The sequence below is a fragment of the Peromyscus californicus genome, unplaced genomic scaffold (assembly GCF_007827085.1).
Source record: "Peromyscus californicus insignis strain IS unplaced genomic scaffold, ASM782708v3 Scaffold_18__1_contigs__length_77618521, whole genome shotgun sequence".
NCBI classification, from domain to species: Eukaryota; Metazoa; Chordata; class Mammalia; order Rodentia; family Cricetidae; genus Peromyscus; species Peromyscus californicus.
Genome location: NW_026294480.1, coordinates 13,368,784 through 13,512,962, shown reverse-complemented (window position 1 = coordinate 13,512,962; position 144,179 = coordinate 13,368,784). Strand labels below are relative to the sequence as shown.

Here is a 144,179-nt window from a genome sequence, read left to right as displayed (position 1 = left end):
GAGGTTGTAGGGTATTTAAATGAGAGGTAGGAGATACTGACTTGATCTTTGGAGGCATTTTGATAACAAGGTAAGATACCTGAGGGACAATTTATGTTGTTATTTGATACATTAAATGCCATCAAGGTAGTTTTAGGTCCAGGACCAGGATGATTTTTAATACATTGGAATCTACATGCAAGCAGTTCTAAGATTTCATTGTCCATAAGAATCCCTGGAAAGTGGTGGACAGGAAAATTCTGGGATTTCCTGTTTTGCTCCTCAGATGCACAATGGAAAGTATGCAGATCTAGAATTGATGATGTTGCACACAGGTTCAGAAATGCTTGTGCAGATCTAGAATCGATGTTGCACACAGGTTCAGAAATGCTGAGAAATCTTGAATCTTTGTTCTGAGTGAGTCTAGTTTCTTAGGAAGTTTGTCTTTCTAATTTGCCAGTTAACTCTGCACCCTGAGTCACATTTACTATGTGTTTTCTTTCTTTTTCTTAACCATTTGAGTTGTTTTTATTTGGTGTTTTTGTTTGATTTTGGTTTTTTTGTTGTTGTTTTTTGTTTGTTTTTGGTGTTTATTTTTTAATCAAGTTTTGGAAGAACAAAACATTTTTGACATCTAAAATAGTTCGAAAAGTTATCTGGTTGGGGAAGCCATAGAAAAATGTTGACTAGTTCCCTGTTTTCTTTTTATTTTAAAAATTCCCTTCCATGAACAAAGTTAGAGATTCATAAATACTTTTTAACTGTTTGTGAAACAGTATACTCACAAGCTAACAGTGATGAGTGAAGAAATTTAAATAGAACTGACTTAGCCATATAAATAGAAGAGCTGTTCTCTGTAGTAAATAACAGAGATGTTGTTTCCATCCTTTCCCTCCCATAACCAAGGACATTTGGGGAGAACAGACTTCCAAGTCATAAGCAATAAATGTTAAATGAAACTAAACAAACGTCACTATCAAGCATTTGAGTCAGAACTGCAGTTAGTGCCCCCAAGGTAGCAGACATTTAATGATGTGCTGTTGGGCCTTGTGTAGGGCAATTTGCTTCCATCTACCATAAAGTGGAATTTGCTCCAGATACCTGGATAAGCTTGGCACAGTGTGATGGGCAATGTGATTTGATCTGGAAGTATAATAACTCACCCCGCTGCAGGCCAGAGTTGGTAAATAAATGTTCTACATTGTCCCACAAAAGTCTTCTCTAGATAATAAACTGTCCCCACAATTTTAGTTAAAATTTTGTTTTGTTTTGTTTTAGATAAAGGTTCTTGCTCTGTGGCTGGCCTCAGGCTCACGGTCCTTCTCCCAACACCTCTCAGGAATGACAACTTGTATTTAATTTGACTAATTTCACATGCAGGCCTTCTTAATGTTTGTAAAGTAAAAATGTTCCCCCTTTTTGAGGAAGAAACTTCCGTTGGGGAAAAAGGAGAAACAGATCATTCATGGTGTCACAGCAGTAATTCCAGTATTGAGAGGAGGAGGTAGAAAGATAGCCACAGGTTCAAGACCAGTGTGGTTTACAAAAACAAAATAAAACAAACAAACAAAAAAAACCCTGGTAATCCAGATCAGCCAAGACCCCTGAGTTAATATTAACTGCTAAGTGGATGGAATTTAGAATCAGCATGGAACCTACCCAATGTGGATAGCTGTGAGGGATTGTCTAGGTTAGGTTAATTGATGTGGAAGACCCACCTTAAATGTGGGAGACATTTTTCCATGAGCTGAGGTCCAGGGCTGAGTGATAAGGAGACAGTGAGTTGAACAGTGACCCTTACTGTGATTTCCTGACAGTGACCCACCATTATTTTAATACCACACGCCAACAGTAGCTAAAAGGAATTGTCTCTGTGGTGGTATTTTACTTGTACTGAAATGTGATTTTAATTGTATGTTAATATATAAAGTTGCCTGGGGGTCAGAGCTATTAGAGCCATAGCAAGTGCGTGGCGGCGGTGGCACACACCTTTAAGGACCTGGAGGGCGGTACATACAGGCAGTGACGAGGCAGTCACGTGTTTGGGTTTACAGCCAATGAGAAGGCAGAACAGCTAGACTATATAAAGACATACACACAGGAAGTAGGCCCCTTTCGGAGAGCTCTCTTGACTGAAGAGGATCGCTGAAGCAGGAAGGGTGAGGCTCTTAGCTCTGACCTCTTGGCTTTCTTCTCTGAATCGGCTCTGTGTTTCTTATTTAATAAGACAGTTGGTTACATCTACATGTCTTTTCTTTACATTGTGTAGCAGGAATCTAAAGTTCTTTTAATAAAATCAAACCTGAGCCAGGTATTGGGGTGAACACTGGAAGATCAGAGAGACAGAACAAGCCACAGCTAACCACAGCTGATCCTGTTTCCTCAGACTGGAAGCCTCTGTGTCCTCATATCCAAATGGCTCTCAGCTGAACTGTGCTGCTCAAAACCTAAAAGCTTAACCAGCCAAAATGCTTCTAGTTTCTGGTCCTCACGCTTTAAATACCTTTCTGAGCCGGGCGGTGGTGGCGCACGCCTTTAATCCCAGCACTCGGGAGGCAGAGCCAGGCGGATCTCTGTGAGTTCGAGGCCAGCCTGGTCTCCAAAGCGAGTTCCAGGAAAGGCGCAAAGCTACACAGAGAAACCCTGTCTCGAAAAACCAAAAAAAAAAAAAAAAAAATAAAAAAAAATAATAAAAAAATAAATAAATAAATACCTTTCTGCTTTCTACCACCACTCCCTGGGATTAAAGGCTCGCTTTCTGGGATTAAAGGCATGTGTCACCATGCCTGGCTGTTTCCAATGTGGCCTTGAACTCACAGAGATCCAGAGGGATTTCTACCTCTGGAATGCTAGGATTAGAGGTGTGAGTGCCACCATTTTCTAGCCTTTGTATCTAGTGACTGTTCTGTCTCTGACCCCAGATAAGTTTATTAGGGTGCACAATATTTTGGGGAACACAATACCACCACAACATTACTTTTGTTAGGTGTTTCGTCATTGTAACCAGGAAAGTCAGGAATCCACCCCAACTCAAAACAGGATGTGTGATCAAAGGGAGTATGACCATTCACTATGGGATAGCCAAGTGGTGTTCTCTTCCCCGGGGAAGACTATTTATCCTGTTCTTACCATCCCTTAGTTCCCTGTAGTTCTTTGTGTAGGACTGAGGCCTCCAAAAAAGGCTTTCCTGCTCTGTTCACATTAGCATATCTATTAGTGACTTCCTTTCCAGGTCACATTTAGGCAGCTAATACCAAATGGTCAGGCGTGAAATTCAACATATATAGACAAGTAACATTATATCAACTGATCAGGTTGCATTTATGTGTTTAAGGATATATATGCACACATATATGTAGCAAAAATTAGTGCAAAAAGAGACTATGACTATGAACGAGAACAAAGGAAAGACTTATGGGAATGTTTGGAGGGAGGAAAGGGAAGGAGGAATGATGTAATTAGATCATAATCTCAAAAATAATTTTTAAAATGTGCTATGGAAGTTAAAGTATCTTCTCTGTTGTGCAGAGTTACAGTGTTAAGGGAAGAGGTGAGGTATGTATCAAGACAGCCATATTTTTAAAAGCTAAACTTTCTAACTAGTATTATGATATAGTTTGATAACTTCACTGGAAATAGCCTAAAGTGCAATAACTTATTTCAATAGCATTAAAGTCAAAATGGTAGAGAAAGATGTGAAAATTGCTCTATTACTTCAAACAATGTCTGCTTGATAGTTTTTAACCTACTCTTTGAAAAATGTTCAATTTGGACAAAGAAATGAACATATCTGGACAATGTATAAGTATTATGCCATTTATTTCTGTTTCCATAAAAAAAAAGCTGGGGATAGAATGGTTTTATTTCAATGTTATCTGATTGACCAAGTCATTGGAGCAAAAGCTTTCAATTGAAAAAGGAATGTGTCTTGTTAATTAATAGAGCAGATCTAGATTGCCACAGGAAATGCTGGCTTCTGACTTCACAGGGGGAACATTCTTTGTTCAACTGCTCGTGTCTCTGGGAAATGTGTGAATCAGCAATCAGCCTCCAGGAAGGAGACTTTGTTGGACCAGGTTGCTTACATCCTTGTCCTTATAGTGATGCTCTGCCTTTACCCATTCCTGTACCCAGCAGTTCCAATTTAGTTACTCTCAAATATTTATCTTAAAAAAAAAAAGATGTCCCCATGTATCTTTCAGACTAAAATCACTAAAGAGACTTGGCATGTACAATAGGGAACAATTAATGGTGTGATGACTGAGTCCTTCCAAAATTTCTCAGCTAGGCACACTCCAACTTTGAAATGTTGTGGTTTAAGATAATACGTGTTACATGATGAGTGGACAGAACATTTTTGTCATCTAAAAAAGGGTTAAGAAGCTATCTGGACCAGAAAAGTAATGTAAAAGAAAGAAAAGACACTTTAATTTTGTTTGTTTGCTTTTGCAGCTAAATAGAGATTGTCCTAAATATACTTGAATTTACCATCTGGCTCTCATTCCCTAGTCTCTTTCTTTAAAAGAAAAGCACTAGATCCAGGACTACCCATTAGGGCTATTCTGATTAAGAAGAGATAGGTGGACAGATGGTAGAGTTACATGGCGGAGAAAGGGATGCAGGCAGTGAACGACTTACAGTTAACCCTCTGCTAACAGTGAGTTGTTGCGTAGTTGGGTAGAAACTATAGGATGAATGGCACATCTTGAAAACAATTGCCCTGCCCAAGTTTAAGGGAAAGCAAAATTTCTGACAAAAGGTTACGTATATTACTATAAAAGTCCTTTCCAGGGTTTTCATTGTTATTGTTTGTTGCACTCATTGTTGACTGAGAGTATGTGTATCAGGAACTATATTAATTTCTTAGCACATGCTTTCCCAGTCACTTCTCAAACAACTTTAAGAATTTAGCATTTCTGCTGTTTTAGGTTGTCAGACCAAGACACTAAGACTTTGTGAGTCAAATATGTTCCCCAAGGTTGAACAACCAATAAAAGACAGAATGGGAGATTCAAAATAAAACTGGCTTTCAAATTCTTTCTGTGGCCTTCAATAATTGCCAAGCAGCTAGATCTTACTAATTGCTTTGCACCTCCACTCAACTTGTTTTACAGGAAAGTCAATTCTCTCCTTCCTCTCTTTTCTTGACTTTTACCTTTAATATATCTTCAACTAAGAGGGGCTTCCACATAATAACAGATTCAGCACAATGCTGAATTCTGATGCCATCTGCCTTTTCTTCAAAGATTTCTATAGTGAATCTTTGCATGTTGCACAAAATAGCATCGATTATTGCCTAGCCAGTCATGGTTCTGCTAACATGCATGGTTAACTTTGCTATCACCCTTGGGCCTTGAAGACATGAATATTTGACTGACTTCACTCATCCACTGGCAGTCCACATTTTGCATTCTCTTTCAGTTCTCTGATATATTATATTATAACTTGCCAAGTTGAATTTCAGCCATCCTGTGGTTTTCTCCTCAATTTATTCCTCTGTCATCACAGAAATTCCCACCTTAAAATCAGATTACATGACTAGTGTTTTCACATTCCTTCAGACTCTTAATAAAGATGTGAAAAGCAACCAGCCTTCAAAGTGACCCCTTGGTTTCTATGTGAGAGCTTTCAGGGAGGCCATCCAGGAGCAGCTTAACATGAATACGAATGTGAAATAGGTTTGCGAGGAGCAGCTCCTAAACTTGTTACCAAGGGTCAAAACAATTCCCTGTGTGGCAATCAGATGGAAATGGTTTGTTGGGGCAGGAATAAAACATGAAGTAAGAGCTAGAAGATACAGGGAAGAGGGGGGTAATTTCTGTTTTTGTTGCTAGACATAAGTGGAAGAACGGCATGGGTGGTTCCCCGATGCTGCCACTAGTGATGAGGAAGGATGGGCTGTTTCCCTCACTCTAAGAAACAGTTGAGCCAAGGTGTGGTGGTACACACCTGTAATCCTAGCACTTGGGAGACAGAGGCAGGAGACCTCTGACTGTGGCTAGCCTGGTCTGCAGAGTGAGTTCCAGGACAGCTAGGGGTACAACACAGAAACCCTGTCTCAAAGGTCCACCCCCCTAAAAAAAAAAAAAGAATGGTAGAAACAGTTGATGTAACATTGCTTTCAAGCACAGGGATCAAGGTACCAGAGATAACATTATTTCCATTCAGTGCATAATTACGGTGACGTATACAGCAAAGAAACTCACTTTCTCCTTGGTAGTAAAATCAAGTTTATTAACTTAGTGATACAACTAAATGGCTTGTACATGAAGAGAACACGATAAACATTTGTTTAATAAAAATGCTTATGATCAAACCTGAAACCCAGTTATGAAGAGTAAAGAGATGTTTTTATGAGCTATAGTATTCCCTCTGTCTTTTCCCCATCTCCCCGACCCCCTTTTGTCTTTTTGGGGCATTTGACTCATAGTAATTGGACCTGAAGTGAAGATGTAGTTTTTCAGTCTGCTTGGGATTCACCTCACACTCCCCTTCATCTAGGACAGGGTGGCCACGGGGGGCTCCTTCCACAATTAAGATAGCTGTTTCCTCTTATGGTGTTTTTTGTTCTCTTCATTTCGTTTCTTATTATAAATACTTGCTTTAGTAAATCATGACCTCCTCAGAGAGATCTCTGCCCACACAACTTAATAGTCATGTTTTTCCAGGTCTCTGTAGAGCACTTTGTCACTAGTCAACATGTTTTTCCTGTTATCGTTTGCTTTTTTTTTCTCTGCTGCCTATAATGGAATGTCCATGGGAGAATTGTGTGTGTGTGTGTGTGTGTGTGTGTGTGTGTGTGTGTGTGTGTGTGTGTTTGTGTTGACTTTCTCCAGAAAACAAATGCTATGATTATGGCTTGACACAGAATAGTTGTTCAGCAAATACATATTCAGTGAGTAAATAAAGGATGGAGGAGATTACTGACATGGTATATTCATGGAAGCAGCTAAGTCTTTTTGCTTACAAGGTCTTCAACAGCCCCCAGCCTTGACAACAGCCATTACAATATCTAATTGTGCCACATGCTTAATTTATTTTCAGACTGAGAATTTTACCTACTCAATTTCAACATGGCTATCAGCACTTTGAAGTTACATTTTCGCCTGTGTCAAAACTAAAAAATAATTAAAAATACATAGGTACACACAACTGGTAGCATGTGATAGAGTCCATGGGCCAAATCTTTTCTGCTCAATGACGCCTGAAATTGCTTTACCTGGACCAGGCTTTTCATGCTAAATCAAAGATAAAACTTAAAAGACCTAGGGAGGTTCTTGGTGGGGGCGCATACATTGGGTACCTGAAAAGACATGTGGGTCTGCTCATATCTTCTTTTGCAGATTTTATTCTGATATTGAAGGGAGAAATTGGGTCAAGAGTGCTGTATAATTTTGCACTGTTAGTAAATAAAGATATAATGCTATGTTATACCTCATTACTACCCTAAAGATCTTTCTTTTTTTCCCTTAGACAAATTTCACCTCTCTCTTGCCAATATTTTATTCCATTTTTTATTTTCTTTAAGTCTTGATATTCTTTTCCTCCATGTAAATTTTCCTAGGCTATGCTTTGTATGTGAAAAACATATTTCTTTTAGATTTTTCTCAGCAAAGTCTCTTCCTTGCAAATTTGTTTTGAGATAATGTTTCACCATACCTTTGAATGCAGTCCCCTAATAAAGCCCTCCCCTTAGGAGAAAGTGTGAAAGATGACTCTGGGAAATAAGATGGATGAAACGCAAGGTCAGCAATATCCCGTCAGGGAAGCCTGCCTTCTGATGCGCTCACTGTGTCTGTCTCCACTTTTGTCCTTCAAAGGCAATTGTGGGGACTGTTCCTCTCTACACTCTCAGAACCATCCTATAAATAATCAGAACACCTGGTGTGTTGTAGTTGTCTAATGTTATCTGAATTGCCTACCTCATAACATTTCCCCCCACAGTGATAAATAGCCACGCTGTCCTGATTCAACATCCATTTCCAATGAAGGATATAGAGTTGATATTAATTCAAGCATTCAGAGCAGAGTCGTCCACAAAGCCCAAGATATGGATCTAACACAGGATTTGTGCATCCTTATGCCTCACCAGATACTTAACTTCAGTCGGTATTTTATCTAAGAATGTCTATTTTATATGTGAGTAAAGGGGAAAAGCAAGGTGAGAGTTGTGTTGGAATTCTGAAATAAAAATAGATATAAAAAGAGTTGAAGATAATGAGGCATATAGACTTGCTTTATAAAATATATTTATGTACAAATATAAACTAATAATGTATTGAACTGACAGCTTTTTCACCTTCAGAACAGGTGATTACTTCGATCTTCCCAGAAGAACAATTTACATAGTAAATGAGAAAGGAGGACACCAAAAGATCACTTAGATTTTTATTCTCTAGAATTCTTGTTCCTTTGCTATAGAACTTGCATGGAGAATTTGCTCACTGGATATTCATAAGAGTCTGTATAGTGTTATATTACTTGTTTTTATTGCCTAGCTCAAGTCTCAATAACACAATGTCTAAGGACAGAGGAAAACAGAAGTTTTATACCCATTTAATCACGGGCACACTGAGGGGCTAAGGAAGTTGCTACCAGGATAATTATCAGTGATATGCTGTCAAGTGTTTAAGAGTCAGCTTGCCTTATGGTGGATGGGAGTAGAGCTAAAATTTGAACCATTTGTCCATTTTTTAAAATAAGTATCACCATCATAGATGGTTTCAATTTGTAAAGCCACTATAGATAAAATTAGAAGATTTTTGCATGTGACTTTTTCTTTCAATTTCAGTACTATACCCACCTGTACTGTGGTAATTGACAATGGACAGTATCACCTTTAAAAGGGAAGGGTTCCTTGGAAAGATATGCATATGGCAGTATCTCATAGGGCACAAAGAATAGCCCCCTCCCAAGCTCTGTGATGTCTGGGGACTGAGACCCCTGTATTGGAGTTTAAAGACCTCCCTTCTGGAATGCTGTCACATGCTTGTTTGGTTGACACTAACCCCTAATTCTCTTACCTTAGTTCAAAGGTGAAACTTGAAGTGGAGATGATATGATTGAGTTTATTGTCCAGGATTGTGGCATTAGTGGCAGAGATTCTAACACTGGGATCTCATTCTCCCACACTGGATGCAGCTTCCAGAGAAGATCACAGGTTCACTTTGCAGCTTTGTTTAAATCAGGTTTCTGATATCTGATTTGTTTAGTTGCTGAGTAACTCAGTAATCTAGTTGCTGTTCAGTAATCATATACTCTTTCTAGTCAGCATAATGTCCATTCATCCTTCCCACTTGGGACCTGGCTTATTGGGATCCTGTAACCTAACATCTGTATACAACCCTTGGAGAGGAAGAGAAAAGAGAAATGGGACCTCTACACTCAAGTGGGAAGGGAACTGAACAAACCTAGCAGGTCACATTTACAGAGACTTTTAAAAAAATCTAGGTGTAGACATAACAGCAATACAGTTTCAGGAGTCAGAAAGGAAAAGGCAAATGATAAGAGAGTTAGCAACACAGAGGAAATTGGAGTGTGAGCTGGAGGGAGGGTCAAGTTAAGATCTATTGCAGAAGCCCTGAAGTGGAAGTTTGGGGAGATGGAAAGTTCTCTCTACCTCTGCAAATTGGGTCTGTGTGGAGTGGACACAGAAAGATTATCAGCAAGTATTTATGTGAACGAGTGACTCCCCAAGCCTGTTCCCTTGTTTCATTTCAGCCTGCCTTTATGTTCTGCTCTGAGGAGAAAAGAGGTTATTCTATGGAGAATGGGAATCAGAGGGAATCTAGGACTGAGAACTCCTGTTTGGGGATGTGGGACTAAAAATGAGGGCTTTACATGAAAAATCATGCACTTTGTGTGGACAGTGACACCTAATTCTTTTTAATAACCAGACCTTGCTAGAAATCTAATACACTATATTCAAATCTTTTAATGAAATCAGCACTCAAAAATTTCTTGCTTGATTAATAAAAGCTGTCATAAAAATAAACAAGAGCATCTTTGGGATACAGGTTGAGAGGAAGCATGGGACATAGGGGTAATTTGAATTGCATGATATAGTGCAGCCATTGGAGTGCTGGAGGCAGATAAAGCTGTCTGCATTTCTACTATACCATCTATGATGTCTATGGCCTTGGATATGTTGCTGAATATTTTTCAATCTCCATTTCTTCTTTTTCAAAATGGAATAAAGCTCATATCTGTAAATTGGTGTTTCCTTTCCAGACCTCCTGGTCCCAAATAACTGACTCAGATACTGAATATGAATTATAAATGCCTGGCTGATAGTTTAGGCTTGTTACTAGCTAACTCTTACATTTAAATTAACCTGTTTCTATTAATCTATGTCTTGCCACATGGTTCATGACTTTACCTGTCCTTTAGCATGTCTTGCTTCCTGGGAAGCTGGCTGGCTTCTCCCTTGACTCCACCCTCCTTCCCATAATTCTCAGTTTGGCTTTCCTACCTAACTTCATCCCCAGCTACCAGCCTGTCAGCTTTTTATTAACCAATGAGAGTAATACATATTCACAGTGTAGAAAAGGATTGTTCCACAGCACACATAAACTTTACAAAGTGGCTTCTGCCGGGCGGTGGTGGCGCACGCCTTTAATCCCAGCACTCGGGAGGCAGAGCCAGGCAGATCTCTGTGAGTTCGAGGCCAGCCTAGACTACCAAGTGAGTTCCAGGAAAGATGCAAAGCTACACAGAGAAACCCTGTCTCGAAAAACCAAACCAAAACAAACAAACAAAAACAAAAAAACAAAAACAAAGTGGCTTCAAGGACTAGAGAGATAATTAATAGAAGGGTAGTTGCTGTCTGATGGTTTTACAGTGGATCCGTCATTGAGATGTTGATACACCCATATGCCAGATGAAATCTTACGTAGTCTTCAGTGGACCCATGTGGTATTTGAATCTGAGAGTTAAAGCATGATAGGAGAGGGTGGAAAACCATGTTATGAGAAGTCCCCAGTTGTATATTCATGTAAGACTTTCCAAATGCCAAGTTCTCAATCTATTTCTTCAGATATTTCTGACAGTGGAAATCATTAGCTATTAAAAAACAATCAACATGGTCCTAAAAGTGGAATCACAGATAATGCTATCAGGAAAATCTTTTGTATTTTTTAGAATCTGGGGGTGCTGGAACAAATCTACTCCCCCCCCCCCGCCCACATGATTGCAGTATGGGTATTTTGGAACTCCAGAACTAAAATGTGACTTGTGGTGTCAGACAAGAGTGCTGGAGTGGAATGAATCCAAGGCACGCTTCATCTTTTCGTAGGTTTGTGGCGAGGTCTTGAGGACAATTAAGTTGCATTGCAGTGACAGAGCACAGACTTTTAGCTTCTGTGAGTTATCTAACAGAAAGGAGCAAGAGAACATTACTGTGATTCTATCTGCTATGTCACCAAACATCATCCATCCCTATGCAAATGAAATGCCGCACCAATCTGCTGCTGACTCGGCAATCCTCTTGGCTTTTGATTGCATGGACATCTCACTCTGCCAAAACATATCCTTACTTTTTTATAAAAAAGAATGGATTATCTGCTATTTGTGTAGAGGTCCCTAAATGCAAGCCAGCAACTTCATTTGATATCAGATTGACAGAACGGCAGTGTGGTGACACGGGAATCTGGCTGTGGTAGACTTGTAGAAAAGGGACATCTGGTTTAGCTAGGGTCCTGACAAGGGTAATCACTTTACACATGCCTTTTGCCAAAAATGTTGATTTCAGAACCAAACCTGAGTACAAGTAAAACCCCACTGAGCTTAAAATGTATATTGTCCAGATACCAGTGTATCACTTTGATTACTAAAAGCTCTTATATACTCTTAAAAACTAGAAAAGATGAAATACAAGTTAAGTGAGATTAGCTAATAGTTTAAGAAAACTGCCTTCAAAAATCATATGAAAATCCTCTTTGCTTCCAGAATCTCAGTCTACATGCAAGGGCATTTATCCAGTATTGAAGTGATTAAGTTATAGCTCTGCCAAAATTTATGCAGATGCGCCCAAGTTTAGTGGATTGCGGGCGATGTTCTCAAAGTGTGAAAATTCACCAACAGGTCTGATTCAGAATTTTTCAAGGCCAAATAAACACTTTCCTGGAGGCAGAGCAGAGAATTTATTTACATCCTATTGCCCAGTCGATAAATAATGCATAGCCTTGGTTAACAGGCAATTACAGCCAGGAGAGTTGAATTGTTCTGTAGCTGTTTTATTCAGCTCTTAGTAGACAGGACACTGGCTCTGGATGAGAATAGAAGGCACCTTCCTGTAAAATACTAACACAGGTAATGCAAGCTATTAAGTGTAGACTAGCTGGATAAAGGTTGTGTAGCAGATTGTTCCTTAAAAGGACATATGTGACATGTCTTGAAAGGTCCCAGTTTACCACCTGTTTTAATTTGGTGACATCCTGTTGCTGGTAAGCACTGCAAAAATAAGCATTTTGTTATTTTTTGCTTAATATCATTTAGGTTCATCCTGGTATCTGTGCTGTCCAGTTTTATGTCAGCTTGACATAAGCTAGAGTCATTGGAGAGGAAGGAGCCTCAATTAAGAAAATGTCTCAGTAAGATTGGGTTGTAGGCAAGCCTGTAGGGCATTTTCTAACTAGTAATTGATGGAGGAGGGCCCAGCCTATTATGGGTAGTACCATCCCTGGGCTGGTGGTTCTGACTTCTATAAGAGAGCAAGCTGAATAAGCCAGTAAATCACCCATGGCTTCTGAATCAGTTCCTGTCTCCAGGTTCCTGCCCTGTTTGAATTCCTGTCATGACTTCCTTTGATAATGAACTGTGATGTGGAAGCATAAATCAAATAAACCCTTTCTTCCCAATTTGATTTTTGGTCATGATGTTTCATCATAACAATAATAACCCTAACTAAGACAGTATGTGATACAATATGGCAATTTAGTTCCACATTATGTGTCTAGAATGTGAGAGTGTGGTAATAGAAAGATTTGAAAAGAGAAGTTCTTATTCCCATAAGCTTGCTGACCAGCAAAAAAGACAAGACAGCATACTATGCTTTCATAGGCAAAACGTGGTGAGCTAAGGCATGTCTAGCACCTAACGTTGCAGGACTATACTTAGAGAGACTTTAGGACAGTGTTGCAGGAGGACAGTGAGTAAGCATTGTAATAGAGCCAACAGGTTTGCTGCGTCACAAGAAGAGGGCCAGGCATTCTCTGTTGTCTTTCTTTAGGGGCTACCCAAACAGTTGGCAAACAGGTTGAGTGTTTTAAAACTGAGTATAGCTAGTGAATTAAGAAAGGAGTAAGAAAAAAAATAGTGCCAGAAAGAGGGAAATATAACAGAGCAAACAAGTTTGGAAAAGTGTAGACATGTGAAAGTGAGAAGTACTCAGAGATCCTCAAATGCAATCAGTGTGGCCAGAATGCAGGTGGTACAGGAAGAGGCACGTGTCAGGAAAGAGAGTAGAGCCCCCACTGAATCCTTTCTGCAATTTTGAGAACGTGGACTTTGTTCTTAAGAAAGACTGAAACGGTGTCACCAGCATGATCGTTATACTTTTGTTAAGAAGAGAGATCTGGCAGCGTGGAGAAGGGAGTCTGGTAGACAGGGTGAAGCTGGAGATGACCATCAGTTAGCAGATTGCTGCAAAGATCCAAGGTTGGAAAGATGAGGTCCTGAGCTAAGGCAGAATTGATGTGGAACGACAGATAAGTCATGAAGCAAGCGCTGGTTCTTAGGTGGCTGACAGCGTGGCTCAGAGAAGGGGGTGTCATCCCTCGGATGAACATCAAAGGGTAAATATAGTCAATTAGGCAGGTGACGTGTTTGGTCTTGAACCTGTGACGTTTGAGGTTTCTGATGAACAAATGGGTAGATTTCCCAGGAAGCAGCTGAGTCAGTGAGTTCTGAGCTCTGCACAGGACTGGGGAGCTCCAGATTAACAAAGCATCTGTGGTGATGCTATGGTAACTTTGGAAAACGCCCTTCTTACAAGATCTGAGAAGTAGGAACTAGGAAGTTCTGTATTGTTTACAGAGAGGATGACCAAAAAGAGAGAGGGAAGGAGTTACAAGGTGAAGAAGGGGGGAAACTGGGAAAGCCAAGCGATCATAAGCAGGAGGAAGTGGGTGGCTGGCTCAGTTAAAATAACCGTTACTGAAGTAGAAACTGAAAATTGTCTGCTGTTTAGCCCCATGAGGCCTCACCTTCATTAAAGACATTTTAATAGAACACGTGAGAGACAGGATGAGGATGAGGATGAGGGAGGAAGAGGAAGGAAATGCTATGGAGACTGAAGGGTAGTAAAGGAGGGTTTAAGAAGAGGTAATGGTGGTTGGAGATAACACTTGTGGACTGGATTTCTCTGAAAGGGGAATTAGTGCAGCTGAAGTTAGAACAAGGCAAGGGCCCTTCCCTTCTGTCAGCAGAAAAGGTTTCAGTTTCTTTCACGATGCTAAATCTACTAGGAGGGAAGGTAGACAAAAAGGAGAGAGAGAGGATGAATTAGACACTCTGGCTTCCAGAGGCAACTGGGAAGAGAAGTCTGGAGACATCCAGGCCATCACATTAAGAAATGCCTTGTTCAACAAGGTTCCACTTAGGCATGTATGGTTGACCTCATCAGAGGTGTGGGTGTGCTTGTGAGTTGGGGGCTGGACTCTAACACTCTAAGTGCTCAGGGGTTCTGTATTAGGTACAGAGTGGAAGGAATTATCACATCCTGAGAAAGGATGACTGCATGTAATTGAAAGCACAAATTGGGGCATCAGAATGAGCATGCTTCTGGATGCTGAGTATGACCAGGCTTTATATTGGAGGTGGAGCTGCACTTGGGCCTGATGTGGGCGGAACTCAGGGAACTGGAGAGAGAAGAGAAAGATGTAGGAAAGGACATGAGCAGATGCCAACAAAAGAGTGGAGGTCATGCCAGGGTCATCGCCCCACAAAAGTGAGTAACTAGTTAGATCACAGGGAAAATGAAGGAAACGGTCTGTACACTATGCTTCAAAAATATCGTATTTTGATGTGTCTCTCACATCCAACATGATGCCACGGAGAGTGGTTCTTCGATAAATATTTGTTAAACTAGTGAGAGGATGAATGCATTTACAAAATAGTTTGCTGTACAGCAATTTGTGAAAATTTTAAAAAGCATCCGAGGATAAACAAGGCATACTAATTTCTATGTAAAGAAATCATTGCACCTTCTATCTGTTCAGGTACTCTCTCTTTGCCATGTAACAAACTGTTCCAATATGTGGTGGATTAATGATTTACTCATGGATGAAATTCTCAAAACAAAAATAAATGTAAACAATTAAACCTCAGAGGTTCTACAAATGAGGATTGCAGCAGGGTGTGGTGGCATTAACTAAACTCACTCAGATGTGCTCTCCCAACAGATGGGCTGATCCGGAGATCAGAATGCTTCCTCTCATGGATACAGCATGTTAACAGGGGTGGCTAGAAGGCCAGACTCTACCGAGGCCTGCTGATGGGAACCTGTGTTGTGAGTCTCCAGCATGGGATCTTGATTAGTCTTCTTTTGCTGGCTTCCTGTGGACAGTGGTTCTCAGCTGAGGGTGCTTTGTCTACTGGGAGGACAGCTGAAAACATCTGGGAACAGTGTTGGTTGTTGTGATCTAAAGAAAGTCCCTCCTATCACCTAATGTCTGGAGGTCAGGGTGCTTCTGGATGCTTATAGACCTGCCAATGCCAGAGCAACACCTCATTCCATCCCCCTACCAAAAAAAAATTACTGTAGAAGATCAAGCACACCAGAAAAACAGGCAGTGGTTGTGGGTCCTTCTGAAGTCAAGTGGACTCATCTACCAAATCATCTACTAAAGGAGATCTAGACCCAAGGGTTAGGGTTTTAGGTACTACATTTTTAACATTTTTAAAATATTAAAAAATTATTATTTTATGTGTGTTTTGCCTGTATGTATGTCTGTTTGTCTACCACTTGCATGCCTGGTGCCTGTGGAAGCCAGAAGAGCATCAGTTCCCCTAGAACTGGAGTTACAGATGGTTATGAGCTGCTGTGTAGGTGCTGGGTTTTGAACCTAGGTCCTCTGTAAGAGAGGCCTGTGCTCTTGGCTGCTGAACTATCCTTTCCATCTCCTAGACCTCACTTCTTGATGGAAGACTCTCAAGGTCACAAAGTACTAGAGCATGAAGGTGGAGTATTTTTCAAAACTATGATTTACTACACCTCTGCGATTTCCAAGGCTAGGGGAGGGCATGGTCCGCTGCAGCCCTCTGGATTATTGGTTGAAAGGATGAAGTGTCCTTCATGGAGGCATCCATCTTCTCCCCATTGCTGGGATGAGACAGAGTATGAAGGCTCACCCTTACACACTGGATATTCTGGAGAGAGAGATTCGGGAGGAGTGGAGACAGCTAGAGGCAACAATAATGTGAGATTAATCGATATGTGAATTGTTTTCTCTAGCAATTATTTTACACCACTGCATATATGTGTATAAAACACCATCTACACCTCAAATGCGTGCACTAATTTTTAAAACAGTGGACATTTCAAACAACAACACTGGTGGTTTGAATGAAAATGGCATCCATAGGGGCTTACATATTTGAATGCTTAGTCACTAGGGAGCAGAACTGTTTGAGGATTAGAAGGATTAAGACGTATGGCCCTGTTCCTGTCCAAGTAGGTGTGGCCTTGCTGGAAGAAGTGTGTCAGTGTGGGATGAGCTTCGAGGTTTCAAAAGCCCATGTCAGGCCCAGGGTCTCAGTCTGTCTGTCTGTCTGTCTGTCTGTCTCTGTCTCTGTGTCTCTGTCTCTGTGTCTCTGTGTCTCTGTCTCTCTCTCTGTCTCTCTCTCTCTCTCTCTCTGCCATCTGCCTGCAGGTCAGGGTGTAACTCTCAGCTACTTCTCCAGTACCAGGCCTGCCTGGTGCCATGCTTCTTTCTGTGATGATAATGGACTAAACCTCTGAAACTGCAAGTGTGTCCCCCATTTAAATGCTTCTCTTCTAAGAGTTGCCTTGGTCGTGGTGTCTCTCCACAGCAGTAGAACAGTAACTAAAGCAAACACAGAGAGACTAGTTTGATAAACTCATCCTGAAGCTGAATTCCTATTTTGGTAGTTATAATTTACTAACCAGTGTTGTTTCATCTATCCTCAGGAGAGAAAAAAATCTAAATATCTGAACAGGAATGCTCTTGTGGTTTGAATGTGATATATTCCCCCAAATACTTATATGTTGAAGGCTTGATTCCCAGTGTAGCAGAGGTTGGCACTGAGGCCTTAGGGAACTGGATTATGAAGATTTTAGTTTTATTAAAGGTTAATCCATTGGTGAGTTCTCAATTTGTTAGTATTTTGGGGATGTGGTGCTAGCCTGGTTGGAGGAAGTGGGTCACTTGGGGCCTTCCCCAGAAGGCTATATTCCTTGTCCTCAACACCCTCCTGTCTCTCTATGCTTACCAGTTAACATATGCTAGCAACTTATTTCTGCTGTGTCCTTCTCACCCTGATGCCCTGTTTCACTACAGGCCCACAGCAATATGGCTAATTGACAACAAACCCAAACCAGGATCCAAAATAAATCATTCCTGCTCATCCTTGTTAGCTTTACTCATCAGTTTGATACAGCCCGGAGTCATCTGAGAAGAGACTCTCAATTGAGGAATTATCTGGATCAGATTGACCTGTGAGTGTAACTGTGGAGATGGTCTTTATTGTTAGTTGATGGGGCCTGGGCACTGTGGGTGTCTCTATTATCTGGGAAGCTGGTTCCAGGTTGTACAAGCTTGAGGCTGTGAGCTAGCCAGCCAACAGCATTCCTCCATGGCTTCTCTTCAAGTTCTTGCCTAAGATCCTTCACTGACTTTCCTCAGCGATGGACCGTGACCTGGAAGTGTAAGCCAGGTGACCCCTTTGTGACTCTAAGTCAATTTTGGTCAAAATACTCTATCACAACAACAGAAAGAGAACCAGAATATGCCTTTAAACTGTTTTTCACAGATATTTGTCATGGTGTCATCTATTAGATACTCATAGGTATGTCCACCTTGAAATTCAACTGATTCTTAGTCTGGGAGAAAGAATTGTGATTTTTGAAGTCCTTTTAATTTTTATCTTAAATACAATATTATAAACAAAATATCCACTTCTACTTACAAAACTTCAGCTCTTTCAAAATCTTGGCAAATTATCTTAAAGACTGCTGTAGATTAACTGCACGCTATAAAATCACTCTGTCAGTCTTAATGAAAACTCCCACTTGAATGAAAAAAAAAACCCCATGAAATTAAATTTAAATGGTAAAGAGGAAGAAAGAAAATACATAATTAAGATCAAGATAATGTTTATGCCAAATAATCATCACAGGTGAAATTAGTTTGGAAGAAAGATCAAAAGCCCACATTTTTGTGAGGAAGCCAAGGAATGTACTAGATGTCCAATGCTGATGTTCTCATATGTGGACATGGGGCTACATCCTCTTAACTGAGCAGGCCTTTTCAAGGCAACAGCACAGCTTCTAAATGAAGTTTAATTTCAAAGGGCCTGATGGTTAAGTATTCACCCTCAACTTCCCAAAGCTGCTTCACTGTCTAGTGATTTGCTCCGGAGATACCCTTGTGGATAATTTTGCCTTCATTCTTAAAAATAGCTTCTCAGTTTGTAAAATTGCTTGATGATCTAAGAGTCCCATTCTTTGAGGTAATTATATTGTGCTTGCCTATATTTAGAGCATTAAAACATGCAAGGAGGCTGGGCTTGGTAGCCCATACAGCATAATGTATCCTGGCTTTTGAGAAGTTGAGACTGGAGGTCACACATTTGAGACCAGCCTGAACTACATAGGAAGACCCTGTCTCATGACAAAACCAAATGAGTGTAAGTATAATAAAAATATTTGGGATATCTAGATATAAAAATGAGCAACTGTACCAGTGCAAACTCATTAAAACTTAAATTGAAATTTTGAAATTACCTATTTGGTCAAATATCAAAGGTCACAACAGTACATAATGTAAAAGTAGTTCTATAGATGCATTTGTCTCTAGAACTTTTTCCAAGAGTCAACAATGTAGCAATATCTTTTTGTTTTTCTTTTGGAGACATTCCATATACAGATAAACATTCAGGCAGCTACCTCGTTTTCTCAGGTAGGTGAGGATAAGACCAACTAGCACCTTGTTTCCTTTCCCCACTATTTTGTCACCATTTCTGATGTGATTTGGAAATCACCTTTGATTGGAAAAACTAGAGTTACCACATTGTTTGAACTATTGCATAGATTTTTTTTTTTGTTATATGATAGACTGAAATTTATTTTACCACACCCACCCCCGTTCTGTTCCTGTGAAATATATCTTGATAAAAGCAACTCAGGGAAGAAAGGGTTTATTTCAGCTCCTGGGTCAAGGGCACAGTCTATCATGGAAGAAAAGTCACAACTGTGGGAGCTTAAAGCAGCTGGTCATCTCACATTCACAAGCAGGAATCAGGAAGCGATGAGCATTAGTTCTTACCTTACTTTTTCCTTTCATGTAGCCTAGGATCCCAGCCTTGGAAATGACACTACTCACAGTGGGTGGATCCTAGAATCCCAGGCCTAGAAATGAAGCCATTCACAGTGGGTGGATCCTTTGACATTTTTTTAGAAAAACCCAATCAAAACAACCACACCCTGAAAGGATAAGCAAAGGCAACCTAATCTAGATAATCTATCATAGATATGTTCAGAAGCCTGTCTGGGAGGTGATTCCAGATTCTGTCAAGTTGATGACACTATCCTTCACATCACAGACATTAAGGTTGTCTTTGATATTGACTTTTGCTAGTATGGAAAAGTGTCTTTTGGGATACCTGTGCGATAAAGAACACAAGTGTAATTGGAAAGGCAAATGATACATACAATTAGAAATCATTCTAGTGAGAAATTTCACAGAAGTTGTCTGAGAGTTACATCACCAACAACTACATACCACATTCTTAATTTTCCACACCTTGCCTACTCAGTGTGCCATAAAAATTTTCCAACATCAAAGGTAAGAAATGGTATTATTTTATAGTTTGATTTTCCAATTTCTTATTTTGAGAAATCTTCTTATAAGTAAAAAATTATATTTTCTTTTCTGTGAATTACATTCATGACTGTTGCCCATATATAGAAGATTATGATTTTTTGTGTCGTTTTATAATTTACAATAAATAACAGTGATAGAAAATTTAAGGGAAGAAAATATCTTTTTCTTCTACTGGTTCTAGGCTGACATAAGACAAACAAACAAACAAATCCATTTTCTTTTTTCTTTCTTCTTTCTTTCTTCCTTTCTTCCTTCCTTCCTTTCTTTTTTTGATTTTTTTCATTTGTGGTTTTTTTTGAGACAGGGTTTCTCTGTGCAATAGCCTTGGCTGTCCTAGAGCTCACTTTGTAGACCAGCTGGCCTCAAACCCAAAGAGATCTGCCTGTCTTTGCCTCCTGAGTGCTGGGATTAAAGGCATGTGATCACCATGACTTTTAAAAGTTTTTAAAAGAAATGAGACCATTCATAAAAATGAAGATGTGAAGCAATGATGTGAATCTACTTTTTTTTCTAACTAGATAAAGAGTGTAAAGTTATAAAAATTTTTGATCAGAGGACAAAAAAAGAAGGGTGTGTGTTGAGGGCAATAAATGGAAACCCTTGACAAGGGCATTCATTTATACTATTCTTGGTGCCTTTTTGCCTTTAGAGATGAGGATGGCTCTTTTCTATTTGTGTAGGAAATTTCCTGTTTGTGTGGCAGTTTGAAAGAAAATGGTCCCCAAAGGGAATGGCACTATTAGGAGGTGTGGCCTTGTTGGAGTAGGTGTGGCCTTTTGGAGGAAGTGTGTCACTGTGGAGGCAGGCTTTGAGGTCTCATATATGCTCAAGCCATGCCCAGTGAACAGTTCATTTCCTGTTGCCTTCTGATCAAGATGTAGCCAGCACCATGTCTGCCTGCTTGCCACCATGTCACACCATGATGAAATGGACTAAACTTCTGAACTATAAGCCACCCCAATTAAATGTTTTTCCTTTGTGAGAGTTGCCGTGGTCATGGTGTCTCCTCACAGCAATAGAAACCCTAAGACAGGCACCTCCTGGCAGTTCTTTGTCCTGCTTTAGAGAAATGTAGGAGAATCCTTCTTGTATTTAGTACTACTCAAGTGACTGTAGCTTAAATTACCCAAAGTCTTGGGTTAGGGCACTAACCCCATTATAAGGATTATATATCCATATAGTTGAAGAAATTAATAGTTCTATGAATATCACACAACATTTTGGTAGTTTTTTCTTTGTCAGTTAACTTTACTTATACCATTGTGGAATTCTAAAGTGTGTTCTAGCTACATTTGTCCATCTTTAACCATTAGTGTATACTACTTACAGTAATGAGTTTCATCCTGATGTCTTCATATATGTGTACAATACACTTCAATCATATTCACCTCTCCCCTTCTACCTTCAAACCTTCTTGTATGAGAATCAACACTTTATATTGTTGATTTAAATTTACTGAGCATTTAGATTTAAGCTATGTTTAAAACGTATTTGCTATTAGCCATGTAAACTATCAAGCTTTTAAGGTTAAATCTGAGCAGATTTCTGAAGCAGGTAGACAATAAGTATACTCAAGTAAAATTCATCCTTGAAGCACTTGGCTTTGAAACAGTCTTGGACCTTACATCAGAGGGACACATAGGTAAGACAGAGGAAAAATAATATTTCAAAATATTCACTCTAGAAAATGGAAATTCATTTGGAGGATTTCATGCTTACCATTCTCAATTACAATGAAGAATAAATGAATTCTAGAAAGCAAGAGAACAGTGAAGAGATGAAAATTTTAGTCATTCTGAACAGGGATGTGCCAAAGAGTACAGTTAAAGTTAAAGTGAAAACTATATGAAGAGTAAATTATAACATTCAAGGCCTCAGCAGTTAAAGGCACTCACTGCTCTTGCAGAGGATCCTGGTTTGGTTTGCAGCACCCACATAGTAGCTCACAGCTTATGTAACTCTAGTTCCAGGAGATCTGACACCCTTTCTGGCCTTTGCAGGCCCTGCATGGACATGGTGCACAGGCATAATACAGGCAACCACTCATGCATAAAAAAAAAAATATTTTTTAAAGAACAAATTGCCATTGAAAGACCAATTTATAAAACAAATCAATGTTAAGTAAGAGAATTGAGTCTGTCTTAGAATGCAGAGTGAAAAGGCAAAGGTGTGATCAAGTTGAGGAAAAGGGGTTCTGATGGGGAACTGCTGATCTTGAAGAAGACACAAGAAAGAAAGAATTAACACAGTAATGAGAACATTAAAGGTTTCCAATTTCTTAGGGGCAAGCTTCAAAGGAAACACAAACTACTGGTTGATTTAATGAGGAAAGGAATTCACTTACAGACATTGGTTAAGTCTCAACATCACCAAGAAAGTCTCAGAAGCAGCCTTGGAGTATGGGTTTCCAGGGACTGTACAGAGACTCGGGCACTGAGGTTACAGCTTGGGCCACAGAAGTGAGGCAGACCGGGATGGGAATGCTCCTGTCACACTGCAGAACCTGGCACTTGGTTGTTGCTGCCACACTCTTTCCCCAAAGCAGCTTTTGTTTTAAGGTTTGCATTGGTAGATCCAAGTGGGCAAGTGCAGATCAGGCATTTGTCTTCCAGCTACTAGAAAGGCAATGAAAAGACACTAGGCTCTTCTCTAGAGGAGCATGGCTCTTCCCCACCTAAAGGGATTTTGTTTCCAAACACAGCTGAAGCCTTGCATATGCCTTCTGAGAAAACTAAATACAGCAGAAGCAATGTCTTACTGCTTCTAACTTGAGACTGTGGAAGACTGATTTCTTGCTGGAGTTTCTATCAGTTGTTCATCTTATATGAAGCAGACTGTCGTGTTAAGCTGCCCACATGTCAAGGAACTTAACATTTGCTCACAGCCGGGAAGGGCCTGAACTTTGTAATATTCTGAAGGAAAAGAGTTCATCCGGCTACTAACTGACCCAGTGGGCTTGGGAACTTTCCAATGGACGTTTTGATGCAGACACAGCCATGGATGACCCTTAGTTATGTCCTGGGAGACTCTGTGGTAGGGGCATGTAGTTGATCTCTTCCCAGCCTCCTGACCCATAGAGAGGCTGAGATGATGCTCATGACTCTTCTAACTTACAACATCCTAGAGGCTTTGTTACACAACAGAAACAAGTATTAAAAATCCAACATGCTTCATAAATGATTCTGTGATGAAGATTTAGCTGAAATTTATTAGAGAAGATGTAATCAAAACTAACACTGTTGACTATGAAAAACGAGTATAATATGTAGGAAGATATCAGAGTGAATGTTCCTACAGCAATTCTCAAAACAGATCACCTATGGGAACCAAAATGTGTGTGTATTGGGGAGTCTCTCTTTATACACAACCAGGTCTCCAGCAGTAGAGTCTGTGATGAACACAATCAGAGTGTCTTTTAACTCAATTTCACTCTGACCCAGTCTACTTGGACTGAGTCATCAGGGCTGCTCCCTCCTCAGTTACCATTTGCATACAACAGGTTGTTATTTACTTCTACCTAGCTATGAGTTGAGGTTTTCACAGCCCTTCCCTGTGATTTATACTGCCCAGAAATTAGGGCCATGGTTACTTACATTTTGGCCACTTACAATGATAATACAGAAGACACAGGTAAAGAGTGAGACAGTGAGATGGAAGGGATGCACAGGCCAATGGGACCACTCTCCAAGAATCACCCTGTAGCCCGCTACTCTTAAGTCTGACAAAGCCCATGGGTCTTTAATGGATGCTTCATTATGAAATGACAATTGCTCACATCATTAGGCCCCAGCCATCAGACAGCTCATTAGCATAGAAAGGCACTTATCACTTTGGAAATTCTGGGTGTTTTAGGAGTTATACACTACAAAACAGGAACAAACATATCTCTGTATATGTACATTCACATATGTGCATATGTATGTATATATGATAATAAAATATCACAAATACCACTGAAAACTTATTAATCAAACAAAACATAAAGATGAGCTTTTATGACCTCAGTGTGGTTTCCAATGCCTTTTAGAACAATCACAGAAGCAATTGGAAGTTCCTGGAGAGAAGCAAGCTGATTGAGTTGGATCTCTGCCAAGGCAGAGAATTAAGGCCCTGATGTCCCAGAGATAAGGAAGAAGACAGACAATAAAGAATTTCCTCTTCTTCCCTGTCCCCACTGATGCCACCCTGAAGTGGAGCTCATATCCCCTCAGAGTGGCCTCAAGCATTGAGTGTGTGACTTCGCTGCATCCCTCTCAATAGCACATCCTCAGAAGACCACCTCTCTGCCTCCCTGCCCTGTGCCTTGTTTCCACTCCTTAGAATAATATGAAAATAATTCATAAGCCCTCTGCCTGAGGCGTTGTTCTGTACTAACTAAATTCTAAATAAATGGCCAGAAACAAAAACATTTTTAAGAACTAGCAATAGCTAATTAGGAAACATAATGGCAAAATGCACACCCTAGGTTTATTGTGTTGTGTTTCATTATTGCTTAAAAATACTTTCTAATTTCCTCTGTTCTTTCTCCTTCTGAACTATGGGTTAATATATGTGCAGTGCTTCCAAGGTATGTGGTTAATACCGTGTATACGTGCTAGCTTTATTTTTAGAAGGCATAAAGATAAATACGTTCCCATAGTCACATTCACATAAACATATTGGACCACACATAAAAAAGGTCTCTTTTACAAGATATAAAATTTTACAATATACATGACAAAATAATTATATCTGGAGTTTGTAGAGTATCTTATACATGTTCTATGCATGACAATATGCATGCATATATACATATTTAAAATGAGGAAACAGAGGCATGGTAATTTATCCATATTGTAGGATAAGTTGAATCTAATTTTGAACCTTACTAATCTTAATAGATAAAGAGGTTTCAAATCAGTTTAGGAAATGAAAAGCACAATTATTACTCTCCATTCTCAAACCCCATTATAAATAAAATAGGGCCATCTATGTGAATCCACAGGGTATTAGAAAGCTTGTGGCCATGCCAGTTGTATAATACAACCCGTGGTTCTGGAGCATAAGAGGGAGGTGGTCATAAACTGGTAGAAATGCTATCAGAGTTGAGAACCTCATAACACTGCAACTTCCCCCCCCCCCCGCCCCTCCAATTTAGCTTCTCCCCAAGAAACTTCACACTGAGCAGTACTGGAGAAAGCTGGTCTGCAGGGATGTTCCAGACACTGAAAAGGCCAATGCTGGCAAAGAGCTACTTCAGCCCCTCCTGTACCTCTAGAGACGAGCCGACTCTGGTCCTGGCTTCTAGCATGATAATGCTGAGTCAGGTGTCCTGGTGATGGGCCCTGGTGATGAACCCCTTTAGATGCCAATGCCAGGCTCGGCCACGGCCCTGTCCTCTTCCGTTCCATACTTAGACCTGCCTGGCTCTGCGTTATCCACCATGGAGTCAGTGACACCAAAGACAGGCCTTTGGACACCATCTCACATGCTGAACACACAGCTGAGAATCACCAAACTGGAGCAGAAGTAACAAGCCGGGAAGAGCACACCAAAGCCGTTCCAGTACAGGCACTACAGCATGACAGGCAACAAGGGTAATGGCCTGGGTCGGAAGTGACGTCACAGAAAAAGCACACCAAGTTGCAGGGGTAGAGAGAGGTGCAGTGGATCTAGAAGTTAAGGGGGGAATTGGGGTAATCTTGGAATACATAGTATGGAATTCTCAAGTAATTAATACAAATATTACAAATGTTTATTTAAATATAAAAAAACAAATAGTTGCCCTCCACATGGATTGACTATTTATTGGTTCTTCTTTGCTTTTTTTTTTTTGTTGTTGTTGTTCTTGATCTGCATTTTGCTAGTCAATCTGTTTTCAGCATCATCTCTTAGAAATAGAAACTTCATTCCCCGGACTATCATCAAAATGTTTGCTTCTGTTTAGTACATGAGTTTTAGCACAAATTGAATAAGCACATCTCTACATTCGAGGAGATTTAAAATCTAATTCACCGAGGGTTGTCATTTTCAAAGTCTAACTTTTAGCTTCCAAAGCAAAAACCCAAGCTATCCTTTGAAGTCGGTGGGAAACCTTTGCACAGAGCGCTGAGGAAAACAAGAGCCTGAAAGGCCCTGGCTTCATCTGTCTGAGATGCCTGGCCTCTTCCCACTGCACCACACTGAATTATATCGCTTTCATTAAATTTGTTTAGTGTGTGTGTGTGTGTGTGTGTGTGTGTGTGTGTGTGTGTGTGTGTGTGTGTTGCTGGGGGTGCACACATGCTATAGTGCATCTGTAGAAGGCTGCGGACAACTTGTGTCTGTTCCCTCCTTTCACCATGTATGTCATGGATATTGGACATAGGTTGTCAGGTTAGGTGGCATGTGACTTTACATGCTGAGCCATATTGTTGGTCCATATGCATTATATTTATTCCGCTTTAAATTAACTTTTACTTTAGACATATGTCTTTGTGTTGTGCACAGCCAGCCCAGTTAGTTTTAGACACTTCCCTTTTCCCTAAACCCTCTGCTTCCTTCAAGTCAAAAAATAAAAAGCCAACAAAAGCCTCTAGTGTTTAAATTCTTACTGACACTTTGTTTAAACTTCTGAAACTTTTAGATTATCTTTCTTTAGTTTCTAGTGGCACTTTTTGCATGCATGTACAGTGTGCATTCTAGTGTATATGGATGATCACAGGTGTGGGCATGTGCATGTGTAAATGTGTTCATGCTGATGTCATCCTTTTTGCTCATTGTATTTACTAAGCAAGGTCTCTCCTGAGCCTGAAGCTTGACAATTCCCACTCATCTAGCTAGTCAGTTTGCTCTGAGGATCCCTTTGCAAGCAGTGGAATTACAAGAGGTTCCATGCCTGCCTGGCTTTTATATGGGTCCTGGGAGAGTCTAATGATGGCCCTCACACTTGTACAACAAGCATTTTAATCCACCGAGCCACCTCCCCTACCCCTTTGTGGCATTTAAAATTGCTCAGTTCTGCTATAGTCATATCTTTAGAGAGATTCACTGTTACTTAGGATGGTGTACCTCTACCCTGATAATGCTGATGTCCTTGCTGTGATGTGTGTGTGTGTGTGTGTGTGTGTGTGTGTGTGTGTGTGTGTGTGTGTGTTTGTCATACAATGCTCATCAGCATCTTTAGCTTCTACACATCAGAAGCCCCACCCTACTAAATGTAGTAACAGCAAAATTAAAACAACAAACATTGCTAAATATCCCTAGCAGAGAGGAGTTGAGTAGAAGTCGGCAAAGTTGCTCCTGGCTAAGAGCTGTGGGATGAGAATGAGTTTAGGCTTTTGTTATCACTTTTAGTTATGATTTGTAAATGCATTCTTTTTGAAGCATGCAACCAGGCAGACCTTTTGGCGTAGGCTCTCTTTATCTGACAGAACACAGATAGAAGCCTAGGAAATGTCATACTTACTCAATGACCCTCCACTCCTGGTATTTTCTTTCTGTCAGCAGAATCAAAAAGTAATTTTGAAGAAGTGTGGCTATGTTACTTCATGTCATCAATCTCAGAAGGTCAGGCTTAGCATCCTTGCCCCACCTCATCCTTTCTCCACCCATTTTTTAGGGGCAGAAACATGAAGACCAAATTGAGCTCTGTTAAAGATTCCTTCTCTCACTCTCCTTCAGCCTGGTCCTTCTCCATAAATACGATCTCCTTAGGTCTCATCCTATCCCCTTATGCTATGTTGGCCAAGGAATGTTTGTTTAAGGTTTATTCATCTCCTTGAACCCCAGATGCCTCTCATGAACCTTGTGCTGTTTAAAGTAGGGGGTGGGATTCCTTCTTCTCTGTGAAGGCCTGTACAGTAAATATATTCATCTTTATAGGCTACGCGTTCTATCTGTTGCATATTCCTCTTGGTTAGTACTTGGGGGTTTGAAACTTTTGGAATTTTAGTTCAAAGTCTTCAGCACACCACTGACACCACCCTGGGGGCCTGATATTAACTTACAGTAGCCTGTACCCAATCTCGGAGCTTCTCTTCCCTCCTCAGTGAGCATAAGACAGTCTGTGTAGGTGTCAATAGATACTAACTGGGTGAGGACACCCTAACCTACAACACGGCACCTCGGCATGAGAGCAAACAGCAGAAGCAGAGAAGTCTGCTTCGTACCTCTTCCTCCCTGTCTTTTGTCTTCTTTCTTGAAACAAATTGTAAAAGAATCCTACGACCTTCTTGTAACTCAGGTCACATGACCCTTGTGAGAACAATACCACCCCTTGACTTGGAGGGAGGGAGTCTCTTAAGATACAGGAGCACACAGAGCAGTATGAACAGGCCTTGATTAATCTCTCCAATTTATTAATGTCAGACTACCCTTTTGCCAAATCATTATTTCTATCATCCCTCTCCAGTTTTCTATCAGAAGCAAACATTGAGAATATAATTTTCTGTGGTTAATTGTCTTTATTCAGAAAGCCTCATGTATCCTGCACAATTTATACTACATAAATTTGTATCTTTTTCTTGCTTATTTATTTTGTTTTACAGGAATCTCAGCCATTAAATGAGGGGTGAATAACAAAAAAAAAAAAAAGTATTTTCCTCCCACAAAACTCCAGATAACTTATCTGTCTTTTCAAAAAGCATTCTTAATGAACACAGCTCATATGTAGTGCAAAAATGATGCTGGGTTATGTACATGGATTATGCTGAGAAGTGGCGGTAGCTACTGTTTTCTACCCTAGGTGATGTTTACTGGTCTTAAAGCTTCGTGGCCCATTCTTGGCTAACTACCCCGTTTTTATTAAAGTTTTAGTTCAGTCATTCAAATGTTCAGTGTCTGACAATAATCATAAATTGTCTCCAAACCAAATTCTTCCTGCCCCCAACCTCAATGTGAAGAGAATTTGCTTGGGACGTATGGGGATGATTGTAGCTAGAGTTTTCCTTCCTGACCCACGGTCAGGACAAATCTCTGTCACCCACCAGTCCCACAGCTGCTCAGACCCAACCAAGTAAACACAGAGACTTATATTGCTTACAAACTGTATGGCCGTGGCAGACTTCTTGCTAACTGTTCTTATATCTTAAATTAATCCATTTCTGTAAATCTATACCTTGCCACGTGGCTCGTGGCTTACCGGCATCTTCACATGCTGCTTGTCATGGCGGCAGCTGGCAGTCTCTCTCTGCCTTCCTGTTTTCTCTATTCTCCTCTCTGTTAGTCCTGCCTATACTTCCTGCCTGGCCACTGGCCAATCAGTGTTTTATTTATTGACCAATCAGAGCAATTTGACATACAGACCATCCCACAGCAGATGATCTTAATGCTTGCATCTTTTCCATTTCCCCCATGGCTCACCTCTTCCTACAGCCAGATCCTATTCTGGGTAGAAGTAGGGTGACGAGTAAAGTAAGGATGTGTGGTAGCTCTTTCTTGTCAGCTACATTTGTCCTGGCTGGGACTGACGAGGACTTTGAGCTGTTCTACCCTAGGCTCTCCTGAAAGCTGACTCTGCCTAGCATTGTCCAGCTCTTTGGAGGCTCTCAACTTTTCCATGGCTCCCTTGACCTGTAGACACACTGCAATTATGGATGGCTCTTAAGACTAAGGGATTTCTTAGTCTGTGGCCATTGGGAAGTTCATTTCCAGCTCTTCCTGCTGAACCTTACTGGCTGTGTCGAGGAGTGGGACAGCAGAAAACATTTTCTCCTGTGTGACACGTTTGAGTGAGATTACATACTTAGGCACTCCTTGACACACAACCCAGAAATGTAGGTAGATTCAAGGCAACAGCATGTCCATAGCTCCAAAGAGTGGAGCAGCTGTCTTCTCTTTGGCTCACTGGCTATACAGAGCAGGAGTGGATCCCAGCTCACCATCTTCTTTACATTGGGTATGAGTCAACCACCATTTAGTCCTTTGTGTCTCCTAATTGTAGAGCCCTCCCCAAAACTCCACTTGAAAGGCTAGGGTGAGAAGAAATCAGCTTTTCCCCCAAACAGTAAGTAGGTGGAGCACACTGGCAGTCATGATTCTTTCCACAAATATTTATCGAGCATCTACCATGTATAGACACTCACTGTCCCAGAGCTGAGGATATATACAGCCTTTAACTAAATCCCTGCCTCAGGATGGATGAAATTCTACTAACAGTTCTGTCTACAGGAACCTATTTTTTCATCTTGCATTGCTTCTGATGTGGGAGAGAGTTTGAGTTCGGGCATGGAATATTCTTACATTCTGGATATTACCAATGTAGTAAGTCAGCTTTCTACATGTCTCAGAATTTTGGTTATCATATATGAACATGGAAGCTATGGTGTGGTCAAACCTATTTTATTACTGAAAAAAATGCATGAAACATGAAAAGAAGCTTAGAAATAATGTTAATGGAAGGCAAATACAAGGGAGGCGTATAAGGCTCAAAGAAACAGATCCTGGGGGTTCTTCAAGACAAGTCTCTTTTGCAGAAAGCCAGGACAAAACTATATAGTTCTCTATAACAGAAATAGAAACAGCTTCCAAGCTTTAAGCACCCTCATGCACACATCCAGTGTTTGCTTTTCTTAATCTTATTTGATTTTTAATCGAATCATACAATCAAGTTTAATCATCACAAATGCCTTCAGAAGGTTATGTTACCTTAGGAAGTTGTGTTACTGTTCAAACTGGTAAAGCTGGTTGATGCTCTTAGCCATGTCTTGCAGCTATGAGGTGCACAGCTTTCTTGAGTTGGTCTACTATGGACTTACTAGTACAAAAAGCGCAGGAAGTTTGGTGTTGGCATGGACTGGGAGCAGACTGACAGAGTGGGAACATAAGTTTCTGTCACCAGCTTACTGAATGGGCAGTTCCCTTTCTGTGGGACTCCCTTTTCTCCTCCTTATAATGAAGATAATGGTACCTGGATCCTGGCCCTGAGATGAGGATTAAATAAATCAGCACATTTGAAGCACTTGGAACAGTGCCAGACCTAGTAAATGAGCAATCAATTTTAGTTATCATCAATAAGTGCAAAAGAATTGCTCATGTAGTTGGAAGCTCATTCATTTTTAAGATGAATTTTTGAAAATGTTGCAATCATCTTGTTCCATGTGTTCACTCTGTAAGCTTTTCCTGAATACCCATTATGGGTTAGAGATTTGCACCAAGCACTGGGGACAAACTATCAAATTTGCGTGAATATAGATGACCTGGCCTCAAATGATGTGCCGTTCAGTGTTAGAGAAAGAAGAGATGCTCACAGAGGATTGTATGTTAGTCAAGGCACTGGCAGACATAGTGTGCACCTGCCAGGACTGGGACAGTGGGAAGTTCAGAGGCTGTGCACAAGGACATACGGGAACTTCTCACCCTGGTTATCTTAAGTGACTGAAGTGTATAACTGACTGTGGTGGTTTGAGCCACCCATAATTTTTGACATTTGAGCAATTGGTTAGTGGCACTGTTTGGGTAGGTTTAGGAGGTATAGTCTTGCTAGAGGAAGTGTATCACTGGAGGTGGGCTTTGAGAGTTGGAAGACTTGTGCCCTTTCTAGTCCACACATTTTGCTTCCTATTTGTGGTTAAAAATGTGGACCCTCACTTCTGCTCCAGCCGCCACATCTATAGCCGGCTGCCTCCCCTCCACCATCATGGACGCTAGCTGTCTGAAACCAGAGCCCAAATAGACTTCGTGCTTCTATATATTGTCTTTGTCATTGTGTTTTATTACAGCAGTAGAAAAGCCAGACATTTTGATATCTTTCATCTGACAGTTGATATCAAATGTGTTCTTTCAAACATTACCCAGAATCATGGCTTATAGTCAAGAATTGTGGTCCTTACATAAGGGCACTTAAAGCCTTTAATGCAATGATACTGCAGCAGCATCAAGAGATGACTTCCTAAGAATTTGGGGTAGTACCCACAAAAATAACTAAATAAATGAAATTAGAAGTCAAGAAAAGGAAAGTAACTAATATACTGGCTTTATTGAAAAAGGACCTGAACACGTTTCATTGCCTTTTATAGGTTCATCAACAAATGTGGTATGGGCAACACACTCATTTTTTAATGTTAAGGTCCTGACAATTGAACCGAAGGATCATGCATGTTAAGTAATTGTGCTCCTCAGAGCAATACACTGAGGCTATATACTTTTCTCGGACACTCACACCCTTCATTATAAATGCCAGTTAGAGAAGAGGTTACGAGGCAGTAATATTTCCAGGAGTTAACTCAAGCATGCACAAAGCCTTTTGCTCATAAATGAAATCTTGCTGCTGAGATATTTTTAAGAGATTGGCTTTAATTTCTTTTAGAGGGGAATAATATTGTTATTTTCAAATGCTGGGGGTACTACTCACATTTCCAAATTCGTTGTTTACAGTCTGCTGTGGGCAGGGAAATTGGGCATATTTAGTAGAATTCTATTTAGTTGGAAGCATATTTAGTCAGATTCTACTTAAGATTAAAAAATAAAAAAGACCATGTCATGTCACCTGAACAAGTGGAGACATTAATAAATAAATCTGCAAGACTGTCCAGGGCATGGGCTGAGGTGATCTGTTAGGGGGCTGTTTGTTCATTTCCTGACTCTCAGCTCTAGGTTGCGTTTAATCTTGGTAGGTAAATGGTCAAACCTTGCAGGGATGGCTTTGAGCGGGAAGTGCTCGCTTGTCCCACTGGTCACTCTTTCATTCCAATGCTATTCACTCTCTTGTGCCTGCTTCACAATTCCTCTTGGCCTTTGCATTTCAGTCCTCAAAGGAGCTCACTATGCATGAGAGGCAGTTTCTCTAGCCCCTTGATTTGGTTAAGCTGGACTACCTCTAACATATCCTTGTCTATCGTTTGAACCCAGCTCAAATGATCTACTCTGAGAAGCTTTACTGCAGTGAATCCCCTTTTCCATACGGAACTATTTGTATTTCTAGACTTTCATAACACTTTTAATCTTACAATTCTTAATCTATGCAATGTATTTCATCTTTTGTTCCCATATTTTCAGTTTTTATACTGGTATTAAAATATCAGTCAAAGGGCACAGTCCAGCAGATTTAATTTGCTAATTGCTGACTGTACAAATGATATTTTTTTTAACAATCAATCTCTAATATATATTAGCAGTTGGGCCCATGACACTATCAAATATTATTTTACATTTTAAATTTTATTTGTGTGAATGTGTGTGTGTGTGTGTGTGTGTGTGTGTGTGTGTGTGTGTGTGTGTGTGTGTAGGCTAGAGAACAACTTGTGGGAGTCACTCTCTCCTTTGTGGATCCTGGGTATCATATTCTGGTCACTGGACTTGGAAAAAGACACCTTTACCTTCTGTTATCTTGCTGGTCCCTATATGTTATGTTTATAAATGATTAATTTATGCCTATTTACTCAAGCCTTTCTACATTTTTTAGCATTTAGGCATCCATTGTATACGTAAAGTTTTTATAATGCTTGCTTTTGTATCATGATAACAAGTACATCTGGAAGTGCAGTTTCATGCTATAGCTTTAGTGGAGGAGAGGGCTAGGTGTGGGGATGGGGGAATTCAGTTGGATAGCAGTAGGTGGCAAACACAATAGTTGGAACAAGCTACAGATTACATCCAAGAAGTAGGCATAATGGGAGCTTTTTATTAGTCAAGCAGTTGTTCCTTTGGGAAGAACACTTACCTCCCTTTGAGAAGTTGGTAATGACTCACATTTTATTGATGGAATCTTCACTGGCTGGTCATCAGTGTATGATGTATTTGGGGACATCATAACTCACCTTTGGAATGTTTAAGGTCTGGGGAATGGTGCAGAGGGGAGGCTCTTGGGGTTAGTGGTCTAGTGTAAACTTGGAGCTGGTTCTCTTCTTTGTTGAAGAGAGCCTCTATGGTAGAGGCCCCATGAAAGAAATAGGCACTGGGGCAGACCGATTCACATCAATGTGAAAGCCAGAAAACTAATGTTGCTTCTTTGCTGTGGGATGTTCTGTATGGCAAATGTGTTGCTGATTGGTGAATAAATAAAACACTGATTGGCCATTGGCTAGGCAGGAAGTGTAGGCGGGACAAGGAGGAGAATAAAGCTGGGAAGTGGAAGGCTGAGTCAGAGAGACACTGCCAGCCGCCATGATGACAAACAGCATGTGAAGATGTCGGTAAGCCACGAGCCATGTGGCAAGGTATAGATTAATGGAACTGGATTAATTTAAGATATAAGAACAGTTAGCAAGAAGCCTGCCACGGCCATACAGTTTGTAACCAATATAAGTCTCTGTGTTTACTTGGTTGGGTCTGAGTGGCTGTGGGACTGGCAGGTGATAGAGATTTGTCCTGACTGTGGGCCAGGCAGGAAAACTCTAGCTACACTTCTTGCTTCAGCTTTCCACTCTTCTCAACAAGGTCTGATGTCCCGGTAGTGTGATTAGCAATTTGGAGAAAGGAGGGTAAGGACAGGTGAAAGAGGAAGGAAGCTTGGCAATTCCCCTGGACACACTGTAGCTCTTGAATGATTCCTAGGGACAGAGTCTTTGCCAAAGCTAGTTATGAAGTGGTTGTCTGCATTAGCAAGTTTCATAGCTGACTCCTCTGCCCTCTGCCCAAACATGGTGGGAACACATCTCTTTTTAAGTTGTTACTTGTTTAAAAGTGTATTAATAACTTAAAAATAAGTTATTTTGAATTAAAATTTATGTTAATTTAATGTTTAATTCATGCTTACTGAGCATCATAGTAATTATAGCCCTTAGAGAAAAGGGTTATATGTGCACAGATAGACTCAAATAGATTAATATGTAGAACAATGGATAAGGCCCAAATAAAAACATACCTAATGCCATAATGCAAGGAATAGCATTCAAGATGTAGCATAAAATCACATTTAATGTACGAGTTTGGTAGAAAACAAGATAATTTTCAGCTGAGCAGAATCAAAGATGGCTTTATTAGAGTTTTGGCTGCCCTGTCAAGTGACATCGATTTTACTATATTCCAGATGGCAGGTTGGTTCTGGATGCCCTGTGCATGCAGACATCCACAGTGTTTTAATTAGGCACTTTGGGCATTAACATCTCTGATGTGAAGAACTCTTTTGTGTTTCCAAGGTTCAAGACAGGGGAGAACACAAGGATTTCTTACTATTTTAATGCAATATGATCTTTTACAAACCATACACGCTCTTTAAGAGACCAGTTTCTTGTATTCAAGGTCTCAGAACATTTGGGGAGGGGACTGAAGAGGGGGTAGTTTGGGTGGAAATCAGGAAGTTTTGATGGCATTTGCTTGTTTGCAGAGTTTAGGTATCCCAGAGCTTTTAGAGATGAGACCGGGGACTTAGAGAACTGTAGTCCAAGTTATTAAGTTGGTGGGGACCAGTGAAGAGATGAGACCAGGGACTTGGAGAACTGTAGTCAGTTATTAAGTTGGTGAGGACCAGTGAGCATAGTAAAGGTAGAGGGGACCTGGCTATCTTAGATTTGGAAGCCTTTAAGAGTGGAAACATTACCAGGGATAGAAAACCATGGGGAGATGTAGTAATCAATATTAGAAAGATGGGAAGAAAGAATATGCTCTCTTGACAAATGCTAAAATGTCAAATCATGTAAAACCTGAGGACACAGCAAGTCTGTAACAAGATTAGTCAGATTACTCATTGTTTCTCCTTTCTCCTTCACTCTAACTCCCTAAGTCCAGTGGCATGAATTTTAAAATTGGTCATGTATATGTCTTTGTTGAACATGGTCAAATCATCTAAGATTTTGACTTCACTTACCCCTGGTAACAAAGGACTAAGCAGAGAGTAACTACATGTGACTAAGAACATGAGATAATTTTTATTAACCCAGTTAAAAAGTGGAGAATAGTTTGCATCCTATGGAAGAAGTATATTTCTACTGATGATTGCATTCCCACCTAAGAATTTCAGCTTAACCAGTCTTGCAGTGCCTTAAACACAGAAGCTGGTGAATAATTTCCTTCCTGATAGACTATTTGTTTTTTTTTTTTAATTTTGTAAATATTTGCTGTGCATTGCTCTGTTCTAGGCATTGGCAATAGAACCCTGAGGAGGAAAGTTTCCTATAGGGAAGACTACATCAAAGATGCTACGTGAGAAAACAAACAAGAAAAATGCACAATATGAATATATGAGTAGATGTTGGGTGGTGGATGAATGAGCAGATGTTAGGTGGTGGGATGAACCAGGGAACTTGGCCTCATTATAAGGTCAGACTTATAATGAGACTGGAAGATCTTGTTTCAGATGGAGAGGGTGAGTGAAGTGAGAGATGGGACTGAGTCTTAAAGACAGGAATAGAGAAGAAAGAGATCCTTGGAAATAACAAATGAATTCTGGGTAGGGTATGCAGATGTCTTCAGAGATAGGGGTAGGGGTGTGCTAAGGTTTTTGATAGTACACCAAGTATGATGGGAAGCATCAGTGATGCTGAGCAGGGAGCTGATGGGTTGAATTCGTACTTAAATCAGATCACCTGGCTGTTGCAGGGGATGGTTCCATGGTAGGAAGCACAGGGGCAGTCAGGAAGCATGCTGATGGGCCAGGTGCACCAGGATGGTGGTCTGAACTGGGACAGAGGGCACAGCAGTGAAAAGAAGTCGTAGAATTTGGTATATATTTTGAAAGTACATTTGAAGGACTTTTAAATTTCATACACTAAGGTGAAAAAGGAAATGCAATGATGACGTCAAAAATTTTTGGTTTGAGCAACACAGTGAGTGAGAAACTGGCTACTGCTATAATGAAGATGAACAAAAGGCTTAGGGGTGTCGCCTGCTTTTGGACTGGACCTGCTTAGTGAGACATGGCTTTGGACGATACAACCGGTATGTGAAGCCAGGGTTAAGTGGGGCGGAGGGAAGCTGTACGTTGTGGACCTCTCTGCACATGCACCCATGCTGACACGAGGCCACAGACACTGCTTAGGTTCTGGTGCCTTACAAAGATATACTCCGCGCAGGTGAGTGCTGGGTATGGCGTGTGTAGCTTCCCATTGTCAAGCACGGCGTACGGCTAGGGAAATGATTTTGGGATTACGTATAGGCTGGATTCTTAGTTTCCTTTCTTGGGTGTGTGTGAAGACAACCGAGAATACTATGTGGGTTCCATCTCCATGAAGGTATCAATGTATCCTAAAAGTGCCAAAGGAACAATTTTGGAATATCTGTAAGAGCTACACTTAAAAGATTTAAAGGAGCAATTCTAAAGAGCTCTCCAGGCTATTTTTTATTTGTTTGAAGGGCATATCAAGGCCACCATGCCTAGTCCAGATTCAGGATAAATCTAAAATCACTCCCACCCGCCATAGCCTGCATTAACTGCTGTCAAACCCTCTTCCCTTGAAGTGATCTCAGCACCTAATTCCAGGGTGTGCACACTAGCGAAGCTGCAGAAGAAACTCTTAGGGATGTACATTGATGCTACAGAAGAGCCTCTGACACCTGCCTGGCTCTTTCTCATTTTCCCACCATTCTTAGATTCAGCTAGTGGTGTCTAAAGGGTCCGTACTTCACAGTGAAACAGCCCACATACTGAAGGATGTATGTGGGGAGCATAATGATGGATTTCTTTAATCTTCTTTGTTATTTTTAGCTTTCTCCTTATTTATATAAGTTAAGAATGGTTCCATATACATTCCAACATTTACTTGCATTTGATAAAACTTGATTTTTTAAAAAACTAGGTTCATACACATCAGTTTCTGGTGACTGTGGGAGCTGTGGTGTCCTTCCTCAGTTCTTCTTTGGGTGCCTCCTTCCTCTCTTCCACTTGGGTGTTGGCAGTTCCCCTTTCCATGTCTCCCATGACTCCACACTTCTACAGCAGAGGTCAAAAGTCACAGTTTCTACTGTTCCTTGAAGACTCAGTAGGTAAAGGGAAGATCCCTAACAAGACTTTGGGGGTCAGGGGAAAAAGGATTTACCTCTGATTTCAGTGAAGCTGGGAAACAACGTTTCCTTCAGTTTTTATGTGGTTAGCAATCATATTAAGGAAATGGAATTTTCTGTTATTGAAGTTAATTTTTTTCCAGAAACAAGCAACTGAAAGGACACACCTAGATGCTGTTTACCTGCTTAGCTATCCATACAATCTCTGCCTTCATTTTGTCCTTTAATAACATATTTTGTAATATCTCATAGAGATTTATTAGCAATACATTGAATTACTTGGCATTAAATATAAATTTTGTATCCCTTTAAGAATTTATGATCTAGGCTTCTGAGTATATTAATAGTTATGAAAATCTTAAGAGTGGGGTAATATATAAATGTGCGCAGTGTAACTTTGACAGGTGAAGACCCAAACAATGCCGATCTACAATCACATTTCTTCAATGTGGTAAGTTCCTAGGGCCTGCAAGGATTATTTTAAAACTGTGTTTGCTGCCTGCCACTCTGCTACCAAAAATAAACTGGTCTGAGCGAACTAAGTGTGAGAGGACATTCCTGGAAGCTGTTTCACCCGAGGCCATTTGTGACAAAGCATTCTTGACTTTTTTTTTTTTTTTTTTTTGCAACTTCATCCAGATCACACTGATATATGTCAAAAGATTTGTGTCTTGTCTTTCTTTCTTTCTTTTTTTTGTGAAAGGCAAATATACTTCATACCACCACATGTATAATTGAAAAACTTACTTAAGCTGGTATTTTGTCTCAACCATTTCAAAACCTGTTAACTGGAGTTAGAGACACCAAACAAACCACATACTATAGAACTATTTTAAGAGGATGAAGAAAGGATTGGGAGAGAATGCAGCCCCCCCATCCCCCTGCCCCTCCCTGCCGGAGCCAGGAAAGCTGAAGTCAGTCAAGTATCTTAAAAGTCCTTTAATAGGCTGGTGACCTTGAGCGATGTGGTGGCTTGCCCATCTAATCCTGGTTCTTCAGCTATGAAGTTAGGCAAAAACCAATGTTTCCAGGGCCAGTTGCTGTGTCCAAATCATTAAAATGCCACATCAGTGAAAAGTCACAATTGATTTGCATAGACACCTTTCAGGGTATAAATCCAATGCCTTAAGAATTCAGACTGCCGGATTTGGAACACACTGCCAGAGTGCAGGAGCGCAGATTTCTGTCCAGTACCCTGTCAGAAAGCGGGGCGCTCGCGGGGTGGGGGTCCCCTTCAAAAAGGAACCGGGCGGGCCTCAGAAGGAGTTTGAGAGAGAAACCGGACTGAGTCAAACAGAGGTTCAAGGCTGTAGCCCCTTCTCCCGGGAAGGAGGCAGCGACATTGCTACAAGGATGGAGATCCACACACCACTCAAGCCACACAGCGGGGCATTGCCACAGGATGTGACCCTCCACCCTCTGAGGCATCTGAAAAATTTACAAACCCAGGATGCTTACTGCGGGAGAGAGGGACAGAGGAACTGAAAGATTCAAGGGGGGGGGGGGGACGGACAGTGGGATGACAAAGGTTCCAGAGGCTTCTGTTTGAAGGCAAGGGATGCAGAGTCCCCTGAAGGGGAAAGGGCTGGGATCCCCCAAACAACAGTAGAGTAAAAAGCAGTTACAGCATCAGTCCCCAGGAGCCCTTTCCCGCGCGCCTCTGTTCAATGGGTCCTTGCACCACAGGGATACCTACCTCTCCCTCGTCCCAACTCCCACGCGGCGGGTCTCCCCTTGGCCCATCGCGCCCCCACCCGGCCAGTGCCACGGAATCCCCCCCTCAGGCCCACCCAGTAACGGTTTTTGGCTCAGCAGCTTCCGACCCCTCCCCCTTTTCCTAGCTCACGGGAGCCGCAGTGCCGCGCGCTTCTGAGAGGGGCAATCCGCCCCGGAACCGACGTGAGCGGCCCGGGGCGGGGTTGGTGGAAGCGGCCCAGCGATCCCCCAGTTCCAGTCGGGTCCTCTTCTGCACCCACACCTCCCTCTCACGCACGACTCGTCCCCCCCACCCCCACCCCCGCCTCCTCCCTCCCGCCCAGTCCCACGCCTGCTCCCTCCCAGCCTCCCTGCGCATCTCCGCGCTCCCTCCCTCCCTCCCTCCCTCCCCCCACCCACCCCTTCGCGCGCCTGGCACGCGCAGCCGAACTCTGCGCCGCCTCCATCAGAGCCGAGCCGGCGGCTCAGCCGAACAGCCGCTTCTGCCGCCGCCGCCGCCGCGCCGCGCCGGTCCTCCGCGTCCCCTCCCGGTCCCGCCCTCCCAGTCCTGGTGCCCGGGTGCCCCTTCCAGCCCTCCTCCCTCCTCCCTCTCCAGCCTCCCCTAGTGCTCTCTCTGGCTGCAGTCCGCGCCCGGCCCGCCACCGGGCGGGCAGGACGGCGGCGGCGGCGGTTCCACCATGAGCAACGAGGGCAGCCATCGGTGTAGCCGGGTGGACAGCCGCGAAGCCGAGCCTCCCCTGCCCCCGCCGCCTCCGCCCCCGCCGCCGGGAGAGCCGGCCCTGGTCCCCACCTCCCCACGCTACCGGCCGCCTCTGCCCGCTCCTCCGGAGCGCACCGCGGGGTCGGGCGAGCCGCCGGTAGAGGTGGCCCCAAGACGCAAGGGTGCGGACGAGCCGCTGCCGCCGTCTCTGTTGCCCCGAGACCAGGAGGTGTCAGCGGCCGGCGACTCTTGCGAAGGTCCGAGGCGCCTTCCTGAGGTGGCGCTCCCCGAGGCAGCGGCGGAGAAAGGCGGCCCGGGGGAGCCCGAGGCCGGTGCGTGCGGGGAGGGCGAGCGGCGGGGCACCGGAGATCAGCCCGAGACACGCTCCGTGTGCAGCAGCCGCAGCAGCAGCAGTGGCGACCAGCGCTCGGGGCATCAGCACCAGCACCATCAGCCCATTTGCAAGATCTGCTTCCAGGGCGCCGAGCAGGTAAGGCCAGAGGGAGCCCAGGTCTGCAGGCGGTGAGCCTTTTCAGCACCGCGGACAGCGCACGCCTAGTAAGCCCTGCTTTTCCACTCCAGTCCGCTTTCTGGGAAGGCAGATAAAGTGTCCTGGTGGCAGATACAGAAGTAAATTTAACCGACACTTTTTCCCTCTATCTGAATTTGCAATCGGTTACGCCTCAGGTGCTATAATGGTAACACCATCAAGCGTTTCTTGTGAATTACTCAAAGCGTTTTAGTTTATAAGTAGAGTCAAATCTATAGGATGCAAAGGTGAAGTCTTTTCTATTAATGTATCCAGAAAGCCTAGTCTCAGACTACAAATAGGGGTTATGGGGGGGGGGGGGGGGCGGGGTAAGTCGTGCTACAATACTAAAAGGATATATTTCCTTAATTGCAAATTATTAATGCAAAAGGCACTACAGTTCTGCAAAAGGAAGTACATTAAAAAAGAAAGGCTATTTTAGCCAATTGATGTGCTTGATGTTTTGTTAGAAACACATTTCAAAAATTACAAGCACCATTAGAGGCACATGAAAACTTTCATGAGAAGCATCATGCTGGGGGGAAAAGATAATGCATCGCCCTTCCAAAGTGTGTGAAAACACTGGGTTTAATGTCTTTAAAAGTAAGGAAGTTGCATAAGAATATGCAGGCTTTCGGAAACATAGTGCCCCGAGTCAATATTTATGATGCTGCATTTAGAAAAAGTAAAAGCATAATGATACTATGGGTTGCTTTCCGCCATGCATTTCTTCTTCAGCAATGATTAAGAATAACTGCAGAGGAAATGCATCTGACCATCCACTTAAAAGTTATTAAAGAGATTTAATAGTAGAGCTTTCTCCCAAGGGTATTGGGGGCTATGTCTTGCAGACATTTTGCATGTCAGAGGAACATTTATGTCATAACTCTAAGCACTATCTTGGAAATAGTTTTTTTTTTAAGACTTTAGTATCATTCCCATCAGACATATAAAAATTTAATTTGGTTTTCTGGGATAGAGCTTGATGCTTGTATCTTTCTGGGTAAATCGTTTAGAAGGGGAAGAAGGAGAGCTTAGGGTTTGTAAGTGGGGGCAGAAACAGGACTATTCACAGGGAGCCGTTTTCTTTTCAGGGTGAGTTGTTAAATCCCTGCCGATGTGACGGTTCTGTCCGGTATACCCATCAGCTGTGTCTGCTAAAGTGGATCAGTGAGAGAGGCTCCTGGACCTGCGAACTGTGCTGCTATCGGTACCATGTCACGGCCATTAAGATGAAGCAGCCTTGCCAGGTAGACACGACGCTTACTCTTCCAGGAGTAATTTTGTTAACACGGGTACACTTGACTTTCACTCTTGCCTAAGCGATCCCCTTAATGCTACTTAGGCACATTTAATGCGAGTTGAAGTAAGCCCACCATTTAGAATTTGTAGGCTGTGCTTAGAGAAAGTCATGACGTTTTATCTGCAAAATCCAAAGGACGTTTTAACTAAATGATTTCCTTGATAATTTGTTGTTTACTGATCAAATGATAGCCAGCTCCATTTCTTAAAGTCTAAGTTGGTAACATGTCACAGAATCTACTTAATCTGTTTTGTTAATTAGAGGTGCTATACAGTATGTTTAGCAAACATTTTTACATTTACTTAAACTACGCCGAGCCCATTTTATGGAAAATAGATGCAAATGAAGTGGGTACTTAGCAGTGCAGAAACTTCCCCTTGAACCTGTCAGCTCAACTCTTGAGTATTCTTCCTCCTTAAGCTTCTGTTCCATATGAGTTCAATTCTGTCCGTATTAATTCTTGGTGGTATTCAGTTACCAAGTGGATGCAGGCATGTCCCCTGCAGCTGCTCTCAACAATGCTGCTGAAATTGTACATAGTTTCAAACTTTTGTGTAAAATCACACAGTGACGCAATATCATAGGTAGGCAAATGCCCCCCTCCCCAATAGGCTTCTTTCTCCCCATCCCCTTGTTTTTCTTGGTGGAAATGACTCAAGTTCAGAATATTAAGAATGATATTTTAGAGCAAAGTGGGGAACTGTGTAGCAGAGATCTGGCAGTAAACTCAGCAGTGAGCTATTCACCAGACATGAAAGAGGCAATGGGAAAGTGGAGAGAGCAACATGATCAAACCTAGTGGCCCTTGTTTGTATCTAAATTATCAGATCCAATTTACATTGAGCTATATAACATGCATGGCACTGTAGTGTTTCTGAAGAAACCTAGAATATGAATTATTATTTTATTACTAAATAATGTATTTATCATTGTTATTTAATAATTTAAATTTCTTAGTATTTAATTGGTACCCTATTTATTATTGTAGTTAATTTGCATCTCTGAGAGTTGCATTTAAGTTATGATTAGCAATCATGAAATGAAAGAGGGAATTTCTCCACCTCAAGCTTACAAGTTACTTGAAAAGGGGAAGCTAATGAGAAGCCTGGCCACATTGCAGTCAGGCACAGACCTGACACCTTCTCCAGAACTTCTGACTGTGCGTGAGTTAATCGATCTAGTTATGCTGCCGTGTCCAAAGGTCATGGCACGGCTGACATTGTTGTGTCTATGATGAGTAGAATACATGAGAGGGAAGAGACAGGAGTCTTGTCTTCAGTAGTGCGCCCAGTGAGAAGATGAGTGGAGCTGCAGCGTGATGCTAGAAATGTCAAAAATTTAATTGAGAGCTACTATATGTTCATTCCTTTTGAACACTAATTTTGCAGTAAATAGAAATAGGCTCTTTATGAACACTGAGCAGACGTAAAAGTCTAGGGCAAAATAATACTATTTATAGTCATTATAATCCTAGAGCAAAAGGAATTCATGTATTTTGCTTCATTAAAAATACCGTAATTACTTTAACAAAAGCAATTCCCCAAACACTTTCCCCTCAAAAAATCAAAATCCCCCAAGTTAACCCAACATTACTATTGTATTTAAGATTAGTTGTGTATATATATATATACACACACACACATATTGAGCAGGAATACACACACACACACACACACACACACACACACACACACATATGATCTGTGACATTATCTCATTATGACACTGAGATGGAAAGTAATGTTTAGAAAGAGGTTCATATGAATGCTCTGCTAGTATGTTGTTGCATCATGCATAGATGAAAGAACTTTGTAAGACTACACTCAATACATATAAAGCTTGGAGCTCATTTTTTAAGGTGCTAGGGATTGAACTAGGTCTCTCACACATATGAAGCAAATATTCTACCACTGGGCTGTATTCCAAGTCCAAGCTTGCTACCCTTATGTAACTGGATTTGGTCATGAAGCCCCAAACAATGGATTTTTAATGCCCAGATGAAGAGTTTGGTTCCCAGCTTGATATTTTCATTATGGATGATCCACAACCTGAGCATTCACTCTGACTCTTAATGTGAGGGCCATGGGCGTTATCAGTCATTGCTTCCGTGTTCCTATGGCCTGATATAAAGTCACCTCCCCCTGGGCAGAACCATACAGGAGGCATGTGCACGGCTCTTCATTTCCATGCCTGTCTCTCTGTTTCCTAAGCATGGGGTCACCTCATAGCTATGAGCAGGCAGTTCACTGGACTAGAACAGAACAGAGAATAAACAATAATACTGAGCAGGAGTATTTACTGAGCAGTTAGTCTGTGGCAGCCACTGTTTAGAATGCCTTACACACACAATACTGATATTTAGTCTTTGTAACATATTAGTAATCTGAGCGATATGTTATCTCTACATTACACAATGTGAAACTGGAACATAGCCAGTCTCTCCTAGGGATATATCAGCATTCTAACTCAGTCAAGCTGACTTCAGGGTCTGTGGTCTTAACCACTGTGTTAGAAGTTCTTCTCTTCTCTGGAAAGTTCTGATAGCCTGCTTGATATTTCAGGGTCTTTCATGAGTGAGACTTGAGGCAAGTGGGAGCTGGTGTTAACTCAGATCTCTAAGAAGGATTAGAAAGTCTTTTGTTGTATAACAAGCTTCCTAAATTCTTAGTGGCTAAACAGCCACTATAACTTATCTCACTAGAGTCTGCGTGTTGACTGAGGTCAGCTAGGGAGCTTTGTTCCACACATGGAATTACCTGGAACTATAATCCAGAGGTTTGGCCTTGTCAGAGCATCCTGGATGGCTTGCCCCTTTGACTTGTTCTTGGTACTGGCTGTTGACTGGGGTTCAGTCTGGAGATACTTACTGGTACCCCAGTTCTCTTCCCACATCCTGTGCTTCCAGCACTGTGGTGTCTGGGTCTCAGGAGGATGCAAGTGAGCATTACAAATCTATTAAGGCTCAACCTTGGAAGTGATTTGATTTCACATCTGCTGTGTTCTCTATCTAAAGCAAATTTAGTCTGGCTCTGATTCAAGAGAAGGGCAAACTGACTCTGCTTCTGGAGTCAGACCTTTTTTAAAGAGAGACCGTCTCTGCAGGAAAAAGTGTCTAGCATGACTAGCCTTCCCATCCTGATCTCTCAATTTGATCTTTATCAGGTCCATGTGGACCAGTAGGCATCGTTATAACTTCCCTACTGGGGGCTCTGAGCTGAAGGAGGCTATCAGTGCATGGAAGCTTGACTTGCCCCTTGGTGTTTGATGTGTTTGATTATGCACTTTCCAGGAATGTTTGTTACCATCATGTCATCATGTTCATATTTTTTCATTGAGGAGACAGGGATAGTGATGGTCAGGAAACAGGCATGTGTGAACAAAACATGCCACGGAATGCCTAACACTTTAGTTTCACTCACTATTTTTTCTCATCAATATTCAAATTCTCCCACTTGCTTGACTTATGTTTTAGTTATGCTCAGTGGTAGAATCTAGGAGAAATCGAGCAGACACATTTACACCTTAATTGTTGCGTCATTAGCAGTAGGAGTTAATTAAGACATTTGATGTGATTAAAATGCATTTACCTTCCTCCCTACTTACAGAATTTATTTATTAATACATCCAAGATGATACATTAATGGTATTTTAAGAGTTAAAGCTAATTCTGTTTTGAATCACATAATTAAGTTTGAGAATTGAGATGCATGAGCATATAAGATCACATTTACTTCAAGATGTTGGTGACATTATAAACTGATGAAGCCATGTTGTAGCTTATGAATGCTGTTGATGATATGACTCTTTGAGGGGAAAACATTTGCTAGGTTATGTGCTGGGTGGGACACTTTAACCTTGAAGTAAAACTCAGACTGCAGTGCCTCCAGATAGAAAAAGTTACATACACAAGAAGCCCTAACAATAATATTATGTACATGTGAGTTAACTTATATTTAATAGTCTTTACCTTTATTTGCTTAGTATGTGTGTGCATTTGTGGTGTGTGTGTGTGTGTGTGTGTGTGTGTGTGTGTATGTGTGCACACATGCATGTGCATATATGCCATGCCATTCTTGTGGAGGTCTGAGGACAGACCACTTATGGCAGTTGGTTCTCTTCTGCCATGTGAATTTTGAAGATCCAACTTGGGTCCCCAGGCTTGGTAGCAGGTGCCTTTTCCCCCTGAGCCATTTCTCTAGTAATGACTTACCTTTCAAAGGGAGATCATAATGAAACCTATTCCATATGTTATTTTGCACATTGACTTCATAAACATACATGGCATGCTTAGAATGGCTGTGCTTTCTCCTTGTCCATCATCATTGTTACTTGTTCAACCTGCTAAGAGATAGGGGTTTTGGCCCCCTCTGATAAGAGGTGCTTCTTGTTGCCTCTCTGTTGTCACTAAATTGTTACTGCCCTCTTTCCATATTACTCTTTAAGTTTTATTTTTAACTAATTAATAATAATTGTATAAGCTTACAGGGTACAAAGAGATGTTCCAGTGCATGGATACATTGTAGAATGATTAAATATGACGAATTGATGTATTCACCACATCAGATATTTAACATTTTTTTGTGGTCAGATTATCTAAAACACGGTATTTTAGCTCTTTTGAAATATAGATAACATTGTTGTTAACAACATGGGGAACCAGAATTTGCTCCCTGCATCTAGCTGCAATTTTATACTTGGTGACCACAGTTTTCTCTTTCCCATACTCCAACCCCATCTCATCTTTTGATAATTGCCATTCTGCTGGCAAAAAATCAATATTTTGTGCATTCCACACACAAGTGAAGTCATATGGTATTTATGACCCAATTCCAGGCTTATTCTACTTAACATGAAACCCTTAAGCTTCACCCATATTGTGGCAAGTGACAGAGATTCTTTTTGTTACTTTTGCTTTGTGTAAGACTAAATAGTCTTCTTTTGTATATACACATCATAATCCATAGGCATTCAGATTGCTCTGTAACCAGGTGAGTGTGAATTCCACATTCTGTTTCATTTTTCCAACATTGTTCTTCACCTAGGTTTTTACTTGTTTCTAACTGAACCTATTATCATAAATTATTAATAAATCAGTATTTTTGAAAGCACTGAGATTTACTGATCTCAGTGTTGCAAACATACTTACAGTTCAAATGTCCCTCCCCATGAGTCTAATTTACATCCATCTTGAGTCTTCTTGTATTTAGAAATCTGAAAATTGGAGACTTTTAAATGTAGTTATTTCCCAGGATAGGTTTATTCAAAGTCAGAGAGCCATTGTTAATTTGTAGTTTGGAATGGCCACCATCAGGTGAATTGCATGTGGCCAGTCAGTGGGAAGCTAGGGAGCCTTAGAGGTTGTTGGAGGGTAATGACACAGGGTGGTTTGGCAGAGCATCACAAGGCAGCAGATCAACAGGGAAATAGACACCCATCCCCCACAGTTTCCTTACTCCTCTGCCATTACTGGAACAGAGGAAAAGAGGAATGTTGTCTACTTGGCCTGTCTACCTGGGGAAGAACTGAGGCTTGCATGCTGGCCAGCTACCTTTTAAGGCAATAGTACCCTGACCATTTTCACTCATAATGATGTCAACATGTCTACATGTATGCAACCTTGTCTTACTTTGACTTTTTAATCTATCTGTTGCTCCTGTTGACATTTTCATGGGTTCAGTAGAAGACGAGGGGCAGAGGCAAAGCTTTTCATGATCATTCCCAATGTCAAAAAGACAGTGTTCAGACATATATTTCAGATGTATATGCTGGCATAAGTTGTAGGCAACTAAAAATGCCAAGATAAACAGGGAACACCTCACAAGAAACTTTCTTTACCTTAGAAATTGGTTTGGTCTCATTTATTTGCTAATTCTCAAGACATGTGAATCTGTATTTCATTAAGTAGACAAGATTGATGATTCTCTGCTGAATGAAATATGTAGATGAGCTTTGTGTACTACTATAGCTGTCATGTTTACTGTACAGAACTGTGTACTGTTGATTCTCCAATTGTCCCAAAGCCAGATGGCTCTGAGACAGGAAAAAGGGGAGGGGAGGTAGGAGGGAGCATTTGGGACTTTATGGGTTCTGGTGCTTTTAAAAACCTGTACATGGAGGGGCTGGGAGACAATGTAGATTATGTAGATGATGCCTTCCAGAAATTTCTCCTTCACATACATCTGCTTTTCCATATTTTATAGATGTTTTAAAGTGTATCTTCCCTTTCTTTTGATATGTTTTCTCCTCTTTGCTGTCTGTGCTGTCCACTTAGCTGCCTCTTCTAGAAAGGATCTTCAGTATAAATGTGGGTGGATCTATCCCTCAAAGCAAGTTAGGGTAGCATAGAATATTTGATTAGAGGACTACAAACAGCTCCAACATGTCTTCACTTGATACCTGGTTATTTAAATCAGAGGGCCAGGATAGAAAGTTAATTAAACTCCTAGGAGCATCATGGCTACCACCCTAGCTTGGAAGCAGCTGCAGATTCCACATAGATGAACAGACATGATTGTATTCCAGGGGAGTTTCACTTAGCAACACTGGAGCTTTAATTTCACTTAATCATAATGTTTCAAGGAATGGTACTCCTTTGAGTTTTCCCCTCATTTCATTTTAAAATGTAAAAATTGCAGCATATACAAAAAACAGTTACAGAACTTGGTCTGCTCCATGGTGGTCAGCAGTAGTTCCAACAATGGAAGGCAGACTTGGGTATCTCTTAGAGAATCACATGGGCAATATGTTTTTAGTTTTAATGTTTGCAACTTTAAGAAAAATCATAATGGTTTACATCATTTAGAAGATGTTGACATTTCTGCTTCATAAAAGTATTAAATATTTACTATTGCTAGATATTCAACCCATTATTCCTTTCAAATAGTTTCTTAGTTGTTTTAGACCACAGAGATGGTTTCAGTATCCCCAGAAATGGAAGACAGGGCCATAGAAGCCCTCAGTATCCTTGGAGAAAGTCATCCTCTCATCTCAGTGAGTCCTGGCACACATCTGGAGAGTGCTAGTAGGCCCATCCAGACACAGACCCTTCCAGCATCTGCCACTCACCAGGTGTCCATAGTTCCTTCTGAATGTCCTAATATTGAAATCCTCTACTTTGCTTAGGGTTTTTAGACCTGGATTTCTAATGGGGCATGCATAGTCTTGAGTGAAACAAGTTTTAGAACAAATCACAGAATAAAGCACAATATTGCTTGAGATTAAATATCTTTTTGGTCACTTTGTGAGCATTCAGTGAATAATGGTGATAGGAATGAATGAGTGAGTGTGTGAATACATGAGTGAGCATTTTAGCAAAGCGCGAGAATCATAGCTGTTCTGTTACTTCTGCAGTGAAACTTTGTCTTAAGGAATTAAAATTGCTTTCATCACCTGAGTACGGGTTGGTTTTCTGTTTGCTGGCTGTTCGTTTCCCATCTGTCTTCTTAAATCTGCTAGCAGTGAGATTCAGAATATACCTGGACCAATGTTTTCAGTTTTTTAGACTGCAACAAAAAGCCTCAAAAGCAATAAAGAGATCCGTTTTTTAAAACCCAGATTTAGAAAAACAAAAGATCAAAAACAGCTTCCAGTGAGATGTATCCACTCTTTAAAAAACATAAAATGTCATGAAAAAAGATTCAGTGAAAATGGAATTGCTATGTATGACACACTTGCTTTCTTGAAATTGTCATTGGTTGAAGGGTTTCCCATACCATTTGCTCAGGAAATTTGAATAAGTTGTTGGAAATTTCACTATGTGCTCATGGCTGTAGATGACCTGCTAAGAAAGTCTACTGGATATACATTTTTGCTATGAAATCTGCCACCTGACAGAAAAAAAAGGCTACATTTTTTTTGATGCGTTGTTTGTACCATTGCAACATAAGTTCAAAAATGATTTTTGAGTGCTGGGTACACTACTTCAGCAAAGGGGAATATAGCAATGGGCAGACTGTTTCCTCCTTGCTCATTTCCTGCTTTACCATGTGTGTGGCTTTGCTGTGCTGTGACTAAAGGGATCAGAACAAAGGAAACTCAGCTTCCTTCTATTCTTGGACCTTCTGAGAGTAGAGAGGATGACTCGGAGGACAAACTGGGAGTGCATCGGACCATTCAGAATGGCAGAGAGTGGCCTGATGAGCAGATAATCACTACAATTACAAGGAAATGCATGGCCAGCTCAGAGGACTCTGCTGAGAACAACTGTATTGTGGTTTGTACTTTCTGTATCCTTGGATATTTGACGGCTTGTCCCCTGTGAGTGTAACTCATAATTCAACAGCTGTTTCATGTGATTTATGCAAATGAAGTTTGATATCAGTAAAGGTGGACTGCAAACTGTTGTGTGGGAGGATGTGAAGAAAACCTAGAAGCACTGAGTACAGGCAAAGGCAAGTAGGGGCTTATTAAAGAGACATTTCTCATTCCATCCCTCCCTTCAGTTTGCCATGCTGTGAAAACTCACATTGAATCTCCTACTCTGTTTCTATTTTTATCTCAAGTTGGTTCATTTTGACTGGTGACACATGGACAATATATTCTAATCGGAATAATGGAGGCTCTTTCCTTAATGTGCCTTTTGTCTTGCTTCTCCTTTTAGCCTGCTGATTATATGCAAGTGTCCAAGAGCTTAATTTGGGATGGGCTCCTCAACTGTGTAGCTCTTATTCCAGGAGGTCTCTGGGTACTCCTTTGCTATATATGGCCTTGCAGTTGTGCCAAATGGCATCTTCCTCCTCAATAACCATCATGACACTGAGCTACAAAATAGTTCAGATGAATAGAGAACTATTTCAAGGTACTTACACAGGCTCAATGTGGTTTGTTGAAAAGAATTTAGAAAAGGGTAGCATCTTCCACAAGTACCAGGGGGCTTTATCTTATTGTGAAGAACATTTCAAAAGCTACTGTGTTAAACTTCTCTGTGTTACATTTGCAGATTTTTACATGAATATGCATTTTAATGGCCTATTAGTTTTTTTTTAAATAAAGTATGTGAAATCTTATGTTTGACTAGAAAAGAGGACAGGGTCTCTTTTTCCCCTCCAGTATTTGTTTTATTACTGGCCCATCTCTTCCTTGACTTTCTGAGCATCATCTTTCTATCAGTTTTATGTGGGGAGAATAGGTGGGAAATTTCCAGCAAATCTTCTAATCCCTTGGCGAGAGGGCACAAGGAAGAGAGATGGTGGCCTTTGCCTGTATAGTGCTTCCCAAGACCAATAATGGGCAGCCTCAGACCCAGACCTCCTTCAAGCCTCCTGATATATCATTGTTCTTTCTTTCATGGCAGTCGTTTGGAAATAGTGCGGTCGCTCATGTGGGTTTCATGTTAGATCTAGACAACGTGAGTAGTTTAAAGAAGTAAAAACAAAACCCAACACAGGGAATGCTAGGCTAGCTAACAAGATTGCAAGGAATGTGTCTGAAATTTGTTGGGTAGCTTTGGGCTATGTGGTCTTCTGGCTATGGAGTACAAAACATAGATTCTGAAACATTTCTGAGTTATTTGCAAGGAAAAGTGACGACTACCCTTTTCTTCTATAAATCTCCTCCTCTGACCTGCTACTGATGAGGCTAATGTCCATTACAGAAAAAGACTTATAAAATAATCATGCCCCATTGTTTGAGATATGATTAAGTTCCATTCTTGGAATCTGCAAGGAGAAAAATACCATCTATCTCTCAAGTTCCCTATATGGAAATTCCACCATCAAGTCACCAGGAGTGATGCAGATTATTAACGTGACAGAGCATGGCGATAGTTTGGGAATGGATTGTGAAGATTAATAGTGTCAACTTGATGAAATTGAGAATCAACTAGGACACAATCCTGTGAAGTATTATGTAGCTAAAAGTTTTCCTGGTCCTGCCCAGCTCCCGTGGCCCTGCGGTTCCACAGCTGCTCAGACCCAAATGAACATACAGAGGGTTATATTACTTTTAAATGATGGCCATGGCAAGCTTCTTGTTAGCTAGCTCACATACCTTAAATTAACCCATTTCTATAAATCTACACTTTGCCACGTGGCTCGTGGCTCACTGGTACCTTTACATCTTGCTTCTCTTGGCGGCAGCTAGCAGCTTCTCTTCTCTCTGTCTGTCTCAGTCCTCCTTCTCTAGTTGGAATGTCCCACCTAACCTTATTCTGCCTCACCATTGGCCAAACAGCTTTATTTATCAACCAATCAGAGCAGCACATATTCACAGCATACAGAATGACATCCCCATCATTTCCCCTTTTCTTTCTATTCAAAAGGAAGGTTTTAACTTTAACATAGTAAAATTACATATAATGGAACAGTTATGAAGCAATAATTACAGCTACAACATCTAGTCTATTTGTATTTGGCAAAATTAAAGAAAATATTTTATCATCTATCCTATATTTGTGAGTCTAAAGTTTCATATCTAATTTATCTTTTATCATGACTAAGGAAAACTATAATAACTATCTAGTCTTCCACTACATCAAAGACCTCAGAAGAATATAATATTACTTAAGTAAATAGGAAGAGCATTGTGAGCAACTTCCAAAAATCTAGAAAGACAGAGACAGCTGCCTGCCTGGACAGTCACCTAAAGTTCCTCTGCAATGTTGGAGCATCCATCTTCAGCCCATAGGCCTAGACTCTCAGTCATTTCTTTCTTGGTGTCCTATAGAACGTCTGGCAGTTTCTTCTGTGAAGCAGGAACCTGAAGGACCATCTCGCCTTGCAAAGTTCAGTTGTCACCTTCCTATGGGTCCTGCATGTCCACTCGATACAATATTTTGTCAAGCAGTCCAGGCAAGAACAGTTTCTTGTCCAAATGGCTATTTTTGCCAAGAAGAAGATAAACTCCATATGAACTGTCTTTGATGTCCATATTTCTCTCTGAAATAAATTGGTGCTGCCAGGAGCAGACGTGCCTCACTGTCCAGAAAGTCTAAGTTTTAAAAACATTTTAGATGCCATATTCTGTAGGTCTTTGAAGTGTTTGAAGATAACCTACCTAATTGAATTATATCTATGTATACCCAGAAAACTTAACATCACTATAAGTTTGACTATCATAGAAGACTAATTATTGATCTGTATTTCTTAACTGTAATGGACAATTTAAATGAGTTACATAAACATAATACCTTAAACGGGAGTAGAAATATATATGTAGTATAACAAAATTAACTCTAAATTTGTATCAATAAACTAAAATCCATAGCAATGTAAAACATTTTTAAATAAGTTGCTCTTAAAAAGTAGATTTATTAATCTACCCTTTTATCCTATCTTATCTATACTATCCCCTTTTCTTCTTTAGAAAGAGATTGCATTTATAATCAACCTGCTTTAAGTAAAAACAAACATTTATAAACAATATTTTGGGAATTTGGGCATAGCTTCTCATACTACTTACCACTGGATGAGGGTGCTGGCAATCTAAAGGGGATCCCGAGAAAATTAAGAATTATGGTCAAGTCCTGACTGGAATAGTCTGTGATGCTGTATTCTCTGAGCCAGTTGCCTTGAAGCTGTTTTTGGATGTTGGATCATCTGGGCATCTCAGGGGGGCCTTCCTTGATCAAATCATATTACCCTGGAAGCAATCCATAGGTTCTCATCTTCTGTGGAAACAAAAGCAGAACCTTTTTTCCAAAGCAACGCATCCTTAGACATAAATTTTGAAATCAAGATATCTTTAAAATATACATATTGATTCAACACAGCAGCTTTTATAATCAAATGTCTTTCTGCAGTTAAAAATCCCGAAGACAACATAATCCAGACTCTGTGTGTGATTTCCATCTTTATGTGGCTTATTTTTTTTATATTACCTTTACTTTCTCTTTAAAGACTTTATTTTTTAAAACTTTTCTATTTCATTATATAACTGTCTATATTTTTTTCCTCTCTCTTCCAAGCCTACATATATTTTTACATACATTGTAAACTGTTTAGGGTTTATTTCATTTGAATCTGTTTTATTGTGAATCTATTGTTTTAAACTGCAGCATTACTAGGACTAACATAGCAGCTTTGGCTGCTGGCTCTACCCACCTCAGCTTTCTAACATGGCAGAATTACATTTACCACCTGCTCTGGGGAAACCATGCTCACTGCTGGACTCTGGGAGGCAGTGGGTCTATGCCTCCATCCAGCAGCATGTAGCCCCAAAACCTTTTTTCCCCCTGTACTAGCAAAAGCTAAATCTGCCACACATTTTGCTGTGAGGCATGGAGACACTACTGTCTACTGCAGCAGGAATCTGCCATGCTGCACTCAAGCCCGAATGCTGCGGCGTCTCATGGCCTGCATGAAACATGAAGCAGGAACCTGTTTTTGGCTCAGTTTAGAATTGCTTATTAAGTATTCTCAGGTTTCAGATGGAAACTTGAGCCAATCTGTTGGGTGCCATTTGTAGCTGGAAGTTTTCCTGTGTCCTGCCCAGTCTGCAGCCAAATAAATACACAGAGGCCTATATTATTTTTAAGCTATGGCTATGGCAGGATTCTTTATAGCTAGCTCTTTTATCTTAAATTAACACATTTCTATAAATCTATACCTTGCCATGTGGCTTGTGGCTTACTGGTACCTTTACATCTCTTGGTGGCACCTAGCAGTGTCTCTTCTCTCTGTCTCCTTCCTCCCTCTCTAGTTAGAATGTCCTGCCTAAACTTATTCTGCCTCACCATTGGCCAAACAGCTTTATTTGTCAACCAATCAAAGCAACACATTCACAGCATACAGAACGACACCCCCATCAGTATTATCTAGATTAAGTTAGACTCTGCAAATGTCTGTGTAAAGGTGCAAAGTTGAGGTTGGAGATGTTGGAGATGCCAGGATCATAGGGCCTTCTCTAAAGAAAGTAACAGGCCCTGAGTAATGATGCCTAGGAAAGATACTATGTGTGCTGCAGGCAACAGCTGGAGGCATAGGTGTGATGCAGGCAACAGCTGGAGGCATAGGTGTGCTGCAGGCAACAGCTGGAAGCATGGGGATGCTCAACTCCCTTCAAGCCCAGGTGATTTCAACAGAAGCCCTGGATACTGGATTTGCAGCTGTAGGATTTGGTGTTTCCCTGCTGGGAGCTGGTTTTGCTTTGGTCTGATCTTTGCCTTGTTCCCATTCTTCCCTTTTGGAATGCAGGTGTTAATTCTGTGCCATTGTAAATTGAAGTATACAATTTGTTTTTGATTGTGTAAGAACTCACAGTTAAGATATTGTTTGGGTCTCATATATGAGAATTGCTCTTTTATCTCTTAAGTAGTGTTGAAAGTCTTAAAGTCTTTGGAGACTTTGAAGATGTACTAATTACAATTTGCATTATGTGAATCCCATAAGCCTATGGAGACAAGGGGTAGAAAGCTATGGCTTAAAAGTGATGTGCTTGAGCATCAAGTTGATACAAGGTGGAGTAGTGATGGCTAATAATGGTCCATTTAATAGGATTTAGAGCAACATAAGAGACAAGCATTTGGGCATGATTGTGAGGGACTATTATGATTACGATAGTCTATGGCCATGCCTGTTAGGTTAAGCGAGTTGTGAAGATCCACCTTACATGTGAGCTGTGGTCCTAGACTGTATAAAATGGAGAAAATCAGCTTAGTAGTACACTTCATCTTTCCCTGTGACCAGCTACTTCAAGCTCCTGCCACCATGAGTTGCCTACCATGACAGGCAATGCTTGTGCTTAGTGCTAATTGTCAACTTGACAAAGTCTAGAATTACCTGGGAAATGGACCACTGGCACGCCTGTAGGGTATTGTCTTAAGTTAGTTGATGAATGAAGACCTGTCCTAATCACGGACAGGACTACTCTCTGGTCATGGGATTCTGGATTTTATAAAGTGGAGAAAAAAAAAAAACAAGCTGAGCACTAAAAGCTTGCATTCATTACTCTCTACTTTTTAATTGTGGATATGATGTGTCCAGATTGTTTGAGCTCCTGCTGCCTTGGCCTTCCTGAGGGACTGTACCCCTAAATCAGGAGCTAGGATAACCTTTTCATTCTTAAATTGATTTTTTTCAGGTATTTTGTCATAGTAGAAAGACAAGCAGCTAATATACATGTGTTTATTTTTGGCCTGAAGGGTGATTTTACTCATGTCCCAGAGGTAACCACAGAATATTCCATCATTGTTATTTTCTACTATGCACTATATAATCAATATTTTATGATTGATTATTTTTTCATTCATTTATCAATTACTGCTTCAATATAAGCCTTGCCCTAAGCCCTGAAGATGCCAGGTTTTTAAAGCCAGTAGGCCCTCTGATTCTAGAACTGAGATCATTAATAAGAGAAACAGAAAATAACTATAAGGCCTTGTTAATTATGTATTGTGTTAATAATTCTATGGGATATAAATTGGGTATGATGGCTAATTTTATGTGTAGGTGCACTGGACAAATTCTTAGACATTATTCTGGGTGTGTCTGTGAGAATGTTCTGGAGAGACTAACATTTGAATCTGTAGGGGAAGCAAGCAGAATGTCTTTCTGATCTGTTTGGACCTGTCCAGTGAATTAGAGTCCTAAGTAGAACAAAAGGGCTGACCATCTCTTGGAAGGAAAAGGAATTCCACCTATCTGTTTCTAAGTCAAGGGATTAATTTTTTTTCTTGTCATTGTATTTGAGCAGAAGTGTCAGCTCTTCCTGGATCTTATTCTATCTGTCCTTCAGACTGGTAGGCTGTCGATGCATTCTGTCAGTGTTCCTGTTTCTCAGGCCTTCAACTTCCACCTGGGATATCAGCATGTGCCCTGATGAGTCTTTGCTTACTGATTAATTGTCTTAGGACTTTTCAGCCTCAGTCATATGAACTAATTATTTGCCACAACTCTCAACACACACACACACACACACACACACACACACACACACACACACACACACACACAAGACATACACACATATACACACACAGACATACAAACACACACAGACACACATATATAGATACACACACACTATTGGTATTGATTCTCTGAGAGCCCCAACAAATCCCCCACACTTTTTCAGGGTTTGCTAAAATAGACCATGGAGTACTTGAGTAGAGTGGACATGGATAGAAATAAATGAATAAGCAAACAAACAAACAAACATACAAACAAACAAATAAATAAATGTGAAAGAATAGGAAATCTCTCAAGAACACTTCAAGTAACTTATTATGCAATTTCCCTACCTGAAAGGTAGAACTCTATTCCTTCTACCCTTTGAGTGTGGACTGTACTCAATTATTTGTTTCTGAAGAACAGAGAAATGCTATGGTAGAAAGGGGAGAAAGGAATGGATTTATGTTTGTGATGTCTAGCAAACATTGCTTTAGTCGTATGATCAAGGTTTAACCCTGTCAGGGAATGATAGCATCCTCAATGATGGGTCATGTTGATAGCACATACCCTTGATATGATGTGATGTCACTGTTTCACCTCTAAACCCCCATCTCAGTACAGTTATGTAAAACAAGAACACAAGACAAAACAAGCTGGGGAGAAGCCGAAAAGGCGCTGGAGCATGCCTTAAAGCAGAAGGAAAAAGAATGAGGAACATCTGAGACAAGAAAAGACAAAAGAGCATGATGACTAAAGAATCCAGGTTGGAGCCTAGACTAGAAAATGGGGACTAAAAAGAGACAGCAAATGATAAAGTATGGAAACTGGTCAACACGCCACTGGTGTGTTAATGTGGGGGCTGGTTCATCAACTGTACTGAGTATGCAATGGCAATCGACAGATTAACAACAAGAAAACTGCATGTGGGCTACATGTGGACTCTGCAACATTTTTGGAAACAAAAGCACTAAAATTTTTTGAGGAAAAACAAAAGAACATGGAGAAATGTGAGCTCAGCTAGATAGGGGGCTTAAGGAAATTGTAGGATGTGACATCTGAGATTAGATTCTGAGTTGATGATGATGCTAGTTTTGATAACCATTTGAAGTGCACTCTGAGGGGAGAACGGGAAAACCAGATTCTAACTAGGAAGTAATGGTGTGTTTGAGAGAATGAAAGAAGTCTGTGTGGCTAGGAGTCTGAGTAAGGAAGAGTTGGTGATGCTATGGAGGTAGCAGGGCTTCGCTACCATGACGAATTCATATTTCATTTCAAGAGCAATGGGAAGGTATTAGAAGGTCTCAGGTAGAAAGCTATCAGTCTCGGGATGCCAAAGGTCTCAGTAACCATGTGTGGATATTAGCATTATATGAGACACACTCCAGTACTATAGCGGTAACAGGAGATGCCTTTGTTGTTTTGTGGACACACTGCTGAAGAGAAGAAGGAGTGGTAGCATGGGTGCTGGTGGAAAACACTGGGGCATAGTGGTGTCTAGTACACGATGATTGCATCAAGAGTTTAAAGAAAATAAACCCATTTGAACATGCTTTGGGCTGGATGATAAGACAACAGAATGAAGGTGATGCTGTTATAATCTTTGCCTTAGTGCCAAGAGGTGTCTATATCTGTGAGGAAATATGATTTATTAGGGGTTATTGATCTGCATGATGATAATGCTCCAAATGTACTATTTTATATTAGAGAGTCAGAAAATTTGAAGTTCTGACTCTCATATGGTCCAAAGTGTTTTAGACGAGACATTTTGGCCGAATGTAATTCTGTCCTGAGGAGTGTTTTAAATGGGCTTGAGAAGAACCTGCACTTCCCTGTTGATCACAGCTATCTGTTGATTTACAGTGTTAGGTATACTTGTTTATGGTGATGTTAAAAGTCTTCCATTTTCTTGTTGATTTTCTTTCTAGTTGAAAGCAGATTCTTGATGTTTCCAATGGTTAGTTTGAATTGTCTGTTCTTTATTCAGCTCTATCCATTTCTCCTTCATTTACTTTAGGGCTCTGGTATTTAGTGCCAATATGTTCTTAAATGTTATGTCATCCTATATACTGGACATTTTATCATTATAGAATACTCTGTTTCTATGTCTTAGTCTATTTTTAGTTCTGTAACAAAATACATTAGGTCTAGTAGTTTGAAAAATACTCTCATAATTCTGGAGGGTCATAATATAAGATGTAGGCACTTGTAGCTTTGGGGTCTAGTGATGGCTAACTCCACTAGAGAGTGTGGATGCTATGTCCTCACACAAAGGTGAGGGGAAGAAAGTAAAGCCCACCCCCTCAAGACCTCTGACAAAGGCCTCAGTTCCATTTATGATGGCTCTGGCGTCATAAATTAATTATTTCTTTAAATCTCCACCTCGTAGTCACTACACTGGTGATTAAATTTCCACATATAAATTTCTGAGTGGAACTATCATTCAAAATATAGAACTCTATAGTTTCGTCTCAATATTAGTTTTGTTTGATGTCCATCTGTCCACTCTGACTCTACTTTGATTGCACATTCCCACGATATACATTTCCCCCCATTTTTATCTTTCCATCTACTTGGTCTTTGAATCTAAATTGAATCTTAGGTCTTAGAGAGACCTTATGGTTGGATTATCAAGTGTGGGATTTTGGACCTGTATGAAGTGATTCCTATAACCAAAATTTATAAAAATCAACAAATACTTCATTATACTCTGATTATAAAGTTATCAATTTAGAGTCTAAGATTCTACACTTAGGTTTCATATGCGCTGGATTATGTTTTCTTAAATTTCTAATGGACTTTCTGTGAATATGTGTTCACTTATACATTCATACAGTTGTCCTCAGCTATAATTTGTGAGGGAACTGTGTGGGTTTTTTCTCTTCCTGGTATGAGAAATGAAGGATTTAGGGAATAACTTTCACTAGTCAATAAATACACAATACTTATTACTATTTCTATGTTGCTAATATCCTCTGTAACTCCGGACTCTCCAGAGGAGGATGCCAAGCTGGCACAACTAGTCATTGTCATTATGCCATGCCCCTTTAAAATTGCCACGTGTCTTTTACAAGGGTTGAGATTATATGAGGATTATTGTAATGTCATTGAAAGAGCATGGACTTTGGTAATATGCAGACAATGTCAGCTCAGCCACTTGCCAAGTTGAGACTATAAATATTCATAGATGGTTAATTATGTTAGACCTTGAAATTACTATTAATGCTGATTTTATAAGGTAGTGATAATAAACAGGTAAAATCCAATTTTGAAATGATTTCTTTTGGGGACATGCAATTTTTTTTTTCTCACTGAAAACTCATAGTTTCTAAGATGAATGACTTTGGAGAGTTCAGTCATCTCATTGAATGTACCCTAGAAACTTGGCTATTTGGAGAATGAATGTTGGATGCTCTGATGTTCAACCTAATATAATTGAGATATATTGAAGTGTCTTGAATGACTTGGCCACCGTGAATGACATGCAATGACTTAAAGAGTGGGAAATGACTTTTTTTTTCTGTTGCTCCTGGAGCTGTGCAAATTGATATTTGGGCTTCTAGAATCCATTTGGAAATAAATGGGTTTCATTTATCAGTGCAGTGAGATGCTGGACAGCCCATATTGTTTTTCCATCTCTGCCATTGGTAGGAAATGTGGATATAAAAGGTTCTGAAGTGTGAGGATTCCTTCTTCAGAAAACTTTTAATAGCATGGAGACGTTTTGTGTGATCTTATGGTACTTGATTAACACAAATGGAATACTTGTTTTTCCAAATTTGATGGTTCAAGGCATTATTAACCCAATACTTTCAGCTTTTAGAGTCTACAAGTGTACCTTGGCTATTAAGTCTTTTATTGAGAAGAAAAGCAGCAGTCATGTCTTAGGGAATGGGACATTCATTATGGATACCGTCAAGAAGGAGGAATGGTCATTCATAGGAAATTATTCTTCATGAGCCCTTCTCTGGGTTTTGTTTGTTGATTTCATATTGGAAAGTTTAGTCTGCCTTTTAAAAGTTTAAAATCCTTTCCAAATAAATCAGTGGTTCTATAAAATAACTCAGTCTATAGAGGAAGAAACCTCCATGTTGCATCCCTTTCTAGGTCAGTGGCAGATAGACTTCCCTGTGCAACTCTGCCCTCTAGTGTCTCACAGGAACCATGGTCATCGTGTTCTTGGAATTCCCCTGGAGTTGGGCTGAGTTAGGTATGGCAGGGATCTCTGTACTTTTCTCATGTTCCTTGGAAATGAACATGACCAAGATTAAATTCATTTAAGGTTTTCATTTTAAAATAAGCATTTACTTAAAATATTTTTTAAAAATCAATGATAAAAAGACGTATCATTTATCATTGCTTACCTAATCAGTGTGAATACAATTTTTCTATTAGGCTAGGTTTTAATTTGATCAAAAACATTTTATCTATCTATTTATCATCTATCTATCTATCTATCTATCTATCTATCTATCTATCTATCTATCTATCTATCCATCCATCCATCTATCTATCTATCATCTATCTATCTACCTATCTATCATCTATCATCTATCTATCTATATCATATAGATATATATTATTCAACCTATTGGTGGGATTAAACTCTTCAGGCATTTTGGAATAATTTTTAAGGCAATTTAAGACTAGAAAGCATGTGAACTCAAGCGGAGTGTAAGTTCATTTGCATTTATTTTGGGGAGGGCATTCAATTATTATTGTTCATTCTATTTCTGGGCAGGGTATGTTTAAAGAGAAGATAATTACAACACCTAATGGTATCAGAATATGTTTGATATGCTGAAAATCAAATTGATGAACAAAGGCATAAATTCTTTAAATAATGTAATTATTTGGTTTCACATGTATAAAAGCAACTACTAACCAATAATTGGAAAGACTTTATCATTTAAAAGAGAAACTGATCACATCTTAGCTTCTGTTATTACATTTTCAAAGAAAACATTTTACTTTGCTTGGGGCCACATTTCTAAAGAGAATTAGATGAGACACCATTTGAATGATGTAAAGCTTATGAACGATATTTGAAAATGAGGTTTTTCATTACTACTGATTATTTTACTAATGGCAAACCATCATGCTTGAGGGAGGACTGTTTTCCAGGCAGCTTTAATTCTTAGTTAACAGCCAGCTGAACATCAATTAAACTATAACTATTGAGGTACCGGCCATCCCTGAGGCTCTTTTATGGGGAGAGGATGTGTGAAGAAGCATACTTTCTATGTAGTTGTGAGTCCCTAGTGATGTATCCTGGAAATAACAAAGAAATAAAAGGAAAAAAGAGGAGAAACATGAATAATTTTATTTTTTTAGGTGAGAAATAAAATTTAACTTTAGAGTTACAATGTATTTTAACAAGTCGAGTATTTGGTTTTAGGCAAAAATTGTCTAAACACATCTAAATTTTACCTTTTCAGATTAATGAAGCCAAAATTGCTCTTGGTTTGAGGCACCAAAAATATGACCTTTTAAGGGCACTCTTCTTCCTCTTTCTCTTCCTCCTCCTCCTCCTCCTCCTCCTCCTCCTCCTCCTCCTCCTCCTCCTCTTCTTCTTCTTCTTCTTCTTCTTCTTCTTCTTCTTCTTCTTTTAATTATCCTGGTGTGATCAGGTACTGGATAGCCTGGGAATTGAGCCTGTCAGTGCTCTTAACTGCTGAGCCATCTCTCTTTCCCAAAGGCAATGTTCTAAGGAATGTGTTTTGTACCTGTCCCCACCTTACTGATTGACTAACTCATGTGTCAAGAAATATGTGGAAGGATGACAAACGTGAAAGACTGTTGTCTCTGTCAGGGAAATCCACTGCAATTCTGGTTTTAAGGCTTGTTTAGGGGTAGCCGAGGAACTGGAGCTGAGTTTAGGTGTGCAAGTGTCTGTGAGATGACAGTGTGTTCATTATGTCCATTGAATCCATTTCACTCACTTACACAACCTTTTCAAGACAGACCACTGAATTTCAATGCTGTGAACATCTGTTGATGTATTTTTTGTTTATTCATTTAAAATTAATTACTTGACATTGGCAGATAAAGATATGTTTATCTTGTAAAACATGCAGTTTATATATGTATATATAAAATTGTGGGGAGGATAAATCAAACTAACTGACATATATATGCATCACCCTACTTACTTAGTATTTGTTGTGAGAATCTGTTGTATGGCTTGGGCGGTTGGTGAGGCCCCTGGCAGTGGGACCAGGATTTATCCCTAGTGCGTGAACTGGCTTTTTGGAGCCCATTTCCTATGGAGAGACACTTTGCTTAGCCTTGATGCAGGGGAGAGGGGCTTGGTCCTGCCTCAACTTGATATGCCTAACTTTGTTGGCTCCCCATGGGATGGGGGTGGGGTGAGGGAAAGGTAGGGAGAGCGGGAACAGGGGAGGGAGGGGGAAATGTATGTAAAATGGTATGTAAAATGAAAAAATCTTTTAAGTAAAGAAAAAGACAAAAAAAGAAAATATTGGTGGCTAGATATTCATCAGAAAGTAAAAAACAAACAAACAAACAAAAAAACACTTGAACTTGATTCTTCCTAATTGAAAGTTAAATCCTTTGGCCAACACGCCTGGCCCGTGGTGATTATGTTCTACTTTCTGCTTCTGAGTTCTGCATCTTCAGATTTCACATAAAAGAGAGATCGTATGGTATTTCTCTTTCTCTCTCTCTCTCTCTCTCTCTCTCTCTCTCTCTCTCTCTCTCTCTCTCTCTCTCTCTGTATGTGTGTGCGCGAGCACATGTGTGCGTGCATGTCTGTGGCTTGTTTCACTTAACATAATGTCTCTTGGCTCATCTATGTAATAATAAAGAGAAAGTGATTTCTCTTTGTTGATGCAAAGCTGAATAGTATGTCATTGCTAGATTTTGGCAGCAGATGATTGAGTCAAGAGGAAACTGGGATGGAGCACTGGAGACTAGGGAGTTTATTATAAGTGTTATGAGTGCTGTGGACAAACAGAGGGACAACAACATGGTAAGATAGTTCAGGCCCCAACATCAGAGAGAAGCATTGTGGCAATGTCTCTAAACACATTCAAGCCCATGTGGCAGATGAGGGAGCCTCTTTTTATTCTTTTTGGAGGATGAAGTTTACATCAAGAGCTGAAGCCAGATTCTCTGAGTCCCAGGCAGATGGGAACAAATGTGACAAACCAAAATTCTTTGATGTAGACTGACTTCCCAGATGAGTATGACAGAGGTGGGTCTACTAGTTCAAGATTGAGAGATAGTGTCCAATATGGTACCTGGCGGTATCTGTGAGATGAGGCTTGCACAGAGGCTGTTTTCTAGCATTACATTCTTTTAGTCATTGTTTATAGATGCCACATTTTCTCTATCTATTCATGTGCAATAGATGGATACAGGTTGATTCCCTATTTGGTTGCCATAACTAATGTTGCAATGGACTGTGTTGGTGCAAGTAGCCCTTGTAGATACCAAGCGAGTTCATTTCTTTTGGAGCATACCCAGTGTTAAGACTCTTGGGCTATGTGGTCATTCTATTTTCTACTTCTGGAGCAGCCTCCATGCATTTATACAGCTGTACCATCCTTCATCACTGTGTGGAATTGCCTTGCCTCTGTATTCTTCCCACACATAACCTTTAATCTTTTTGATAATAGTCATTCTAACAGGTGTGAAATAATAACTCTCTATGGTTGCCTTACATTTCCTTGATGACTAGAAATGTTGAACTTCTTTTGGCGTACTTTTTGGCCATTTCAGAAACGGAGTCTTTTAAAAGCAGGTTTTATTTGCTTGCTAAGGCCTTGTGTGAATGCATGAATTACGAATGTTTTCTCTTATTCTGTAGGTTGTCTATCCTGATGATAGTTTCCTTTGCTATATAGGGCCTTTTAAATTTCAGTGTAGTTCTTATTTATCTCTTTGTTTCTGTTGTCTGTGCTTTTAGGGTCTTATGCAAACAAACTAATGCTTATGTAAGCAACTCATAAATTCAGTGGGTCACACACAAAAAGAAGACACGAAAGGAGAAGGTGGGGGGGAACTTGTTTAGAAGAAGGATGTCATTGGGGGAGGGTAAGGTGAGAGAGGGTGATGGGGTGAAAATGACTAAAATTCTTTGTATACATGTTTGAAATTGTCAGAGAATGAAAAACCCTTTTCGACTATTGAGTTCGATGCTACCTAAGAGAGCGCCATATTTATCCTCTGTGGTACTAAGATACTTCTTTCTGTGCTTAGTTTCTGACTTTTTAGTGTAGAAGCATGTTGCATTTCATCAAACACTTCCACATCTACTAAGATAATCATATTATTTTCCATTATGTTGATGTGGTGTGCCATATTTATACTCTGCATATGTTGAACTTTTCTCACATTACAAGGATAAAACACACTTTATCTTTTGGACATTCTGTTAAATTTGGTTTACTGGTATTTGTTAGTGATTCTCATGTCCATATTCATCATGGATACTGGCAGTTTTCTTTCCTCATAGTATCTTTGTATTACTGTAGAATCTCAGCAATGTTAGCAGTGATCTGCCAACACTTGACTTTGTCATAGAGTTTTAAAGGATTGACAATAGTATAAATATTTGATAGATTCAACAGTCAAGCCATCAAGTCTTGGGCTTATTTAATTATTTATTTGGCTACTGATGCAATCTCTTTACTAGTTATTGTTCAATTCAGATTTCCTATTTCTTTATAATTCATTTTTTGGTGTGCTATGAGTTTACAAACTCACCCATTTCTTGGGTTATCCATTTGTTGGTACATGATTGCTCAAAGTCATCCTTTAGCCTATTTGTCTGTCAGTAGCATCACTTGTAACATTTTTGTTTCTGATTTTCTTTTGATCCCAATCTATCTAATATTTTTTAATTTAGCTTATCATTTCACAAAAGAATTCTTACTTTATTGGTGTTCTATTGCATTGTTCTACTTGGATTTATTTATTTTTAATAAGATAGCTATTATTTCCTTTTCCTACTATTATTCCATATTCCTTTCTACCATTTGACCTTAGTTTGATATATTTCTAGCTCCTTGGACTATAATGTTAAGTTGAGGTCTTTTCTTTTTTGGTAGAGAAATTTATTGTTATAAACATTTTAGGTCTCCTTTGGCTGAATCCCATGTAGACTCATATACTGTACTTTGTCTTACGACATTTTTGAATTTCAGTTTTGATTTCTTCTTTAACCCATTTGTTATTCTATGACCATGTATTTTGGAATTTTCTTAAATTCTACCATTAGTGACTTCTGGTTCCAGGTGATTGTGGTTGAAAAACACACTTGATGCTCTTTTAATTCATGAAGATTGCTATGCAGCCTAAAATGTAATGTATTCTGGAGAATGCTGCATTTATCTTTGATAATAATGTATGGCGTATAGATACTATATCAAAATTACTCTATTTGTTGGTTAGGTTTGTGTTGACAGAAGTGTAGTTGAAATCTGATGTTTCTTTATTAATTGTATCTCAGTGTTCTGAGTTTTGCTGAAAGTGAGTTACTAAAGTCCTCAATTATTGTTGCATTAATCTAGCTCTTTCTTCAGACTTATTAATACTTCCTGTGTGTATGCATGTGCTCTGGTATGACTGTATCTGTATTCCAATTGATAAAACATCTTGATGACTTGATCCCTTTTACAATATGTAATGACCTTCTTTTTTTGTATAGTTTGTGCATTAAAGTCTATTTTAAACCCATTTAAAGTAGATGTACCCTGTGAAAAAGTTTAATGAATAACTATCTAACTGTACTAAGTAAGTATAAAGGTGTACAAGAAAAGTTTTTGCTTTATTGAAGATTAAAATATATTTCTAGACCAAAATAATTTTACAGATTATTTAGAAAATTAAACATAACATTAACACAAATTGATTGAGTTAATTCATAGTCATGTTTTAGTTCAGACAACTTGAAAAATATTCTCTATCTTACTTTAATAAGAAAAATGACATGACACTTATTACAAAAATAGCTCTTCCTCTCAGTAGCAAACAATAGGTAGTAAATGAAATAAACACACAGTAAAGTGAAATCAGATTTGTATGGTCAATAAGATGTTTTCAGTAGTTAAACCTTCATTCCAACACATAGCATACTAATTTGTATGGCAGTAATACAACAATAAAAATAATTCATGTTTTAATAAAGGGTTTCTTCTGAACTGAAAACGTTTCAATGACATAGCATAAAATTTCATTGAGCAAAGAAAGGAGTACTTAAATTAATGTGTATGTGAGTGGTGCATTCTGTGCTCTATATTAAACTCACCTAACCATCTCCAGACAGAACCTCACTGATTTAAGATTAGCATCTTCATGAGGAACTAAGAAAATGCTACACATTGGTAAAGGCAGTTTCATTCTATAGTTCAAAGACAAAGCCCTTCAAATAGGGTAATGACTATCTATAGGTGGCATTTTTATGATAGGAAATTGGTACATAACTTCTTATCAGTTCTGAGTCAGAATCTGTCTAGTACTCATCTAGAACGCTCATTTCTCATATCTTATCAGAAAGCCTGGTAATAGAATTCCTTCTCGATGTTTGATCAAAACCAAGCAGAGTCCACAACATGATGATGCAGTGATTGGATTATAGGTGTTATCTTTTGTGGCAAATGTATTCAGAACTCATACGAAAACTGTGCATTTACACATGGATACTGATGAACTAAGGCTCACTTCTTTGCATAGTAAGTAACAGTGGAAGCTGATGGAAATTAGGCAGGTGTTTATTGTTATTAGAAAGGCATGCTATTTGTAGGACCAAAACCATTTCAAAGATATGGTTGAAAGTCATTCATAGTGAAAGAGTTACAGTATGCTTGTGTACCACACCACATTTAGAGTATGTTTGTGTACCCCACCACATTCACACTTTTTCAAGCTGACTAGGCTCAACCTGAGGAAGAGCCTCCAATAATGCAAACAACCCCTAGCTCCAGAGAGAGCGACAGTGATGACGACTCCCACGTAGGGAGCTCTTGTGTACTGTGTGTTCTTCAGAGTGCTCAGTAGGACTGACACACTTCACACGCATAAGGGTGCTCAGCTTAGGAATGAATTCCTTGCTTTGTACCAAGTGTCACAGGACCAGCTGGAACTTCTGGAATTAAAAGGTTAAGTCAGTTTGGAGAAATAGAAGATTCCCAGCTAGTCAGAGGGCCAGTATCCCAGGTCATGAGGCATTGCCCATCACTATGAGATCGGGATTAAATCTTCTTGTAGTCTACTAAGTCATTTTTAACTATGCAACTAATTCAAAAAAGTATAATATCATTGACATTTAAAGAACTGAGTAAACAGACTAACCGGTCTAGTAGAAACAGGTAGGTTTCCTCCTTCTCTCCCAGGCCCCAGCCTACCCTGTGGTTTCCAGGGGCAATCCTGGGAGAAGGAATGGTCTGCAGACTTCTCAGACTTTTGCAGGTGCGTTTACACGTGTATCTGTGCACGTGTGCATCTGTGCTGTTTGTATGTACCTCCTCATGGGAAACCCTGCCTGGTTTATTCTTCAGCTTCAGTCTCCTGGCAGCCTTCTCAGTACATATGTTCCTGCTTTTTTCCAGCTAATGTGCTGTATTATTTAGAATGAATTTGGAAATTTAATTGCTTTCCTATTAGTGGTTCCTAATTTTCACTGTTATAAAGGTAATAGAGTGAATTCTGTTTACACATGGAGATCCTTGCTGTGGGGCCACATCAGATGGGGAAGTGTTGGATTTTGCCCACCATCAGCACTATACCAGCCTGCTTTTTCCATCAGCATTGTGGGACGGTGCTCATTTCTCATATCCTCATGGTCAAGGAAATCATAAATAGTTAATTGTTGCTAAATTATTAATGTTGCATAAAAGTGATACTCTGTTATTTTAATTCTTATTTCTCTGATTATAGAGATTGAACATTATTTCCTGGGTTTACTAGCCATTAGTATACCTTCATTTTTGTAGGCATTTGTGTAAATTCCATTCTTTAAAGACTACCTTTTATTTAATTTGTTCTTTGTCAGTTTTATGCACATACATGGTAGTTACCCCTCTGATCTCCTCCCCACAAGTCCCTTTTCCACTTCATACCTTTTTGTTGTGTTTTGTGACACACTGAGTTTAATAGGGTCTGCCTGTGTGAACACGGACTCTCTGTTGGTACATGGGGGGCCCATCAGCTGGAGACATCAGCTGCCTCTCTCCCCAAATCTTCACTCCTCCTGCCATCTGAACTACTGTATATGGATGGCAAGTCCATTTTTGTATCATTGTGAGGGGCTTGTCCTCAAGTTCATCTTCCTGACTACTTTGGCCACTATAGTGCTAGACACTGCATCCACATTCCTTGATGGGTCATGGAGAGGAGAAAGGCAATCCCCTCAGATATATCTAGAAATATCTAGGGAATATTTCTCAGACATTGTTTACAGTACTTAAGATGATATCTGATGAACCACAACCTGTATGATCACATCTAGAGAGAAGATAAGCCCAAAAGTGTTGTATTTTTTTCTCGTTAACATGAAGCCTACTGAATTAAACTACTTTTGTTCTTTCCTAAGAACTGGATGAGTGCATATTGGACAATTATCACTCTCCACTATAACCAGTTTTATTAATATGTGCATCCACTAATTAATAGTTTCTTCTATAGCAGTGTCTTAGAGAACAGTGCACTTGGCTTTGGACGTGAACTTCACCTCAATGCTACCATTCAGCTTTTCTACATCCTAATCCATGGCACCCTGGCACCCTGGCACCCTGTGTGCTCTTGTTTCAGAGCCTCTCAGTAACACCCAGTTGATTGCAGAGTGGCAGCCGTTCTTAGCATGGTAGTAAGGCCTTCAGGAAGCCTGAGCTGCCAGGCTTATGTCTGCCCCTTCCATGCTTCCTATGACTGGTTATTGGGCCGGAGTTGCTCCTGCTTTCCCAGCACAGACAGATTCCTGCTTCTCTTACTTCCCCGAGGAGGCTCCTTTCTCCCTGTTGAATGCCTCCACTCTGTTCTCCAGGTGGAGCGATCTCTTCTGGGTTTCCGAGGCTAATCCAAAGCCACTGTCGTCCAAGCTGTTTGCTGCCATCAGCCTCGTGGCGTTGTTTCCCTCACTTCCCTCTTAGAACCTCTCAGCACTCTATTAAAAACCATTTTATTTTCATTTTTAAATTATGCATGTTATGGGCTGTGTATATGCACACATGAATGCAGATGCCCAGGAGAACAGAAGCTTTTGGACTCCCTGGAGCTAGAGTTATAGGTGGCTATGAGCCACCAAAGTGGGTGCTGGGAACTGAACCTAGGTCTTCTGCAAGAGCAGCGCATGCTCTTTACCACTGAACCGTTTCTCTGGCCCCAAGAGCTGAACTGTGTCTGTCTTTGCTTCTGGAATTGGTATGCGCTGTGTGTGTGTGTGTGTGTGTGTGTGTGTGTGTGTGTGTGTGTGTGACACTGTGAGGTGCCTGAGGACAGGATTTGTGCCTAGATTGTTTTCCTTTTCTTGGCTGTATGCAGAGCAGAGCGCTGGACAGCACACAGATAACAGGAGCTGACAGAAGATTTGGTGTACATACGTTATATGCACTTAGTGCCAAACAGTTATTTTGTACAACCCAAACAATCATATTACACTCAAGAAACTTACACTTTGTGTGGTCCAAATAACATTATTGGTGATTAATCATAGTAGTAAATGGAGAGATATGTTCATTTCAGAGATAGCACAGCCAGCTGCTAGTGGCAGGGAACACTAGAGTCGACCCCCAGCACATCTATGTATCTAGTGGATTCCTTCTTAGCCAAGTAGAGGAAACAGAATTCAGGACTGATGCCAGTTCTGCAGTTTGTTCAGGGAAGTTTTCTCTCAGATTCTGGGAGCAGGTGATGAGGCTTCTTGGCTGCATTTGTGTCTCGGTTTGGGGTAGGAACTGAAGGTCTGATTCTGCTCAGATGATGTTTGGAGGTGATTCATTGTGCCATCCATAGCTGTCCTTGTCTCAGTGATGATCAGATCCTTACAAAACAAAAACTGGATTCTGATAAAACCTGACTGGATTCTGAGGAAAGGTGGTTCCAGTTAGTTTTTAAAAGATAAATTATCAGGGTTTGCAACATGAGCTATGTGGTTAAAAAAGTATTCTTATTCCAAAGAAATACTGAAGCCACATTTATTTGTGTTTTGTTCCTTGGCCTAGAAACCTGACGTAAGTTTCATTATTTAACAGGAATAGACTTTTGTTTTATGGCTGGTCAGGTAGGAGCGGTCTGCTCTATACTGTCACCATTGTATGTGTACTGGTCAGGACATCCAGATAAATGCAAAGAAAGCATTTGGCAAAACTATTTATTCATAACAGGACAGGGAAGTATAAATTAAAAATATAAAGCTCGACTACAAACCTGACCCTTAATGAATGAGATCCTGGAAATACAGCAATCGGTGCCAGCATCAAAACATGAGTGTTATCTTCAGTGCTACTTCAGATTGTTCTGGAAGGGCTAGATTATCACACACACACATGTGCACACACACTACACGCATGTCAATAGGAATGTTGTTCTTTTTGTTCACAAATTCCAACAAAACAAAATGAAAAAAGAAACTATTATTTTATTTCTGCTGCCCCCGTTTTTGGTGGGAGGTTTTTTCTTTTCATAGGCTTACTGGCAATATCAGGGTAGGATATGATGTATAATCGGTTTACTCGTGGTTATAACTGGAGATCTGGAAGGAAAGACTAACTTTAATTCCATTTTCAGTATCTCCAGATGTGTGCACAGAAGTGAACCCTTGCACGTGTGTACACACACACATCCACTTGTGAGTCAAGGATGTAAGACAAAAGGCTGATAGCTTTATTCTGTGAGGATATTCAAAAATCAGAAGAGTCTGAAGAAGTGAGATGTGGTGAAGAGTGGTTGTGGGAACTAATTGGGCTTTGGGTGTCGTTACCATGAGCTGTCGAGGAATATTTGTTTGAATATAAAGCATGTCTTGGTCATTTCCACCTCTCTACTCCTGTCCTCATAGAATTCAGTTCTTTTTGTCTCTAAACATTATTCTAAATGGCCCACTGATTACCTAAAGCTGTCTCTAGCTGTCTGTACATTAGCCCCAATGAAGAGATGAACTCCTTAATAAAACTTAGAGGGAGCGTCAATCAGTGAAGTGCTTACCTTACAGGCACAAGGACCTGAGTTTGGTGCCCAGTACTCAAACAATAAAAGCTGGGCATAGATACATGCTCCTGTAATCCCAGTGCTGGGGAGGCAGAGGCAGGCACTTCCCTGGAACTCACCACTCACCCAGCCAGCTTGGTTTATTGGATAATTGATGAGCCAAGTGAGGAAGCTAACTCAAAACAACGTGGCCAGCTCCTAAGCAACAATGCCTGAGGTCTCCATACACACATGTACTCATGTGCTTATACACCAACTGTGGTGGTTTGAAAGAAAATAGCCCCCAAAGGGAGTGGCACTATTAGGAGGTGTGGCCTTGGTGGAGGAAGTGTGTCATTGTGGGGGCAGGCTTTGAGGTCTCTTTTGCTCAATCTTCCCTCAGTGTGACAGTAAGTTGACTTCCTGTTGCCTGCAACATGTAGCACTCTCAGCTCCAGTACCACATCTGCCTGCACATTGCCACGCTCCCCCATCACGATGATAATGGACTGAACCTCTGAAGCTGTAAGAGAGACACCCCAATTAAATGTTTCTTATATAAGAGTCACCATGGTCATGGTGTCTCTTCACAGCAATAAAAACCCTAACTAAGACATCAACACACACAGGTACACACACAAAACCATAGACACACAGACAGATGGACAGACAGACAGACAGACCGACACACACACACACACACACACACACACACACACACACACACACGCACACGCACACGCACACGCACACGCACACGTGAGCGCACATGCATAAACATATAAAATTATAGAAATGATGAGCCTGGAAAGAAGATGAGATGGAGGTGGAGGGTGAAACCAAGAGAGAAGACTACCCCCAAGCCCACCTGGGAGACGGGCCGTGGGACCCTGATGGCTGAAGAGGACGCCTGACACCAAAGTGTCAAGGAAGAGAAGGACAATATGGAAGAGAGACCTGATTTAGTATGATTTGAGGACTCAGAAACTACATCAACTTAACTTATCCTACAGCTACCCTAGCTAGCCAGACAGACTGCTTGCTGTGGAAGTAATTAACTTGTGTAGCATTTTCCAGTCATCAGTGATTTTTGGTCATTTAAAACACAGGTTTTATTTTATGGTAGAAGAGACAGAGAACCCATTTCTGTAAACCCTTGGGTAGGACTGTCACAGCATCCTTCCTGGCCTTGAATGGGCACCATGTTTCACAGAGTTGGCCTGGAGATTACATTTCTGCAACATGAATGATAGAGGACACCCTCAAACTCAAACGATCTGGCTGCAACAGTGTTTGTCAAGTTATTCACTGTGAACTCCCTCCCCTATTGCCATGACTTATTCCTCGAAAACAAGTCAGCACACGCAATCTATACTCTAAGTAGAAGATCTTTGATTGTTTGAAATGTGTTCAACTTGATTCAACTAACCTACTCTACAAATTTCTGTTTGAACTCTTATCCTAACCCACAAGGGAAGATTTTTCTCTATGCATTTTACAGGCAACTTCTTTCTCTTCCTATCGGTGGTCACTTTTAACTTTGCTGGTTTTATATGTTGTGCACATGACATCAAAATCCAGATCAACACTCAAAACCTCACTAGTTACCTCCAACTTTCTACTCAGTTTGGGTGTTTGCCTAGCAGACTAAATACTCAGATAAGGAGCTGAATGTTACATTCTAATAGCATTTTGCATTGTGAACTTACAGACTTTCTTCGGCACCATAAGATCCCCACATGGCGCTTAGATTTTGATATAATTTTACCTAATTCAGAACCACATGACTCACCTCTGTGTATCCCCCTGTGTGCTCAGTACACAGATAGCAATGTGTTGCTTTGATGAAGAATCAGAATGCATGGTTTAACTAAATGCTAAAACCCTCAAAGCAATCAAGCAGGCTGATAGGAAACAAGAGGTAGGATTAAGGGATGAGAAAGAGAGAATGACAATGAACGCACGCTTAATGGTTTAATGCTAGAGAACAAAGGAGTGTTAAGGGAGGCTTCTAGAGTGTGCTGGGGGAGGAGGAAGGACTACTGGAGGCTGTACATTAAGATGGACATCACACAGGGAGAGCATACATAGTCTGGGCATCAAGGACCAATTTGCTAAATTTCTTCTCAAGAGGTCAACTTAATTAATGTCTTAATTTTGGTTTAAACATATTCAACTTGAAGTTTGAGTGGGCTATGACATGTTACAGTGTGACATGCTACAGTCCAGGAACTCCTGCATACCTTGGTGGGTTAGTTAGGTTTGTGTCTTTATAAAACTGCACTGGGGGGAGGGGAGCCAAAAAATGGTCAACTGAATTAATATTTGTAAGTATTTATATGCATTCTAGTTCTTTATGTTTCCTGAACTCATTTCATAGCATTTTTACTGAATTTTCTGAGCAATAACCATTAATGCTTAATTGTTTTTTGTGTATGAAGTGTTCTCACATGAATTAGCTCAATAATGCCTTATGAAAATCTGGGCTATTGGTTTAATCATTAGTTTCTTTTAATAGATGGTTCCATTGGGCCTTAGGGAAGTAAAGATAAAATTCTTCTTGGTAACTTGACAAATGCAAATGAATCAGGAAATGAGCTTGGTTTCACTTAAATTCAGTTAGTCTTTGTTAACAAGAAAGAATGGACATGGCCACATATACAGAATGCTAGACTCAACTCAATGCTGTGTTCTGATATGGCTTGACTATTTAACTATGTTCCTCAGTCACTGATATAGTAAAATCACAGCTTGGACACAGGACAGTACTATTGAGAGATGCTATGAACTTTTAAGAGACTGGTCTAGAGGGAGGTCCCTAGGCAACTGGAGGTATGCTCTCTAAAGACTGCTTCAAGCTATGTCCATTTTCTCTTATGTAAGCACCTTGCATGAGGGACTGTTCTCACCAAAGTCCAAATTTGTGTGGCCACTGGATCTTGGCCTTTATCTCTAAAGTGTGAGCTAAAAGAATGTTCTCTCCTTATAAACTTGGCTTCCCCCAGTGCTGTGTGGTAAAGACACAAAGTTAACTAACCCACCAAGGCATTCAGGAGTTCCTGGACTATTTAACATATCATAGTCCATTCAAACTTCAAGTTGAATATGTTTGGACCAAAATCTCTGCATCTGACCTATCCCAACATCGGAGACATTTTGAGTATCAACATGATGAGACAAGTGTGACTGTTTAAAGCACTCAAACTTTGACTCATGCACAAAATTATTAAAACATTGTCAGTGTTTGCCTTTAGCTTGTGTGTATGGACTGCATATAAAACACAAATGAATTTCATATTTAGCTTTCGCACTCATCTCCAAAGGACTTCTTTATGCATATGTAAGGATCCAAATTGTGAAAAGAAGGTCTCACATCTGAAACCCCATGGCCCTAAGCACCTCATTTAGGGATACTTAGTCCACACTACCCATCTTCTGAAGGAGTTTTATTAGCAGACTGCCCCAGCTGGGTCTGTAACTGAGACTCACACAAACCTCTTTACTAGTATTCTGGCTGCATACTCCTATCCCAAATGCCTCACTCCACTTAGACCCAGACAAAATTTTCCCAGTTATTTGCCTTCCTGGCTTTGATCTTGCTCCATCTTATAGTTAGTGTCTCTAGAATAAACAAAAAGATTGATTTGGAGTGTGGGCAGAACCTTCATTTATAGAATACTGGCTAGGGCTTTGCTGTGTTTAGGAAGGTTTTCTTTCAAGGTCTCAGACTTAGGGCACAGGAAGTCCTTTCTGGTGAGAGAGAATGTTGATATTTAGTGACCTGGTTAGCTGTCTAATAGAGTGGACCATGGGCAGCCAGTTTGCCTTGGCTCACTGTTAGAAAGACAGAAAAGGACTGGGGATGGGAGTCATGTCTAACCTACTCCACCCAGCCTCCTTGGTTCCTTGACTGCACATTTGTGGATAGTGGTTTCTTGCTTCTTTTCATGAACCTGTGCTTTATAAGAGATGAGAAGTAGATACAGAGCAAAGGATCAGAAGTTCTTCAGTCAGTGTGAAATGCCAAGAACCAATAAGGAAACAGAATGAGGATGGAAGACAGCATGAGCGTAGAGTATTCTGCTCCATTTAAGTCTGATGCAATTCTCCTTTACACATTAAAATGTGAAATGCAAAGAGTGTAAACAGAGCTTTGCTGTAAGTAGAAACAACAAAGGAGAGAGACAAGGCCAATGAGAGCCATAACCGGGAACATGACCTGGCTCACTGAGTTACACTGTACACTGTGTTCCTTTGAAATGCTGGCATCTGGAACGCACGGCCAGTGTGGGCCTTGAGGGTAAAGACAGGCTTTGTCAGAATTCTCTGTGATCTGTTTTGTCCTCTGGTTGCCCTAAGAGCCATTTATGTGGAAACACCATGGTTTCAGGAGGAAGATTTTTTTTTTAAACTCTGTTCCCTGGGTAGAGTGGAGTCAGTTTCATTGCTGCTTTATCAACTGGAAAAAGGCCACCACAGTGAAATCGTATTTCATATTAATCCACTGACCCACCATTGCCTTCTGTACAGAACTTGAGACTTCATGGAGCCTGGTCTCTGCAGTGGTGTTGGCGATGACTCTAAGTTATGAACGTCTCCTATCTGCTGCGTTATTCTTCAGCCCATCCTTAAAGTCTCCGGTGTGCACTCTGGATGGTTTGGAAGCGCCTGCTTGATGGAACACTTGGTGTTTCCTCCTCCGTTGGTTTAAGATTACATCATTCCTCCACCTTTGAGAGTAAATGGATTCTCTCAGCTTCAGAACTTGTCCCTAGGTCCTTTCCTTTTCAGTGCTGTGGCATATTTCACCATGACTTCAGGAAAAAAAATAATAATCTTGACATTTGTACACATCTACTTAAGATGCTGGAAATATAAGTACCACATAAATCTTAGTCATTCCTATTCCTATGATGCTAGTGTTCTTCCCACCTCTAATTCTATAAAGTTTTTTAAAGTTGAGAATATATACATTCAAGTTTTATTAATTGGAAATCAATATGGTGCTTTCTTAGAAAATTGGGAATCAATCTCCCCCAAGATCCAGCTATACCACTCTTGGGCATATACCCAAGGAATGCTCAATCATACCACAAGAGCACTTGTTCAGCTATGTTCATAGCAGCATTGTTTGTAATAGCCAGAACATGGAAACAACCTAAATGCCCTTCAACTGAAGAATGGATAAATAAAATGTGGTACATATACACAGTGGAATACTACTCAGCACAGAAAAACAATGACATCATGAGATTTGCAGGCAAATGGATGGATCTAGAAAAAAATCAAGTTTTATTAAATTTGTCAAATTCCTCCTCAGTGTCAATGGAGAAAACATTGTTTTTCCCCTCTGACATACTAATGTGAAGATCTCTGACCCTGGCCATCTACTTCTAACACTGTACCTTCGTAGGTCCCTCAATGCTGAGGACAAGGCCCAGGTGTGATTTCTACTCACAGCTGCCCTAAGTGTTGCAGGCCAGGGGTCCCAGAAGGATTACCTTTCAAGCTCAGTCCCAGAAGCCTCATCTCCCATGGTGGATCTCCTGATCTTCATTACTCTTCTAAGGGTCCATGTTATCTTTTTTTTTTTTTTTTTTTTGGCTTTTTAAGACAGGGTTTCTCTGTGTAACTTTGTGCCTTTCCTGGAACTCACTCTGTAGCCCCAGGCAGGCCTCAAACTCACAGAGATCCTCCTGCCTCTGCCTCCTGAGTTCTGGGATTAAAGGCGTGTGCCACCACTGCCCGACTGGGTCTGTGGCATCTTATGGGCAGGGAGAAGACTGGCTCCAACATGGACAGTGTCCATTAGTGGCTTTCCATCCCCAAGTCCTCTACCTGGTCCCAGCTCTTTCCAGAAAACTCCAGTGGCTGTCGTATTTGTGATCTGTGTCTTCCACCTGGTGTTTGCTGTCTTGAAAAAACGCAAGAGGTTATGTTGACATAGGTGCTTTAACTGTTGAACAGTTCTGTGCCATTTAGATTGTGTAGGTTTAAGGTTTTTTGCATTGAGGCCAGAGGGTTGTTTGTAGACATGCATGTGTACACATGTGTGAGGGAGCATGAGTGTGTGCACACATACTGGGTATTGATTTGGAGACTGTGCTGATTGTGTAGGAACACTCAGAAGTCCACACCCCTTCCCGTATGCATAGTAGACATTGGCATCACCTGTCTGTGAAGGATTCATCAGAGCCACTTGTGAGAAGCATTTGGGGGAAGGTGATGCCTTGAAAAATTGTGGCATCTTCATTTCTAGTAGTTGTCTGTGGTTCTGCAAAATCCATTCATCTAAATTTTTATATATCATCAAATTATTTTCTGAGGGGCATAAAGGGATGGTTCAAAGGTTAAGATCACTTGCTGCTTTGCAGGGACCTGTGTTCAATCCCAGCATCCACATCTGATGGTTCACAGCCATATGTAACTCCAGCTCCAGGGATCTTATACCCTCTTCTTGCCTCTATGCACCTGACCTCATATGCTCCCTCCACACATCCATATAATTTAAAAAATCTAAAAGAAAGATATTTAAGCCAAGTAATTGTCAGGAAGCACATGTTTCATAGGTGCTCTGTGATGATTTCCATTTTCTGACTTTTCTTTGCATCAATTTTGGCTATTTGAGGATTTATCTTTTTTCTCGACTTGGAAAAATTTCTCTTTAAATAGTCTTATTGTTTCATGTTTATTTAAAGTAAGTAACATATGCAGTGTGACCAATGGGCTTTCCTATGAATGTATTAGGACTCTCTGGAGATTTAAAGAGACCATTCCAGTGTTTTACCGTATTATGTAAATTTTGTGTATTTTTTCTTTTGGTTTCAGTTTGGACAACTAAGTTTATAGAATTTCAACTTTGTACAGATGGTAGATAGGCTTTCTCTCCCTCTGGTTTTTATACATTTTCCATTTCACTGCACTGTGAACAAACAGTATTGTTCCTTTCTATTTTTATAACTTGCAGGGACTTTTTAAAATACCTAATAAATAGTAAAAGCATTCGGCAGACATTTGTGAAGAAGCCTCGTCTTTGTTTTCTGATATGCTGTTCCACTTATATGTCTGAGCAGCTTTGCAACTTTACTCCTGTGTCTTGTCCCCCTGAATGTTCTCCAGCAGTAGGGTTCCTCCGAGCTCTTCAGTGATCCTCACGCTGTTGCAGTTTATCACGGTTTTGCTACATAAATATTGATGTCATGCTTGTAAGTGTTAGATGCACTTTAGGTTCCTCATTCTTCAACCTCAGAGTAGCTTTTTCTTACCTGATGCTATTTGCAATGAGTCCAATGTGTCTTATTAAGATCAAAGTTATTGAATTTCTAATTGACAGATACATGCATTTATATAATGAATTTTAGGCATTTTCATGTCCCATCCCCCTCTCTCACTAGTTCCCTTCCCCTTGAACCCTTTTTCTCAAGCTCTCCTCCAACTTTCATGTCTGATTAGTCTGTCTGATATGCAGTTCCCAAAATTTTTATTTTTTTACCATTTCTGAGTTGCGTTATTGTGTTTCTACACATATCTATACACATATCTCTTTCCATAATGGGAAATTTTATTTGTATTTATATGTCTAGTCTCAGTTCTGTAATCACATTTTATGCTGTTCTTTATTTTACTGCTTACATTTTTATGACAGGGTTTGGATTTAGTTGTGTAGTTTTTCCTGTTATTTGGAAAGGTTATGTTACATTGTAACTCTTCTAGGAACAACTTTTATAACCGTAGTGCCATAGATATGCTTAGATAATTTTATCTCTTCAGACAGCATCTATTCATGCCCCTTAAGACATGTGAAGAGGTAACTATTTTCCCTACTTCTACCTTTTCTTTTTACTACCTAACTTTAGTTGATCATATTCTCTATTTTAGCTATTCCATTGGTGTCTTTTATACTTTTATTGTACAGAACCACTTTTCCCTACTATGTTATGTTTGGTGCTTTCATATCAGCTCTCTAGGGTAAGTCAGTGTAGCTCTGAGACCTTCACTTCTCTTCCCATGTGCCTTTCAACATTTTGTTAGTCACCTTCTCTTCACTCCTTTCTCCTTTAGAGCTGTGGTTCTTGCAGTTGCTTTTATTTTTACTTATGAAGTGCATGTGGGGACCAACAGGACTCATTTTCCTGTGGCTTTTGTCTCTTGACTTCTTTGGCCTGAGGACTCCGGCTGCTCCTGGGAGAATCCCACAGTGACTGGATGCCTTTTCCTTTAGGGGAGGTTTACCTTTAGTCTATCTGGATGCCAAAAAGTGTTTTCAGTTTCATCAAGGTCTGCTGATTTTGTGTTTGTTGCTATCTTTCAAGCTTTTCTGGTAGCGTGGACTCGAATGTTTCTTTTGCTTCTCACTTTATTGACTTATATCTTACTCATTCATTTATTTTTCTGCTCTCTTTGCTGTTTTTGTATTCTGAGACACGAGTTAGACATGCATTACATCTAAGTACTATTGTTTCTCACGAACTTTTCCTTCTCCCTTCACCCCTTTCTTTTTAACAAAGTCTTTCTAGCTATCCCAGTCTTGTCTTGAACTCACAACCCTCTTGCCTCAGACTCCTGAGTGTTGGCATTACAAGCATGTGTTACTATACTGGGCTTTCCCCTGGATTTCATAGTGTATGGCATATTTCACTGACCACACCCCTTACTGTATCTATGAGCCACTTGGGTACAGTAAGAGACACAAACTCAGTTCTGCAGGACCCCGCATTTTCAGAACACTTTGTTAGTGTTGAAAACATTTCCAAGTAACTGATGTTCATTCTCCTCTTCTGCCCTTGCCCTCCCCATCTCTTTCCCTTCTTTCCTTTCATCTTGCTGTTTCGTGATGCCTTTCATTCTTGTTCATGTCTTCACACTGAGAGATATATTTCAGAGGAAATCACATTATTATCTATGCGTGTAGTACATAGTGTGATTTATTTACATTTTTTGAGTAGACATGGAAGACACAAGTTAACTGAAATAATATCTCTTTTCCTTGGTCCCAAGGACTTTCAGTCTGTTCAACAGTGTTTTCAGGTTGAGAAACATGATCTCATTTCTTAAGAGAAACAATTATTTACTCTGAATCTTTCTCCTTAAATTGTGGCAGGCAAGGTATGAAGAATTAATTTAATGTTTTATTTTTCAACTTAGGTTTCAATGATGTACTTGATATTTTTGTACCAGTTTCCTGTTCCCATTGCTTACTAGGGCATAGCTGCTTTTAGGATTTCAGAGGCTTCCAGGACATCTTCTGAAATGTTCTTTGTGTCTGTAAATTAAATACTGTCTTTCTCATTCTTGGCCTCCAGGCCAACATGTCACACTCTCTTGTTCTCTGGTGCTTTGAATACAAACCATGCATTTCCAAGCAGAGTTCCCATTTGTCTGTTACTAACACCTGTTCCCCATGCCAGTACTTTGTTAAACACCTCTCCTTCCACAATTAAATTTCCATGTATAAAGTCCCCATTATTGACTGTGCAGGCCCACATCCTGTAGGAGGTTTGCTGAAGAAGAAGGAGTGAAGACAGTTGTGAAGTGGATGCTCTTGGAACAGAATTAATGGAATTCTGCTGTTTGAATTGAAAGGAGAGGCACATGTGGTTGCCGGATGGTCCACGAGGTCAAGCCAAAGGGAAGGTGTCCAGCCACTCACCACTATCGTTTCTTGACCACACTTTTGCTCTTGGGCTCTTTTGTCACCTCAGACAGAACTGATTTTATACTTGTTTTTGAACACAATGATAAGCCTTCCCCGGGTGTTTCATATTCAGGATGCAATCTCCTGCATCCTCTGGACTGTTTCCGCAGCTACCTAGTAAATGATCTGAACTTATGCTAAGGTCCTGTGGACCTAGATAAAATGAATCCTCTGCAGCCGGTTTCCAAATGACACTCACTAATCACAGTTGGCAGCTTCTTCTCTGACTTTTTGTATTCCTACCTTAGTGAACTTTCCTTTACCAGGAGTGCTGGTTGCTTAATGACCAGGGCTGTTTAAATTATTTGTGCCTGTTCACCAGCATTCAGTTTCTGAAGCCCCCAAACCAGCAAAAATTAGAGCCGAGTGTGTAGTTGATGCATAAGGTGGGGAGTGCTCTTTGGCACACAGTAAAGTGATCTTCCTGCTTAAGCCACCCAGAATGTTAGAACTGAAAGGTCTCTAAGAGAAAACAGCCTGGAGTGGGTGACTGACTCATTCCTGACCACAGCAGGTATGCTGGAGCCTTCTTTGATAAAATTGCTGTAGGAATATTTGGATTTCCAATGTCCATTTATGATACAGAGTGAGGTTGATTAGTGGTAATGAAGCTTCTCTTCTACTGTATTTACATCTCAAATTTGAAGCATATCCTGAACATTCTTTGACTCCTTTCAGAGCTTTTTGGATTATTTTCATAAAAGAATTGAGTAGTTGTCTTTTACACCTGGTTTCTTCAAGTGTTCCACCATCAGAACATTTGATTTTTTTTTAAGTTAGAAACTCGATTCTTTTCTTTTTCAAAGAACAATTTGTCATTTACTAGAACACATTGGTTATATTCTATGACCACCTGGGGAGAATCCCTGCAGAATCTGTGTAACAATACAACAACTATATTTAAAGTACACAAATGTCACCAGGACAGCACTCAGCATCTCAGTGTTCCCAGTGTGTCAGCATATTTTACACAGGACAAGTGTTAAAATTCAATACCTGTGCACACCCAGTCTTGATGAATCACTGATGGTTTGAACTGATTTGTGACATGGGCCGACAGTTACTCAATATGTGTATGTGTGAGTATGTGGGGTTTATCCATCAGTAGAACAATCAATGTGAGTTGTTAGCTGAGAGGTCGACCCAGTTTTCAAGCCAAATCTGGTTATAATATTAAGATTTGTTAAAATTGGACTGCACCTGTATGCCAATTCAGATAGTAAAACAATCTTAGTGGGCAAAGAACACTGGTCTCTCTTTTTCTCTGTAACTGATGAAACATGGTGATTTTATTAATTTTTTTTTATAAAATAGAGCTTAAAACATGAAAAAGGAGAGGAGAAGGAAATAATACTATTTTGGATTTTATATCACAAATTTAACTGTATGCTTTCCCTACATTCATTTATTTCTTTTTGGATTTTTGCTTTTCTTAGTACATGTAAAGTTAAAGTAAGTTAGAGCAGGTATAAGAAAACAGTGTCAATCCAAAGAATTATATAACTCAATGAATATCAGCTGGAGGTCAGTATTTATTGGAACCTGAAAACAAGCTGAAGAAAGACATCAGGGTCATCCTACTCATCTTTCCAGTTAAAATTATACAGCTTTCCCCAGAGCTGCTGAAACTCAGCACAGAAAGGAAGCATTGCTGAGCCAGCAAGTTGTTAATTTTCTTCATTAAGGCACAATGGGACTATACTATAACTCTAAAATAAATATTTTATTTGAACATCTTATCACTAAATTAAATTTACCAAAGCAAATGTTCAATTAAACATTCAAAACTAAGTATTTTTCTCATTGTAAACAGTGACTTGATAAGTTGTTTAGTATTTTACTTTACAGAAAAACAAAACAAAACAAAACCCAAAGGCATAAACTCTCTGCTAGCAGTTTGCCTGATAAGTGTCAGGAAAATATAACCAAGGGAATACTGCTAATAGTGAGGAAGTGATGGGGAGCGTCCTTAGCCCCTTATGAACTTAAAATATCCATAAAATGCCTTTGGAATGCTCCAACATTAAAGTTTAAGGTACTGGTCACTTCAGAAATGAAGAAAGCTTTATACCCTTATACACATTATATACATTATACCCTCATAACATTATATACATTGTACCCTTATACAACACAGTGTGCCAGCCTGTACCAGTCTCATGCCAGTTGTGTGGCCTGTGTGAATAGTCAATGAGTTTTGGTTTCCACACTGAATGCTGAACTGTGGTGCTAAACCTAAGAGTCCCTCCAAAGCAAAGTCATCTTCCCATCAACCTGGATCTGTCAAGGGATGATGGCACTTCTTCATATAAAAATGTTAGTGATGAAAGGGTAGTGCCATTCTTGCTGAAGCAAAGAGTCTGTTTTGTCAATGAGAGGAACTAGGCATGATACTCTAGGGCAAGTTTAGTCTCTAAAATTTAGGTTCCCATCTGGTACCCAAATGGTTTGTAATTTCCTGGATAAAAAGATGTGCTTGCATATTTTTTCTGAACTGTTTTGAACACTGAATGCATTTTTTCATAGTCACTGAAAGATGCACTTGAAGAGGTGTGTATGCACACAGTTTGATACATGACCAATGACATAAAGTTACTTCTTTTGAAGGGCATATTCTATGTGCCTTTTCCCACACAACCCTCTCCTAATGAGTCTTTCCCAGGCCGTGTCAGTATGGAGTCACATGGTTGCTGTCTGTTGCTGTGACAACATACTCTGACAGAAGTGACTTCAAGGGGAGGATTTCTTGTGGCTCAGTTCAAAGATATAGTCCATCATGGTAGAGGCATCAAAACATGAGGACTTTGGAGTGACTCTTCACATCACATTCTCAATCAGGAAGCAGAGAGCAGTGAATGAACACAGCAGCTTTAGACACCCCCTAAGGACTGTACTACCCATAACAGTCAAGATCTCCCCAGTGAGTTTTAGAATCCGCCAAATTAACAACACTAACCATCACAGGTGGTGATACACAGAATATTGGATATTATTTCTCTGGCTTTTGTTTCTCCTTCATTATAGTGTGATCCTGTCAATTTCAAATTCATTTCCCCCTAGTAGGCTTCAGCGTGCCTTGGAAGCTAATGGCTATTCATAGGTTTGCAAAGCTGAACGAATGTATTCAGCCACAGCCTCCATCCACATGTGAACTGCCTATAGACAGCGTTGTCTTTTAACCCCATGGGTAGGGTGCTAGGTAGCCACACTTATTGTAGTCCTGGTGTGACTGTGTGCTTCTGGTCGGTGGCCTTATGAAGCCTACCTGGACTGTGTAGGAACATCTCAGTGGGTACACTTTTCTCTCCTGCAGTGAAGCCTCCAGGTGTAGTGTCCTCTAGACATTTCCACACAGATAGTTTTAGCCTTTTGAGTTTCGTGTAGCTTTCACCAACCCACTGCAGGTCGTGGATTGCCTGGTGGGTTTTTGCTGATGTAATAGGCAGGGTTATGAAAGCCAGCAGGAGTTGGTAGGCGTCAGGAGCTGCGGTAGCAGGGTATAAAGCAGTGGTCCTCAACCTTCCTAATGCTTTGACCCTTCTTTAATACAGTTCCTCATGTTCTGGTGACCCCCCAATCATACCATTATTTTGTTGCTACTTCATAACTGTAATTTTGCTTCTGTTATGAATCATAATGTAAGTATCTGTGTTCTCCAATGGTTTTAGGTGAAACCTGTGAAAAGATTGAGAACCACTTGTATAAAGGATCAGGAGCTGTGGCTAGGAAAAGGAGATGGGCTGGCATACAGGGGAATAGAGCCACTGCCACATTCTTGGGCAGGCAGGCAGGGTTTGTTGTAGCTCACTACCATGTGCAGATCAATACCACAATTTAATTGTTTCCACCTTCTGACCTCCTAAACTCCCCGCAGTTGATCCCATTTATTCAGAATTCAGAGGGCAGGTGACCTCATAGGATTGACATGTGAGCAAAAAAGATTGAGACAAAGGTCCAGTCAAGAGTATTTAGCACACGACCTCTCCCCTAGATCTTCTAGCATAGCAAGCACAGTGCCCAGGGTAAAATTGGGTCAGAGTAAAATTCTGCAAAGTGGATGTGGTGCTACTCACTAGACAGCCTCTCTCCTTAGCAGAACAAGACCAGATTGTAACTGTGGCATCACAACATTGTCCAGTAGGCCAGCTACACATGTAAATGCATGCCTGTTGTGCTGACTCAGGTTTACAGACCTTCTCTGACATGCATTAGTCAAGGAAGTAGGTTGATGTGGGCAAACCTCAAAGTCTCAGTGGCTTCCTCAACAGAGTGACTGCTTTCTCTTCTAGTTTCATTCTGTTGTTGTGATAAAATGCTCTGCCCAAAACCAACTTGAGAAAGAAATGTTTATTTCATCTCACACTTATAGGTCCCAGGTCACCATTGAGGGAGGTCGAGGCAGGAACTCAAGGGGGGGACCTGGAGTCAGGAACCATGGTCTAACACTTCTTGCAGGCATGCTGTCAGGCTGGTTCATAGATTCATGCTTAGCTTATTTTCATATATATCCAGAAGCACCTGCCTAGGAGTAGCATCACCCACAATGAGCCAGACCATCTTGCATCAATTAACAATGAAGACAATCCTTCACAGACATGCCCACAGACAAACCTGATGAAGATAATCACTCAACTGAGACACCTTTCAGGTGATTCTAGACTGTGTCAAGTTGACAGTTGAGGCTAGACAGGACACTCATGTGTAAACAGAGGCTTTTCTCTGTCCCATCTCATTCTGCAACTGCTTCCAAATAATCACTCAAAGTCTTATATTAATTATAAATGCTTGGCCAATGACTCAGGCTTATTACTAGCTAGCTCTTACATTTAAATTAACCTATATTTCTTATCTATGCTTTGCCATGTGGTTCATGGCTTGTTATCTCATCTTTTACACATCTTGTTTCCTCAGCAGCTGGCTGGTGTCTGCTCCGACTCCATCCTTCATCATCTCCATCTTCAAAGTATCGTCTAATCATATTCTGCCTTGCCATTGGTCAAACAGCTTTATTTATCAATGAGAGCAACACATATTCACAGCATGCAAAAAGACCATCCCACAGCACTCACATCCCTGTCCAATGCTCTCTGTGTTGTAGAGGTATTTTCTGGAATTTGGAGCTTTAAGGATCACCAGAAAGGAGAGAGATGATGAGCACATAAGATAATCTTGGCTATCCCTGTGTGGTGACCCGCGGGCACTCAGATCTAATTGGCCACACAACTTCACTGCTTCAACTGACTGTAGAGAATGGCAGGTTTAAAGATGATTAATAGTCTGTGTTGAGCATGTGTATGAATCCCAGCTCTAAACATGACTGGAGTGAGTTGGAACTAATTGAATATTCATTCCACATATTATAATATTTATTAAGTCCTGTTGTCCCAGAAATTTGCATTATACTCAGTAAAACTTGAATATTTAAAGTTACTCTACATATATTGCTCTAACCTCATCATTCATTATTTGAACAAATCATGGAGAAATGCTTTTTCTCCTGATTGAGCTATGTCAGTACAAGTAGGCAGACTCCTGTAGGTATTAAAGGTTTATGATTATTTAGCTACATCTTCCAAGTTTTAATGCTTTAATCAAGTTGCTAATTTGACTCTTTGTATCTAGTCCTATGAAGAGTAGATGCAAATGAAAGCAGAGCCTTGACTGGTCCTATTTCTTAATGTTGGGACAGTTAATTGTATTACTAATGAACAGTGTATAGAGTGAATTTATTTAATGCCAATACATTAAAGTCTTAACTATGCAGACCTCATTGTATGAGAAACTTACAATTATTTAAAATCCTTGCCACAGGACTAAAGCCCAGGAAATAATGTAGTATCATTTAGCTTGTCTGGCCCTAGGAAATTTAGGACTGCCATATAGTATTGAGTTTTTCCATTATTATAAACAATTGATTTTTATTTTAAAATGTGTAGGCAGGGCATAAAAAGGTATCTACAATAATGCTAGTGACAAACAGAGACTTGTAGTTAAGAACCTGAGCTTCATTTAATATGCAAAGTATTAAAACTAGGAGTAAGGAACATAATAATTCATGTGTGATAAATTAGTTTATCTGCCAACATAATGCATGACTACATTGCTAATTAGTGGCATTTATATGGTACATTCTTGGCATACAACTTCTTGGAATCAGTGAGCTTTATGTAAATCAAACTGTTTAATTATTGATTCCCATTTCTTTATATGCTCTGTTAACCAATTTTGTGTTGCGATACCAAAACAACTAACAATCCAATCAACAATAAGCAAATGAATTGAAGATAGATATCACAAAGAAGTACAAATGGCTAATAAACATATGGGAAAATAGCCAGCAATCTTAGCCATCAAGGAAACGTATAGTAAAATTACACTGAGATCACATTTCATCCCAGACAGGATGGCATCATCAAGGTGAGAATTAGGGAAGGAAATGATCCCTTCTTCCCTGTTAGTGGGAATACAAACCAGTGTAGCCATGGTGGAATAAATTAGCATGAAGGATCCTCAGAAAACCCAAAATAGAACTACTGTATGATTCAGTCATTTCACTTTGGTAATATACCCATGATACCCATAGGACTCCATGTCATATGCTACAAGGATTCCTGTGCACTCATGGTTTTTATAACCCTATTCATAACAGCCACATTACATAACTAGCCTAGGTGTCCATTTACTTATGGGTAGATAATGAAATGTGTATATATGTATATATATACACACATATCTGTATATGTGTGTGTATATGTGTGTGTGTGTGTGTGTGTGTGTGTGTGTGTGTGTGTGTGTCCAAAGGAATTCTATTCAGCCAAAAAGAATGAAATGATGCCACTTACAAAAAAAATGCATGGGACTGAAGATCCTCATCCTGAGTAGAGTGAGACCCAGAAAGACAAAAATTGCATATTCTGTTTGTATATGGAAGCTAGATTTTACATGAGAGCAGAAGGGTAGAAAGTGGGAGGTAGGACATGGGGATGGGGAAGTGCAATGGATGGATGGTGAATATGATAGTAAAGTGCATGAGATTAAAAATAGAACAAAATCAATCATTTTATAAAATGGAAATGGGCTAGTAAAAAGACAAATATTTTAAAAACAAAAATGTTCATTTGGCTCACTATCTTGAAGGTTCAGGGATGTGGAACCAGGACTTGGTGAGGGCTCCCTTGGCTGCATCACAACATGGTCAACGGCATCAGAGAGAGAGAGAGAGAGTGCATGTTAACAGGGAAAATCCAATGATGAAATAGGAAGCCAGAGACCAAAGACATTCCAGTCTCACTCTGTGTATTGTGGTGCTGAAGGGATAGTCTGTGTGGGTACAGATGTATGTGCTTGCCTGTAGGGAAGCTGGATGTCGACATCCTTTTCTCTTACTTATCCACCTTACTTTTTCAGACAGGGTTTCCTCACTGAGCCTAGAATCCATCATTTTGCTTAGATGAGCTGCCCTGCAAGCCCTAGGAATCTGCTTGTTTCAATCACCTGGTATTGACTATGCTGTCATGTGCCATTACTCCCAGTTTTGTTTTTATAGGGGTGCTGGTAATCCAAGCATAGATCCTCATGCTCACACCATAAGCACATAAACTACCGGGTCATCATTCAACCCTCTAGTTGACATATCCAAGTCCCCTCAGGAGATTAGCAGTGATTCTCCTGAGGGGAGGAGACCCTTCAGCAACTTCATGTCCTTGAACTCATGCCTGTAGAGCCTACATCAGCTCTTACATCACCACACTGGCATGAGAGCTTCCTAAAGGTAAGTTTTGGGTAAGCACTCAAACCATGTCCAAACCATGGGACGCCTGCCCCTTTCATCTACCACCCCAGCTCCCAATCTTATTCATAGATGAGTTGCAATCATGAGTCCTTTATCCCTCCATTAATCGCTCCTGACTGTAATAGTTTACAATACTTATTGTGCACAATGACTCTTGACTAAAGTGATGTTATTTAAGAAATCCAAAGCAGCAACTATAGCAAGTGATTAATCTAAATCCAATTGCATTCTAGAGAGTTTCAAGCAAGAAGTTATGTTCATATATCAGAATGAGAAAATTCTCATGACATTGACTTAGTATCTACAAATTTCAGGGGTAATATATCTTTGCAGGTGTCTTCTCATGGAGGAAAGCAAAAAATTGAGGTTCCTTCCTATGAGCTTACCTATGGAGGATTTATGTTAAATTTCTTCTCATTTACTTGGGTAATTTTTGCCGCCTCATGGTGCAGATGCAATAGGATTTCTTCCTAGCTGGGCACTCTAAGATTCCTCAAATGTTCCCTTTTGGTATTGTATCAAAGCCGTGTGGATCATGAAGCTATCACAGTCAGGGTTAAGCAGCTGGATGGCCTTGGCAGAGGAGCCAGTCCTACAGTGTTGGCAGCTTTTACAAGCTCTAAATCCATTCCTGGAGCGAGCCTGGAGACTAGATTCCTCACGGCAGGCAGCACAAGCATTGCTGGGAAGTTAATCCCATGCCTTGGCTCCATGGCACAGGGCCATTTGGGGACTGTCTCCATCACTGAGGATTCTAGGATTAGACTCCAAACATGATTTGTTGAATATTAAATGTGCCTTCTCTTGTTCTAGAACAGCTATCTGTATTATCCCCAGTCCACACAGCAGCAGCTTTACCAGTGCGAAGTGTGTGGGTCAGCTTTGGGGCCTGGTACACATTCAAGTCAGATGGTCATGAATAATCTGTCATCAGTGCTGTCCTCACCCATGCGCTGCCTCAGCATGATGTGGCCCTTCAGAGTGGCCAGAGCCCTGCTGAATTGATACCGTGCAGCACAGTATATGGTTTAAACTCTGTATCACCTGAAGACCACTCTTACATAGAAATTGCTGATGAAAGAGAATTTTAATACTCTTAAAGCAGTAAGAACACAACAAAGCAGGTGTGCTTTGAATGAATACTGCCATGTTTCTAACAACAACAACAAAAAACCCGCCACCAACAATCTAATTAGATGTGATAAACATCAGCCAAAAACCTAGACATAGTTGGTAGGATTGCTGGTCTGTGCTGTCAACTCAAGTGCATTAACAGATGCCCAGGACTGGACCCTTAAATGGCTGAAGCGATTGGATAAAGAAGGGAAATGTGAGGAAAGCTGCACGGGACTCAGCAGGTCTCTCTGTTCTGAGTGGATCTGTTTATGGCAGCTGCTGCCTGCTGAAGTCAGACTTCGGTTTCTATCCCTTCTTCAACACGGCCCCGATACAGAGACCGACCAGTGCACCTCCAGCATTGGACTGAGACCAGCAACTGCCAAGGCATCCCACTTCCCGGCTTGGAAACTCGATTCTTTGACTCTCCATCATGTACCTATCACATGAGCCAAGTTTCCCTCCACCTTCTTGGTTCTTGTTCCTAGAGCGAATCCTTCCTAAAACGATTGAGATGAGAAATAGAGACTTGTATCTTCTGCAGTTCATTAGCTATCTTGTCCCTGAATGTGTTTGTTTTTCGAGATATAAATTAATGATCCTATAAATTCCTGGAACCTGAATACCGGGAGTCCCCTTCGGAGCTCTGTGGATGTGGTAAATTTCATAGGAAATTCTGTTAGGAGCTACGGGCAATGCATGCTTCCACCCACTGGCTCCAACAGCCCCTCCTTCCTTAGTTTCTCTTCCTCTTCTCCCCTGTGAGTCATTTCCTATAACTCTTCCTCAGCATTCAGAGCCCCAGTTTCCTAGGAGCAAGTCCTCATTTTCTTGCATTTTTTTTTCTTTAAGTTTCATACTAATTGCTTTCTCTGTCTCAGCCCGTTCCGACTCCCATCCAAGGTTAATTTCCTGCTCAGAAATCGCAACAAGCCCGCTGGATCCACTTTTCGTTCTTGTCATCTCCTGCATTCAGATACTAGCCTGATTTACACTTATAGCTCTGTAAATACCAACGCATCACAACTCTATTTAGTTAAGAGGCAAGGTCTGGACTTTTCCCAGGCTGTCCAGGCTTCAGCATTTTATTTTGTTGACTCATGTATATCTCAACGTTTTCATACCACATGGTAGCTTGTAAAAAGCATAGTTTTGTACCCATATACTAAATGAGGCCCATGACTTTTTTTTTTAAATATGGCAATACTACTATGCTTTTCTTTTACCAATCCTATTCACGGGTGTAGATTCTGCCAAATGATGACTCCGATGACATTGGTAATGTCACTACAAATGCCTGTGCAATTAAATAAGAATGTATAGTTTCTGACTTTTGACCTTGTTGTAGAACTGAGTCCACACAGGGCTTGAATAATAATACAGGACACTGTGGCTCCACCATGAAACACAATCAAAAATAAGATGCCAGGAGTTCAGAGACAAAGCAACAGGAGGCATATCCCAAGGCTCTGTGTGCCTTAATGGTTCACTTGAGCTGCTTAGACAAAGTGCTTAGACAACAGGGAGTTGTTGTTTCCAAGTTTAGAGGTGAGACATCATAGATCAGGCTGCTGGCAAGATCTCTGAGATCTGTGAGAGAAGGGTCTGTTCCAGTTTTCCTCCTTGACCTTCAGTAGCCATCTTGTCTTCTTTACAAGGTTGTTCCTATTTTGACCCCATTCCATTCTGTCAAAGCCCTGTCTCTAAATGCAACCACAATCTGAGGTAGTGGAGCCAAGACTTCAGTGTAGAGATATCTGAGAGGATTCAGTTGAGATCATCACATCATATGTGGTAAGTAAACAAGGTGAAGAGGTTGGGAGAGGGAAAGGCTTGAACTAGAGGGTATGGATTTAAGGCATATTTCAGTTGGAAGGGATCAGTCAAGTTCATGAGGAAATCATTCTCTACACAGCCTCCTGGCATCAACTGTAAAAGGACTATTCATTTTAAGAAATAAATGTAGCATTAAAATGGCATAGTACAGCCTTTGGGGATTAATGAAGCATGTCTTCTGTGGAGACATCTCTTCAGGGTGTGTGGATATGAGTGGATATGAGTGTGTGATCAACTCATATCAACATCCCTGCATCATTCTCCTTTGATGGAGAGCCTCCTCTTCTGAAGGAGGGTCAACATACCTCTGTTGTACCTGGCCCCCACATTGTGCCAAGGAGGTTTAGTCTGGTGAGGAAGCAGTGCATGTATTAGCTGATGCAGAGGGAAGTCATGGCTGGGAGCATATGCGACAGCGTGAGGGAGGAGAGAAAAGCTACAGGGATATAGGGGTGGGGGTCCAACTGGACAGTAAAACCAATGTTGGGCAGAACCAGAAAACCAATGTGCGATCTCTTCATTTGTGTAATTCTCCTCGTTGGAAAATGCTTCCTTAAATGTCGCTCATTTCTGCCAGGCTTCAGAAAGGTATTAAGCAAGTCTACATGGATGCTGAGAGCTGATGTGTCAGATTACTGACCAAGAAAATATCATGGACAGAGACAGTCAGAAAGCAGGTGGCTGGACCAGACTGCCTTCCATTGCAAATGTGGAGAAGCCCAATTCAGCTCTCTCCTGGAAGGAGCCTCTTTCCCCATGCTTTGACAGTGCCTATGAGTGGGGAAGAGGAAGAACTAATTGATGCAGAGGAAGAACTAATTGATGTAATGGCTTCCTGGGGGAGGAGGCATAATGCTGAGACATCTGGAACCATTTAGTTGTGATTCTAGATAAGGCATTGGGATCAATGTGAAGGGTCATATGTGGGTGAGAAAAGGTGGAAGCATGAAAGCTACATTGCTCGTGTTTTAAGACATGGCTTTGTAGTTAATATGCCATCAAACAGAGTACCTCAACTCTTTGCCTCTGAGTTCCTAGCATATTAATAGGGCCACTGAGTACCAGAGTAAGGATAGTGGTAACCATGATTTAAAGCCCAGCGTTTCTAGAACAGTAGTGACTAGAAAAGGACAAGTGCTCAAAAAAGTTGACATCGTTCTTATTGGACACATGAGATCTGTAGCTATGGTGATACTGGTGGCAGGGCATTGGTGGAGCAGTTGGTATAAAGACAGCTGCTCTGGGATAAGTAAGTTTATTCATTAGGCATAAAGGCTTTAGTCCTGCTCTTTGGATCTATCAATGGAGGTTGTTTTCTGAGCTATTGTAACATAGTCAAGTGGCATGATTAACAGCAATATTGCTAGTGCAACTTAGACCTTCATTATTGAGAAAACCTTGAATTTATTTAAGTATCCACTCAATTGCTACCTTACTTTGTGGCTCCTAATTTCACCACTGGACCCACTAACCACTACTTTGTTACTGTATGTTAAGTCTCTGTATAGCAGTTATTGTCAGTTTTTATTTCTGGTTTGCTTCATTCATTCATTTTCCTGTTTATGTCACCAACATATATTACATTGCTACCATGTCACAGTCACTGTATGCGTTAAGGCAAACAGGAAGGAATGAAATAAAAAGAAATTCCTTGTCACCAGGGGCAATGTGGATTAAAAATAAATAAGTAAGTATGTAGTAAAACACTATATCAGATGGTGGTAAGTCCTATGCACAAAAACCATGAAGTGCTCATCTGGGATGTGGCATTTAGGCTTAAATCTATCTGGCCTGTTTGAGAGGGCTTCACTTTACTAAGGGATTATAGCTAGGCAGAAATTTGAAGGAAGTGATGTGTGTGTCTACCTGGGTGAGACATGATCACCAGGAAGGGCAAGTGCAGAGTAGATATGTTGTATTCACACCAGAATAAGGAGCTTGGCGCAGCAAGAACAAAATGTGAAGAGGCGGTAAGTATATTGATTAAATTTTACCAACTTGAATTTCCACCACATAGTTGATAGTTTCAAACAGCTACTATTTGTTTAGCTCAGTAACCTATTTATTAGCAATTGGGCTGGTCTCAGCCAGGCAGTTCATATTCTAGTCTCACTAGAAGACCCAGGAAGCTGGGTCCTGGTCAGTCTTGTGGCACTCACATGGGGTGGCTTTCCTGTGGCCCATGTTGATATGTTATCCTCCAAGTTATCTGCTGTGGAATAACCCTCTTGTACACTGTAAAGTTTTGTCACTCAAATTGGTTTAATAAAATGCTAACTGCCCAGTAGCCAGGCAGGAAGTATAGGTGGGGTGACCAAACTAAGGATGATGGGAAGGACAAGGGCAGGATCAGAGAGTTGCCGGCAAATGCTGAGAAGCAAGATGAGAATGTCATACTGAGAAAAGGTACCAAGCCATGTGGCTAAACATAGATAAGAATTGTGGGTTAATTTAAGTGTAAGAGTTATCTAGTAACAAGCCTGAGCTATCAGCTGAACATTCTATAATGAATATAAGCCTCTATGTGGTAATGTGGGAAGTGGCTTCCAGGTATTTGGGAGTTACTGGTGGGACAGAAATTTCTGCCTACAGTTCTCCCATGTTTGTCCCCAATATGTCTCTTTTACCATGTTTTCTTGATCAGAGGTGGTCTTGCAGCAAGCCTGGCTACCCGAGGAGAGGAATAGACTCCTCTTAGATTTTTGTTCCTAACCCTACTTGCATATATGAGTTATAAACCTTCCTGAGGATCTGGAGCTGAGGTCAGACTCAATGCAATCATTGAGAAGCATTTCCAGGCAAGAGAGACCCAAGAGCAGAAGCCAAATGCCCAGGAAGGAGTCTACTGTATTTACCTGAGTGAGATTTGGCATATAGGGAAGGACTGTCTTACTTTCCCACAATGTGTTCAGTATGTATCTGGAACACTGTGAATTTTCAATGCATATTTCTTAAATGAAGTAGTGAAAAGATAATATCTACTTGAGAGTTGAAGGGCCTGGGAGGGATCAAAAGAAGGGTACCTGGGAGGGGTGAGGGAAGGAAAATGATGTGATTCTATTTAATTTAAAAACATTTGAAAATGAAATGAGTGAATGAATCAATGGGAATTTAAATTGCCAAGGTGAACTTGAGAAACCAAGCAAGATCCCTTCTCAGAATTTCGGTAGGAGTTCCCCCATAGCCCTTGAGTGCTGTGCAGTTGCTCGCCTTTGCTTGCTGTCCTTAGACTGACTGCTGGGGTAGGAGTGCCCCTGAGTTAAAGCACTTAGCAGAAAATATATGGACATAAAACCAAGGGATCCATTTGTGGAGGGTTGTTTAGTACCGTGTTTTAAGCTACTTCATTTTACTCCATTGCGTTCTGTACTGCTTCCTTGAATCCTTGGATTGAGTTTTTATTACTATAAATAGAAGTAACAGAACAGAGCTCTAAATAAATAATTGGTGGGATAAACTCAAGAACTGGAGGAGCCCTGAATGGTATTGTCAGAAAGGGAAGAACCTAACTAGTGTGTGTGTGTGTGTGTGTGTGTGTGTGTGTGTGTGTGTGTGTGTGTGTCTCATGAGACTTCAGTAGCTCCAAACACAGTATTCATTCACCTTTTTATTTTGAGTATTTGACAACCACAAATCTTCTAATTATCATAACTCTAGGGCTTAGAAATATTAGTCAGTCCTCCCTCGAATCCTATAGCATGTTAGAGTTGTGTTCCCTGATGTTAGAGGTGTGTTTCTCCATCTGGCACCAGAGAAGACACATTAAGTTATTCAGGATCTATTGGGATCTATCTTTCCACTCTGGTCCAAGCTCAGCCCTGGTGCTGCCTCAAGGCTTTTGTCCTCTCCTCTCCCTCTTATTTCCCCCGCTATCATGTGTCCCTTTTCACTTGGATTATTTCCAAAGGTCCAAGTTACAGGGACTCACATAGCTGCAACCTTTAGTTCTAGAAGCTGACAAGCAAGCCTTCCATTTCCCTTTCCACTGCTGTAATTCTCTCTCCCGGGCGCTTTAAACACAGTGTCTGCACTACATGTTTGTCCCCTCACTTCCTGATTGCTCTCCACTCTACTCAGTGTCGACTTGTCCCCCCATCACCTCCTTGAAACTGTTCTTGAAGCCAGCCCTGGCCTGGAACAGGCTCTGGACATCTCATGGTGTGACTCATTTCTTGTTGATTCTCCTCTGGAGTTCTCTTTTTCTCTCAGAATGCTCAAGTTTATTTTGGTTCTGTATTTTGCTTTGATTTTTTTAAAGTCGTGGTTCTTCCTCTATTGAATATGGAAGCTCTTTTGTGTGAATAAATAACTACCTATCTATTGACAACTTCTTTTGCATATCTAATGAGAATTAGAATCTAAATGAGTCTGTAGCAGAACTCACGATCTTCCTCCTGAAATGCCCTTGCTTTCTTAGCTCCACATTTCAGTGTTTTGTTCCCCTGCTCACCTGTATCATAGACAACCACCCCTGGACCAGCTCACCACGTCACCCTGTTCAGACCAAACACATCATCTTCTAATGGCATTTCTGCTGCTTCTCCACTCAGGTTCACATCGCATACAGCAACAAACAAAATGTCAGTTGTTAACCTCTTTTGTGGCTGGTCGTCTAGCCAGCTTGGGAGAAATCTCAATTCCCTTAAAGAACTAAACCTCCTTTTGATGCTGGCCATGCCTGCTTCTTTGAGCTCATTTCATGTTTCTGGTCTGTCTCCTGACACCTGTGTCCTCCACAGGCCTCAGAACTGCTGCCGGTACATTGGTGCTCTGCCCTCTGCTAAGCATGTGTCTTCGGCTCTTCATGGATGATTCTTACTTCACGTCTCTAGCATTTTGAATAAAATATTGTAGTTTGGATCTTAAATTTCTTCCACACAATAGAGATGTGATGGCTAACTTGCGACACTCTTGTGAGTGGTAGAACTTTTAGGCGGTGGGGTCTAGTGAAGGAAGTTTGGTCCCTGGATACATGGTCTTGAAGGGCATTATTGGAACTCACCTCCTTTGTTCCCCTCTCTTTGCTTTGCAGCCGTCCTGAGGTTCAAACATTTCCTTTGCCATATGGTCATGTGATGTCTCACTGTCTTGCCACAGACCCCACATCAAAAGTAAGTCAGTAGGAACCAAAGCCTCAGAAACCGTGGGCTAAATAAAGTACTTCTTTTCTCCTTGTCTAATTGCATTCCTGCTGCCCTGATAAAATACCATGACAAGCATAACACAGAGGAGAAAAGGCTTATCTGGCTCACAATTCTAGTTTGCAGTCCACTATTTTGGGGATGTCGAAGTAGCAGAACCCTGAGGCAGCTGGTCACATTACACCCACGGCCAAGGGTGGAGAGCAATGAGTCAGTGCCCCCTCAGTTTCTCTGGTTTTCTACAGTTCAGAGTCTCCTTCCTAGAGAGTGGTGCCTCTCACAGTGGGCACATCTTCCCACCTCAGTTAATCCAGACTGTCACCCACAGACATGTCCACGGGGCGACCTAGTCTACACGGCAGTTACTGATACTTTCTTCTCAGGGGGATCTAGATTGTGTCCACTTGAGACAATTGAAACTAACCATGTTATCTGAAGTAATTTGTCATAGCCCCTGAAAAGTGACTGACACGAGCACACTTTTTTTTTTTTTTTTTTTTTTTTTGATCAAAGAGGTTTCTGGGAATCCCAAACCCACCTAGGTTTTTCCCTTTCTCTTCCTCCAGATTTATTGGTATGGGCTTACATTCTGACCTTTTCATTTCATTTTTTGAAATCGAGCATCCACTAGGCTGCATGCTACATGGGAGGGCTTTTCTAATCTCCTGTCTTTGCACTAATGTATGAGCAGAGGGACCACTGAGTTGATGCAAGAAGAATTTTATTTTGCAAGATACATGAGTTTAAATTAAAACAGCCATAATTTCATGTGCTTTCCACTTCCCCGAGGGCCAGGCTCTCTGTTGCCTGAGAAGCACTGCTGTTGATTTTATCCCCCAGGTATATATAAAAGATAGCTGTTTAAAATGTCTACATAAATGAATCAGTTTAAGGAAAGTTTGCACCATTTTACCATAGAGCTTTAAAGATTACTGAATAAATAGGCAGCACAGATAGTCAGGAATAAATAATTCATAGCATCCCTAATGAATCATGCTATAGGAAAGCGGATGGAGTCATATTTTATTTATCTCTGTATTGGAAAAAATCAATCTGTGAATTTCCAGAGTGGTTGGTCCCGGTACTCAGCTTCGGTCTAGCATGTGTGAAGTGAGTGTTCTTCTGAAGGAGACAGCTCAACACTGGTCTGTCTTTTGCTGTCCTGATTAAGCTGCTAAAATCCCCAAAGTTTCCACTGTACTGTTAGCACACCTGTCCTTCTCTGTGGATTTCCATCCTGTGACTTAAGTAATTGCCCTGAAATCTCAACTGCTGGAGTGACCTTGCCATTCATATTGAGTCCGACTCTGCCTCTCTGTTTGCCCTCCTCAAATGTCCTGCCCAGGCATCGTTAGCTCTTCTTGAACTTGTTATTTTGTGCTTGTAAAACACCTCAGAACCTGTCACTGTCCGACCTTCTGTGATCAGAAGGAAAGGAATTTCTGCGTCACAGACACTATTTGCTCAAGTCCGGCTTCCTAAGAATTTATCTGTATGTATAAGCATTTTCACACAACTATTACGTACAGCATGATGTTATTCCCTTGGGCTCTTTCCATGTATTACAAATTTGACATCATCATGAAGGGCAGGCAAATAGTATGATTTATTTGTTTGTTTGTTTTGTAGTTAGAAGTTCACAGAGTAGTGTTGACTCTTTTCCAAAACACCTGTAATGGCGCTTGTCTGCAGTTCAGGAGGTGGAGTGAGTATGCTCAGCCCCTTGGGACATCTAGTTTGGCGACTTGACAAGCATGGGCAAGGGCAGCTCCACCCCTGTTGTGATGAGCTCACCAGCAGGGGCTGGTGTACTGTACTGTGCCTTGCATTTCTGGCGACAGTTAACCCCTCAGGTCCTGAGCCCTGAAGTCTGTAGTCAGTTTGATTTTGTACATGTGTATCCAATCTTGTGGTGGTGTCACTCAGACAGACAGAGAAAGCCTTGCATCACTGGCACTGAAATGCTTCGTTTGAAGGCACCAGCTACAAGAATACCTTTTTATTTTTAAATGAGTCGATAAAAACAGAAGAGATCCTTTTCTTTACCCCTTGAAGTGTGTCTCCTGTTACACATGCCACGCCAGCCAGTGCTTCCCCACTGAGCTGTGTCTGTGTCGCTTTATGATTTAGCTCTTCCAAACCTCTGAAAACAGTGTAAGTGAACGTCTTTTTACTGACAAAGGTAACTATGGGGAAAAGTAAACATCTCCAAGTTCCCATTTAACTGGTATGTCATTTTCGTGGGAATCATTTTATTCTTGCTTCCTGCCCAATATTTTAACAATTCTGACTGCCTGCTAACGTGTGGGCTTTCTGAGTATGCGATGTGAGTATCTTCCCAGTGTCCTGTTGCTCATCTTCTTCTCTCTGGCTTCTGGGGTTGGGGGCGGGGCTCTGGGTTCAGGTTTATTGATGAGCTCATTCTCTTTGGAGTGGATGAGGCTGTGAAAGCAAGAGCCACTTGACAGTGGTCTGCGCTGGGGAGGAAGCTGGCAACACAGAACCTGAGCGGAGCCCGAGACAGCAGAGGAAGCAGAGCTAAGTGCCCAGCTAATGCAAGCGCTACAGAGGAAATTGACGAATTAAGGAACTAGAGGGCACTCATAACAAACTAATGGCTGAAATTAGACTCACAAATTTTGTCTTAATAAGGAGATGGGCTAAATATTTCATCTTAAGTTATTCTTCTTTCAAAAATGCCCTGCACAAATTCCCATCTCAGTTTCTGTTAAAAATATCACTGCACAGCCAAGAGTCACAAGCTTATGGACCTCCCTGATGTTTCCTGTACAAATGGACAAAGTAATCACAACAGCCTGAGGCACAGAGGACAGCTAAATGCTACCAAGCAGAAGTTCTCAGATGATCTCTTTAATTTTTCAGACTGCAATTTGGATTTTTAAAAACAATAATGCAACTTGTGAAAAGGAAATGTAAACCATAAAAAAAAGAAGAACCATGTTGTAGCCAATTTTTGTATTAATAGGTATGAAAGCCATTTCATCCTGATGGCAAAGTAAATCTTGTAATGACAGGGACCCTTGTACCCAGGCTGGGGGTGGGGTGAGGGTAGGGATGGAGATGGGATTCAGGCTTACTGGAAGAAAAGGAGGGATTACTACCACACAGAACAATGATAGTTTCTGGAAGATAAACAAAGATACATGTGAAAAATCGAGCATGCTGGAGACTGACCTTAAACACAGCCCCTGTGAGGATGAAGCCAGAGAAGTTGCAAGCTTTCCCCAATTGTCAATTTTTCCTTAGTTTTCCTGGCAAAAACCAAGATTTCTGCTACTTTTAATTCTGGCATTAAAAAGTCTCTCTGTTAAAAAGTGAAATAATGGCTTTCCTTTGAAAATAAAAATAACCTCTTGGTTAAAAATATCAGGATAGAGGGATGGATTTCATTGTTAATGATATTTCAAAGACAGCCTGGTGTTGAGATTCTAACAAGTGGTGTTCTTCCACTGAGCCTTTATGGACTCCCACCCCTGATTCCATGTATATATGGATACATTTTGCATAATTTAAAAAGGTCGCATGTATGGGAAAAGATCATCTTGTTGAAACTGTCCTTTGTAGAGTCAATCAGTAGTAAGGCCCAGTTCTTTCGGCAGTATTCTGCAATGAAGTCAGGCCTCCCATTGGCACTCTGGTCTGCTTTGGTGATGACTGTCTCAGTGGCATAGTGACCTGGACCTTACATGTTGGTGGCCTCCTTCTGGGATGGGAGTTTCTTACTCTGTTTTGTCAGAAAGAGAAAATAAACCATGAGGCGTGGAGATGTCACTAATCCATCGATAAAGGGACTTTGGTAGATCATCTTATGTAGATGTAATTCTGAACGGTCTTATTAAATAAGAAACACAGAGCCAAATGCAGAGTTAAAAGCCCAAGAGGTCAGAGCACTAGCGAATAGCCCTTAGCTTACCAGCAGCCGTCCTTCCCCTGAGAAAAGAGACCCATTTCCTGTGTGTCTGTATTTTTATTGACTTTCTGTTCTGCCTTCTCATTGGTTCTAAACCCAAACACATGACTTCCTCATCACTGCCTGTCTATACAGACCTGCAGGTCTCTATGGTTGGTATTGAGATTAAAGGTGTGTGTCTCCATGCTGGCTGTGTCCTTGAACACACAGATATGCCTGTCATGTGATCAGGATTAAGGGCGTGTGCTACCACTGCCAGACTTCTGCTAAATGGCTTGCTATTAGCTCTGACCCCCAGGCAACTTTATTAACATACAAATAAAATCACATTTCGGCACAAATAAAATATCACCATAATCTTAGGCTATAGTGATTTTGAGGAAGCAATGTATATGTGCTGGAACTGATTTTACTTTAAAGATATCACATACTGCGCTCTTGTTTCCCAGTGTGCTTGGCTGTGTGGATAACACGCACACTGTGTTTTCTATTTACGTCCTTTTTAATTCGGTAGCTGCTGCTGAGGTCCTCCCGGTCTTCTCGTCAGACCGCAGGGAATACAGTAATTATGACTTTGTAGACTCCCTGAGTCTCGGGTTACTTCCTGCAGTGTGCACACCTGTAGCTTTTTTTCTGCTGTGACCTTGTGGGTCGTCACCTCGCCTTTGCCCTCAGTGTTTCCTAAATGATAACTTTGGACTCGAGTATTTGAGCAGTTATCTGGTACTTGAACCTCTGCAGCTCAGATACATCCCCGCTTTATTTACATCTCGTGTTTGTATTGCCCCATTGTTGCTCCTTTCCTGTAGGACATGCTATTCCTCCCGCACAACTAGACACCGGTGCTGCGTCAGTGATGGGCGTGTACCTAAGCATGTTTGCTGGATAGTTGTCTGTCCCGTCAGCGCTCCTTTCATTCGGTGACACAGAACTGTGGTTCATTTGTGAAAAACAGTTTTGGACACAGTGACCGAAGTGTGTGAGCTTAGTTCCCGTGTCTTAACAAGGGACTCTACATTGTCACTTTTGTTTTTAGGGGATGGGCCTTTAAAATTGTGTTCATTATACATTTTTAGATTAACTGGAAAAAAAAAGTGAATAAATCAGTTCTGGAGAACTAGGAGGCGGATACTTTTCTCAAGTGGAGCTTAGTGGAGAAATCCATGATGGGTATAGTGGTTTCCTGTTGCTGGGCTAGCTGTCAGAACTCATGGGGGTTTCTGGTAACTCAGTCATCTCAGCAGGTGATAGCTGGTTGCTATTCCTCAGCACTTGTCTTCCAGGACAGAGCACTCTCTGGTCTGCTCCTCCTTGCTTGTCCAAACTCTCCCTGTAAAGCAAGTTAAAAAGTCCCTCCACATTCTCTCAGTAGGAGATACAATTCTATTTTAGTCAGCTATCTGTCATTATAATAAAATACCTAAGATAACCAGCTTATGAAGAGAAAAGATTTATTTTAACTTGCAGTTTTAGAATTTCCCATCTAGGACTAAGTCGGTCGTCTCTTTCAATGTTCTAGTGGGGATGCTTGGTGGCTATGGCAAAGAGAACATGTCAGAATAAATGTTCATGGCTAGGGAACAAAAGAGAGTAAAGGTCAGGCTCCCACCGTCCCCTTCAGGGTACATAAAGGAGCTATCACTTCCCAGTAGTGTCACCTGGAGGACCAGGCCTTTATTGCATGGCCTCCTGTGTATGTTGGGGGAGGGGAGGCATTCAGCATCCAAACTTCCAGTGCATCACAGAAGGTGGTTTTTGTGGTTCCATAGCACCATCCTGGAATAGAAGTCAAAGCAAAGAGGGACCTGGAGCACAGTCCAAGGCAGAAGGGAAAAGGGAAATGCAATTGGCTAGGAAAAGAGCGTATGTGAGGTGGGACCAGGGGGAGTGTGGCTAGTACCCAGGGGAAATGCTTCAAAGGCATTTCAGAAATTGCCAAGGCTACAGTCCTCACAGGTTCAGATGTTTAGAAATGCAGAATCCTCTCAAAGACCTTCCAGGGAAGAATCTTCTCAGAGAAGAGTCCTGGAGTGCCCTCTGCTCAAATCTACAGGACTTGTTTCTTTGTGTTCAGCCAGAAAGGTACGGAGGGGCTATGGCAGCCATTTTTGAAGCAGGACCCTGTATGGCTTCTACAAACAATAGCCCTTGATGTCATCTATGCAAGACTAGTTTTGACAACATGCTATATGGATCTTGGTATCTGATACTGAAATTTCAAAAGACAGCCTGGAAGGCTACACAGTGCACAAGCCAGAGTTCTGCAGCCAACCACTGAAAGGGTGATGTGGGAAGCTGTGAGCATGATGCCGAGTAGAGACCTTCAGAAGTTAGACTTCCGGGAACAAGGATTGCTTGCTGAGGGAAGCTACAGGCAGTGGGCAAAATGAGCTTGACAGAGAGGCCACATGGACAGCAAGCTGCAGAGTGACAGGGTAGGGATGCCCAAGCCCTTGGCAGACCACACCCTAGTATACCTTGGGATGTTGTATCCCACCCACCATTGTATCTTTTTGTTTGTTTGTTTGTTTTTTCGAGACAGGGTTTCTCTGTGTAGCTTTGACACCTTTCCTGGAACTCTCTCTGTAGACTAGGCTGGCCTCGAACTCACAGAGATCCGCCTGCCTCTGCCTCCCAAGTGCTGGGATTAAAGGAGTGTGCCACCACCGCCTGACCCACCATTGTATCTTATACATATGCACATCTCTTTTATACTTTCTGCAGGTGTTCACTGCTGAGTTTCCTTTGAACCCCCAAAGAGACTTTGGGCTGCCGAGCAAGACTGGAACAAATAAGACTTTGGCTACTCTTAAAGATGGGCTCCATGCAATTTAAACTGTGAAATGGGCATGAAGCTTTGGGGATAGGGTCAGAATGCTGTGGTTCTGATACTGAATATCTGTCATTCAATATGTTAAACCCATTTTAAGGTTTGATTCCAGGGTAGTACTGTTAGGTTGGATGTGGAGCCTAGAGGAAGGGCATCAGGTCATTGGAGAGTATGCTCCTTGGGGGGACTGCAGGATCCCAATCCCTTCCTCTCTTTCTATTTAGTTGTTTTGTTTTCTGCTTCCTGGCCAGAAAGTGTCCCAGTTCATTCCTTGCCCCACTTCCTGCTCCACATTGCCATCCTGTGCCTTTATCAGAGATCTAAAAGTAACAAGTCCGTCTGATCACAGACTGGGGCCTCTTTAACTGTAAGTAAAAATGTTCTTTTCTCCTTTGTAAGTTAATTGCCTCAAGTGTTTTTCTATGATGATGAAGACGACTAATAGAGATATTAAATTGTTTACAAATCCACTGTTTCTTTTCTGTATCCTCAATGCTTTACTTCTGGCACCATATGTTTGGGTGTTTTCCCACATCAACCACTTTTCCAGTTCTCTGCAGACACTGACTGGGTGCCTAATGAGTTAATTCAATTCTGAAATTATCTGAATGGACTTTTATGAGTTGACATCTGGTCAGGTTAAGGTTTAGACCTATAAGACTGTCCCAAACTTGGCCGTCAGTTGCCAATCTCAAGTCCAAGTTGAACTCTCTCTTACATCTCTGGCGGCTGTAGATTGGAGATCTCCAAATGCGTTCCTGAGATGTAATCTCAAGAATTTACAAGAATGGTTCGTAAGCTCGGGAAACACTTTAGTTGCTTTTGATTAGGTGGTCTATGAGATACGACATAAGGATAGTCACTGTAAAAGACAAAAAGGCAAGATACATGGGAAAGCATGCAAAGTCGGTGCCTGTGAGTGCTGCTCCAGAGTTCTCTGAGCTCTTACCTCTCAGGTTTTAATAGAGGTCTCATTCTGTGGAGGTGATTAATTATCTCACTGGTCCTTGGTGCTCAGGTCAGCCTTCAACTCCTCTTCCTCAGTGACGAGCAAAGGGAAGAGATGAAACTGTCAGCCCTCTAATTACATGGTTGGTTCCCATGGAAGCAGTTTCATCTTGAGGCTACCCAAGAACCCCCAGACCCCAGTCTTCCTATTAATATACAGAAAGACACTTGTGACTCTGTATGCCAGGAAATGGGGACATCGAAGAGGCACATAGATCTCTGTTTATGTCACAGATGCTCCCAGCAGGGCAGTGAGGTGCAATCATTATCTCCGCTTGTCTTCAGCTGAGGACACTAAGGTTCTGAAGGTCAACCAAATTCCTGAGTTACATAGAAATGGAATAATTAGAACTGTCATCAAGCCGTGACCCTTTTTAAACAGCAGATGGAGAACACAGGACCAGTCACACGTGTGTGTGCCCAAAGACATTTGCACACACATTTCACAAATACTTGTCTCCATGACGTGCTCCAAGCACAGGTTGGCTTCCAGAACTGCAGAGGAAAAATACCCTGTGTTTTTTTTTTCAGGTGCCTCAGCTCTCTGGAAAAATACTAACCTTGTGCTGTGTTGTGTGGCCTTGTAGTGGAAGAAGAAGGCAATTTCTAGAGGACATTGTGGGATGTGACCTCCAAGCTCTGTGAATCTTGCTTTGCAGAGTCTCCTGCACTCTCCCCACTATGTCCCAGCACTACTTGGATGAACACAGCCGAGGCTCCTTCTGTCCCCTCATCCTACGCTCTACCTGGCTTCTGTCCCTATTCTGGCTGCAGCTTGGCCCCAGTCACTCAGCTCCCTTCCTCTTATGACAGAAGCCACAGCACAGCCTCCCGAGATCATTCACTCACCACTGCAAACCAGCTCCTGCCTTCCTTTTTCCCCTTTCTTCACTCTTTGCTTTCCGAGGAGGGTGTGGAGAAGGACGTCACATTTAATATTGTCGCCTCTATTCAACAATGTATTTATTGTTTCTGAGTTACAAGTGGTCTTATTTTATTGTTGTTAATGCAATCCCAGTTCTTCCAAACACAGATTTTCTTTTTCTTTTCCCCAGAGAAGTTTGTTGGAGAGCAATTTATCCTTTAATAGGGACATAAGTTACTGGAAACCAATAATAGGATGATCTGATTTTGCAGAAAAAGATCAACAGTGCTTCCTTCAAGCCTCCCTCTCCTCTCCAAACCACTTGTTTGTTCTGGGCCATTTCCTCTGAGCATCTAAGCAGAGGGACGTTCCAGGGAGTGTGCCTCCACATCTGATGATGGATAAATGCCCTGCTTAATAGACTGGTAACGGGCGAGTCACCAGGCAGAAGGCTTCATATTCATTTTGTTCTGTAAAGTTCATTGCTTTGGAGTGTTTGTCAAGATAGTCAAAGCTTTCATAGGAAATAATACACTACTCCCTCAGGTGCAGCCAAAGTCACAGCTTAACGGCCCTCCTGCAACCTCCTTTGACATTGATGGCACAGGTGGTTTCTGTCACTTCCACACCAGCTCCCTGCATTGACAAGAAATAACTATGGATGAATTAGAACAAAAGCATTTTAAGTTCACCCAGCACATCTGTGGTCCAGACACAGTACTCATGTAGTCTTTCTATGTAACAGACAGGGATGGGCTTTCTTGTGCTTGGTACTATTGATGGTTTGGTTTTGCTGAGGGGTCTGTCTTGTGCGTCACACAGGGTTTAGCAGTATTCATTGATGCTGGTGGCACCATTTCTAGGAATGCCAATCAATTGTTGAATAAACAGGCTCTAGAGTGGAGCTGAGACAAAATACATGCTCATCTGAGAAAGAGTGGGTTAGGAGCTGTAGTGACTTTGGAGATCCTTTCATCAGTTCCTCATGTAAAGCAGATAAGACAAAACTAAAATTTGCTCCTTGACCCAGTGTGTCTAAGTTATGATGTCACTCTGTCGTCAGGGTACTAAGTTACAAGCTCTCAGCATCAGTCAGTTATAGTCCCTGCTCTGAGAGCTCATGATGTTGTCGGGGGAGCAGGCATATGGATGGACAATCATGGGTCAGCAGGAATTACAGAGACATACATCATCCTGCTACTGATGTCATGGAGACCAATTTTACAATCATATTTCTGACTGTACCTTTTACTGTTAAGACAGGCATAGGCTTGTTTTAAATAGGACACTGCAGTGGCAACCTATTCATCTACCCTTTGTAGTGCTTGTTTAGGCTGATGGCTTCAGCTCAGACATATATTCTGATTCTTCCTGCTATTTACAGAAAGACTTGCCTCCACCAGGAAGCTGTTCTGGGTTGTCACAGCTTGGATTGCTGTCTACTCAGTGCCCACTGGGAAGATCATGGTCCCTTTTCATAGTTTGTGGCTCTAGGACACGATGCATGGCTTAGTCCCATTTCTCATCCAGTGGTCACGCTGTTCACCCTCATTGTGTGATATCTGAAGATAGAAATCAGATGTTATGCTAGATGTTGGGACTAAAAGTTTCTATTGGAATATTTCTATAGACTTGTAGAGTGAGGCATGGGGGAAAACTCATAGGTCTCAACAAAGGCTAGTGATAGGTCAAATTAAAAAAAAAAAAAGCTATAACCTGAGAAGTGTTTGTACCTCTGAGAAATGTTTTTCCTCCCTTGTGTTTTCCTTCTAATGTTTGTAAACTAAATCACACTTACTTCCCTGTATTTCCATGTCTTGGGATTACCGGGTCTCTTATCTACTAGCAGTCACTGGCCATAGGGCCTCCACCCTCACTGCATGGTAAGGCTCTTTGTCTCAGAGCTAGGCATCTTGCTGTAGCGTTCTGTACTCTTGCAAGGCCATCAGATTCATTGATTCTCAATTATCATGTGTGTGAGTGGTGTAGCATTTAAGTGAGGGGAAGATGCCCTTGAGGAAAAGCTTCTGTCTGTTTCCTTTTACTGGAGGGACCATGAAAAGGCCAAAGAATTCCAGAAAGGCATTCATGTATTATGTTAATGTGTTTCCCAAGTAAAGGGCAAAATGGGATTATCAGATCTCCTTCTTCTTGACCTCCTTGCAAGGGGGCAATGAGTTACCAATCTGCACATTGGAGGTTACAGTATTTGTGTCAGTGAATGGGATTTCTTTTGACTTCAGCTAAAGGTCATATGGTGATCAGAACACTGAATCAAGAGCTGCATGGTCTAGCCATACACAGGCATAGGAATTTTCTTTTCCAGAGAAGGTGTATGTTAGGGCTCTTTGTCCTTTGAACAAAGACTATAACTAAATGCACCCTCACTCCCGTGTGTGTGTGTGTGTGTGTGTGTGTGTGTGTGTGTGTGTGTGTGTGTGTTCATGTGAGTGAGTGTGTGTGATTTTACTTAAGCTTTGCCACAACCTTATGAAATAAGTGTTGCTATTTTGTTTTATATGTTTTTATTTGTGGTGTTGGGATTGAACCCTAGATGTTATGTATGTTAGGCAAGAGCTCTATCATTGAGCCACACTGGCCTGTACTGTTATCCCATTTTAAGGGGTAGCAAGATAAGGTCCTTCTCCCAAAGTCTTGTTTTTCTATTTCAAGGTCCTATCTTTATTTCAGAACCCAAGAAGCATCTCTAGTGTTTTTAAGGATTTTATTTGTTTGGTTGTTGTGTTCTTATTGTTACAAAATTCTCAAGGTGTGGGGGAAAAAGAGATGGGAAGAAAGGTAATAATTTAGTAATTAGTAAATAATAATAAATTAGTAAATTCCTTGGTACAGAGGAGGTTGTGAAGCAGAAGAGTCACGAAGTGGGATCTTATGTAAAGACAATGAAGAGAAGGGATGAGAAACTGTGCAACTCAAATGAGTTGGTGAAATGCTAGGAACTTAACTCCTCTGAGTCTCAGCATGTTCTCACCATAAATCTCGGCATGTTCTCACCATGAATCCCAGCATGTTCACTCCATGAATCTCAGCATGTTCTCACCATAAATCTCAGCATATTCTCACTATGAATCTTAACATATTCTCACCATAAATCTCAGCATGTTCTCATCATGAATCTCAGCATTTTCTCACAGTGACTCTCAGCATATTCTCATCATAAATCTCAGTATGTTCTCTGTATGAGTCTCACCATGTTCTCACCATGGATTTTACCATGTTCTCACCATAAATCTCAGCATGTTCTCATCATGAACCTTACTATGCTCTCACCATAAATCTCAGCATGTTCTCACCATTAATCTTACCATGTTCTCACCATGAGTCTCTGCATGTTCTCACCATAAATCTCAGCATATTCTCACCATGGATCTTACCATGTTCTCATCATAAGTCTCAGTATGTTCTCACCATGAACCTTACTATGTTCTTACCATAAATCTCAGCATGTTATCACCATGGATCTTACCATGTTCTCACCATGAGTCTCTGCATGTTCTCACCATGAATCTCAGCATGTTCTCACCATGAACTTTACTATGTTCTCACCATAAATCTCAGCATGTTCTCACCATGAGTCTTACTATGTTCTTACCATAAATCTCAACATTTTCTCTCAATGACTCTCAGCATGTTCTCATCATAAATCTCAGTATATTCTCACCATGAATCTTACCATGTTCTCACCATGAGTCTCTGCATGTTCTCACCATGAATCTCAGCATGTTCTTTCCATGAGTCTCAGCATGTTCTTTGCATGAGTCTCAGCGTGTTCATTGCATGAGTCTCAGCATGTTCTCATTATAAATCTCAACATGTTCTCACCATGAGTCTCTGCAAGTTCTCACCACAATGGGAAGAAGAGGCTGAACCATGCCTAGCTGTCTAAGTGACTGTCTTCATATTGCATTTGATTCTTAGGTCTGAAGAGTTTTGACTGGGCTATGAGTCCTTGGACAGCACAGTGGCTGTTGTGTGCTTTGGAGCTGGAGAATTTGTTTCCAGGTGGTGCCTCTATCACATGACTAATACCTTGAAGCTCCTTGCCTCAAAGTGTCACTTCCACTGGCCCAGGGATTCCCCAAGTAGCTTGAGCCAGTCTCAGGGAAGTCAGATGTGTTAACTGCTGTGGTTTCTAAGAGCTAGGAAATTCACATTGGTTACACAGGGACAGCCTTTGTTTGTGTGGGCACAGGGTCATTCCTGCCATGCACTGTTGGTCAAAATGTGTCCCCTTACCGACAGGGGTAGGAAAATGATTGCCACTCCATGGTTGTAAGAGCCATATGACAGAAGAGCACAGGGGATGGATGGGGTGCACCATTTTTGCTCATCCTTGGAAAAAAGAGAAGAAGCAGGACTGAACTAAGCAGGAGACATCTCCGGGTTACCCTGTCACATCCAGTGCCGTGGCATTCTTTTGCTTATGTGATGGTCAATGCTTCGTGGTAAAGATTGAAGCTCTAATTGATAGTGGAAACTCTCTAGCACTTGCCTACTTAATTCCTACTTTCTAACAAGAAAAACCTCACTGTTTGCCCAGCAGTGTCTTTCCGTATACTTCACCCTTCCCACAAGTCTAAAGCAGCTTCTTCACTGAACTGTCTCTTACTCTTCCTGATAAGCTTGACTCAAGGTTACTTTTCCCGGAAGCTTTCCATGATGGCCACAGCAAAGGAAATATGGCCACTCACTAAGCATCATATTCATTTTCTCTATGAGTATACCCAGTCTTATGATCTCCTGAGAATAGGAATTTTTCACAAAGTTAGTGATTTCTATATATATATTACATACACCAGGCATCTGATAAATGCACATTGAATGAATGATTATATTTTAGTTCTTAGAGTGGTGTGTTTGTGTGTGTGTGTGTGTGTGTGTGTGTGTGTGTGTGTGTGTGAAAATTCTATGTGTATTTTTAAATTGGTGGTGTCGTCCCATGAGTGTGACTCCTCAAACGGGGAACTGAAGCAAAGTCCAGTTCCACGCAACTGATGCTACAGGATCAACACTCAGCTTTATAGACCATGTCTTTCCTCTGGGACTCAGCCTCTTTGTGGTCTTCTACCACTGATTCAGTCTCCAAGACTCTATTTCAGGAAGTAGAACAAGTCATGAAGACATGAGTACACAGCTTTTCTGAAATTACTCTCTTAGGTCTTAGTTCCTTTTTATTTATTTATTTGATATAACAGAATGCCTAAGGTTGAGTACTTTATTAAGAAAATATTGAGTTCACAGTTTTGGAAGCTAAAGCTCAAGATCAGGTGGCCCCTCTCTGTTCATCCTTTGGAGAGGCTCCCAAGGTAAATAGCACCACATTATCAGGAGCATTTGTGGGAGAGAGCGCAGGGCCAGTCTTGCTCTTCTTATAACTACTCTCTCTCAGAGAACTGGCTGGGTAAGACATGCATTACTCCTCTGGGAATATAGCTTCTTTAAAAAAAAAAAACTGCTATAATACTTTTTTTTTACATTACAATACAATTGCATCATTTCCCCCTTCTACTTCCTCCCTCCAAGCCCTCCCCATATCCCTCCTGACTTTCCTTCAGATTCATGGCCTCTTTTTTTATTCATTGCTGTTATATGCATACATGTGTATATACATGTGTATTCCTAAGTACATGATTACATCCTGCTCAGTCTTCCTCTTAAGGAATTTCCAGTACATGAAAACCTTATCCAAACTGTACCAATAGCTATTATCAAGTGCCATTAACACAGAATGCCACCGAGGTCCTTATGAGATGAAGCACTTGGTTGTAGGGCCACTTCTGAGCCTCTAATCTTTGTCCTACCATATTATGCTGCCCTTCCCATAGGCAAGAGACAAAAACATTGTAAAAATCCCAGAAGAGGCTGTCCTTATCACCAAGGACACTGTTCTGCCCACTAATAGAATACTCAGTGCACGTTCTGCATGAACTGCGATGATAAGGTAACTGCCAGCAATGGACATTCTGTGGAAAAGTAAATTTGGAAACACTGAAAATTTTAATACTCTCCTTAACAAAGGCAGTTCTTGCATCTTTGTGGAGAGAACAACCCAGCCTAGCTATAGTCTTCCCTGTTCCTTAGGGTTTTTCTCAACAAGCTCCCAGATTTGTGGCTACAGGACCCTTCACCTAGTCTCTTGGGGGTAGACACTATCCTGAAAGGCTCATTTTACTCCTGCAATGGTTGTCCTGGTCTCTGGCCATTCATAGGTGCTTCCCTGGGTAGCAGCCTCTCTGATCCAAGTCTTCTGCTTGCCTTGATTCAGTCCATGGCCAAACCTTACCTCACATCGATTCCTTCTCTTAGAGTTGACTTTGTAACTTTTCAGGCTTACAGATTTCTTTTGTCCTGGCCCATATTGTGTGTCCCCTCTGCAAATGACTTGAGCCAGATTCCTTTTTGTCCTGATCTTTTCTGTTCTGAGATGTCCAGGTATTTGGAAGACAATGTTTCATTGACTTTCTGAATATTATCCAATAGTGTGGAGCCCTTGCTGGAACACTTGAGTTACCCATTCTCCCTCCCTCTTTGCTTTTTTTGTTTGTTTGTTTGTTTGTTTTGAGACAGGGTTTCTCTGTGTAGCTTTGTGCCTTTCCTGGAGCTTACTTTTTTTCCTGATCGTATGCCTTGGGTCTAGGAATTTTAGTTAAATAAAGTGATAGTTTACAGTCAAGACAATGTGTAGTTGGAAATTTTCCTGTGTTCCACAGCCGCTTGGTCCCAAGTAAACACACAGAGGCTTATATTAATTATAAAGTGTTTGTTCTATGGCTCAGGCTTATTGCTAGCTAGCTATTACATCTTAAATGAACCCATTTCTATTAATCTATGTATCACCACGTGTCTTGTGGCTCTATCTGTGTTCTATTACATCTTGCTCCCCTCTGTGGCTAACAGTGTCTCCCCTGACTCCTCCTTTCTTCTGCCTGTCTCTCTGTTTAAGTTTCCTGCTTGGCTATAACCTGTCTTGCCATAGGCCAAAGCAGCTTCTTTATTAGCCAATGGTAGGAACACACACTCACAGCATACAGAAAGACCATCCCACAGCAATGGTGTCCATTAATTATGTGCCTTTCCAGTAGCCAAGAGATTAGAATGAAGACAGTTTTCACATGAGAAAATGGGCTCCGAGATTTTCCAACTCTCTGGTTCTTACAGAAATTTCAACCCATCCAGGGATTTGGAACTTTGCTTTTCTTCTGTCATCCATAAAAAGTGGAATGATTGGGGCCACCTGACGGAGGATCATTTTAAATAAGTGATATGTACTATAAATACATGATAAATGGCAAGGAAACAGTCTTCATGATAATATTTTGATTCTACTTTTGTCTAGAATTAAAATTTGGAGAGAATGGCTACCTAAACAACAGCACATCTTAGTCTACTACTCTAATTTACGTGAGTCTTTAATTTCTTTGAGGGACAGCATGTAAGCTATGTTTAAACAGTTTGGCTCACAGCTGGGTGTTGTGACACAAGTGCCCAAGACACTAAGGCAGGAGGATCTAGAGAGAAAAGCCGGTCTGGAATGAATACATAACAGGTTCAAGGGGTAGCCTGAGCTACATAGCCTATAGAGCTATTTACGTATTCCTTTTCTTCATGTGTCAGTTTTGAGAAAGTAATTGTCCCCCCCCCCCCATGGCACCCATCTATTTCATCTATAGTATGGAGTTGATTGACATGGAGTCAATGATTGAAACCCCTCTTTCATTCTGTAAGTTGCTGTTAACTTTCCCTATTTTCTGATGATTTTCTAGAGGTTGCTCTGGTTTCAGCTTTCATTTGTCTGATTTTATCTCAGTTCTAAAAAGTTTATGAAGATGCTTTTCTAGCAGAAAAGACCTGGTCCAATCCATAAAGCCATTGCTATCTTGCAGCCTACAAAACAACTCTATAATGAAAAGACCTGTAATCAGGGGAGCATTGCATCTTCTTGTCAATCTGATTTCACAATGGCAAGTTTTTTGCCTGTATGTACAATCCTAACCCTAGGACTACAATCTAAACCCCATGTAAAGATGACTGAAAATAGATTGCATTTAACTTCATTTCTTTCTGATGAGGACACTCCTTAGGAGCAGATGTTCTCTCGAGTAGCCCTGGTGAGTAATCCCCCCTATCATCTTACTACATACCCATTAGCTTATGATTCATATCTGGTCTTCCTTGTAAAAACAAAGATGACACAGTACTTTGGACTCAGTGATTTAATGCTTACCAAACGGAACTACACTCTCCAAGTTCAGGCTGATTTCCTCTCAGCACATGCTATTTTCCAGGAGCAAATTGGGTTCTTAACTTAGAAAATGCTTTAACTCTTTCAGATAACAGGATGGAGAGCATATCTCCTAAGTGGTTTCCTAGACACCCAAATGTGTTTTACTGGTTGGAAGTCATTTATACAGAAGGAAACTTTGGATCTTGCTTTGGCTTGGTCTCGGGTCATGCCGTATATAAAATTCCTAGATTTTTCTTTGTATCTTGTCTTCTCAGTAGGCAGTAATAAAGCTGAGTTAATTAGTAATAATCTTTTTATAAGATCACCATCATTATAGTTTCAGAGAAATTAACATTATTTTCTAAGAAGAGCAACCAACATGGAACCTCACACAGTGCTATTAATTCTGGCTGTATGCATCATCTGTATCTTTTTGGAACAAATGAATGTGCCTCTAAAGAGTCCCTTTTCAGAAAAGACATAATTTGTAATGCATGTTTAATTATTTTCTAAATTAGTTCAAATTAAAGGGATTCAACTCCTTGGGATTATCTTCCTTATGTGGGTATACCTCAGAAGCTGTAATTTCCAGACTCACTAAGTACCTGTGGATGCCCCTGAGAGTTTGTGTCAGTCTTAGCTGGCATCGTGCTGGGTTGCCTTTGCTGGCCATGGTTTCCATTCTCTCAGCCTTTTCCGTGATTGTTGTGATTGTGCCTGTGTCTTTCTTCTTTTATGGTACAGGCTTAACCAGGTAGAGAGAGGACGAGAGCAGATATAGGAAGCAGAGAGGGAAATTTGGAAATACTTTAGGCTTTTAGAGACAGATCTCCATTCACTGGTGGTTTGGCCAGACCCAGGACTTCATGATGATGGATGTGAAAAGGATGATCACTTGCCAGTCACACGGATAGGAAAATCCACTTTAGGTATCCTATATTTCCAGGCACTGATGGGTGGGTTCAGCAGTGTGGTGAGCATGAGAGGATAAGTTTCTGCTTCAACCATCACAAAACCCGTGGTCTGTGTAGGATGTTGAGACCACAGGGCTGTCTGTAATTGAAGTGAGAAATAACGGGCATTAAACAGATGCATAAGAGAAGGAGAAGGCACATGCTCAGTTCCTAAAGTGATGAATGACATCTGAGAGAATGAACTGAGAGAGGTCTCTCCTTCCCTTCTTCCTCCATCCCTTTGTCCTCGTTCTCTTGCTCCCCCTTGATCACCTTCTCTTACATTCTGTAGCAATTGTGTGCCAAGCACTGAGGGTTCATGTTGATCTGCAGAGCTCTTTTTGATGGAATTTACAGGCTTCTTCTTCCCTTAGGAATGTAGATCTAGGATGACACAGAAGAACAGGGAATAGTGTTCAGCCACAAGCCCAGCTATAATGCTCTTCCAGCAAACCACAGGCGACAGCGTTGGAGAATCACCAGAGGCATGTCATAGCACCGCGGAGAGGAGGATGTGGAGATACGTGAAATTGTCATAAAGCTCACTAGAATTATAAAATCTAACATGTTACCAGCATGACTGCAGGACTGCCTGAACTTATGCCTCAGTTCTAGTCCTAAATGGGATAAGACTTGGAAAATTGTTTAGCTTCCTGTCTTATATCTCCTTTAGTTTTCTTCCTTCCTTTCTTTCTTTCCCTCTCCCTCTTGATTTCTTTCTTTATAAAATACCAAAACAAAAGCCAGTTAACGGATAACAGGTTTATTTTGGTTCACAATTCAAGGGTATCACCCTGGCAGCAGGGGTAGGTTGAAGACGCTAGTTACATTGTTTCCACCATCAAGCAGTAGAGAATAATGAATGTTCAAGGTCAGCCATGTTTTCCCACTTTATGCAGCCAAGGACTCAAGCCAAGTGAATGGCACTGCCCACCTTTAGGCTGGGTCTTTGGACTTCAGTTAACCTAGTTAAGATAATTACTCACCATTCTGCCCAGAAACTTGCCACCTAGGTCATTCTAAATCATGTTTACCCCTTGACAACTTGACATGCAAACATATCACTGTTAAGCCAGAATTTAGCACACCTCTGTGGCTCATGGCATGTCATATAATGCAGAAACACATTGAGTCTAACTTCAAAGGTCTTTACTGTCTTTAACAATTTTTTTTAAACTTATTCATTTTAATGTGCGTTGGTGTTTTTGTCATGGGTGTTGGGTCCCCTGAAACTGACAGTTTTGAGCTGCCATGTGGGTGCTGGGAATTGAATTTGGGTCCTCTGGAAGAGCAGTCGGTGCTCTTAACCTCTGAGCCATCTCTCCAGCCCTCTGTCTTTAACAATTCTAACATTGTTTACAAACCCAAAGTCCAAGTCTCATCTGATAGTCAAGGCAGTATTTTAATTATGAAATCCCAAATAAGTCCTCATGTATTTCCTACGTACAACGGCACAGAATGAACATTTCCATTTCCAAAAGGGAAGGATGAAGGCCAATCAGTTAATAGTGGGACAAAAGTCAGATTGAAACCCGGCAGGAAACCCGAAACCCTGTCTTTCCATCTCTAGCATTCGGGGCCTGTGATACAATCGTCCATCTGCGCACCAAAAAGATGAGGAAGCCCCACTGCTTCTACTCCGTCACCTGCAGCACACACAAGCTCTCCATTGACCTTGTTCTCTTCCATGCACGCAGCTTTCCTCAGCAGACACCTCTTGGCTCTGGCATAGTCCCCTTCCTGGGCTCTCCACTGTAATGTAGACTTCACCCTCACATCTTTCCATAATGGCCTCGAAGGGCTCCGCTGAGCCTGCCACACGTTGCTCGCTCCCTCTGTTCCCCTCAATCTCGCACATTTCACATCTGCGAAGACCGTACCATCTTGGGGCTGCTGCCAAGTTCCATCAGTGTGAGATGTAGCCTGGCCCTGTTGGACCACAGATGTGTGAGCTTCTCCGTGTGATCATGGGGAAACCTGGGCCCAGGCAGTTCCTTCCATGGCTCAGGACCCTCTTGAGCTGCATTTGGTGGGTGGAAGGTTGCTGCTCTTGAGGCACGTGTTCTACTGTCTCAGTGCAGATCAGGGTGTTTTTCTTTAACAACTGCAGCCCTCTTTTCAGTGTTCACCCAGGCTGCAAACTTTAACTCCTTTCAGCTCTCCTCCTCCTCAATATTCTGCACATTTTTAATATCCATCTGTTCTATGTTTTGTTCTTTTTTACTACAGAACTGGATAAGAGGCTTAAAAACTAGCCAGCTATGTGCAAACCTGAATGTTCTACTGTTCTGAAACGTTCTCTAGCAAACAGATTAGCCCATCATCTTTAAATTCAACTTTACTCATCTTCTCAAGACATTGGCAAAATGAAGCCAGGTTCTTGGCCAAAATATCACATAATTGCCTCCTCATTCAGTTCCTGCAGAGTCCTTGTTCTCCCCTGAAACCTCATGAACCAGGGCCTCTGCTGTTCACATTTCTTTTAGTATTCTTGTCTTCCAAGCCCCCATCAGAATGGCCAATTATGCATGGGTTCTAACATTCAAAGAGTTTTGAAGCACAAATTGCCAACCTCTTTCACATTTCATTTACAAAATAAATTGTAGAGGTCTAAAACCCTCATGGTCAGTGAGGTTTATCATAGCAATGACCCCACTCCTGGTACCAATTTTATATCTTAGTTATTTTTTTCCTGCTGCTGATAAACTATCCCAAAAAAGCAACTTAAGGGAGAAAAAGTCAATTTTGACACATACTATGCAATCCATAATGGCAGACACTTGAGGCAGCTGGTCACATTGCTTCTGTAGTTAAGAAGGAGAGAATGACAAATTGTGCTCAGCTAGTTTTTTTTTCCTTTCTATGCAGTCAAACACCCAATACTAGGGAATAGTGCTTCCCAGATTTAGGGTGGGCTCTCCCACCACAGTTAACCTAATCAATGCAATCCCTCACAGACATGGCCAAAGACTAACCTAATCAATAAAATCTTTCAGAGTTAGGTACAGAGACTTATCTCTTGAGGGATTATAAATCCTGTCAAGTTAGTAATCAATATTAACCATCATGTCATTTCTACTTCCATTTATTTATCTTTAAAAATGATGATTGCAACTCTCTCACCAAGTTGTTATGGTAATTCAATGAGTTAATACACAAAACTTAGAACAATGACTGGCATATATTGGCCCTATATGAATGGAAGTTATTATCATTAAATTATGTCCTGGATGCTCAATGAGGGTAAACATCCAACAGAGGACCTTCTTGGTCCCAATTTTTAAAGGAATACTAGTTTGTTGTACAGACACAGATAGTTTTTAGGACTGTAAATCAAATATTATGGACTAACATGAAATAACAAGTATGGAAAGCCAATTTAGGTACTGATGTATCATCTTTATACTCATTCATGGCATGATGCCAGTGAAAAATATACACACACAAGAGAGGTGGGGAGGGAAGGAGAGAGAGAGAGGAGAGTGGAGAAAGGGATTATATGAGAAAAAAATAACCCTTTGAGACAAGGTCTCATTATGGAGCCCTTGTTATTCCAGAAGTTACTAAGCATACCAGGTTGGCTCAGTCTAATGGCAATTTCCCTCCTTCTCTGAGGGCTGGGATTTCAGGCATGCACTACTATACCTGCTTCTCCAGAGGAGAAAATTATGTTTCACCATTGAAAACTTTGGCTCAAGTTTCAAATGTTTTACAAACTGAAGTCTAGTCCTTGGTTACCATGAGGTGGAAAGACAGGCCCCAAGGTGGTCATCATCTGCTTTTATTGTTCTGTCTCATGGTCTCTGAGCTGAGCCTATGGGAAGTCTCCTACTTCTGACAGAAAAGATGCTGGCTGAGTTCCCTTCCCTGGAAGACAGAGCTATTTTTCCTCTGGGAGAACCGAGGCAACTTTCCTTTCTTTTGTACTTAACTCTAGAAACATGAGAGAGCTGTAAAGAGAGGGCAAAGAAATTACCAAGATGATGTTACTGTGTCAAGGGAAGCCCCTGTGTCCATGACCACATTCCATAACTTTGGCTTTGACAGTGTTTGTCATCACTAGCCATTCAGTAAAGCGATGTGACATTTAGGGTGCACCAGCACATGAGGAACATAAACTTACTGGATAATTTGTCTGTGTTGTTAACGGAGAAAAAAAGTTAATTGAGTTATTCACAGAGTGATACCAGAAAATTACAGAGGATCCGTTATAGAGTATATAGAGTTTTTTCTCTAAGTGTAAATTTGAAAATCCCCAGCAAGAGTAAATGTCTGTGATAATAGTACGTCATTGACCCTCCCAGTGCAACATAATCAAGTTGTTATTTCCTTGTAGCTTGCTCACATGATCTTAAACACATCCATTCAAATTACAGGCATTCACGTGTTCAGCCACCTTAAATTTGGCCTCAACCAAACAGGAGCGAAGCATCCATATTTCTTTCTCCTGAAAGTGTCCCTTTACTCGTTTGGCATCTCATGGGTTAGAAGTTTGGCAGGGCGGTGGTGGCGCACACCTTTAATTCCAGCACTCGGGAGGCAGAGACAGGCGGATCTCTGTGAGTTCAAGGCCAGCCTGGGTTACAGAGTAAGTTCCAGGAAAGGTGCCAAAGCTACACAGAGAAACCCTGTGTCGAAAAACTTAAAAAAAAAAAGATGTTTGACCTACAGACAAGGTTTAACTGAAGCTGACTTATATATATATATATATATATATATATATATATATATATATATATATATATATATATATATAGTATATATATAATAGATACATACAATACAATAGAATACATACTATATATATATATTGTATATATATATACAATGACTTACCTTGACAATGAATTGTTTGACTTAAACTTCACTCTTCCATTACACAGACTATTGGAAAAAGAAAAATATATACCAGTGAATAAGACCATAGTTGCTGAATCCACTCACTCATTTTTGGTTATCTAGGAGTCCTGCGGTTCAGTCCTATGTGCTTAGCATATGAACTTTCAGATGAAAATCAAGTACACACACACACACACACACACACACACACACACACACACACACACACACACAAACCACCACCACCACCACCGCTCTGCAAACTTAAAAGTATGAGTTACTTTAGAGCCAGTAGTAGTGGCGTATTCCTCAGTGGTCAAGAGTTTGTGCAGCAAGAGAATCGTGAGTTCGGTGCTGTGACTGAAAGCCTGCCTGAAAAGCAAACCCCCCAAACAACCCCCAAACGTACGCTTTGTTTTATGTTTTGTTATTATTCACCTGTAGTGACTGTTTCAGGCTAAGGTCATGCATGCATATGTGGCAGCATCCACTTAGGAGGCATGCCTGCTTTCTGAGCTGCTTGCTGTGTTGCTGTATTTAAGGCAGATTTTAATATAAATCTACAGGAAACAAGAACAAGTGACAGTGGCACTTCCCGTTTGTTAGGTGACAACAAGCTTCAGATGCTTTACCGTTAAAGACCTAGCAGGTGGGACTAATGTGTTCCTAATTACACCAGGAAGCTAAAGGCAAAAGCAAAAATACACTTGAAACACAACCCTGTTCACTTACAAAGATGAAATAATACATAACAGTTTATTATTATTTTCACATTTGCTAAAGTTATGAAAGAAAACTCCACGTTAAAATGAAGAATGTGTTTATCACAGTAAACAACTGTCGACTGTTGGTTCTGTTCTTTGTTAGTAAATGACTGTAGAGCACTGTTTTAAATGTGTGTTGATATTTAACCCATATGGAGTTCAATAATATATCTGTCAATACTGGAGGTCAAGTTCAGATTTAAAATACTACAATTGGATCATTTGGTTATCTGCTGTTGGGGTATGTGTGAAAAAGAGAGGGAGGGAAGGGAGAGAATATAGAGGGAAATTACAAGGGAGGGCCGATTCACTGTTGAAGAGCATGTACATTCAGACTTAAGGTAAGTTTGGCTTTTAAGAAAACTCAGATTTATTGAATGAACATATTGGGGTGAGCTCCTTTGGGGAAGGTTCTTCAATGAACCCAACATAGCAGCAGCCAGGCCTTTCTTTCACAAACTGAGTAGGTTCTTATGTGTCTCATTGCTAATGAGTCAACCATCAGTCCATGTCTTGTGTATTTCTCAAGCATATAAAAGTGAGAACATGATTAATTGATCTTCTTAACCTAATAGGACCACTGATGGATATTTTGAGCACCTGTAATTCCTCTCAAATATGGATACTTAGGATATTAAGTCACTCTTCATTGAATACTGTGTGCTACTATGGTTTCATGTCTTTCTAAGATCTGCCATTGGTATACAAATTCTAAATCTTGATTAAAATGCTCCATGGCTTACCCACTGTTAATAAGAGCCAATTATGTCTAAGAATGTAAGATATACCATTCATAGATAAGAATAGCTTTGTGATTCTTGTATGATTATTTTAATGTGTTACTTTCAATTACTATTTGTAGTGTTGATCACATATAGCTTATTTGCTATTTTTACATTCTTCTACAAGAACAAGAGAGAATTTTCCCTTTCGTAAAAACCAAATATGATAAGGGGAAAAAAGCATGAGATAGAGGAGTCCTCATTGTGTGTTGTCAAAAGGTATTTAATTTCATGTGGGTATGTGATTTCCAGGTACCAAATATTCCTGAGCCATTCACACTCAGTATTATTATCTGGACTAAAACCATATTAAACTTTGAAAATGGTGAATTTATGAAAATAATGGAGTCAAAGGCAACTCATTAATCATTATCTGCTTGTCTACTTTTTTATATCCTGGATATAATGGAGAAATTCATTTGGGGGATGATCAGGTTGAAAGGGGTCTGGCATTATGAAGAGAAACACTAAAAATGTAATTTTTTTCTTCTCTTTTTAACTCTGCACAGCACCTTTTCCTTACATGCCTCTGTTTTTCTTTTAGTGGCAGAGCATATCTATAACACTGGTTGAGAAAGTTCAGATGATTGCTGTAATCCTAGGATCCCTGTTCTTAATAGCGAGTGTGACTTGGCTCCTCTGGTCAGCCTTCAGCCCCTATGCAGTGTGGCAGAGGAAGGACATCCTTTTTCAAATCTGCTATGGAATGTATGGTTTTATGGATCTAGTGTGCATAGGTAAGACCACGATGTTAAATATTCACAAACTGTCAGTAATGCGTCTCTTTCAGCACCTGCATTTTTACCAGTCATGTCCAATATACACAGAATGTTGCCGTATAAATTATCTTGACTTCTGGTTAATTATTGGGGCAGGAAGAGGAGGTTGCCACAACTTGCCTGCTTCCAGGGTAATTTGAAAAGAAAAAATAACAGGTCAGTGTTCATTTAATGCGGCATATTTTGCAACCAAAAAGAAGATGGAATGGTTGAGGAGATTACATGGGGTGAGCAATGTCAGGATTGCCATTTGTTTCTAAGGAGCAAGAACAAACCAGTACCCTTTCCAAAGCTGAGGAAGCATGGCCAATGCCAACAGCAACATTGTGGGTTTGCAGAGATGACTGTGCCCTAAAAAACCTGCTTCATAATAGGGGCTCAGATTCCTTTGGGAGCTTAAATGGCCCCTCGGAAAGTTGAGGGCATGGGACAGTTTTCCTTGTTTACTTTTCTCTCATTGTGCTTAATAAATTCAGTGTCTGAGAAGAGGGAAAGTTTCCTACTTTCCATAAATGTAGTTAAATCAGACTTTACAGGAAAGGTTATGCTTGTGGTTCACTCGACCAATGGCCAGAAGTTGACTCAGGCAACAATGTGTGGTGCGTGGTGTGTCTGGTGTCCTCTCAGGCACTGTGAAGGTGACAGCTGATGGGGCTATGAGAGCACCTGGAGGAGGGCACCCTGGAGAATTTGCTGCTTTGAGTTGGTTTTCAGGCTCCTGGGTTGTAAAAGGGACCAAATGCAAAGGTAGCCATGATATAAAGCAACGGTTTTCTCCAAATGTGGTCCCCAGACCACTGGCAATAGTAGCCTCTTGTCACCTGATTAGAAATGCTGATCACCAGGCCCACCCATCCCAGACCTTCTGAATCAGAAACGTGAGAGGTGGTGCTGGCATCTGTGTTGTCCACATTTTCTGCAGTAGTGATGAATACTCAAGCTAGAGAGCCAAAGGCTCTTGGGAAAATGCTGTGTGTGTGATCAGATGACTTTGTTTCTGATCCCAACCAACATCTGCTTGAGTCGATCTGCTTCATCTCTTCGCCCTCTGTCTTTCTACCCACAAAATGGAACAATAATTTCTACCATGTCAGTCTAAATAAAGGCAGCACGAAAGACCCCCATTATTAGTAGGCAATGGGATATGTAAGCGCAAGTAAAAAACACCTGAGTTGATCTCAGTCACTTGAATTAATGTCAGTACTTAGGAGAGTCTAAATTTAACTTAGACAATTCTGAATCCTTAGTTGTTTTATGAAAGGAAGTTTATACACATTTAAAATGTAACCATTCTGGCTTTCCTTCCTTTCTTTCTTCCCTTGTCACTACTACAAGACCATCAAGAAAGAAAATGAGGAAATTTCAGACTCAAAAGAGAAATGAAGGAGGCAGATGTTGTGAAGACAGTAATCTAAGTGCAGGTTTCCTGGGTAATTAAACTGATCATACATATGAGGACTCCACAGTAAATGTGCTAATACATATTCAAGTGCTTGGAAAATCCCAAATCTCTCTTCAAATTTAATCTCTAGGGCATTGCTCTAAATAAAGAGGAGTCACGAAACCCTTCTTCACACCAAATCCCTCAAGCAGCTCAGAGAATGTGTTTACTCTTCCAATGTCTGTTATAAAATGGGGTATGCTTTTTGGTATCACAAGGGACATGCTTCCTTAGCCTGGAGGAAAGGATTTTGAAAATTTTCACCATAAATAAAGGATAAATTCAGGAGAAGATACATCTATATACTCCTTAATGTGAACATTATATGTACATCAATAGCTTCAGTTTTGTATTTTTGTGAACCAACTAAAATAAATTTAAGAAAGTTAAGTACAACAAACAAACACTATGGATCACTGGTCTCAAAAGTTAGCCTTGGGGGAAGGTCGAGCTGCCTTTCCTTACCTTTTTGTAAAACTAAGAAGGACTAGATGCCTCCTAAGTAGGAAATCGCTTCTGTGAGTTTCGCAGTGTGCATTCGTTGCTAAGTTATTACATGTTACTGTCAGCATTTCAATTAAGATTATTAGAACCCTGCTTTCAAGAGCGCAGGCATGTGAACTAGTGATCTTGGGGAAATACGTGCTATATTTGGGCTTCTCTTTTAAAATGTGAATATTCTCTCACTTTACAAAAATCAAGTTTCTTAGAAACAAAAATAGTTGCCATATTTTCTACAGACATTTTAGAAAGTGAATTTTTATCTGTGTTATAAATATTGAAAACACGTTCTGTTGTCTTTTGGCTCGTCAGACCCCACTCTCGTCATTCAGTGACCTATTTGCAGAGTTGGAAAACTTTAAATAATTCAGATTGAACATTATTTCATTTGGCAACCTCATTAATCAGTATATTTTAGAACTGTGAAAATGTTACTTTTTTTTTTTTTACCCTAAGAAACTGAGACAGTAACATAGTAAAGGATGCATTAGCCAGCTGAATTATGGCCAGTATCAGCCCCAGCCAACATTACAAATTAATTTAAATGTCTTCTCATTAAAGGTACACACTAACAAAAATTACATAGATTACACCTTAAAACTACTGACAGAAGACATAGAGTCTGAGTAGCAAGGGGATTTATAATTTGGAATTGAGTTTGCTCAGCTCAATTATTGGACATGTTCTGTGTCAAACGCAGTGCTAGATGCTAGGAACACAAGTGAGGTCCGTTGCTTTACTGCCTCCAGGCAGCCAGGGCCTCATATGGACGTGGAGGTCTTCAGAATCAAAATGACTTCGTCCTGTCAAACCCTAATAATTAACCAACAAAATGCTGTGCAGGAGAGCTCATGCGAATGCCTGGTAAGGACCATTTCCAAATACTATACAACCACAGCTTTGTACAGAGACCAGCACAAACTCACACAGAAATTACCTCTGTAAGGACATCTTACCCAACAGGCTACCTGTTTGACCTTGAACTGGTGTCTCCCTTGGTATCCATCATTGAGTATAGCTGATTTTAACCTCTGTGGCCAAAGATTGTTATTTCAAAGTATTTTATCTACCTCCCTTCATTTTTCCTTTAAAAAGTTTTGCCAACTACTGTTGTTCATTTTTGCTCTTTTTGGGGTCCTACCACCCAGCTCCCAAATAAGTCACACACAGAGGCTTATTCTTAATTATGAATGCCTGGCCTTAGCTTGGCTTTTTTGCTAGCCAGCTTTTCTTAACTTTAAATTATCCTGTCTATCTTTGGCCTCGGGGCTTTTCTTACTTCTGTAAATCTTAGTCTTACTCTGTGGGTTGCTGTGTAGCTGGGTGGTTGGCCCCTGGAGTCCTCCTCCTTCTCTGGCTACTTTTTCTCTCCCTTTTCCTCCCAGATTTCTCCTATTTGTTTTCTCTGCCTGCCAGCCCTGCCTATTTCTCTCAAATTTGCTTATTTTTAAACTAGAAAGAACAGATTGACAGTTTTGAACGTTCTTTTAAAAAATAATCCAGAAAATACACAGACGATTATTATAGGATAAAAATTAAAATGTAGCCATTTTATGAAATGTGTAAGAAATCAAATCATTAAACAGAAATTTAAAGATTTTTAGAGCTTGTTTCCTGGGCCTAGGAATAAACCCAGGGCATTGTGCTTGCTAGGGAATTCCTCTACAACAGAGTTAAGTCCCTAACCCCAGCAAACATCCTTAATTGAGGGCATTTGATTACTCATTTCCTGATACATTGAATTTGTTTGTATTTAGATTTAGCATCTTGCTTTTATTAATGTTTTAAATTCTCCCAGGGGTCAAAGTTGAAATATTGAGATCATGGTCTGCCACGTAGAAATTTCCATAGATGTGAAAGTGGTCCATAGCTGCACTGTTGAGTACCACAAACATAGTTAGGTTTGTGGATTGTGGCTAGTGAGAATGAGAAAAATAGATTTTTAAGTTTAATTTTGTTTAAATTAATTTAAGTAGACATATATGTAATGCTGTTGAACACCATACTGGTCCAGATGACAGAATGGTCAATGTATAAGTTGAAATATTGTAAGTATACTACAAACAAGTTTCACCCTGTTGGAATACATGGGCTGCAGTTCTTAACAATAAAGGGACCTAGTTCTGAGAGAGGAGTAAGGTTCAAAGGGGTTCAAAACGACTAAGGGAAGAGTGTGTGTGAGAGAGAGGGTTGATGCCAAAAGAGAGATCGAGAGCCACAAAGTGGAGACGTGCTTGGCAGCTGCCCTTTTCTGGTACCCTTTTCTGAACCTCTAAAAGAGACTTATGAAGTTTATACAGGAACTGAAATTTCAACCTACGTTTGTTGTACAGCCCACATTTGTTTCTGACAAGTGAAATAGGAAAAGGTATTTAGGCATCTCTTTTGAGTGGATGCCAGATTATCATTATTCACAGGACAGCCTGATTCTCTGAGATATGTAGTCAGAGATAGTGACTTAGGAAGAAGTATAAATTAATATAGGCCCTTGCTGGCTTTTCCGAGGAAGATTTGTGCAGTGGACTAGGGAAGATTAGAAACCCCAGAAATGAAAAGCCAGCCAGTGTGGGATGTGGGGGAGGGCATTGTCCAGAGGATTCAGTATTTCACATTGCCTGTTGAAGTGATGGAAGATCATACACCTATTGATTGTGTGATCCTGAGGCTGTGCTGTGAGAGGAATATATTTATTAATGACTAGCTTGGGCATTCAAGGAGATGAAAGGATGTAGGGTCAGTTTATTAACTTGCACCTAAAATAAAGGTATTTCCCCAGCCATTCCAGTTTCAGGAGGAGTGAGAATGTAAACATTGTAGAAGCCAGACTAAAGCCATGTTGTATCAGTGGTATCCCCATAGCTTCATTTAAAAAGGAAACCCTCTGTCATTACATAGGCATCCCTGATGAGGGACCTTATTTGTGGTAACCGAGGCAAATAATCCTGAAATGTCTTCTTGCCAAAAATTACACATCTTTACTTATGTAATATCATAGAGTCAGAAAACACTTATTAAAAAAGTCTAATAAATACCATAAGTTGGTGGCAAATCCACATCTGTGAAGGACAGGTTTTGATCTTTCCTGGGATGTTATGGAGGGCATTGATTATCGTTGTCTTCTTTGAAAAAATGAATTGACATCGTTCTTTTAAAATATTTTTAACTATGCACAGATATATATTTTATTTGTTCTTATAAAATCTGTAGTTATCAAAAGGCCACCTGGCTCACACCCCTCTTCTTGATGTGATACTTCCTTTGTGGAAATGTGCATTCTCAATGTTTCAATGTATAACCAATCATTTTGTTCTTATAAACACACAGATCCTGAGGCATTTCATTCTTATGCTCTACAAACATGTACAGCAAACAGTCCTTTCCACTCAGCAATGTGATCTCAAGACCTTTATTTGTTGGTTATACCATGATTTACTTCACCTTCCATCTACTCATGGCGACTTAAGCCATTCAGTGTCACTTTTGCCAGGGGGGATAATGTTGTAGCAGACAGCTGTTTTAACTATTTCTTCAGACAAGATTCTGAGAGTAGAGAGTCTGAATAGAGCAGTAGGCACGTGTGTCAGATTTTAGAAGATGTCTTTAAATAATCCACTATATAGCTTTTACCATCTACAACCCAGCAAAGAAACCTTCTTGTTTTCCTGTGCCTTGACAGCCATGGCTGTCACCACATTCTGATACCTCTCGTGGCTTTGGCTATATAGAACAGTATTAGGCTCACTTTCTCCAAATCACTTCTGTAATTAAGTCAGTGTGATAATTTTATCTAAGAAAATAAGCAAGGCCACCCTGGGTCACACCAGTGGACAGCTTGAGCCTTGAAGAGCAGTGGTGCAGTGCACAGACGCAGAGTAAGTTCCCTGTGCATCCCTTCCATGTTTCCTCTCGGAGATGAAGCTCAGCATGGGTGATGGAGAGTGGGACCAGCTGACTCTCACAGGCTCTGGATTCCCCAGGGTGCTTAGACACTCTGGGGTCAGCAGACTCTGCTGTTTGCCACTTCCACTTTCTGTTTCTGTGTAGAATCCACTTCCTGAAACTAGCTGAGGAAAACAGCCCTCCTCTCTCACTTGGTGGGCCAGCTTTAATGCTGATCTGTTGTTTTTATTCTCCCTATTAATTTCTGAATAAGCCGCCATATCACAGAGTGGAGGGGCTGTTGACATACTCACATGCACCTTCGTGCACACATTCGGATGCACCCACCAGGAACCAAAAATCTCTCTCAGGGCTCTTTTGCAGTAATGACTTAGTCTACACCCTGAATGCGATGATCCCATATAAAATAATGACATGAGTTTAATATGACTATTTACACTGTGTTGCTTTTGAATGCTTCCAAGTTTATGGAATTCTAAAAAGCAAACTGAGATATGCTAGAATGTCAGTCAGATCAAAATATTTTTTTTCTTGCTGTACCAATTACAGTCAACAATGAAACATATGCTTCTTAGACAGGAGGCTCATTTTATCCCAAATAAACCTTTATTCTCCTAGATTTTCAACTGAAACAGTTATATTTAAATTCAAACAATTCCTGTAATTGTGATGGTAGCCCTACTGAAGTGTACTTTTCATAGCTGAGTATTTATCTGGCTGAAGTTTCTTGGGCACACAAACTTCTCAGAGTTACAGCCACCAATGTATTCACATTCCATTTACTCAGTATCAGAATGATAAATACAATTCAGTGTTTGGTTGACTGGATTAGACAATATATTTACATTTTAAAGAACCAAGATAATACTTTTATCTGACTTTTAAATTTAGATTAGCATTCATTGTACAGGTGATCTTGTTTCATTTTGTGATTTTTTTTTTTCAGGTAGAAAAGCTAAAAATAGGGGCAGCAAGATGGTTCACTGAGTAAATGTGCTTGTGATACAGGCTGATGATCTGAGTTGAATACTCTGACTCCGAGTAAGATGCCAGATGCTGCACTGTGGCAGTGGGTACCAGTAAAGCCAGCACTCCTGTGGGAAATGGGAACGGAGTCAGGAAAATAACAATGTAGCTCATGAGCTAGCTAGCCTTCCATACCCAGTGGCAAAATCAAGAGATACCCTGCCGCAAAACCATTGTGGTTAGAGACTGAGGAGATGGCTCAGTGGTTACAAGCGCTTCCCACTTTTGCAGAGAACCTGGTTGCTTCCTAGTGCACACATAACAGCTCACCACCATTTGCAACTCCAGTTCTAAGGAATCTGAGGTCCTCCTCTGACCTCTGTTGGCATGCGTGTACTGCACAAACATGCATGCCAGCAACGGCATTCATACACATACAGAAATAAATCTTTAAAAAATGTGGGAAGGCCAGAACTGATTCCTGAGAGTTATCCTCTGAGTTCACACCATTGTGGTGCTCACATACATATATGCACACATAACACACATCAAGAAAACAGATCTCCTGGTATGGAAACATAAAATTCTAATACATCTCAAGCAAAAAGTAAGAAAAGACTAAATTCTTATTTTCTGGTCCCTTTTAGAATGATTAAAAAATTGACAATATTTTAAAGTATTTTGTGTGAAAAATGGGTCTACAGAGAAGACAGAAGGGTTAAAAATAATCACTAGAAGTTGAGACAGGTCACAATTTAGGATGCAGCAAGAGAGCCCCTGTGTCACTGATTGTTCATCATGGGTAAGACATGTGTGCTTGAAGCAGAGTCCGGGTCATTGTCTAGAGATCACACATGTTAAAGCTAGGAGATGTCTATGGATACGTGTAAAATTCATCAGATGAACCCAAATGAGGAATATAAAATTGCCAAGAGAACCTCTGCATGTTTGCCATACTGTTAGCATCCTGTAGGGGGTGCTGTTCTACACTCATGGGGTTGGCATGTATGAATGGAGGAGGCTCTTTCCTAGACCTGCCTAAAGTGAGGAAGGACCACCAGAGTTTAGCCTATTCTGGCATGGGCTATTTCTTTGTGGGAAGTAGACACCATAGGTACCAGCCATTCTCCCACCCCCTCCCCAGACACAAACATGCCAGGGTGACCTGAACTGGGCAGACCTTCCACAATCAAAATCATTAGCAATTTCCATCAACAAGATGTAATAAATATGTAGATATTTTTCTGTAAAAACCATTCAGAATCCAGATGCAATCCTTCATCACACTCCATCCTTCTACCCAGTTATCACCATCACTACCCAGTTTGGAACTTGGTCACTGGAGTTATTCAAGAACTGAACTTTGAAGTCAATGGTTAACATTCAGCAAAAGAGTAGGGTACAGAAGGCTTCCTGAGTTCTGTGTTTGGTACTCTGGGTTTTAGTCAAAGTTGGGTTATAGGAGGAATTGCTGCTTTTGTGTTCTGCTGAGTTTTGTAGGAAGCATGGATGTGTTTAAGGCTGTGTGAATCAAAAGGTATGTGATAAAGGAAGCCCAGCTTAAACACTGTTTGGCATAGTAACCACAAAAGTTGATTAGCTTGTATTTCCTTTCTTGAATGTCTGTATCACTGTAATTTTCTCCTCCAGGAAATTCCTTCATTTTTCTTGATGTTTAATGTGATCAGGGACCCACATCCTTCAGTACTACAATTTGGCTACTTAGAAGACCTTTACTCATCTGCTTTTGTATGGAGGACAGGACGTTCTTCTGTTTTTGGCCCGAACCCCTCTGAGGTTTCCACCTCAAGTCCATCTCAAGTGGAAGATAGGTTGTATGGTTCACTGCACAGTCAGAGTCATGTTTGACCATAACTACTACAGGAAGCACACTCAGCTAGCTCGCTAGCAATCATTCCTTAAATGTACTAGAATTTATTTACATGGACATATCATTATTCCTTGACTTCAGAATAGGCTAACATGCTCCAGACCCTAGGAAATGTCAGTGTTTCATTCAGAAAGTGTCTGATACAATCATTCAGCCCTAAGCACAATCCAAGTCTCCCTTGAACACCAGCCCCAGCCTCAAATGCTGCAGAATGTAACCACAATTTGGGTGCACGCTGGGGACAGAGGCAGAGTGGCCCTGGGCTGTTTGAAATGGATAAAGAAAAACAGACTTCTATACTTCATATGCTTTGAGAAGTAGGTCATTATCCATTTCTCTGGAGGTATAAATTATAGGATTTTCTATGCCTTAATCATAGTGATGTTTACCAATTTTTAAAAGATTATTATCTTGGTTGGCTATTAGTGATACTGTTGCATTTTGAACCCCAGGAATTAAAGCAGAAAGGAACTCATCTTTGATACATGCCTTTCTGGGTTGTGTTGGAATGGTCTCTTGTTACTAATTAACCCCATAGGTCTCCCATGAGGGGTAAAAATAAAGATCCCAAGGAAGCCTTCGTCTTAAATGACCTCGTAAAGACCTAGTTCTTTTGAAGAAATATTAACAAAAATAAACAAATAGCAGACCAAGTGTGCTATTATTATTGACTTCCATCTCCTCCATAGGAAATTGAGACACTCTCAGCTGTGTCTCTCCACTGAGCGCTGTCTAGCCAGAAGGGTGTCAGTTGCCTGTTGAGACGCATGCCACTTGCATTATGTATTTACATTGTGCTACTTGAGAAAGAAGCAGAAAGTGAGTTAGCACACAGGGCCCAGGGCTAGACACAACACATTGCTTGTTTTTGACTTTGGGAGTAATTAGACTCTTTTTGCATTTTAAATGGCTAAAGACCTCAACAGAATATTAACTTATAATATATAACAATTATATCAAACTGAAACTTTCAATGCTCATAACATTGTATTGAGACAAAGCCACATCCATGTATATGTGTGCTATCAATGAGAAGTTGCAATAGGGACCAGAGGGTTTGCACAGCCTGAACAATTCACTATCTGGGGGCTGGAGAGATGGCTCCGTGGTTAAGCATATTAGCTGTTTTTCCACAGGACCTAGGTTCAATTCCCAGCACCCACATGGCAGCTCACAATTATCTGTAAATCTAGTTTCATACAGACATACAGGCAGGTAAAAACACCAATGCAGATAAGATAAATAATAATAAATAATCAATGATAAAGGCCCACTATCTGGCCCCTTTGCATTTTCTAAACAGGGATGTAGCATGCCTACTGCTTTGTCTATTTGCCATAAGGAGACATTCACAGAAAGAAGATTAAATACAACCTGGAAAATGCCAGGAAAGAGATTTCTGAGAACTGGTGAGAGGAGGGGTAATCAATTTAGGGTCAGCAAAGCCTACGTGGAGGAAAAAGTCTTCAGCTAAATTTTGAAGAAGAGCAGAAACTTGGAAAGGTTCCAGGGAGGGGACAACTACTGGGACTGATCAACATACATATAGTAGTTCATAGTGGGACTGATCAACATACATATAGTAGTTCATAGTGGGACTGATTAACATACATGTAGTAGTTCATAGTGGGACTGATCAACATAATATAGTAGTTCATAGTGGGACTAACCAACATAATATAGTAGTTCATAGTAGGACTAATCAACATACATGTAGTAGTTCATAGCAACCTTCCTTCCTTCTTTCTTTTCTTTTCTTTTCTAAAGATTGGTTTCACTCTGTAGCACTGGCTGGGCTGGAACTTGATATGGAGACCAGGCTGGACTCTGGACCACAGTTCAAAGATCTTAAGAAATACTTTTCTGCACATGGTTGAACATCCTGATAGTGAAGAAATCTGTTGATAATAATAGGTGTAGAGGACAGACAGTCATGTAGGAGAGGGTGACTAAGACAGTGCAGTTACCTAAGCAAGTGATTCTGGATTTCTTAGCCCTAGTAGGGAACTACCATAATGAAAAGGGATGAATCAGGTGACAGTGATCAATGTGGTAACAATTGGAAGGAATTGAGGCTGGGGATATAGGGAGAGCCCGTCAACTGGGACTCACAGAGGCTGATATTAGTTCCTGAAGGCTGGGACATCAGAAGGGGTTGTAGGAGACAAAGATCGTGGACTCCTCTTGAACATTTATTTTTGTCAGAATTTCTTGGGAACCCCAGGAAATGTGGCTGTCAAGCAGCTGGAATTAGGAGCCTGCAGCACAACATAGAGGATGGAGCTAGAGATTTGTATGTGATCTCTGAGACAAATGTCTACAAGGGACATGATTTGGGCAAGATCAGCTGAAGTTTGAGGAACACAGCAAGAGAGAATGGGCAGAGGAGCATGGCCAGCATAGGAAAGGTCAGGTGAAGGGGAGAAGAGGACCAGGCGGCCCAATCAGAGATCATTCCAGGTAAGGAGAGCAAAGCAGACTTGGCAGTATGGGGGTGGGGCACGGAGAAGAGAAACACCACAGCAGCAGGAAGATGAGCACAAGAGGACTGGAAATGGAAGATCGCAAGTCTTGCTCGATAGAGGACACAGTTAAAAATGGTAGCGTCTAGAGAGGGTGTGCACCTCAGAAAGATGGTGCTTACTGGATCATGCATTTTTTTTTTTTTTTTTTGGTTTTTCGAGACAGGGTTTCTCTGTGTAGCTTTGCGCCTTTCCTGGAACTCGCTTTGGAGACCAGGCTGGCCTCGAACTCACAGAGATCCGCCTGGCTCTGCCTCCCGAGTGCTGGGATTAAAGGCGTGCGCCACCACCGCCCGGCTGGATCATGCATTTTAATGGCAGAGTTAGACAGAGACAACTGAGGAGGAGAGATTTTTGTTCAAAGTCAGAAGAGAGAGTGAAGATCCAGAGATGGAAAGGAACAGCCTGACATCTCTAGACATGCAGAGAGCTGAGCCCAGCTTCCAGTGGGCAAGGTGGCCATGCACAGGAACAACTGACCCACTCCCCTGAGAGAATGCCGCCAAGTTAACCTCTATTTCTCCGTAAAATGGGTGGAGTGGGCGTCTTCTCAGAGAAGGCACACTATGGGAAGAAGAGTCTCAGGAGAATAATAAACATTGTGGCTGGCTGCTGAGTGCATCAGGGGATGAGCCTTGTCCCAGGGATATGAAGAACCACTAAGTATGATTCAGCAGTCTTCCAAAGCCATAGTTTACTAACCTTGCAAGATACAGCTAGACAGTACGTTTTATCCCAGGAAATAGGATCAGGTTCAGAGAGGTGAAGTCCTGTATCTGGGATCAGACAGGATTTTGTGATACAGAGATTTAGGACACAGAACAGCCATACAGCTGACATTATGAGGTGAGGGAATAGCCTCAGGATGGACTGAGCTATTTTTTGGCTTCTAGGAAAGAAATAACGTTGCAAGCAAGCAGTGAAATTGGCAAACAAAACAAAACAAAACAAAACAAAACAAAACTGAAAATGCCTCCAGGGTCGGAAGGTGGGCAACAAGGTGAAGAAAGTGGGTAGGATAGAGAACTTGGAAGTGGGGTCAGAGCTTGGAGATGATATTGCTTCCAGAAGGCAATGCCCAGGATGGGATTTTGCATATTAGTCTATAGAATCTGCACTTCCACAGGTCCTGCAGTCATAGGAAACAGACCTATGGCGATTGTAGACATTTGGGAATGGGTAAAAGTACACATCTCTTGAAATTATGCACTGTATGTGAGTGTAAGAGAGGTATTCTGTAACTGGAGTGCTTTCTAGAATAGGTTTTGTGTGCCTGGAAAACATGTGAGACTTGGAAACAGCAGCTCTAATCTTAGAGAGACCCAGGTATGTTCTATGGCATTGTGAGATGACAAAGTCATGAAAGACAAATCAACTTAGAAAGAGAAAGAAGAAATTATATCATGTGACAATGAGGCCAAACTCTTGCAAGAAGACCCAATTGCCATCATTCAGAAAGATACAGGGAACGTCAGCTCTCTAAGGCCCCTAAACCCAGAGACTGTCCTTCCTATGGGATACCTAGACCTTTGGGCATTTCCTGGCTTTGTACTATTTTGAGATACATTTCTCACTCAAGGGAACATGACCATGACCATTCTTTCAAATTATGACTGGGATCCTGGAGGCTGAAGGGAGAGAGACACTCGCTTTGAGTCATCAAAGGGGTGTGACATAGAAGTGGAAACTCTGTGTGCTTCCACAACGACTTCCAAATAAATGGACAAGAATTTTTAAAAATGTATCCTAGGTGATTTCTGAATTCGAGTTACTAGGACCCATGTACCAGTCTAAGGTCTTCACGCTAGTGTTCATGTTTGACCTTCACAGAAAACTGCAAGGTGCGACACTGTTATTCTCATCTTAGGGGTGAGAAATCTGAGTAGAGACAGCAGTTAACCCATGATCATGGCCACACAGACTGGAAATGAGATCTAAGACTGGAATTCTTATTTATTACTCCAGAGATTCTGTAGAAAGACTGAGAATATTTATGTAACAGTTAATTAAACTGACTATCTGACTAAAATACTCTCCTTCAATGATAAACTGGAATAATTTATAAAACTTAATGTCTGTGTAACAATGGAAGCTATGTAAAATATGAAGATATGGTGTAAGGAGTAAGTTTTAAGATCGGAGGAGCTGATTTTATTTTTTCTTAAAATCCCAAGGAGATATGATATATATATATGATCTTTATTCACTTGCTTATTTATGATTAACCAAATAAAAAGTATAGAAGTGTTAGTAAAGAGAGTATACAACATGATAACCTATACTATAAGCCATCTCTTTGTTTCCATTGCATTTCTTAATAAAAATTACCGATATGAAGAATCCCATCTGGCCTGGAAGAAGGCTCAGTGGGTAAAGGTGTCTGTAGTGTCACCTGCTGGACTGCTTCATATCTGGAACTCACAAAAGGTGGAAGGAAAGAGCAAACTCTACAAATTCGTCCTCTAATCTCTGTACATGTGCCATGCCACCCACCCACCCACCCACCCACCCACACACACACACACACACTCACTCCTACCTCATCTTGAAGTTTCCCATTTATCTAGGTTGCAGAAAGAATATTAACAAAACCAAAGTTTGAGAATTTTGATTTCTAATGAAAAAAATTCCATTATATAATCAAATAAGATATCTTGCTTGTGTCATGGAATAAAAGAATTAGACATTATAATGATGCTTAGCTGGCCCCACACATTTGGAAATTTTTCCCATTTCCTTTATGTCCTAAGGGAAATACTAAAAAAAAGCCAATAGAATTGAAGAAGCCTATTATGATTCATAAAGATAAACAAGCTTTTAACTACTCAATTATATCTTTCAGTTTAGGTGTTTTAACATATTCTCACCCCTCAAAGCTGACTAAGCAACACATGTATCGTCTAGGTTTTGAAGGTTTATCAATCCTGTTTTGTGAGTTTTCAGTTGGAGTTTATTAGTTGGAGAAGAAATGGAACTTGGCGTGTTTGTTGGCTTTTCACTAGGAAAAGGCCTCATCTCAGCTTTGGGTGTTACCAATGGATTTTTATGTCATCAACTTCTTGGTCAGTATAATATCCCCTTGTCATTGACCATTAATTCAGTGGTCAGGAATGCCTGGCTTTGGATCCTAAGGTCTGAAGTTCTACAATACAAGCATTGGGGACCAGGTGTCTGGACTCGGATTTAGCCCTCAGGCTCCTGAATGTCATATCACATTTCTAAATTTCAGAATCTTTATCCCGTTCCCCAACAAATTAAAGAGCTGGATTGCACCATGCCAGTGCTCTGTAACTCTGAAGTTCAGTGACTATTGTGTCAGTTTTTGCCCCCATGATATAGGGTATTTCTCCCTGATTACCAGATATTTCATTATCACTTGAACTGATGAATAGCACTGATGTTTCTTTTAAGTGATTAAGCTATTTCTAATCTGTACTCCTAATTATACATCATGGTTACCTTTATTATCTACAAAAATTCTAGGCCTATCTCTTTACTTCACTGAAAAAAGTCTTAGTCACAGATTCTTTTCAATGATTATTGGCTAAAATTGTAGAAGACAAAAGCATTCTTCAGCTGCAGATTACTATGATCTCCTCTCATTTGCTATACCTTGGATTTATAACCTGCAGCATTTTATTATAGCTTTGGAGAAATGTTCTATGACTATACCACTGATAGGTTTGTGCTCCAAAGTTAGCAACTGAATGGTCAAGACAGTAATCAAAACAAAAAATATGACTGATTGATGAATTGACAGACAGCAAGTTTGAGATGAAGAGATGGCTTGCTTTTCATTCTCTGTCTTTTTTTCTGGTAACAGCAGAGAGGAATCCACACTCTTCCTTAGGCTTTAGTCCTGGCTCAGTCATTTTGTAAGCATCTGGGCTCGTAATTTTTTGATTCAGCCAAGTATTTGGTGGCCAGGCTGTCAAGAGAGTGGAGGAGGAGGATCCAGTTTCCTGGGCTGAAAACAAATGCCCTGTAACTCTTTTGCCACTAATGATCCCTCTATTCATCCCGCTTTCCCCTGAAGGCAAAGTTTCTGTCATAAAATATGATGAATGACCCCTTATGCTTTTTTCAAATCTAGTTTTGAATCATATGTTTGAATTCATCTACCAGGGTTTTAAAATATTACTTGAATGTTTCAAAGAGCTATAATTGAGATTTTTTTTTTATTCTGCTTAAATAGTGTTAACACAACTAGGTTCAGTCAGTGCTAGATTCATGCATTCCATAGAGCCCACTGATGCCTTTCCCTGGAATTCAGTTGTCTTCTTCTTTCCCTGGAATTCAGCAAGGATTGATTAAGCTTTTACCCTATGCCAGGGAACAGGGTAGAAACAATGTCTTCCTAAAGGAAAAAGGGAGTGGGAACACAGCAGACTAGGAACCACAGTGTTTATACAAGGTACTACTGGACAAGAGATAAGTAACACAGTACAACTCTGTCCCATGGGAGCGGAAGATGGTCAGGAGGGAGGAGGAGCTGACAGATCTTGTCTACTAAGGAAACAGGAAAGAAAGTGGTCCTAGTTCATCATCATGAGGGGGCATTTCTCTTTTAGGTTTTCAATCCATGTTTGCCAAGCAGACAAAGCAGGCAATGGTCATTTATTGAAACAGCGATGGGCAGACAAGGATAAGTAAAACACAAGTCAATACTTTCTGGGAAAGGAAAGGATCTGTTTCACTCAGTTCAACAAGTGGAAGCTGACTTCTGTATCAAGATGGACTCCACAGTCTGGGTCTCTTTCTATCCCTGGTGTGACCATCCTTGGAGATCCAGCCTGAACAAGCTCCTCCCATCCACCTAATGAATGTAGAATTCACAGACCACAGAGATAGTGTCATAGAACAGACATGAAATTTATGTTGTTGACTCAGGGAAACTCCATCAAGTCTTAGGGTCTCCAATAGCGCAATGTTCACTTCTTAATGTATACAGTTATCTACATTAAGGGCATGCTGGCTTTTGAACATCAGTGCCTAGAAATTAGCCAATATCAATACCAAGGCCCTTTTTCTGTGTAATAGTGGAATTTATTGTACTTACCAGGTTTCTTTGACACACAGGGGTCTTCTGCCAGTAGTAATGATGAATCTGTGCTTGTTTTTGGTTAGAATGAGCACACCACTCTCAGATTGGCTCTAGCCAATTCTGAGATGAGCAAAGGTCTATACCATTCATATTTTGCAATAGAAACATCAACACAACTTTTATAGATAAAAGTGTGTTTTCTTTTCTTTTCCTTTCTTCTTTTCTTTTCCTTTTATTGAAAATAGATTCTTTTTCTCCTACAATACTATGTCCTGACCACAGTTTCCCCTCCCCATCTCTCCTTCCAACTCCCCCCAGACTTTCCTCTCCCCCAGATCCACTCCTCCTCCATCCCCCTTCAGAAAAGAGCAGGCCTCCAAGAGACAGCAGAGAAACTACAATCAGACAAGGCAAAAGCCCCTCTCACTGAGGCTGGGCGAGGCAAGCAGATAGGAGGAAGAGTCCCAAGATCCGGCAAACCAGTCAAAGGCACATTCGAGTTCCCTCTGTTCAGATCTGTACCCCATTTTGAAATTGAACTTTTTTTTTGATAATTCAGTTTCTTGAGCTCTTTATATATCTTGGATATTAGTCCTCTATCGGATGTGGAGTTGGTAAAAATCTTTAACCATTCTGTAAGCTGCCACTCTGTCTAATTGATGGTTTCCTTTGCCTTACAGAATCTTTTCAGTTTCATGAGGTCCAATTTATTTATTTTTATTTTTTATTTAAAAAATTTTTGAATAAATTTATTTATTTATTATCTTGGCTGCAGTTTCCCCTCCCTCCTCTCCTTCTAGTCCTTCTCCCCCATCACCCCTCTGTTCCAACCCCCAATCTACTCCTCCTCCATTTCTGTTCAAGACAAGGCAGGTCTCCTATGAGCATCAACAAAACATGGCATATTAAGTTGCAGTAAGACTAAGCACTTCCTCATGTATTAAGACTGGGCAAAGTGATCCAGTATAAAGAGTAGGTCCCCAAAAGCCTGTAAAAGAGTCAGAGACAGCCCCTGTTCCCACTATTAGGGGTCCCACAAGAGGATTTCTTTATATCATTTATTTGTGTATGAAAATCACAAAACACCCATTTATGATTAGCACATTGTGGCTTACAGAGGTCTCATCTGACATCAATTTATGGTGACTGTTTTGTGATGGTGTATGTACTGTCTCTCTTCACCTTGCTTTTTAAAAAATAAATTTATTATTTTTCCTCCTTCCTCTCCTCCCAGTCCCACCCCCTTCTGTTCCCATCCAAATACATTTTTATGTGTTTTTAGCCTTCATGTATAGTTCAGTTCAATAACAGAAATCTTTTAGCATATAGAGAAATAACTGTGACTAGCAGTTATTTCTTCAAGACGTTTGTGAACCATAGCCAATGAAAGATGCCTTTTCAGTAGTGGCTTCTACACTCACATCTAAGTTTCTCTAAGCATTGGAAATGCAGCTTGGGTACCAGTTAGGAAGCAGTGCTAAGCGAGTGAATGTACTTCATGGCGTTTTACATTTCCTTTCTTATCGTCATTGAGGGTGGCACACGAGGATTCATACACTACAGAGCACGTGTGAGGCTAAAGGACAACTCCATGACATTGGATCCCCTTCCACTTTTAAGTGGGCTTTGGGGATTGAACTCAGATAGTCTGCCTCCTGCCACAAGCAGTTTACCCACCAAGCAACCACTCCAGTCATTGGTGGAATTTTAGCAAAGTTTATCACCACCATGGAAGTTGTGAACTAATGTTTCATTTTGTGGATTTTCTGAAGCAACAACACTGTTTCTTTTTCATCAGTATCTGCCAAAAATAAAGGCATCAAAAGTAGGCCAACTAGTGGTATGGGCTCCATCCAAACTGCTCCAAGGAGGACAAGGGGACTGTGTTTTCTGAGAACTTTCAAGGAATTCTCTCTGGACACCATTCAGAATGTACTCCAGGGGACTGGAGGACCTGTTTCTGCACATTGGGGTAATTTTTATATTTGAAGAAGTGATCTTAGGATATATTCCTAGAAAGTGAGTTTGTTCTCTAGTAAATGATCCAGACTTCTGGCCTTTCCAAGAAAGTTAATGGAAAAAGAATAAAAATGCCAAAAAAAAAATGAGTGGTTTTCTATGCTAAAGCCATGTTGCAAACCTCATCGATACTACATCCACTCCAAATGAGCCTACCTTGGACTGTAATTGTTTTTTGATGAGTGTGAATGAGCTCTCACATCACATAGGTCCATTATTGATTTTGTAATTAATAGTAATGTCTTATATTTGTATAGTCACTATCTCAGAGGAAATCCCAGTTCTTCAGTATAGAGGAATTACAATTTATCTCCAAACTCTCCTGCTCAATGCAAAAAAAGATGGGTGTTTCAGTTGCATTTTAAGGAAGAAAGAGAAAGTCAGAAAGGCGAATTCACTGACTGTGATGAATTCCGGAAGCTAATAATAGATGTAGCAATTAAAACCTAGTCATCTTGACTTGTAATTCTGGCTGTTTCCTGTAAACAACTGGTTGGTTGAGTCAACTCCCGTCATTCCTTTAGGAAGAAGAGCTTCAGCAATGATTTTTTTTTTTTTTTTTTTTTTTTTTTTTTTTTTTTTTTTTTTTGGTGAGTCTCACAATGGACAGAGCATATTTCCCCTGCTATTTTGTGACATAGAAAACTTGGCCTCAAAGACATGTTATTTACCAGGTCACACAAATTTTTAATGGACCTGTAAATGTCTCTGCATGCTGTTAAGTCACATATACAAGAAACTTTTCCTCCGCTGAGGGGGTAGTGTGAATAGACAAAATTCTGACTTCTTTTTTCAAGGATTAGACATGTTCATCACCTGCTTGGCATTGTTTTAGCTGATGGATGTATGGAAGGGAGGGAGAGAGGAAGGAAGAAAAGAGTGAAGAGTGGAAGGAAAGAAAGAAGGAAGGGCAGGAAGGAGGGAAGGAAGGGCAGTTTCCTCAAGCATGCTCCCAACCCTCCCTCACCAAGCCTCTGCTAAGTTAGTACCCTTTCAATCACTCACTCTTTCAACCTTAAAGTCCCTGGGCTAATTTGTGCCCTTTCCTGTTACCACAGCCTCGCCATTTTTCCTTCTATAGTCAAATTATGACTTCTCTTCAAGGTTAGGGTAGTGACCTCTTTGTTTCCCTAAAGGTTTCAATCAATGTTAGATTACTAATAAATTATCTGTTATCTGGGAAATTTGAATTACTCAGGTGCAAAAACTATTCAGACTGATAGTTGAATATCTGAGTCCCGATTTCTCTATTTGAAATATAATTCAAAAAACATTTATAAGCTTTCCACTAGTCTCATTTATCCCTTCCCTCCCTACAATGGCACATTTAATAGTATTTTCACATTTTTAAAAATTGATCACATATATGTTCTAAGGAAAAATGTACAGTATTTTTCACTTCAATCATGCCTGTAAAAAACTTCCATTTCTTCCCACTTTATTATGCTTTCAAGACACCCATGGTTATGTCATCTATTGCTTTAAGAGCGGGGAAATGGTATCTACCTCTTGGATTGTCAATTCAATCCTAGTTCCTAATATCCTGCATGACACACAGTTAGCACAATGTCGAGTTTAAAAAATGAACCCGATGATTGAAAGCAATGTGATTATGTCTATGTGTACTCTGGGCCAGGATGTTGGAAGGGATTTACATTAACAACAGCTAAATTCTCCACATGTTAATGAGTTATCTCTAAAGAATGAGTACCTCTACCTAGCATGGAGTAGTTTACCTGTAGTTATCCTATTCCTCAGAATGCTGTGTTCTCTGATAATGAGGAGTGACAGAGATGAATCTATTTTTTTAATTCCTTACCTATACACAAGATATTTCTTCCAACTTTGAATTACCAATAATCATTTTCTTTCCTTGAATTTTAGGCCTCATTGTCCATGAAGGAGCTGCAGTTTACAGAGTGTTTAAGCGATGGCGAGCTGTTAATTTGCACTGGGATGTACTAAATTATGACAAAGCCACAGACATTGAAGAAAGCAGCCGAGGAGAGTCTTCGACGAGTAGGACTTTGTGGTTACCATTGTCAGCTCTGAGGAACAGGAACTTGGTCCACCCAACGCAGCTAACCTCACCACGGTTTCAGTGTGGCTATGTGCTATTACATCTTTTCAATCGGATGAGGGCCCATGAAGATGTGTCAGAAGATAATGGCTCCGGGGAGGTCGTAATGAGAGTGACGTCCGTGTGACAGATATGCACAGCAGCAGAGAGTGGAACCCTGCACATTTTGGAATGTAATTGCAATGAATGGCAAATCCATAGCACTTCTAACCGTACATCCATGAACTTTTTAAAATCTGTGCTTTTTATATGAACATTTGAATTGCAAATACATTTTTCTGAAAAAAAAAGAGGCTCCTTGTTTGCTTTGTGACTTGTCACATCTTTTTAAAATTGCCATACACATCATTTAACTGTACATGGTTAAAAGAATAATGAAAGTTATCATTAAGACCTAGGTATTTTTTCTTGCTTATTTTAAATATATGTGCATCAAACTTTTTGCCACATGTATAATAATTCAGGCAGAGTACAAATGGGTCAGTTCAGAATGCTGCAGGCAGGTTCCCAAGTGCTAGTCTCAGGCACAGACTCCAGCTACTCCACGAAGCTCCTTGGGGCATCACCCCACACCTTGTCTGGGTTGCCAGACTTGTAGCAACAAACATCTGTCCCCAGGATTGTGAATTCTAGGGATTATGGCCTGCTTTTGGTCTTCTGAATCAGCACAGGGAATGTCGAAGGAGGCAGAAAGGCACGGATTAAGATCGTAACTTTCCAGTTATGTTAAACAGATAAAGTCATCCCCAGCACATGCAGCCCTTGAAAGCTCAGCTCACCAAAATACTTTAGGTGCCGTAATCAGAGAGCCTCACAAAACAGTCCCTTCACATCAGCATAGCCTAATAGACTATCATAATTAATTTGGTAAATAATTAGTGTCTTAAATTATCATACTCAGATTTTCCTCTTATAAAAAACTTATACACCTGCTTAACCACCTAAACACTAACCCTGTCCCTTGGCTTAATGGAGTTCTGAGGAATATTTCCTCCTACCAACAGTGAAGATCTTTCTGTTCCTCTGGATAGACTAGAAATTTTTTCCCTTTTTGAAAAAAAGAAAAGAATTAAGCCTTTGACTTCCTAGAAGCAGAGTTTTAACTAGTGGTACTTGGTAATTATCTATAATTCATCCTTGTAATGA

At 40.7% G+C, this 144,179-nt stretch overlaps 1 protein-coding gene across 2 annotated transcripts; it reads left to right on the top strand.

The window, feature by feature from the left end:
• The first annotated feature begins 40,004 nt into the window (after nt 1–40,004).
• Marchf11 (membrane associated ring-CH-type finger 11) lies at nt 40,005–143,337 on the top strand. Of its 2 annotated transcripts, XM_052743050.1 has the most exons (4): nt 40,008–40,783; nt 41,917–42,072; nt 122,435–122,627; nt 142,838–143,337. In XM_052743050.1, the coding sequence occupies exons 1-4, from the start codon at nt 40,271–40,273 to the stop codon at nt 143,158–143,160; spliced, it is 1,185 nt and encodes a 394-aa protein (XP_052599010.1). In that variant the 5' UTR covers nt 40,008–40,270; the 3' UTR covers nt 143,161–143,337. The 2 variants fall into 2 exon arrangements, with proteins under 2 accessions (XP_052599011.1, XP_052599010.1); XM_052743051.1 differs by lacking the exon at nt 122,435–122,627 and having other exon boundaries at nt 40,005–40,783; nt 142,838–143,032.
• The last annotated feature ends 842 nt before the right edge of the window (nt 143,338–144,179 follow it).

Coding starts and splice junctions, on each gene's coding strand:
- Marchf11 (XM_052743050.1), top strand. CDS start 40,271: ATGAGCAACGAGGGCAGCCATCGGTGTAGCCGGGTGGACAGCCGCGAA. Junction 40,784..41,916: donor GCTTCCAGGGCGCCGAGCAG/GTAAGGCCAGAG, acceptor TTTTCTTTTCAG/GGTGAGTTGTTAAATCCCTG. Junction 42,073..122,434: donor AGATGAAGCAGCCTTGCCAG/GTAGACACGACG, acceptor TTTTTCTTTTAG/TGGCAGAGCATATCTATAAC.